General features: G+C 35.8%; 1 protein-coding gene and 1 non-coding gene across 2 annotated transcripts; one reads left to right on the forward strand and one right to left on the reverse strand.

The window, feature by feature from the left end:
• Positions 1-19,421: 19,421 nt before the first annotated feature.
• On the forward strand, positions 19,422-119,175 carry KTN1 (kinectin 1). The gene is made up of 44 exons (XM_032482085.1): positions 19,422-19,556; positions 52,183-52,735; positions 55,865-56,011; positions 57,505-57,678; positions 58,696-58,826; positions 63,837-63,953; positions 65,976-66,116; positions 68,749-68,855; positions 69,678-69,810; positions 71,182-71,269; positions 73,846-74,012; positions 74,436-74,504; positions 75,937-75,974; positions 76,689-76,779; positions 77,139-77,207; positions 77,737-77,774; positions 77,914-77,995; positions 78,769-78,837; positions 83,843-83,877; positions 84,282-84,372; positions 85,067-85,135; positions 85,760-85,797; positions 86,483-86,573; positions 86,726-86,794; positions 87,909-87,946; positions 88,491-88,581; positions 88,658-88,726; positions 89,199-89,236; positions 90,648-90,738; positions 92,295-92,363; positions 93,436-93,473; positions 94,781-94,871; positions 96,912-96,998; positions 100,308-100,397; positions 102,589-102,669; positions 103,455-103,544; positions 103,664-103,756; positions 104,899-104,970; positions 105,205-105,288; positions 105,452-105,535; positions 107,927-108,010; positions 109,987-110,079; positions 110,923-111,043; positions 118,692-119,175. The coding sequence occupies exons 2-44, from the start codon at positions 52,213-52,215 to the stop codon at positions 118,694-118,696; spliced, it is 4,086 nt and encodes a 1,361-aa protein (XP_032337976.1). The 5' UTR covers positions 19,422-19,556; positions 52,183-52,212; the 3' UTR covers positions 118,697-119,175.
• Positions 101,257-101,454, reverse strand: LOC116664603. The gene has a single exon (XR_004321124.1). It is a non-coding gene; the product is annotated as a U2 spliceosomal RNA (small nuclear RNA).
• Positions 119,176-144,179: the final 25,004 nt, after the last annotated feature.

Consider the following 144,179-nt stretch of genomic DNA (forward strand, 5'->3'; position numbering starts at 1 on the left):
CTCCTAATGGGACAGGCATTGTTCTAAGTGTTCTATATAAATTAACTCATTCAGTTCTTACATGACCCTCAGAGCTATCTAACTGAGCAGAGCTAAAGTAACTTCTCAAGTTTGTGGCAGACCTCTGTAGTCTGACTCAAAATCTGTGTGCTGAATCACTGGTCCATACTGCAGCCCAAGTGTGGAATCAAGGACGCTTTCTAACTGTGCAGAGAAAGAGCTAGGCCTTTGATGTCCTTGGGGATTACATTCAACTTTAGCCCAGATTTCACTAGTGGCATTTATCTATGATACTTAAGGTCACTAACAAAGCCCGGGCAACATCCTGGCTTGCAGCCAGCCCACTGGCCTTCCTGTCTGGTAAACTTCGCAGGACTGGTCATGTGAGAAAGACAGCTAACAGCAACAATTGCTGGGTGATGAATGGCTAGAAGTAGGGCAGCTCGAAGCATGACGGGGACAAGGAATGCAATCAGGAAATGCTGACCTGGAACTTGGAGTGGGGTAAGTTGGGCTGTGATGGATGGAAGGCAGCAGCTGCACGTACAGCCTGTTGGCACACACAGTCTGAGAAGCACAGCTTAATTTGAATTGAAATGGGCAGCTTGAGAGGCAGAGAGGCAAGCAGTGACCGAAGTCACAAACCAAAATACAAACCTTCCATTCATCTTTCCAATCACACTCACACTCTTGGGTAATGTTGTTGTTCAGCACCATTCTTCAATATGATAAAGAACCATGATGCAGGGCTGTGGGCCCAGGGCCATGCATTATGAGACTTGTGAGGGAGGAACAGGCAGAAGTAGCTTCAAGCTGAGATTTAATGGGCACATCTGAGCCAATCTCTGAACAAAGGTTCCTGTTTAATATTTGGAATGGCAGTTCTGGAATGCACTGAGGTGCTTGTGAACAAGAGCAAAGTATTATTGGTTACTTTTGATTTCACACCTCAAAGTCAAGGGCTTCTTCTGCTATTTTTCATGTTTCCCATCGTGCTTATAGCTCTTGCATCTCAGCCCAAGTCAGAGCTCTGGGCACCCTGGGTGCCAAGAGACTTGACTCGGCAGGAACACAATCCTGAGTGGTCAGTGGAATGTTGGGTCCACGCTCTGTGGGCTCCATATTGTTCTGGATACACTTGTACAATTTGCAAGAGGAAGACACTTCATGGGTCAGTGGCTTTTTTTTTAAATTGAAGTATAGTCAGTTTACAATGATGTGTTGATTTCTGGTGTACAGCACAATGTTTCAGTCATAGATACACATGCAGATATTTGTTTTCATATTCTTTTTCATTATAGGTTACTATAAGATGTTGAATATAGTTCCCTGTGCTATACAGAAGAAACTTGTTGTCATTTTACCTTTCCGAGACAGGGACGGGGACGGGGACGGGGACGGGGACGGGGACCGGGACGGGCGCGCGGGCCGCTACACTGGGAAGCGGGGAGCAGGGAGGACTTGGCGTCTCCCGCTGCATTTGAATCATGCACCAGTTCTGCCCATGCGGTTGAGGGTGGAGAGACGCAGTGGAGTTTGGAATAAAGGAAACTGTTGGAAAAAAAAAAAAGAAGAAGAAGAAACTTGTTGTTCAGCTATTTTACATATAGTAGTTAGTATTTGCAAATCTCGAATTCCTAATTTATCCCTTCCCACCCCATGATCTTTTTTTTTTAATTTTATGTATTTTAGGGGAGAGGTAGTTAGGTTTATTTATTTATTTAATGGAGGTTCCCAGGACCTCGTGGATGCTAAGCATGCACTCTACCACTGAGCTATACTCTCCCTCTGCTGTGACTTTTTATTGCAGGCCTCAAATGAGACTTAAAATGGATGTTTAAAAACGAACCCCTTATCAGATATATGGCTTGCAAGTATTTTTTTCCCATTTCATAAGTTGCCTTTTTAGTCTTTTGATTGTTTCCTTTGCTGTGCAGAAGCTTTTCATTTTGATGTAATCCCATTGTCTATTTTTAATTTTGTTGTCTGTGCTTTTGGTGTCATAACCAAGAAAGCATTACTAAGACCAATGTCAAGGAGCTTTCCCCCACCCCTCTTTTTTTTTTTTTCCCTGGGAATTTTATGGTTTCAGGTCTTGCATTTAAGTCTTTAATCCATTTTGAGTTGTTTTTTGTGTGTGCTATAATATAGGGGTCTAGTTTCATTTTTTTTGCATGTGGATATCCAGTTTTCCCAGCACCATTTATTGAAGAGATTATCTTTTCCCAGTGGTATATTCTTGGCACCCTCATCAAAAATCAATTGACCATATATGCATGTGTTTGTTTCTGGGCTTTTAATTCTTTTCCATTGGTCTACATATCTGCCTTTATGCCAGGATCATACTATTTTAATTACTGTAGTTTTATAATATGTTTTGGAATCAGGAAGTGTAATACCTTCATTTTTCTTTTTCTTTCTCAAGATTGCTTTGACTATTTTGGGTCTTTTGTGGTCCATATGAATTTCAGGATTTTTTTCTATTTCTAAAATAGAAATAGAAAATTCTAAAAAATGCCATTGAGATTGTGATGGGGATAGCATTGACTCTGTAGATCTCTTTGAGTAGTATAAACATTTTACTAATATTAAGTCTTCTAATCATACAACTCAACAGCAAAAAAACAAATAATCTGATTAAAAAATGCACAAAGGGCTTGAACAGACATTTCTCCAAAAAAGATATACAAATAGCCAAAAGGCATATGAAAAAATGCTCAATGTCATTAATTATTGGGAAATACAAATCAAAGCTACAATGAAATACCACAGATACCACTTCATACCCACTAGGATAACTATAATAAAAAGGAGAGATAATTGCAAGTGTTGGTGAGGATATGGAGAAACTGGAACCCTCATCTACAACTGGTAGGAAGATAAAATAGTGGAGCTGTTACAGAACACAGTTTGACAGTTTCTCTAAAGATTAAACAGAGTTACTGTATGACCTAGCAATGCCACTCTTAGTTATATACCCAAGAGAAATGAAAATACATGTCTATACAAAATTTGTACACAATGTTCATAGCAGCATTATTCACAATAACCAGAAACAACTCAAATGTTCATTAGTTGATAAATGGATAAATAAAAGTGGTATGTTCATAAGATGGACTATCATTCAGCCAAAAAAGGGAAGAAGTACTGATAGATGCTATAACATGGATGAACCTTGAAAACCTTATGCTAAGTGAAAGAATCCAGTCACAAAAGATCACATTTTGTATGATTGTTTTCATATGAAATGTACAGAGTAAGCAAATCAATAGAGACAGGACATAGGTTATAATTTTCAGGAGCAGGAGGGTTTGAGGGAAATGGGGATTGACTGCAAATGTGTACAGGATTTCCTTTTGGGATGATGAAAATATTCTAAAGTTGATTGTGGTGATGGTTACACAACTCAATATACTAAAAACAATTGGTTTCAATACTTTAAATGGGTAAATTGTATGGTTTAAGAATTATATCTCAATAAAATTTATACATATTAAGTATATATAATACATATGGAATCAATAAGAAAGGAACAAAAAATACATTAATCTTTTAAATATTTTATTTTAGCCTAAAACCATTTCAGTGTGCATCCACCCACCAGTAGTTTGATGTAGGGCCAAGATTTCTCTGAGTATAAGTTTGCTGATTGACATTCCATATTGTTTTTCTTGCATTAATCACACTCAAAATGGTTGTCTATGATTTCCGTTTATTAAAAGATAAATGAGAAATTGAAGACATTTGCATGTAATTGCAAAGGTCTTTTAGATTTTTTTCAGTGCTTTCAATCTTTTGTAGTCATCTCACCCTACTCCTAATTTTTTATAACAGCTTTATCAAGATATAATTCACACAACATAAACTTTACAACTATAAACTGTACAATTTAGTGGGTTTTAAGATAATTCAGAGAGTTATGCACATACTTAATTTGACATTAAAGTTTCTAGCTATTTGCCTTTACCAACTCTTTCTACAGTAATGAACATGGTTTTAATAAAAAGCTCTTTTTGCACTCAGCATTTGATTAAATCATGTAAATACAGTAACAGAAATCTGACATGAATAAGTTTGGGAGAAAATATTTGATCCTTGGTAAGCATATACAATCATGGGCATAGATGTGCTTGGGTGTACTAGTGTGTAGCCTACAGGCAAAGTGTTTCAAGGCAGTGCATAGTACAGAGAATGGAGAAAGCCAGTAAGTTTGGAGAACGAGTTAAGTGGAGGCTGGTAAAGAGAGTTTCCACTGATCAAGCAAAACACTTTGGAAGTTCAAAGGAAGAAAGAAAATCTTGTAGCTTCCTACATGAAGTGGCTTTGAAATGGGCCTATAAGAATGGATAAAATATTTCTCTTCACTGGAAAAAAAATTTGGAGAGAATATAATGAACCTCAGTGTACAGATCACACAGCTTTAACAATTATCAACAATGACCAGCCTTGTTTCGTCTATGTCCTTCAACTTCCCCCACTGGAAACATTGGTACAGTTTTGTTTTGTTTTTACTTTTTTCCCCCAAATTGAAGTATAACACAGGTATAGGAAAACACCTAACTTAGCAACACAGCTCAAAGAAATTTTATATATGTATATACCAGTGTAACTACCACTCGGATCAAGACAGGACATTCTGCCTCAAAAAGCTGGGGAAGAAAAAGATACAGAACATTCCTAACTTACTAGAAGGCTTCTTTATGTCCCTTTCTAGTCAATGCTGCCCCACTCCAAAAGATAACCACTGTTCTGACCAGTATCACTATAAATTAGTTTTGCCTGCTCTTGAATTTCATATAAATGGAATGATATAATATGTACTCTGTTGTGTCCAGCTTCTTTTAATCAATGTCATGTCTATGAGACTTATCCATATGGTTGCATGTAATAGTAGTTTGATTTTTTTTATTGCTTTATAATATTTCATTACGTGAATACTCTACATTATTTTTAATCCATTCTATTGTTGATGGACATATGGGTTGTTTCTAGTTTTTCCTTTGAATCTTTTTGTGCATGTCTTTTGGTGGATATATGCACTCATTTCTGTTGGGTATATTTACTGGAGTGGAGTTTCTGAGTTGTAGAATACAAATATGTTTATCTTTAAGTGCTGTAAATTTCCCAAAGTGTTTGTACCAATTAATACTCCCACCACCAAGGTAAAGCATTTCTTTCAGTTGCTCTACATCCTTGCCAACATTTAGTATTCTCTTAAGCCATTCTAGAGGGGGTATAGTGGTAATCATTAGTCCTTTCTTCATCTTCGTTTTTTTTTTAAATTAGATACTTATGTTTATTATGTAAGTTCATGAGGAGGTAGTTAAAATGGGGTCATTAGAATGGGCCCTAATCCAATATGATTGGTGTCCTTATAAGAAGAGATAAGAGCACAAGTGCACAGAGGAAAGACCATGTGAAGACCCCATAAGAAGGTGGCCATCTGCAAGCCAAGGAGAGAGTCCTCAGAAGTATCCAAACTTGCTGACATTTTGATCTTGAACTTCTAGCCTCTAGACTGTGAGAAAATTAATTTCTATTGTCTAAGACAATCAGCCCATGGAATTTTATTGTGAGAATCCTAGCAAACCAATACATATGGTAAGGGTATGTTTAATTTTATAAAAATCTGCCAAGCTGTTTTCTAAAATGGTGTACCATTTTTGCATTATCACAGGCAATGTATGAGTTTCAGTTGCTCAGTATCCTTGTCACTGCTTGGTATTGTCAGAATTTTTAATTTTAGCAATCATGTGTGTAGTGGGATCTAATTATGTTTTAAATTAGCAATTCCCTAACGACTTAATAACATTGAACATCTTTAATTCTTATTTGTTGCTCAGTGTAGCTTTAATTCGCAAATTTCTGATGATTAGTTATATTGGACATATTTCTATATGCTTATTGCCCATTTGGATAACATCATTTGTAAAGTGCCTATTTCAGTATTTTGTCCATTAAAAACAAACAGGATGTCTGCCTTTTCCTTTCAGAGTTATGGGAGCTTTTTTCATATTCTAGAGACAAAGACTTTGCTGGATACATGTATTACAAACATCTTCTCCCAGCTCTACCTTGAATTTCAATCTCTTAATGGTGTTTTTCGATGAAAAGAAGCTCTTCATTTTAATGAAGTGCAATTTTTAACTTTTTGTTTTATGCGTATACTTTTTCCTCTTATTTAATAAACTTTTGTCTACCTCAAGATTATGAAGATATTCTCCTGTGTTTTCTACTAAAAGTACTATCTTTTCATATTTAGGGCTACAATCCATTTTAAATTAATTTGTATGTGTATATAGTGTGAGACAGGCATCACATTTTCCTTGTCCAATTTATCCACCACTATTTACTGAAAGGATAGAATGTGTAAAATTTAAACTATGGATATTATGTGAGGAATGGAAGGCGGTGATATTCCAACATGAGGGAATTGAAAGCAGTGCCACAAGAATAATTTATTTAGGAATAAGTAAGTAGGTATGTTTAAGGTGGATATCAAACTTCAACATTCACAAGTATTATGTATTAAAAACGTTAAGTCCTGGATATCCCTCCTCCCCCAGAATTCAGACCAGTGGGTCTGATGTGGATCACAGATAATTTGTGGACTACACTTTGAGAGATGCTGGTAAAGGCCTGGCAGGTGCTATAGGTCTCTGTCTTTTTCAGATCATGCTGATATAATTACTTTTAAAACTTTGTGGACTTCCTGAGTGTTAATTTATAATCCATTCCATTATATAAAAGCCAGGCAGACAAATCTTCTTGAAATAAGCTTTTATCTACCTTGGACTCCTTGTGAAGTTGCTGTGGGACAATGGCCTTAGATTCTTAGACGCCCCACTGCTTAAACAGAGACAGTCTGTATGATACACTCTTAAAATCTTTAGAAGTCCTTCTGTCTGTCTGAGAGAATCTACGAGACACCACCTTAAACCTCTCTGACTGTCTTAATAAAGGATCTTGCAGTTCTATCCTAGATTCAATTTCTGCTTTGAAGCCATTTAAAAATTGTTTGCCACCTACGATAGACTCCTACAACTGATGGGACAAGATTAACTACAAGAATTATGAAAAGAAATGGGAAAAAATTTGGGAATCATTCAAACCTGATGCTTTGTGTGATGCTTCAGCTGTTGATTTATACTTCTTCCAATCAAAACATCTTTTTTTCTTTTTCAGAGATATGTGTTATTTCTCTTTTCTCATTCTAAACAACTTTTGACAAAAGTATTCATTGAACTTTTCACTGGAGTATCAGTGCTTGGATCTGAGCTTTTCACTAATCTTGACATTATATCCTCTATTGTCAGGCTGGAAGCTGAATGGAGTTTGTTGCTGTTGACCTTTATGCTTCTGTAATTTGGTTTCTTTTCAATCTCCTGAACTAACGGGAATTCAGATCTCCTGTAACAGTCCCAGTGCACTCAGTAGAAGAAAATAAGTTACAAAAAGTAAATTTTAAAGTCAAAGAAGGGAAAAAGCGGTAAAAACAATAACTTTCATTGGCTTCGAGCTGACAGTAGAAATCTCCTCTCCTGGCAATTTTATAGGAGGTAAACTGACAAACCCTGGTATGAGTTTCTAAGCATGATGAAAATTTCTTGGTTAGTATGTAAATTTGCAGTTCATTGTTTCTGCAAATTCTGCTTTTCTTTATTGCTGTCCTTGAAAGATTAGAGCTGATTCGTAAGAATATAACACAAGACTAGTGATCTATTTGTCCCATTATTTGATTGATAGTAGTACCAATGGAGGTTTTGTGGGAGCATATTGTTTTACCTCAGTTGCTTCTGACATGAAATGAAAAGAAAAAAACTTAATCTTGAGTTCTACTCTGTGATTGGTGCTATAAGCCAGCTCCATCTGCAAACAGATCTTCTGACAATCACTGATGTCATTATCCAGACAAAATAGAAAATGAGACTGATGTTCAATACTTAGAAGACCAGGGTCCCTCATCAACAAGCCCTCATTGAGTAGTGATTTCTGATGGGATATTAAAGAACACTGAGCTTTTTCTAGGTTTGGAAAGTTAGAGCTCACAATCATACAAGCAAAAAATAAACTACTTGTTGGATTCAACGTGTAAGTATAATTTTTGGTCAGCTAAAGAAATGAATGCTTGGTGAGCATGACAAATCATAAACTAAACTAAACTAAACTAAAACAAAAATAATAAAATTTAAATAACAAAGCATTGCAAATAAACATGAAATATTTGGGTTGGATTAGATGCTTTCTATGATCTCTTGCAGATCTAACATAAATTTTCCATAGTGCTAGAAAAATTAGGTTAGTGAGAATTCACAAAAAAGATACAAGTCAAAGTACTACATTCATGTCCTGGAAAATATGTGAAAATATGAGTAAAGGGCATAAATGAGCATGACATCCAGGGTTTTCTCTTTAACTTGCCAAGGAAGCATAACTGTCCTTAAAGACATGTGAAACATTGAAGATAATGTTTATGAGGAGAAGTGAGCAAACGAAGGAGCAAGCCAACGTTAGCATCAGACATTTCTCTCTGGGATGCAAAATAAGTTTGTGTGTCATCAAGGAAATATTTTGTGAGGGTAGGGATGGATTTAGCCTGACATAAACAAGATCTACTCTAAAGCAAATTTGCTGAATGCCTTCAATGTCTCAGGGAATATAGTTGAGTGACCAGCTGTCCTAGTTTGCCTGGGACTGGGGTGTTTCCTGGGATGGGAGACCTTGAGTGATAAAACTGGGAAAATCTCAGGCAAACTGGTACAAGTTGGTCACCTGAGTTATGACAAAACCTAGCAGAAGTCAGATCCCATTGGGAGTACAGCTCCATCACTCCAATCAGTAGAATGTATCCCTCTTCTCATTCAATAGCTTGAGAAAACACAAAATAGGCAGATGGAAGCCTCAACTTTCACTTCAAATACAATTACATTGTGTCTCCTGGTAGAAGCCTTCTTCCTTTGGGAGCTAAGACCTCTAAAGCTGCGGAGATCAGAAGCAAAATTTTTGTAAGCAGATAATTAGTTGAATAATGAGAAGAACCACTCTGACTTCTTCCCCTTGGTTTCTGTACTTATACACTTTGTCTGTGGGATTAAATAAAAAAAAGACTACCACACAATCTATGCCAGTGCCACCTCTCCTTCATTCACACCTATTGTCTCATAAGAAATTCCACCTAATCGAACAAGAAAAAAATTGAGCCTGGTTTGGGGATGCAACAACATGTGGGTACCAGCTGAAGGTAAACTGCTTTAGAATCACAACCCCATTCAGGGGTGGCCCTGGAGAACTATGAAGAGGAAAAATTTTCCCAGTGGGCAGAAAATCAAGCCATACATCTGGTATGCACTTTTCCTGGAAGGAGAGATGCTTATATATTTACATCTACATAAATTCATGGGCCGGAGGTCAGGGACTTGGAAGGTACAAGATTGGAGAATTGATAACAAGAAGGTTTGGGAAGGAGGCACGTGGATGTGCTCACTTAATAATGGACGTAGAATTTAAGGGTATTTCTTTCCCATGAAAATGCTCAGCTAGGGCATAAGATTGCAATTCACTATAATCAGGTAGGCAAGATGGGCTCCTAGGATATACCAGTGTCTTTCCTCAGCCAACCTGCAATTTGTTCAGTGAGCTCATAAGTCAAGTGGTAGTAGCAGAGATGGAGCTTACACAGGATTCAAGCACATGAACTTCTTCTCACCAAGATTAATCTGTCTACCACCACTGCTAAGTGCCCAGACTACAAACAGCAGAAACCTACACTGAACCCTGGTATGACATCATACGCTGGGGGGAATAGCAGCCATCAGACAGCAGGTTGATTTTATGAAACACCTTCCATCTTGAAGGGAGGACTGATTGGTCCTTACTGGAATAGCCACTCATTCTAGATATGGATTAATTTTCCCTGCATGCAAAGCTTCTGCCATCATCATCATCTGTCTACTTACTGAATGCCTATTCACTGTCACACAATCCCACACATTATTCTGACAAAGAGACTTATTTCACAGCAAAAAAAAAAAAAAAAGTGAGGCAAGGGATTTACTAGAAGTAGCTGACATTATAGAATAGTTGGAATGGAATGGCTAGCAAAGACCCAGTTTTGGTAACAAATAAGAGACAGAGACAATGTCTTGCAATATTAAGATGCTCTTCTACAAGATGGAATATGTACTCTGAATTGGTTACCAATGTGTATGGCTCTTTTTTTTAAACTCATTTGTGCCTTCAGAACCTTTTTAAGCTAGATCTTACATAAACCACATAAACCATATTTTTTTGATGATGAACAACCTTTCCAATGACAACATTTTTGGGTTGATGGGTCAGATTACACCCAATTCACAATAGGCAGCTCAGGTCACCTGGTCGGTTGGTGTTCCACGATCAGGTGCTCAGTTGATTAGAGGACAATGGCATTCAGCATATCCCCAAACCTAGAAGTCTGCACTCTGATTCTCCCATTGAGACTTGCCAATGGCTTTACATAGTATCCTCATCTTCTCTGATGGGTCTTCTGGGTCCAGGGCTCAACTGACAAGATGGCACACAGTCCTTAGACCTACTACAGAGTTCCTTCCAGATTTGGGCCCTACTCAAAATTAGCATAACTAGTTGCCCAGTAAATGAGTTAGAGTAGCAGACCCAAATGTGGTATATGTTGCCTCCAGAATCCAAAGATACCCTGATGGTTAATTTCATGTGTCAACTTGACTAGGACATGATACTCAGATATTTGGTCAAACATTATTCTAGGTGTTTCTGTGAAAGTATTTTTTAGGTGAAATTAATATTTTCATCTGTTGACTCTGGGTAAGGCAGATTATCCTCCATAAGGTGTGTGAGCCTCATTCAATCAGTTGAAGGCCTTAAATGAGAAAATCTGACCTCCCCAAAAGAAGAGTGAATTTTACCAGCAGACTGCCTTGGGACTTGAATTGCAATGTTCACTCTTCCCTAGGTCTCCAGCCTGCCTGCCCACCTGCAAGATTTTGGACTTGCCAGCCTCCACAATCATGTGAATGAATAGTTTACCAATTCCTTAACATCAATCAATTGCTCTTCTCTCTCTCTCTTTCTCCCTCTCTCTCTCTCTCCCCACATGGTTTTATTTCTCTGGAGAATTCTGACTAATATAGATGCCTTTTCCTTAGTGGTAGGCATTGCAAAATGCAGCAATTTGGCCTTTGCTTCAAAATACAGATTATAATATAAGACCAGGGAGGTACTGCAAAGGGACAAGGCTGGAACCCTGAGGAACATCAACACAGAAGTGATAGAGAAGACAAACTCAAAAACAGACTGAGAAGAAGCTTAAGACTAGAGAGGAGGAAAAGAGAGGGCAGAAGAGCCATGTGGGTGAGGTCACCAAGGTCAAGGAAAGAGAAGTCTTTTGAGAAGTAATCAGCAGTGTCACATGACAGAGAGGAGTTAGCAGCAGGGAGGTCATTGGTGACTTTGAGGAGAAGCGTTTCAGAGTCAAGTTGTGGGTGCAGAAGCAGGTTACCGGAGTATAAGGAGTGAGTGAATGGGTAGTCACAATACAGTCAAGTAAGTTGCACCGTATCCAATCAATCAGAAACCTGGCTTTGTAGGGGATGGGGTTGATGGGCAGTCTGGAGTTTGAAGGAATTGTTTTCCTCCTCCTTTAAGTGGAGAGATCCTTGAATGCACTAATGGCTGATAGAGACGGAAAGGCTGAAGATACAGACAGAAAGGGCATTGCTGATGGACTGAGGCCTCTGCGGAGGCCCAGAGGGCTGGCATCCAGAGCTGTGTGTCATGAGAGTCAGCCTCCAGAGGAATTATTCTACAGCCTTCACAGAATAATGATTTGCAATGAAGCTTGCAGTCTGTTTACCTTTCTCATAAAATTTCCAAAACAATATATGGAAGTACCAAAAGGTGGCTTTTAAAAATTGTTCACCCAGATCAAAGGAAATTGGTAAACTGAAGACATGGTCAGAAATAAATGGAACAAAGCCTGGGAAAGGATAGTTACAGGGTTGTCAGATGATGGAGAAGAAAAACACTGGGCAAGGACTGGCTGGGATGTAAGAGTTATCATGAAGAGCTGAATATGAGCAAGCAAATAGCAGTCTGATTTAAAAAGTAGGCACCATTCTGGAAGACACAAATTTTCAAATGCACGTTTTATATTCAAAACCTAACATGATGCTGTGTATGTTGCAAATATTGCTGACTTGGTTTGATTTCTTGCTACTGATTTGCCCTCACCAGGTCACACTCTTAAGAATTATTTGGGCAGCAGTGGTGATGGTTTATGCTGAAATACTCATGTTCTCTCGCCTGATTCCTCAGGCCAAGGTTCATCCCTGCAACTTGGCTGGTTAGAGTGAAGTTTGTACAGGCAGCAGTGTGAAAGAGAGTAATTTTTTTTCTTTATGTGATACTAAGCAGTCTGCATGTTGACCACATTTTTTATTTAGGCCTCACTGAATAGTTAATACTAATCAACTGATCTAACTTAGTAAACACGTAAATCTTGTCACTTAATATTCTTTTACCCTGCACGTTACTTAGGTCTCTTATTAGTAAAAGTGTAGCATCCACTATTAAAGAGGGCTGTGAAAAATGTTAAGAGAGGATTGCAGACGTGAGGAGAGAACTGAAAGATAAGACCTGGGAATAACTGGATTAGAGAAAGGAGAAAACCACAAGGATGATTTTAACGAACTCTTCAAGTATTTATGGAGAAATGGGATCCTCACAAAACATACAAAATGGCTTAAAACCACACAGATTTTATCCTCACATTTTTCTGTTTCCTGAAAATTTTCTACAACAACCATATGTCTCTTTTGGATTTTTTCCTCAGCGTTTTATTGTGAAAAATTTCAAACATATAGAAAAGTTGAAAAACAGTGCAATATACACCAGTACACCTACCTCTTAGACACAACAGTTGCTGACATTTTTACATATTGCCTTTCTCTATGCATATTTTGGCTGGATCATTTGAAAGTATGTTATAGACATCATGAGTTTTACTCCAAAATAATTCAACAGGTGTTTCTGAAAAATATGGGTATTCTATATAATTATATACTGCAACCACATATATTAGTATACCCTCAAAAATTAACAATAGTCCTTTAATATTATCCAATACCCAGTCCATACTTAAGTAACTCCAATTTGTACTCAGAATATCTTTTGTAACATTTTTTTTGCAAGAGGATCCAATCAAGAATAACTTACCACAGTTCTTTGGTTCGTCTTTTAAAATATGTGATAGTCTCGCCAACTTCATGAGTTAATCTTAAAGTCAGAAAACATAGATGTTAAAAAACAGAACATTATCTAAAATTTTTGCATGTGTTACTTCATTTGGTATTTACAATCATGGTTACAATAAAAATATGCATAGCTTTTAAGAATGGAAGAAATTTTAAAATATTATCTGGATCATCTCTGCATGTGAGTCTCAGGGCAGGTATTTTTTTAAAAACTGCCTTCTATTTATTTATTTGTATTTACCAAATGTTTTTTTTTTTTTAACAATGAATGTGCAATTAAAACTGTGTCCAAGATTGAATTCAGAACATAGAAGAATTACACAACAGTGAGGGTCAGTAAATATTAAACACTGAAATAGTTGTTTGAAGAAGAATGTTGAATTATATTTAAAGTTTTTAGATAAGAACAATTTCTACCTATCTGGTGGGGATAAAAGTGATTTGGCTCGAGGTGAGAGGAAAGTCCTCAAATCTTCTTTTTTTATGCTGTAAAAACAAGTTATAACCTAGCCTGTTGGCATGTGGGGGGTAGTCTGGTAGACTGGAAGAAGCTTGGATTTTGGAGTTTCAGACTCAGCTTTGCCCCTTACTAGCCATTTGGTCTAGGCAAGTTACCTGATTTTTTGAGCCCGCTTTCTCCACTGTAAAATGAGTGCAATTACATTTTACTTGATTGTTGTTAGCATTACCAATTACATACATTATATGAAAAGTAGCTAATATAGTATTTATCTTTCAGTATAATTAAGGTTGAATGTCTTTTTTTTATGTTGAGTAAGAACATGTAATAAGGTGTTTGTTTATTATAAAAGTTATATACCATTTTATAGTTTAAAAATATTTAAAAATACATAATCTCATTTAATTCTCACACTAATCCTTTGAGCCAAGTGTCTTCCTAAAATTGTAGTATATTTTATTGTACTATAAATAGCAATGGGAATGAATGATCTACAACAACATGGATGGATCTCACAAATAGTGTTGGCTACAAAGCCAGACTCAAAGTAGTATATATTGTATGGCTTTATTCATATAAAATTGAAAAAGGCAATATTTAATTATATATTCACAAGTCAAGATAGTGGAGAGGAGGGTGGAAGTAGTAACTGAAATGGTATACCAGGGGAGACCTTCTGGAGTGTTGCCAATTTTCTGTTTCTAGACCTGGTTTAGTAATGCTTCACTGATTGATTGATTGATTTTTTAATTGAAGTACAGCAGGTTTAACAATGTTGTGTTAGTTTCTTGTGTACAGAATAGTGATTTAGTTATACATATAAATATTCCTTTTCATAGTCTTTTTATTATAGGTTATTACAAGACATTGAATTAGTTCCCTGTGCTATACATTAAGATCTTGTTGCTTATCTAGTTTACATATTGTAGTTAGTATCTGCAAATCCCAAACTCCCAATTTATTACACCCTACCCCTTTCCCCTTCAGTAACCATAAGTTTGTTTTCTACGTCTGTGAGTCTGTTTGTTTTATAAATAAGCTCATTTGTGTTTTTTTTTTAGATTCCACATATAATGACATCATATTGTATTTTTCTTTCTCTTTCTGACTTACTTTACTTAGTATAATAACATCTAGGTCCATCCACGTTACCACAAATGGCATTATTTCATTCTTTTATATGGCCGAGTAGTATTCCATTGTATGTATACTCCACAACTTCTTTATCCAATCATCTGTCAATGGACATTTAGGTTGTTTCCATGTCTTTGCTGTTGTATATAGGGTGGCTATGAATGTTGGGGTGCATGTATCTTTTTGAATTAGTTTCCTCCAGATCCATGTCCAGGAGTGGGATTGCTAGATCACATGGTAAGTCTATTTTTAGTTTTTAAAAGGAAACTCCATACTGTTTTCCACAGTGGCTGTACCAAACTACATTCCCATCAACAGTGTAGGAGGGTTCCCTTTTCTCCACAGCCTCTCCAGCACTTATTGTTTGTGGACTTTTTAATGATGGCCATTCTGAACTGTGTAAAGTGATACCTCAGTGTAGTTTTGATTTGTATTCTCTGATAATTGTGAAGCCAAGTACTCTTATCTTTAATTAATGAAAGAAGAAATGAAAGGTCTGAGAAGTGAAGTGACTTGTCCAAAGTCACAGAGCAAAAAGGAGCAGAGCTGGGGAACAAAACTAGGTTCTGTGATTGCAAATTCAGTATTTAACAGAAATCCTTAGAAGGAAGCATATAAAATCATGAAATCAAGAATCAAAGATCCTTTAAAGATTGTTTCTTTCACTTGCTAGATGTACTTGGACAAAATGTATGTATTTCAATATTATATTTTTTTGGTTAGAAGAGTTTACCTAATGCTGGCTGGCAGCCAATTTAATATTTCTGATTTAATTTAGTGTTATCTATATGCTCATTATTTATGCTAATGACAAAAAATATAATAAGTAAGGGAATCCTATATATAAATGAACACTCACATATTATTTTTATTTTATTTAAATTTTGTTGGGGGGGAGGTTATTAGGTTTATCTATTTTATTTTTTAATGGAGGTACTGGGGATTGAACCCATGACTCGTGCATGCTAAGCATGCACTCTTGCCACTGAGCTATACCCTCCCCCTGAAAACTCACATTTTAATTGTTTGTACATCTAAAAGTTTATACTTTGGGAGTCAACGTAGTGCAGTGGCACATGCACAGGAGTTGGAGTCAAACAGATCTGGGTTCAGGTGCTGGTTTTTGAACTCTGTGTCCTTGAGCTAGTTAGTTATTCAGTGCAAGCTAGTCCTACAGTATTAGTACTAGTACCATAGGGTTGTTTTGATGATTGTGTGTGCTAATGTATGTTAAACACGTGCATGTGCAGAATGAATACTGATTCCTCTTTCCTCATTTAATCTATCAGTTTCCAATCACTGGACAGCCTTTGAAGATAGGAGACATGAAGGTACCCTCAATAATGTTAAATTATGTTACAAAGAAGCTTTACCTTCCTGCTTATTTCTGCACAAATTTCCCTTGAAAGTTCCAGTGATGTCTCAGACCTGGAATCTTCCCTTTACTTTTAATTCTCGGGATTGTATGGGCAAAGTGGAAATTCCCTTCTGCTTAAATGAGACTCTAAGATTTCTTGCAGCTATTTAGAAATGGAAGAAAAATGTTCTGCTTATCTATTATTGTACAACAAGCCATCCAAAAATTATATAGGGTCAGAAATTCAAGGAGGGCTTGGCTGGGTGGTTATTTAGCTCCATGAAGTACAGACTAGGATCCATTGGTGGTATTTAGCTTGTGGCATGGATTGTCTAGGGTTCTAGAAGTCTCCATTCATGTCTGGCACCTTGGTGGGGACAGATGGAAGGCTGGGCCCAGCTAGTTCCTTCTTTCTCCCCGTGTAGTCTCAAGGCCTCTCTACATGGTCTCTCCAGCAAGGTAGTTGGACTTTCCCACATGGAAGCTTAGGGCTCTAAGATCAACAGTTCAAGAGACAGGAAGTGGAATTGCCCATCTCTTATAATCTGTGCCCAGAACTTGGCACAGTGTTACTTCTGGCATATCCTACTCGTCACATCAGTCACAGAGCCCTCCAAGATTCAAAAGGAGGGGACACAGATCCCACCTCTCCATGCAGAGTGGCAAGTAATGTATGGTCAACTTTAGTTCATTATGGAATCACTCAAATGCCATATGCTTGAAGAGACCACATGTCAAAGGGGAACAATGTAGACTTCTCATAAGCAGTTATGTGTCAGATGCTTTGTTAGAATAGCTGATTACTTCTAGATATGCAACTGTAGATGTTTTTTATGAACTCCCTGACTCCATTATTTGGGTGGAGAAGATGGACCTGGAATCTTCCCTTTACTTTTAGTCCTGTGAAATGCTTCCATTATACTTTCACCTCTGCCATCCCTGAAATGGTGGAATAGAAGATGTAATATGTAACTCATACATTATTCAAATCTCTACATAACTCACCAGTTCTGGGAAGTCTTCCCTAGACAAAACAGGAATAGCCGGCTTTCTCTCTACCTGCTGAAGAGATGTGTACTATGTGCCTTTAAAACTTCTCCAAAATTCAGAAAAAGATTATTACATGCTAAAAGTCAGAAGGCAATCTCCAGTAAATTGCACTTTGTTAAACTGAGAGAGAGAGAGACAGAGACAGAGACAGAGACAGAGACAGAGAGAGAGAGAAAGGAATATTATCTAGATAACAGTGCTACACTTTATCATTTTCAATAAAATTTAATTTCTTAGTTGTTAAAACTAGAGGTACTTCAGATGCTGGAAGTGCTAATCCTTTTTTTTTTTTAAGCAAGTTAGTTGCCGCTTCAGTAACATTAGAGGGTAGTAAGCAGTAACCAAGGTTAATTTTATCTTAGGTTAATTATATGTGTTAATTATAGTTAATGATAATACATTATATTATACTTCAAAACTTAGAGGGCAGATCTTAATTCCTAAAAGAGCTTATCATGTATAACAGTCCTAGTAAATCTTTCTGTATGGATGTGAATAAATAGAAAGCTTATAAAGAATGAAGCATGCAGTCACTTGCCTTTTAAAAAGTCAAAGTCCAATCACTCAGAGAAGTTGAAAGAACTGATACATTTATGCTTCTTTGCTTCAAACTATGGAAAATACCACAAAAATAAATAAAATATTATCACAAAAATAAGTGATCCCTCACTACCAGAAATGGTATATTTAGAATAAACATGTCTCTAAACTCCATTTATTTACTTAAGTCAGAAAAGAAATTTTTTATTCTAACCTAAAACCTGCTTTAGTATCAACCAGAGGAAATTAGATGATTGTTTGTAGGCTAATCAAGAATCCTTAAACTCCTTTTTGGAAATGATATATTTTCCTCTTTGTATTAAGAGACTAATGGCTTCAGTGAAGCTGGATCTTTTGGCACAGGCTCAGGAGAAGCCAGCAGTTTAGAGATAGATTGCTTTGAGGGCATTGAAACCACTGAGGTGCTGAGTAACTCTACTGAGAAAGAAAAGAGAGGGCAGCCCTTATGGAGTTAAAATAAGACAGAGAATGCTTCATTGGAGAACACAGTGGCTGAAGACTGGCAGAATTCTCAACATCTCAGGCTACCACATACTGTTCAGTTTTCATTTGTACTTTGGAGGTGTTCTAGAAAGCTTAGACAAAAAAAAAGTAAGATACAAATATATAGTACGTTTTTAGCCAGCCCATATAAAGGAAACTGTCGCTGTAGGAACTGTTCTGATATTCGTTACTTAAAGACTTCTCTTGTTCCGCTTTGTCAGGATTTAGCGGGAGGTGTTAGGGATGGGTCCTAATTTTATCTCTATACACACCCTTAAAGCGTTTGAATCATTCTGAGCTCTCAGAACATTTGCGGAGAGCTTGGAGTGTTTTGTATATGTTCTGGGCAATGACTGGCATTCTGCGAGAGACTGATAAGCAGTAAGTGATAATAATCGACACGTCTTATTTGCCAGTGGACCAGGAAGATCGCCGTCATTCTTTCAGCAAAGAGCAAACTAACAAGAAGGAATTCTGGCCAACCTCTCCTTTCCTCTGCATTTTCTAGTTATTCGCACAGGCTTAATCTTAATGAATGACCACCAGTTGGCAGACACAACAGCTTCATAAAATTTGCACACAACTTATTTGGGTTGGTTTTTAATTTCTCTGTTTTTGAAGCCAGGGTTGCCCCAAGTAGAATTCAGAGAGAAACTCTGGAGACAGAGAAGTGAAGATTTCCTTTTCTAGTGATTTCTGGGGAGAAATCTGGGACGGGCAGGGTGAAATCGCGCACTATTTGCCTAAGGTTAAAACAAAAAAAATTCCAGTCTGGGGGGCCAGGTGGTGCTTCGGTGGGAGGGCTACGCAAGACGAAATCAGGTTTGGGGGAAGGAGAGAGAGCAGGGGGAACGCGTGAAGGGAATTCCGCCGCGCCTCCGGCCCTGGGGCTCCCACCCTTCACCTAGCTTCGGGACGTTATCTCGGGAGGAAAGCCTTGGAATCCCGAGCCGGCGGGACGCTGGGACTTACCCCGAGCGGGCGGGCGAGCAGGCGGGCGGGCGCGAGGGCGCGAGGGCGAAGGCGGCGACGCCTGTCCCTTTAAGGGGCCGGTCTCCGGGCACCGCCGGCCCAGACGCCGGGACGTACCGAGCCCGCCCCGCCCCGAAGCCGCCCGTTTCCTGCCCGGCGGCGCGACGGCACCTGAGCGAGTGCGGCGGCGGCGGCTCCACGGAGCAGGCGGCCCGGGTTGTAGCACCGGTGCCGCCGCGTCTTCCCGGTCTCCTTTCCCGGCCGCGCAGGGGTAAGGGCGAGCAGGCCGCCCAGGGCCCCGGCTGGGGCCGCGGGGACCGCGGGGGGCGGGGAGGGCGGCACTGGCCACGGGGTCCCAGGGCGGACGGGAGGGCCGTGCCGGGCTTGGGGCGCAACCGCGGGGCCGGGACACCGCCCGCTACCGCCCGCCTAGTAGGCCTCGGGGCCTGGGGTGCCGCCGCAGGTTCCTGCTTGGGCCAGGCCGCCGCGGCGAGAGGGCTCCGAGGGGCCTTTTGGCCTCGCCGGGCCGCCCCGGGCCCGACCCCGGTTCCGGCGCAGCGTCTCCTCTGGGGACGTCTCCCGAGGGCGAGGTCGGCAGGAGAGGGCCCTGGGGTGACCGAGGCGCCTATTTTTAGCTGGGCGTGAGGGCCCCCGGGATGGAAGGCGGATTACCGCCTCCTCGGCCGGTGGACGGAGGGAGCGCGTCCCCGGCGGCGTCCCTGCGCCGGAGCTGGGCCACGCTTACGCCATGCTGGAATTTCAGCCCTCGCCGCTCTCCGCATACTTCGGGAACCGGCGCTCGCCCCTTCCCAGGGCCCCCTCCCGCCGCCCCGTGCGAGTCCTTGCGTCCTGGTGAGGGGCGGTTGGGGATGGGAAAGCAGCGTGAGGGGAGAGTTTGGAAAAATCTCTGGACCGCCCTCGAGACGGGGGAAGTTATCCTTTCTTTCCCTGAGGGGTGTGTCTTCCTTACTGATTCCCCCTCCCCCCCTTCAGTTTCCAACAATGAGATTTTTGGCGTTGGGGACCTCGGCAGAAAATCTAGCTGGCAGCCTAGAAAAGTCGTACGGCAATCAGGGAACTGGTGTGGGATGTGCAGCCCCGCACGTTGGTCGTGAAGGAGCGGAGCATGTGTGTACCAGAGACATGCAGCCTCGGACGCGGGGAGCGGCTTCCTAACCTGGGCCAGCTGCACCCTGATTAGGTTCAAGACCGGGCTGTTTAATCTTAGACATTCCTCCTAGGAGGAAGAAGGAGTTCAAACTTCATAGTTGGGGCTATACCAGAAAAGGATTCCTTAGCAGGTATCTGAATAAGCACTGCTTAAAAAGCTACAGTTGAAGATAACTGTTCAAAGTTGTTTGTTTTTTGAGATGCTTTGTGGAAAGCCTTGGGAAATTTAGTCACCCATATCGTGCTATACAGAAACATCTTCGGGGTGAACTAAACACTCTGAATTGTGTGGGAATTGACTTAATGTTTGAATTCTTGATAAGTTAATGTGCACTTCTCCGTACCTCACCTATCAGGCAAATGGCAACGCTGTCTCAAGTTTGGCTAAAGCAGTTGCTCATGAGATTGGTGTGATTGTCTCAAGAATTATACCGGAGTACTCTTGAGTTGATCTGTGTTTTGGGTAGGCATGCCTTGCTGTAGACGTTCATGTTTAATGTGTTCTCTGATAAACAAGCCCCCACCACCTGACACCCCCACCTCCTTTTGTTCAAATATCTAACAATAAGTAACTGGGTTTGTTGGTTCTAAGAAAAATTCATTAATTCTCTCCTCAACATTGAGTTAGAAATGTCTTTAATTTCACAGCATCATCTGTCATTACAGTACCTCTATCAGGTACTCTTTGAGAATGAGGTGTTCTATTTACCTGAGATTCATACTGAAACTTAAAATATAACAAAGCCTAATGAAATTTTTTTCCTTAAAAATATTAAGCACTTTAAAGTTATAAAGGTTATTGAGTATTATTTAACTCTTTCTTGATGACTCAGGGTCAGCATTATAAAGACCCATTATTACTTTAAAATTTTGTTTCCAGTTTAGTTTTTTTCTGTATCCTCCCTTAATATCAGTGTCTCTCTTGCTTGATGCATGTGTTTTCTTGGGTCTCTCACCCCAAGCCTCCTGCATAGTTCATAGGCTTTAACAGTAGAGAGAACATTTTAATAATTAGATGTTAAGTGACAGTCAATATGACTTTTATAAAGGGCCTGAGAAGTGAAGGCTTTTTTGAATCTTAACTTCTAAAGAACCCATGTTAAGATTGTTACTGTTGACAAGTTCTTGAATTTTAGTTGAAATGTATAGAAGATGTATTTTTAATTGCATGCTTATTATAATTTTTTAATAGCAAAGAAAGTTTAAATCTAAGGGATCTCATGAAACTTTGTAAAAAATTTAAGTTGTTAATAAATGTAGTGGTCTGGATTTCTTAGGCATCTGACCTAATAGGTAATAAGGAAATACAGTGAGACCATGCATTACAAGAACATTCAAATGTTTGAATGTAACACCTTATAAGCTGCTTGTTCTGTTTATGTTTTTAGTTATTTTGAAGATAAATTCAGAGTATACATACAGGCTAGAAGCAAGTAACTTTTTTTTTTTTTAACAAATGATTACTCTTATGTATAAATAAAGTTGAGTTTCATTGCTTCCTCTTTCAGTTTTTGTGAATATGACTTTGGGTGTCCCGATCTTAAAAATGTATTTTATGTGGATATCACAGGGAAAACACTGTTTTAGATAAGAATATAAACTATTTTTTTTCTGTAAACAAAATTAAACAGAAAGAGGAAAAACCTTAAGTGCCATGATTTAACTTAACCTTCTGTATCTGAGCTCTAGAAAAACAAAAGTAATGACAGTTTATAACTATTTGCATACCAGGCTGTTGAGTTGGTGTTTAAATGTTATTTTTGGTCTTTGAGAGAGTTGGCAGTTTAAACTTAGGCTTTTAAAATTAATTATTTAAAGAAAAGGTGTGGGTTTTTAACTGACTTTATGTTAAAAAGATAAATGAGGCAAAATAGTATACTTTTAGTACTAAGAATAGTTTTAGTAATGACTCGAGTAGGAAATCTAGTATTCCTAGGAAGTGTGTAAAAAATACTTCTTTTTAAAAAATTATGATTTAATATTTTACCTGTTCCCTTGACTAGTACAGGCTGATTAAGAACTTCTAACTTCAAATCTAGTTTTAGTGAAGTGATTGGTACACTAAGTGGAACTTAAATGAACTGTTTACACTCTCCTCCTTCCAGGATATTGCTTTTTGGGTTTCTCTTCTCACTAAATTGCTCTGCTCATTCTGTCTTTATAATTCTTCCTCATTCTTAAAGTGTTCAATCTTTGGTTCACTTTTCTTTTCATATTCCCCTAGTGATCTCATCCAGCGTCATGGCTTTAAATACCTGTATGCTAATGGCTCCCATTTTTATATTTCCATTCTAGACTTGCCGCCTGTATTCCACACAGCCTGTTCTGAATTTCCAATTGATCTGAAGGAGTCAACTCAACCTAAAATTCCATGTTTCTCTTTAAACCTGCCTCGGGTGCAGTCAGATCCATCTTTCTTGATGGCAGCTCTGTCCGGCATTTAGGTTAAAAAAAAAAAAGTTGGAATCATCCCTGACTTTTTTCATTCACACTTGGAATTCTTGGCTCTATTTTATCTTGAAAATATATCCAAAATTAAATAATTTCTTACCACCTCCATTGCTTACTAGGCTGGTCAAAGCCATTCTTCTCTCTTGCCTAGATTTCTACAGTTAATCTGCTAATGGGTTTCTCTGCTTCTATCCTAGCTCCCTATAGTCGTTTTCAACACAACAACCAGATCATATCACTTCTCTCCTCAAAACTCTGTAGTAACTGCCCATATGCAGAAGATAATCTAAAGTCCTTATGGCCTACAAGGCCTGATAGAATCTGGGAACCCCTACTCTCCCCATCCCCTCTTACCTCTCCTAAGTGGGCCAGCACTCTGTCCCCTGCTTATTTTACTCTAGCTCCACTGGCTGTTTTTTAGGGCCTTTACACTGGCTGTTGCTCCTCCTTGGATTACTTTTTCTGTAAGGTGTCTGCATGGCTGATTCCCTTGTCTCCTTCAAATCTTTGTTTCTGAAATGTTTTTCAAAAAGATCTGCTTTACTGTTTAAAGCTGCACTTGCCTCCTTATGATCCATGGACCATGCTCTATTTTCCATAGCACTTGTCACCTTCCGACAAACTATGTACTTTCCTTGTTGATTGTGTTTATTGTCTCTTCTCTCTCCCCACAGACACACAGTTATAGTAGGGCAGAGTTTTTTGTCTGTTATGTTTATTCATGGATCCTAAGGGTTTAGGGCAGTGCTAGGCACATAGCACGTGCTCAGTAAGATTTATTAAAGATTTATTCATTACAAATGAATTAAAATCCTTACCCTGCAGTTTTTTTGTTTTTTACTTTGATGGATACATTCTGTGTGTTCTTGGACACATGTAGTTTTCAATTTGCTCCTTTCCTGGGAACAGTCAGAGAACAAAAGAAAAGTGGCAGGAAGCCTTTGGGAACCCCTTGGTGGAAGGAGTGATGTTCAAGTGTGGTGAATGCCTTCTTACCTGCTTCATGTGATTAGGATCATTGATTAGGTAATTAAAAAATTTGGCTAAAACAAGAACTTGAGATATCTGTACACTTTAAGTGTTTTAACTTTAAACATTTATTTTCATTTGCCTGTCTTTTTATTTGGATCAGTCTCTTGTCTTTTGAGTAAGGGTCTCCTAATCTTTTTTCTGTAAATCATACCCTAAAGGTATTCATTGTCTATGATTTCTAGGTTTTTGGTTTTTTTTTTTTTTTTAGTTTTTTTTTTTTAGTGGAATGAAAATGTAGGCACTGGGAAACTTTCCAACTTTAAACTCATTCTAGATTTTTCCAGTCTTTCATCAAGGCCTTCCCAAGGATTTAACTTAGTTTTCGTAGATACTACAGCTTGTCCTTATTCTCTCATTTAATGTATTTGTAGAAATTAGCAAATATACAGGAGTGTAGTTTGCTAGCCTGAAGCATTTAGCTTTCTGTAGCCGTCAGCCCATGTATTTTCACCATAGGGAGAAATGTTATTTTAATCCAGTGAGAGATCCTTGAAGATAGCTTCCATATTGAGTTTTCATAGGGGCCATAGGATTCTAGCTGTGTGCTATTACTAGAGGAGAATGTCATTTATCCATGTTTCTTTATTTTGACTCTAAGTAACATCCACAGTTAGTTATCAGAACTTACATGATTTTTAGTAATTATCCATCAAGAGACCTGATGTTATGCTACATTCTCACTGGAAAATGTGGGATGATTATTATTTATTCCTACACGTGAGTCATTTAATTTGCCAAGGAAACAGTCTGGTCTGTAAGTCAGTACTTAGGAGACCTACAGGTTTTAGACCTTATTAATTCTAAAGTTTTATGCAAGTTTCTCATCACTTAGTTCTTTAATTATATAATGTGTGATGTAAGTGGACTGAGTATGGGTGCTTGGGAGTCTGAAGAACTTAGGTTTGAATTTGGCTTTGCTAGTTAATACCACTTATTGTAAAGAGGGGAGGGTATAGCTCAGTGGTAGAGTGCATGCTTAGCATACACGAGGTCCTGGGTTCAATCCCCAGCACCTCCTCTAAAAATAAAATAAGTAAACCTAATTACCTCCTCTGCCACACACAAAAATACCACTTTATTGTATGTGTGAGTTGAACTGTCATAGTTTACCTTCCTGGGGCTCATTTGCCTTGCTGATATTAATAGTTGGTACATAAATGATAGCTAACATTAGAGTGTTTGCTGTGAGGCTCTGTAAACATTTTACATACAGTATCATTTAATCGTCTCCACAGCCTTACAAGATAGGTAGTATTCAGTGGAAACTAGGGAGACAGGTTAAATAATTTGTCCAAAGACACAGAGCAAATAAAGGGAGGAACCTGAAGCTTTTTTCATTTGAAGTTTAATTTCTCATATGTCAAATTAACTTTTTTTGTATATATATGTATATATTCTTATTGAAATATGGTCAGTTTATAATGTGTCAATTTCTACTGTACAGCATAATGCTTCAGTCATACATGAACCTACATATATTTGTTTTCATATTCTTTTTCACCATGTTACTACAAGATATTGAATATAATTCCCTGTGCCATACAGAAGAAACTTGTTGTTATCTATTTTGTATATAGTAGTTAGTATCTGCAGATCTTGAACTCCCAGTTTATCCCTTCCTACTCTCTTCCCCCCAGTAACCATAGTTTGCTTTCTATGCCTGTGAGTCTGTTTCTGTTTTGTAGATAAATTCGTTTGTCTCTCTCTCTTTTTTTTTTTTTAGGTTCCACATGTAAGTGATACATGGTATTTTTCTTTCTCTTTCTGGCTTACTTCACTTAGAATGACAATCTCCAGATCCATTCATGTTGCTGCAGATGGCATTATTTTGTTGTATTTTATGACTGAGTAGTATTCCATTGATTAAATATACCACAACTTTTTTTTTTTCTATCGTATAGCTCTTTATTTAGTCATCTGTCGGTGGACATTAGATTGTTTCCATGTCTTGGCTATTGTAAATAGTGCTGCTATGAACACTGGGTGCATGTATCTTTTTGAATTAAGGTTCCCTCTGGATACATGCACAGGAGTGGGATTGCTGGATCATATGGTAAGTGTATTTTTAATCTTCTGAGGAATCTCCATACTGTTTTCCATAATGGATGCACCAAAGTATGTTCTCACCAACAGTGTAGGACGGTTCAGGAGGAACCTGAATTTTAACCAAGTATTCTGACTCTAGAGCCCATTCTCACACATAGAGCTGTTTTGTAAGAATGCTTTATATATATAAAAAAATAAAGCACTGTCCATGTGCAATTATTATCTCATGTTAGATGTTAGAAAGCTACATTAAGTTTGTAAAGATTTCTTTCCCCTGAGTTAGAGGATTAACTCTTAAAGTTAGTAACTTAAATTTGAGAACTTAAAGTTTCCAAGTAGAGAAAATAGTAAAAGCTACTTAAAACCAAATGTAAAATGTTTCATATAGAAAGCAATAGGTAGACTATGATACTTTTAATTTACTAGAAATTTTTTCAGTCTCAGTTTCTGTGTATATGCATTGTGAGTTACTGCCATGTGGTCTTGTAGGGATTGCTCGGTGGTTATTTCAAAAAACCTTGATCACCCTACCTAAAATGCATGTCCTCTATTATTGGCTCAGCCTTATTTTTCTTCATTGTATTATCAGTTATTACCTAACATTATAACATATGCTTATTTAGTTATGTGCTTGATATCTGTCTCACCTATAAGAATATTTACACTATGAGGTGGGAACTTTGTCTTGTTCAATGTGAACTATGTTTCTGGCACTTAGGTAGTGCTCAGTTTGATGAATGAATAAGTTGCCTGATATTTGAAAATGATTAGGACTCATTGAGCCTTCTGCTTTACTTGTCATTTGTGACATCCTCCTTCTCCATTGGTATGGCTAGTTGATTTAAATGGAATGCCATGTAAAATGAGACTTCAGGAATAAGGATTTCAGTTTACTTTTTGGAGTGGAATGGAAAATGAAATTTAATAGATGAATTTCAGCAAAAATACTTCTATGCTTAATACAACTTAATCTTGTTAATCAGTAATGTAAGTGTCCTGAGTGAAATATGAACATAAATTATTTAGTGGTTGCATGTGTTTAGATCTGGTTATCTTTGAAATAAATTCAAACAAGCTAAGCTACATTGAAAGCTCCCTAGTGTTCTGAATGCTGCATTGTTGAACATTTAAGATGTTTCCTTAAGTTTTTAATATCCATGCACAGGTTGAATTCATTTACTTGCTTCTGACCTGTACTTGATTAGTTTATTAGGAAGTAATATTCATTTGAAATGTGCTTCATAATTTGCGTGGTTTTCATGACCTGAATGTCTGAGGTTGGCTGAACATAATTTCTGTGAAGTGAATTTCTCCAGCATGTCATATAATTTGGTACTGTCATTTCTGGGCATAGTTTCAGTTACTGTGGTGTATAATCCTTTTATTTATTTGTTTGTTTCTGTTTTGTTTTTGAACTCTATAAATGGGGTCCTTTTATATGAGTTTATTTGCAACTTCCTCCCCCTTCCCTCAACTTTATGATCCTGATACTCTCCCACCATCTTGTATAACTCTAATTCATTCACTTTCACTGCTGCATGGAATTTTATTGTATGAATATTTTCCAACTTATTTATTATCTGTTATTAAGCAGTTGTGTTGTTTCCAGTTTTCTTTTGCTATTATAAACAATGCTGCTATGAACACTTTATATAGGTCTGTTGGTGCACTTGCATACATATTGTCTCTAAGATAGTGTTTTTAAAAACTTTTGTTACTACTTACAATAAGAAATTTTACATTATGAGACTCCATATATTAACAGATGTACATATACATAACAAAAAGTTTCTTGAAAGAAATAAAACCTATGTAATGCTAGTCCATTTCATTAAAAATAAGAATGCTAGCCAAGACCTACTAAGCTGATTTTTGCTAGTCACTAATATGTTGAGATTTGCAGTTTGAACAAATTGTTTGACCTTAAATCTAGGAGTGGAATTGCTGAATTGTAGGAGAGGTGCATTTTTAGCTTTACCCGAGGTAGTGCCAAATTGTTTTCCAATATAACTGTACCAGTTTATTCCCCTTAGTAGTGTGTGGAACATATGATGGTTTCGCATTCTTGCCTATACAGTTGACACTTGAACAACTCAGGGGGTTATGGATGCTGACCCTCCATGCAGTCAAAAATCTACCTATAATTCATAATCAGCCCCCCATATCCTGTTTGAATCTGGTTTGGCATCTGCAGGTTAAACCAATCGCATGTCATGTAGTTCTGTAATATTTACTATTAAAAAAAATGTGTATAAGTGGACCCTTACATTTCAAGCCTGTGTTGCTCAAGGTCTACTGTACTTGATATTGACAAATACTAGACAGCCTGGTGGGTATGAATTGTTATCCTGTAGATTTTACATTTTTGCTTACTGGGAGATGTCTTTTCAAATGTTTGCTGGCCTTTTTGTTTTCTTTTTTCAGAAATAGCTGTTCATTTTTCTGTTGGGTGGTTTTTCTTTTTGATTATGGGCGTTCTTTATATGTTCTGAATAATAATTCTTTGCTTACCACATATCATAAGTGTCTTTCCCCACTATATGGCTTGTCTTTTTCACTTTCTCATGGTTTGTTAATAAAAGTTAAACAATTTAGTTGAATTTCTCAGGATTTTCCTTTTATGATTTATACTTTGTATCTTGTTTAAGAAATCTTTCCCTGCCTCAAGGTTATAAAGATACTGTTGCATGTTGTCTTATAAAGTTTAATGTTGCCTTTCACCGTTCTTTCCCAGGAATTGATTTGTTTCTTCCTTTTTATGCTGCTGTTTTCTTTTCTCCAAAATTCCATTGCTTAGCATTTCAGTTTTCTTTTTTCTTTTTCTTTTTTTTTAAACATTTTTTATTGATTTATAATCATTTTACAATTTTGTGTCAATCAGTTTGCTTTTTTAAGGGCTAAAATGTGTGAATTTAGTAGGTGCTTTGAAATAAATCTTCAAGTTACTAGTTTTATGTACTGTCCCCACTTTGCTTTTAGAATCATAGGAAAATAATTATTTAAGGATGTCAAGGTATGGGTTGTTATCCAGTAAACTTTGAAATCTTCACTCTCCCCCATATGACATTATAAGAGATTTGTAAACATTTCAGTGATACCAGTGTTTGCATGTGGTTTTCTTAAGTTGTTATGGACATTTCTTGTGTAGCAGTCTGGTTAGTTGTTTCCTTAAAGTTGCAGCTCTTTGTGCTTTGTATTTTGCAGTTTCATCATAGTGCACTGTAAGCGTGGACCTACCTCTCTATATCCAGCTAGAGTATACATATAGTATACTCTATATCCACTTAGAGTATACATATAGTCTGAGGACTTGGATCTTTCTTCATTTTTGGAAAAGTCTCAGCTCTTGAAATGCCGCTTCTGTTGTTTTCACTTTTCTTCTCTTTTGGTAGACCTGTGTTGGGATCTCTTAGTTCATCCTATGTATTTTAATTGCTCTTTCAGTTTTTTCTCTTTATTTTTCTATGCCTTATACTAGGTGAATTTACCAGTTTTTCTCCTGCTTCTGTCTAGTCTAGAGTTTTTTTCTCTCTATTGAGTCTACATGCCAGTGTTTAGAATTTTCATTTCTTAGATTTGGAATTGCTTATTCATATATACCTGCCAGTTCTCCCTGTTTTTGCTTTATGGCCTTTTTGCTGCTTTATGAAAAGACTCCTGTAGGTCTCTGACATCTTCAGTGTGTTCAAATTTAAAAATCTGTCAGACTGTTTCATAAAACTAGTATCATCTGGTGTGAATTAATCATTTTATCCATTATTTTCCCTCATTAAATTTCTTCCTATGTTTTGGATTATTGATTTATTAACTTCATTTTGAGTAGAGTTGGTTTTTTTCTTTTTTAACCTTTTTTTCCCTCAGTGATCATTCTCACCCCCACCTCCAAATTATTTTTCAACTGTTTCTACTTGGGCCACTGTTCCTCTTGTCACAAACTAGGTTTGTTCTGGAATAGTAGAAAAAAGCAGAGTGGAGAGAAGTGTTTATAATATGAAATCATATTGAAAAAGAGAGATAATGTGTGTATATATATAGCTCATATTTACAAGCATATGGAATGAAATCTAAAAAATGATAGTTACTTTTGGGGAGAGAAGCTTAGTGTAGAAAAGCATAAGGGTACAATTTATGCTCTGAATTTTTCTTTTTCTTTGGACTTGACTTTTAAGCCATGTAAATATTTTACATAATCATTAAATTTTTTTTTAGATCCCTAAAAATCAAAAGTAAAATGAAACAAATGAATTTTATCTATATTCACTTGGTGGCCACCAGAGTGAAGCTGTGCCAGGTGACTTTAAAACACAGTAATCTGACTGTAGTATATCCCCATTGGAATATACCCTGGAAAGAGAATGGAGGAAGGATGGCAAAAAGGAAAACAAATCTTGAACTATTACAATTATAATTTTTGTGGTAATGTGTATGTTGTTATTTCAGTACTGCGTAATGTGTGTATTGTGGGCTAAATGAAATAAGTGAATATGTTGGCATTGTTCAGAACTAAGATTTTTAGTATTCTTTAAAGCAGATACAGTTTTAAGGGCAGTGAAATTAAGTAGAAACCCCATAGTACTAAATTAGAGTAGAAGCATCTGTGTTCACTCATGTAGTAATTCAGCTTATTAAAGTGTTCACATTTTCTAGTCCTGTTGACTACTTAAAAGGCCTAGAGATAGTGACCAACTTGGGAGCACTCCTGATGCTCACATTGTGGTCTTAAATACCTTTTCATAATAAAAGTAACTGAGTGCTCAGAATGGGCATTTTCCAAATCTAAGGCAGGAAATATATGAGGTGAGCTTGCATATTAATTATCTATTTCTGTATAACAATATTACCACAAGCTTAGGGGCTTAAAACAACACTTCTGCAGGACCTGCTTAGTTGGGTCCTCTGCTACAGGGTTTCACAAAACTGCTCTTACGGTGTTGACCAGGGCAGGGGTCTTATCTGAGACTCATCTGGGGAAAGATGTGCTTCCAAGTTCAGGTGGTCCTTGGCAGCATTCAGTTCTTGAAGGCTGCTCAACTGAAAGGCTAAGTTTCTTGTGGCTGTTGTTAGCACCTTGTCACATGACCTTCTCCATAGGCAGCTTATAACATGGCAGCTGGTTTCTTCAAAGCCAGTGAGAGAGGGAAAGAGTGTCCTAGTAACAGGAGTTACAGTCTTATGTAACATAATCATGTGCATGTAATCACTTAACATCCTGTTACCTTTGACATATGGTATCGATTAAGAAGCAAGTCACAGGTCCCACTTGTTCTTAACGGGAGGAGATTGTATAACAGTAAGAATGTCAGGAGGCAGGGATCATGGGGGTGACTCTAGAGTTTTTTTTTTTGCCACTGCCTATAGAATGTCTTGTCTTATCAGAAAGCAACAGAGCAACCAAAAACTATGAGAGCAGTATCAAAACAACCCAGGAGCCATCCTGAATAAGATCCCATTGGCCAAAAGGGACAATTTGAACATCAATAAAGAAAGCAACAAATGAATTGAAACAATTCAAATATGTTTAATTTGTGAGTTCATAATGATACTAAAACATTAAAAAAAAAACCCTTAATTAGTTGGTTGGGCAAACTGATTATTTTGGCAATGATAACAAATAAAGAAAAATAAACATTTATCCTACTTTTCTTACATGATTTGTATCTCAGGGTAACCAAATAGGTCATGAGAGAAGTTTCTTTCTGTAGATGTATTCTACCTAATAAAGAATGATATATATCCTGAGGAAACTCTAATTTAAAAAGATACATGCACCCCAGTGTTCATAGCAGCACTGTTAATAATAGCCAAGACATGGAAACAACCTAATTGACAGATGACCGGATAAAGAAGTTGTGGTGCATATATACAATGATATACTACTCAGCCATAAAAAAGAATAAAGTAATACCATTTGGAGCAACATGGGTGCACCTGGAGATGGTATTCTAAGTGTAGTAAGTCAGAAAGAGAAAGAAAAATACCATATGTGGAAATCAAAAAAAAAAAAAATCACACATGAACTTATTTACAGAACAGAAACAGACTCACAGACATAGAAAACAAACTTATGGTTACCGGGGGAAAGGGAGTAAGAAGGGATAAATTGGGAATTCAAGATTTGCAAATACTAACTGCTACATATAAAATAGACAAACAACAAGTTTCTACTGTAGAGGACAGGGAACTATATTCAATATCTTGTAGTAATTTATAATGAAAAAGAACATGAAAAGGAATGCATGTATAACTGAAGCATTACGCTATACACCAGAAATTGATAGAACATTGTAAATGACTATACTTCAATTAAAAAAAAGAAGACTTAGAATATCACCATTTTGCATCTCCTAATGAATAATGTCTAGGCAAAGATCACCAATGGTTGCTAATACCTCAAAGAGACATCCAGACGTTAGGTACATCCTTTTGGAAGTATGCCATGCTGTCTGTGTCTTAGTCTTGCACTCAAGTCATGATCCTGAATCTGATCTAAGTTAATAGAATGGTTTCTAGTTGGAATACATCATATGTATTGATGTACTGCACACATCTGGATGAACTAAAAACATTTGTTTTGTGTACATATGCCAAGGAAGAAAGATGCAAAGCTATCATCCTCTACAACTCTTCAGTACTTTTGGCCTGTGTTCTATTTCCACATTGCTTAAAGGACTTGTGTTTGGCCTTTATTCTGTAAAGGTGCTTATCTGTACCACAGTTTGACTTTTTAAGTGCAGACTGAATGCAAGATAACCTTTAGCTCCAAAAAGGTTGAAATTGAAGAAAATGGTGTAAAAAGAACAGACTTTCCAAAGAATTACACCCCACCAACCACCACCACTACCAAGTTTTCTCTTCCTCCTTTGGCAAGTACAATAAACCTTCATTTTATGACATTAAATTTTAGGTTCAAAGTGTATTTATTCACTGTCAAAGTGTTGCTTACACTTATATAAACTCATCGTCTTTACTACATTAATGTTTTCCTATGTGAAAACTGATTGGTTGAAATGCAGCAGCATAATTTCCCATTAAAAATTCATGAAAATGTTTTCTTAGGATGGCTTTTCATTTAGCAGTAGAGTTTTCAAGAATGAAGTCATTAAACAAAGGATACATATATTTGATTCCCAGTTTGAGACAATAAGCAACAAGAATTGAGATATCAAGATAACCAGTGCTACCTCAAAAAAGAAAAAAAATGATTCAGCCTTAGTTGAACTAGCAAGGGATACCTATACTTCAAAACAGACTAGAGAAACATAGGATGAGTGAGATGAACTAGCAGAAACAAGAATCATATTTCAAGGGTTATGAATTTTAATTGATTACAGTCAGAACAAACTAGTGTGGTACTAAAATCAGATCTGAATAACATCCAACAAGATTAAAAGAGGGCAGATTTGAGCAAAGGGATGAAATAGATCACTGAACAACACTGAGGATACACTAATTTGAGCTTCAAAAAAACAAGGTAATAGAAATAATAATGAAGATGCCCAATAAGGATGCTTCTATTCAAAACACTTTAAAATAATGGTTGAAAAACAAAAGATTATCAGAAAGATATGGCTGAACCCAGAACTAACATACACATGTCCCTGAGTCAGAAACTAAAAATTCAAAAGAATAAACCATACCTAAAATGCAGGTAGGGAATAAAGAATGGGGAAGATGGCTGTACACCGGCTCTATAGAAGGCAAAAGTTCAGAGGTATGTTTTCATCTGTGCATTGAAATAACATGGTATCCATCCTTATCTGAGCTAGTTATGGAAATTCCTACTGTCTAGCCAGGAAACACGGAAAGAGTTTGGTAGCAAAGGATAAATAAAAATCTTATTTTGTGAATAATTTTCGGTTGATTTGTCCTTTGTTCTCTTTTGAAATACCCTTGTGTTTAACACATTGAGGAACAGAGCCTTTTGATACATGATTAAGACTCTTTCTAAATTATTAATTGGCAACTCTGGGATATGATCATTTAACTTTTTAAATATTCCTGGATTTCTTCTACTAATCGGCCATCTTTTAATACTTTTCTATCTTGTCTCCAAGCATAGCATGTCTACCTTGTCAAGTATTTTGCCAAAATCATACATTCTATGATGTGTATTGGGTTCTCCTGATTTAGTAAGTTTTTTATAGAGGAAAAAAAGAGAGGCATTGAGATGACTTGTTTATAGTGAATGACTTTTAATGCTCCTAAGTTTTTTAGTTAGTAACATTAAATTTACCCATAATGAATTCACCAATTTAAATTAGACTGCTTTCTGCTACTGTTAGTAGATGATCACTAAATTTTTTTTAATATTTTCAGACATCTTTTTTAAAATTTTTTTTATTTTTTAAAACTTTTTAATTGAAGTATAGTTGATTTACATTGTGTTCTTTTCTTACTTACTAAAAAAGAAAACTGATTAGTCCTATAGTTAAAACAATTGGGCAGCCAAGCCTAGTGACTATTTTTTACTGATTGCTTGTTTTCTTGCAAGCATCAAAGAAAATGGGGAGGCTAGGGGTTTAGGGAAAAAAAAATACTATTATTTATGCCCCATGATACAGTTGGAGCTCACCATGGGATACTTTTTGCTATGCTTTGAATGTCCATTGGCATCAAAGTACTTTTCATTTTTAAGGAGCCTTTCCTAAGGGAAGATATTTTAAGAGGAGACTCAGAAAGACTGAACACTGTTGAGTATGGGAGGAGGTGGGTTACGACCACTGAGTCTTCCTCTACTTTGATTCCTCTGCTCTGTGCTGCCTCTATCAAGCAGTATGTCAGACATCTTCTGTTAGTGGGGAAAGCGGAAGTCTTTTGTGGATCTTGAAATGTGGGATTGTGGCACCAGTGTACTGTTGAAGGCAGCACTTTGTCTTTTCACTGCTCTTAAGATTGCTGTGTAAATGTGGTTTCTAAGCACAGTGTTCAGAGCAGAATGGCCATAGGAATAGGGCCTAAATTTGTGCCTACATTTTCATTTTTTTCTGGCTTGAGATATAATTGACATATAACATTGTGTGAGTTTACTCTGTTAGCATCTTTTAAGTTTATAGTACATTATTGTTGACCATAATCACTATGCTGTGCATTAGATCTCCTGGAGTATTTAATGTACTAGTTGCAAGTTTATGCCCTTAAAAAACATCTCCCCAAAGCCCCTGATAACCACCATTCTACTCTGTTTCTATGAGTTCAGTTTTATTTTAAATTCCACATGTGATATCATACAGTATTTGTCTTTGTCTTATTCCAGTTAGCATAATGCCCTCAAGGTCCATCCATGATGTTGCAAATAGCAGGTCTTTGTTCTCATGGCCAAATAATATTCCATTGTATATATGTACCGCATTTTCTTTATCCATTCATCTGTTGATGGACACTTAGGTTGTTGCTATGTCTTGGCTATTGTAATGCTGCAGTGAACTTGGGGGTGTAGATATCTTTTTAAGATAGTGATTTCATTTCTATTGGGTATTTTACCTGAGGGAATTGGGTTTGCTGGATTATATGGTACTTTTATTTTTAATTTCTTGAGGAACCTTCGTATAGTTTTCTACAGTAGCTGTACCAGTTTACATTTCTACCAACAGTGCACAAAGGTTTTCTTTTCTCCGTATCCTTGCCAGCACTTGTTGTCTCTTGTCTTTTTATGATAGTCATTCTAACAGGTGTAAGGTGATACCTAATTGTAGTTTTGAATTGCATTTTCCCTGTAATCAATGATATTGAGCACCTTTTCGTGTACCTGTTGGCCATTTGTGTATCTTTGAAAAAATGTCCATTCAGGTCCTTTGCCCATTTAAAACAATTTTTTTTTGACTATTGAGTTGTATGAATTCGTTATATATTTTAGCTGTTAATTCTTTATCTGGCATACGGTTTGCAAATATTTTTCTCCCATTCTTTGAGCTTGCCTTTTCTTTTTGTTGATCTTTTCTTTGCTGTGCAGAAGCTTTTTAGTTTGGTGTAGTCTCACTTGTCTATTTTTCCTTTTGTTGCATGTGCTTTTGGTATCATACCCAAAAAAAGCACTGCTAAGACCGATGTCAGGGAGCTTTTCCCCACTGTTTTCTTCTAGGAAGTTTATGGTTTCAGATCTTACATTTAAGTTTTTAATCTGTTTTGAGTTAATTTTTGTGAGTGTTGTACGATAGGGATCCAGTTTCATTCTTTTGTGTGTGAATATCCCATTTTCCCGACAACATTTATTGAAGAGACCATCTTACCCCATTGAGTATTCTTGGCTCCTTTGTCAAATATTATGTGCATATATGTGGGTTAATTTCTGGGTTCTTTTAAAATTTTATTTATTATTGTATTACTTTATTATTTTTTGGTGGGGTGGAGGAGGTAATTAGATTTATTTATTTTTAACAGAGGTACTAGGGATTGAACCCAGGACCTCGTGCATGCTAATAAGCATGTGCTCTACCACTTGAGCTATACCCTCCCCCCTATTTCCGGGTTCTTGATTCTGTTCTGTTGGTATGTATCTTGGTCTTTATGCCACTACCATACTGTTTTTTGATTACTATAGCATTGTAGTATAGTTTGAAATCAGAAAGCCATATTCTTTTTCAAAATTGCTTTTTCTGTTGGTGGTCTTTTGTGGTTCCACATGAATTTTAGGATTGTTTTTTCTGTTTCTGTAAAAAATGTCATTTGCATTTTGATAGGTATTGCATTGAATCTATATCTTTTCCATGTGTTTGTATCATTTTCAATTTCTTTCATAGTATCTTTATAGTTTTCAGTGTACAGATCTTTCACCTCTTTGTATTTATTCCTAGGTATTGGTTTTGGTGCTATTACAAAATTTTTTTTGTGGCTATATTTAAGATTTCTGATACCTGATCACATTTGAACTTCTTAAATCATATTTCTGTCGTTTGAAAGGGAGACTTTGTAGTCACAAATTTTCAAGGTATGCTATATGCAGTATTTCAATTATGTTAACTAGATAATTTATAAACCAACTTCAAGAATGTGGGAATCCATTTAGTGAAATTCAAGAGATGTGAATTTTTCTTGGAGGTTGTTCTTAGATTAACCTCTCTTACTGTTTTTTTTGCTTTGGTTGCTTACTGGGAGCACTATCAAAAGAATGGAATCAACAGCAAAAAAAAGTTTTCTTTGCTGGATGGTTGTTGTAGGTTTAAATGTTTGTTAAAATATGAAATTTGTACTTATTTCCAATTCATGGCAGTTTTATCTGGACTTTTAAAAACTTTTCTGTTAGAGCCTCCTTTTGCAACTTCCAGAACATAAAAGTCCATATCGTGATAAAAATCCTTGATTTTGTGTTTCAGAGTACGGGTGAACACAAGTGGTATTGATGTATACTATATTTGTGAAGGTTTATTTTGAAATAGAATCCACAGTCATAAGGACTACCTATATAAAGTTATTTATGTTTTGAAGCTATTTATGTTATAAAATGAATTTTCTTTTCCTTCCCAGATTTACGCTTGTTGCCTTTTTAGCTAATTAAAATCTAACAGCTCTGTATGTTGAGCACTGTGTTGGCCTCACAGATAGTAGGAGCGAACTTTCAGATCAGTGGGAGAGTCACTCACTCATTCAGCATGTTAAATTTCAGTAGTATAAAGTAAACCTTGTATAATAAGTAACTGAAATTTTTTAGTGAATTTTTTTTAAACCATAATTCTCAAGGTACAATTTCAGTGAAAGATGACCACATAAGATTGTGAATATAGAAACAAATGCTGCTTGATTTCAGTGAATGGGAATGGGGAAATTTCTTAATATTTAAAGATTCTTTAACTTCACCATGGGCTAATAATTTATTAAAATAATGTTTCGGAAAAAAATAGGAAAATGAAAATATATAAGCAGTTCCCTTACTGTATTTTAGTGTTTTCATTTGTATGTATTTGTAGGTTGAATATGTGTAAGATTTTGCTGTTTAGTCATAATTTTATTGTGTGTGTAGACTTTATATCTCTTTGCTTTCTCAATTAACAAAGGTAGGAATTGGTGGAATGATGTTAAAATAAAAATTGAAATGTGGATCATAGAAGTGTAGAACTTGAAATATAGACTGCAGAATAGATTATACAGTCTTAGAAAAAAATAATCAGGGTTTTACTGTTACTTAGTTGGTGCACTTGATTGTAAAATGCTGTCTAGTTTGGCCCTAATTTTATATGGCTTTGTATTTGGAAACTCTGAACATTAATTGAGGGACCAGAGAGAGAAAATTTTTTGCTAGCTTCCTGAAGAATTTATTAAGAAGAACATTAGTTGTAATCCCTAATGAAAGAGTTTTGTAACATTCTCAGTTATACTCTGGTAAGAAGAAGTATTGCTCGTTTACAAAAACTGCATTCTAGATTGTTAAATTTTAGATAAAGTATTTTTAATTTTTTGCCCAATTAAATTTGTTAAACATAGCTGACAGACTTTATTTATTGCTTCTGAAAACTGAATATTCCAGTGTTTAGCTGGATCTGGAATTCTGTGTTAATGGTCATTGTTTCTATGGAGATTTTATTCCATTATCCTTTGGCTTCTATTGTTGACTAATATGTAAGTCTAATTTTATTCCATTATGGGTAATTTTTTCTATATTGCTTTTAAGACCTACTTTGTATCTTTTGAGTTATACAGTTTTACTATTACATTTAGATTTGTTTCTTCTTATTTATTCTGTCTAGATTTTGTTGCCCTTCCGGAATTAGGAGATTTATATCTTTCAACAGTTTTTGAAAATTCTTAGTCATTATCAAATATTGCCTTTCTTCGTTCTTTTCTCTCTTTAGTCCCATTTGATTTGTTGATCTTTGTTGACTTATTCTTTCATGTCTAAATAGTTTTTCTTTCATATTTTCCCTAACGTATTATTTTGTGTAGCATTGTCAGTTTTTTATTAGCTCTATCTTTCTGTCTGATAATTCTTGAAACTGTGTATGAATTAGCAGTCCATTTAGTTTTTAATGTCTGTGTCTGTGCACATATGTGTGTGGATGCTTACACACAAATGACTGTTTCTTCAATTCTTACCTCTCTGGCCTTTAATATGAGTATTTTATTCTTTTTCTATGTGTGTGATTTCATTTATGCTTCTAATAGCTGAAAAAAATGTTTTTTATAGTCTTTCATATTACTCTATTTGGATTTCTTGGTGATATGATCTCTGTATCTTTGATTTTTTTCATTTTTTATTGTAGACTCACCTTCAGCAGGAGTGTTATCTGTAGATACTGTGCTGTACAGTCCTGACTGGATAGAAGGAATTTTTTTCCAGAGGCTTTCATGGCCTTGGAGCCATTTTTGTGTAATATTTTTGGTAGAAAGGGTGGGAGTGTTCTGGACTGGCAGAGACTGTAGATGTAAATTTAAGAATCCATGGTTATAAAATCTTAATGAAAACTTTTTGTCTAGCTGTTGGCTGGTAGGAGAAGCAGGCAAGCTTTCTCTTTTCCTTGTGTCAGTATGGGGATTTCTTTTCCCTTAGTTTACCCTTTGCTGACTTGAACCTTTTAAAAAAAAATTCCGGTTTTATGTACCTGTCTCATTTCCACTTCCCCAACTTGCAATGTAGTTTTTCCTGTCTTAGTCTTAAATGAGCGTTAATGCTTTCAGTTCCTATTTGATCGTCACTGTTTTTCAGGATTTCCCTTTGTTTCCAGAAAACTCAATCTATTTTAAAGCAGAACAATTTTTGTTAGGTTTAATTGGAGAGTTTTTGCTCATTGCTGGAAATGGTTTCCTCAAATTAGTTTTGATAAGTCATGATTTAATTTATAATTTAAAAATACAGTAAACTTAATTTAAGTTTAAATTATATTATAAGAGTGTTATGTATGAATGGTGGGAAAATGTAAACATTCAGAAGAATATAAGGTGAAAAGTTACCATGGAAAGTACCTAGAAGTCACCATAGGGTTCATGGTTTCTGATGTGTTTTTTCAGGAGATTTTTAAGCATATGTGAGCATGACTCTTGCATAAAAGGAAATTTTCCTTCTATACCATTCTGCAGCTTGCTTTTTATGTATGTTTGGTGTATTTATAATATGTTTTTCTTTTTTTTCCATTAAAAAAAATTGAAGTATAGTCAGTTTACAGTGCTCTGTCAGTTTCTGGTGTACAGCATGTTTCAGTCATACATATACATACATAGATTCATTTTCATATTCTTTTTCATTATAGATTACTATAAGATACTGAATATAATTCCCTGTACTATACAGTAGAAACTTGTTTATTATATATGTAGTAGTTAGTATCTGCAAATTTTGAATTCCCAATTTATCCCTCTCCACCTCTTTTCCACCCTGGTAACTATAAGCTTGTTTTCTATGTCTTTGAGTCTTTTTCTGTTTTGTAGGTAAGTTCATTTGTGCCTTTTTTTTAGATTCCACATATATGTGATAGTATATGGTATTTTTCTTTTTCTCTCTGGCTTACTTCACTTAGAATGACGATCTCCAAGTCCATCCATGTTGCTGCAAATGGCATTATTTTATTCTTTTTTTATTGCTGAGTAGTATTCCAAAGTGTGTGTGTATGTATGTACTTCTTTATCTAGTCATCTGTCAGTGGACATTTAGGCTGTTTCCATGTCCTGGCTATTGTATATAGTGCTACTGTAAACATTGGGGTGCATGTATCTTTTCAAATTAGAGTTCCCTCCAGATAGCTGCCCAGGAGTAGGATTGCTGGGATCATAGGGAAAGTCTATTTTTAGTCTTTTGACGAATCTCCATACTGTTTTCCATCCTCCATAATGGCTGCACCAAACTGCATTTCCACTAGCAGTGTAGAAGGGTTCCCTTTTTTCCACACCCTCTCCAGCATTTATCGGTTGTGGACTTTTTAGTGATGGTCATTCTGACTAGTGTGAGGTGATACCTCATTGTAGTTTTGATGTGCATTTCTCTGCTAATTAATGATATTGAACCTTTTTTCATGTGCCTTTTGGCCATTAGTTTATTTACAGTATTATTTGAATGGCTTCCCATATTACATGTGAAGCTGTACTGCAAGCTTATTTAGTCATTTCCTTAATGCTGGACATACGGTTCTTTCTAGTTTTACAGTTACATTACTAGCAGTGATTATATCTATAGGATAAACTACTGGAAAAAGGAATTTTTTTCTGTTGAACAGTATGCACTATTTTTGTACTCTAAGATTTTTCCAAATTCTAAAGAAAGTACTAGTTATAATCAAGTTAACACTATATGAGAGTACACTCATTTTCGTATTTCCTGGCCCATGCCTACCTTTTTAAAAGATAGTTTTATTGAGGTATAATTGATGTACAATGAAATGCACATGTTTAAAGTGCACAATATGATAAATTTTGACATGTGTACACTGGTGAAACCATCACCACAATCAAGATATTGAACATATGCATCACCTCCAAAATTTTCTCTTGTCCCTTACTCCTTCATTCCTACATCTTCCTACCCTGCCAACCTAAGTGGAAAGAGGTGACATATTGTTTTAATTTATATTTTTTAATATGACTCAGGTTGCATTTAAAAAATATATTTATTGGATATCTTTTTTCCTCTGGGAACCTTCTAAACATGTCTCATTTTTTCTCTCAGGTTCATCCTTTTTTTTTTCCCCACATTTTAAGTGATATTTGTAATTTAAGGCTACCAGACATTTGTCATTTTTGGTTTAGTCACTTATTTTTTACCCCATAAAATATTTATAACAATTTCTACTGAGATTTTCCAGTCTTTTCCTTTGTGGCTCTGGATTTTACATGAGACATAGAAAAAAAGGCACTTTATTTTATTTTATTTTATTTTAATTTAATTTAGTGGAGATACTGGGGATTGAACCCAGGACCTCATGCATGCTAAGTGCTCTACCACTGAGCTATATACCCCCCAAAGGCCTTTTATAAAATAAGATTATTTTAAAGTGCAAAGAAATACATTTGTCTTCCAGTTTTTTCTTGGTTTAATTTTTTTAACCTCTAAAACTTTGATCCATGGCCATCATTCAAAAGTCCACAAACAATAAATGCTAGAGAAGGTGTGAAGAAAAGGGAACCCTCCTACACTGTTGGTGGGAATGTAGTTTGGTGCAGCCATTATGGAGGATGAAAAACAATATGGAGATTCCTCGAAAGACTACCCTGTGATCCAGCAATCCCACTCCTGGGCACCTGTCTGGAGGGAACTCTAATTCAAAAAGATACATGCATCCTAATGTTTATAGTAGCACTGTTTACAATAGCCAAGACATGGAAACAACCTAAATGTCCGTTGACAGATGACTGGATAAAGAAGCTGTGGTATATTTAAACAATGGAATACTACTCAGCCATAAAAAATAAGTTAATGCCAACATGGATGGACCTGGAGAATGTCATTCTAAGTGAAGCCAGAAAGAAAAAGAAAAGTACCATATAATATCACTTATATGTGGAATAAAAAAAAAAAAAAAGACGAACTTATCTACAAAACAGAAACAGACTCACAGACATAGAAAACAGACTTATGGTTACTGGAGGAGGGCAGGGGAAGGGAATGGGAAGGGATAAATTGGGAGTTCGAGATTTGCAGATACAAGCTAATATATATAAAATAGATAACAAGTTTCTACTGTATAGCACAGGGAACTATATTCAGTATCTTGTAACCTATAATAAAAAAATATGAAAACAAATATATGTATGCTCATATATGACTGAAGCATTATGCTGTATACCAGAAATTAACACAACATATTGTAAACTGACTATACTTTAATAAAAATATATATACAGAGAAAAGCCCTCAAAACCAAAGAAACTTTGATCCATATGTAATTATGATAGATATTTCCCCCCAAAATGACTGTCATTTGTGCCAGTACTATTTATTAAATAATCCATATATTTTACTTACTGATTTGCAGTGACCCTTTGATTATATATTAAAATTTTCATATGTATTTGGGCCTTTTTCTTTTGTATCTATTTGGCAATTCTTAGGGAAGTTTTAAAAATTCTTGTTTCATAAGTTAAACTTTTCCAGTATTTCCCTTAGACTTTTTTCAGATAGTATTTGACATTTTTGTCTCATCATATACGTTTTATCTTTAGTTTGTGAAATGGTGTTAAGTATTATGTCTCTTTTGGGACTAGGCAAGAATAAATGTAGCATTTTATCATTTTAGTGCTTATGTTGTTGAGTGACCTAAGGTGATGCATTTATGAGTTATTTTATCGGCTTGTTATGTTTAACACCCTAGCCAAACTTTTCCTAAGGGATGACAGATTTTGAAGTAATTTTTCTGTTTGTTGATAAATTTAACTGGTACCAGACATCAGTTGTTAGGACTGCCTTGTGTTAGTGGGATTGGACATAGTTGGTGAGGTTAGGGTAGTTATAGGGCCACAAGAAGTTACAGGATAAGATTTTTGTATCAAAACTAGGAGAATATTCTAATGTCTTTTATAAAAGGGGCTTATGGGAGACTCTTAAACCTCTTGAACATAGGCTCACTGACCATTCAGCTGGGTCTGGTTTTTGGGTGGCTAGTTGAATTAGATGGCCATTTCCAACCCAGAGATCTTATGAAAAAAGTAAAGGTAGGCCAAGACTATAGATTTTAGGGGGAGAGAGTCTCCTGTATATGGTACAGCTGTTTTAAAAGTACATTATTAGTGTTAATTTCATGTTCTAATGTTAATTTTTGAACAATTTTGATGATTTATGCTAGTCTTTGGAAAGATTTTGTATATTGATTTGATATGCTAAATATTTAAATGTGCACTAAGCTTTTGATATTAAAGCTTTAAATTTGTCTAGTTAAGTTATCATAAGTTGGCTTTCTTTACAGAATAAACTTTTAACTAGGTTATCTCATGTGGAGATATTTTAAAATAAGCAATATCTTTTCCTGAGAAAGTGGACTAGTTGGGGCTTGATGGGTAGGCAAAAGCCTGAAAGATACTGATTAACTTTCAGCAGCTACCAGCTATGCAGATCCTTTTCAGTTTCTTGGAGGAGCTGTTCAAATGGATGTATCTATTCTTGTATTAAAGGGAGGAAAGTAACTTTGGTTAAAAGAATAAAACAGAAGTTTCACGTGTTGTGACACGATACCTAATGGAGAAATTTAATTTCATTACTCATCTCTGGCCTTAGTTGGATTTGTTTCAGATTGGGGTGGCCATACTCCAGAAAGGGTATTGCTGAAATAACTTAAGGGGTGTGTTAATAAGGTGTGAGTCATAGAAATAACTATGTGTTGCAGTTTAAAAGGAGAAATTGCACTACAGCTTTGATTTCAGTGTAGTCTGTAAAGTTAATTTTAGAAAAGCTGTTGTAAATGAAGTTCTCAAGTCAGGCAACTCATTGTTTGATTTTCTAGATTATCTTGTCTTTGGTTCCTTTGAATCTTTTTTCCTTCTTATTTTAAAATACAATTTTATAAATATTGTGAGCTCTGGAGTCATTATGCTTTTAGTTTAACGACTAGCTACAGAATGGAGATTTAGATGAGTTTTTATATTTTGGCCATTTCAGGAAATGATTAATACTTTATTTTTCTCATTGATGTCTTTTTCTTACTGATTTGTAGAATTTAGTTTTTAAAAATTCTTGCAGATTTAATACATTTGTAAACTTTTAAACATACACAGCTGTATATAATAAAGTGAACCTACTTATTTTCTTGTGTTTTTTCAAATATTTTATACTTTTTCCTATGTTTAAAACTTTAACCTGTCTGGATGTCTTTATATGATCTGAATGATCTAGCCTTTGGTCTGCTGATTTGAAATGATTTACAATAAACTAAACTTAAAAAAGTCAATTGGATCTATTTTAGATTTTGAGTTCCAGTATTCTGTGTTCTTTTATCTATCAAACTGCGGTATATTGTTGCCTTCTTATACTTGTTAGACTGTCACCTTCCTCACAGAATTCTATGAATGTGTATGTAGAGAATAAATGCTCTAGGGTTTTAGGAGAAGGAGAACTAGCTTATAGGCATGGTACTTGAGTTGGAGGAATAAACCACATTGAGGCTCAGGTTATGTTTTTATGCTCTGTTTTATAAATACTGTATACTTAGTTCCTCATCTAGATCATAAATTCAAGTCAGCAAATCTATTTGTGCAACATTGCTAAACATCCTGTATTCTCCATTCATAGTTTTAAATTTAAGTGGATAATCAAAATAAACAGTTTATATAAAGAATAAAAATTAACAGTATAATAATTGTAATATGTTTTATAGGACTGCTAGGATCATCTTTTCTGAACTAATTAGTTTCCCATTTCATTAAGCGAAGAGTGGTATTAGGAAGAGGATGTTCACAGACTTCTACACTTTGTCTACCTCCTTGCCTGTGCTTATATACTCATTCTTCCCTGTGTTTCTGTAGATGTCTGTTCCTCCATCTAAGGCCAGTCTCTCTACTTTTACACCAAATTCTATTTCCTCTTGTCATTTGAAAACACTACCCCTCACCCCTCAATCTCCTGCATTGTCAGTCTTTCCTTTTCTCCATTTCCCTTTCATCTTTGTCAGCATAGTAACATGCTATATTTCTGTCTTTAAAAACTGAAGTCCAACCTCATGTTCCCCTCCAGCTACCACTGTATTTCTCTCATTTCTTCACAGGAAATCGCCTCCAAAGACTTGTCCACACCTGCTGGAGTTTTAACTTTAGGATTCATTTCAGTCAGGTTTTGATCACCACCACCACTGTACTAGTTTTTGGTCAAAGTCACTAAAAATGTCTCTGTTGCTAAAATCCAATAGTCAGTTCCTAGTTTGCATTGTACTTTAATCAACACTATTTGACAGAGGTGATTAATCTCTCCTTAATATATTTTATTCATTTAGCAACCAGGGCAAATGCTCCTAATTTTCTTTCTACCTCTTCTTCTCAATCTCCTTTGCAAATTCTTGTTCATCTTCCTGGCACTGAATTGTCCTAGGGCTCAGTCTTGAAACCTGGGTTCTGTTTATACCCATTCCCTTGATGATTTTATCCAGGCTATGGCTTTAAGTATAATTCATGTGCTGAGTACTCCTAAATTTGTATCTCCAGCTTGTACAGATAAATGTCTTCACCTATCTAAGCACTATTTTTGTTTAGCTGCATACTGGACATCTCCACCTGTCTAAAATCTAACTCCTGGTCTTCAGCCCCAACCATGTCTTTCCTACATTTCTTGCATCTCAGTAAAGAGCAACTTTTTTGTATTTGGTTTACTCTAAAAGCTTTGGAATTATCTTTGCTTGTTCACTCACACCCACATTCCAGTCCTCAGCAAATTATCTTATCTCGACCCTCATAACATACTCACAGTTTGACTACTTCTTACTACTTTTGCTAATAGCTTGCCCATATCATTTCTTGCCTAGGTTATTTCAGTTGTCTCTTAAGTTTTCCCTGCTTTCACCTTTTCCCTTTATCTTTTCGACTCAAAACCCATCAGTGCTTTCTCATTTTACCCAGAGTATGGGCCGCAGTCCTTCCAATTGTCTGTAAGGAACTACATGGTTTGCTCACTGCCCCCTGCCCCCTTCAAGTGATCTTTTTAACCTCATCTTCTGCTACTTTTCATTCTTGTTTATTATACTTGAACCATATTGTTTTTATTGTTCTTTCTCACATGTCATTTGTGTTCCTGTCTCTTATACTGTGTATTAATTGATGGGCTGTCTTTTAGTAGAATGTCAGCCCTATAAGGTAAAGGATTGTGGCCTTTTTTTGCTGTTTATTCAGAACACCCTAGAAAACAGTGCTGACATATAATTAGTGTTAAATAACTATACAAATTGAATTAATAGACTGTTGTGGAAGATAGGTATGATTTGTGGTGGATTTTGAAGGATAAGTGATGATTTGATACAAAGGACAAGGCAAAGTTTTTTAGATTTGATGGTAGGGAGGATGTGAAATTGGACTTTTCAGAAAGTCATTCCTTTTGGTTTCCTGATTTGGAACCTGCAGTTGCTTCTTACAGCTGGTTTTGTCCACTCAGTTGACTGTTGATCTTCTCTAGCTGGTTGTACTTTATGATTCTTCAAAATCATGTATAAACTCCCGGACACGAGCCCATTCCTATATTCTTGAATTTGACATGTGGTTTCATCATTTATGGATTCTTCCAAGCTAGAAATATAGGACTTGTCTTAGACTCCTCCCTCACTTTCACCATGTGCTGTGGTTGCCTTGTCCTGTTAATTGTTTTACCAAAGTATCTGTATCTGCATTGACTTGATTCACTCTCATCAGATCTATTTGGCCTATTGAAATAGTCATTTAAATTGGTCTCCTTGCACCTATGTTAACCTACCCATTGGATTTTAAAATTCGATTATATTTTCCATTTGTAGAAGTCCTAATTGATTCCTGTCTACCCAGTTACTTTTGACGGTTCTGTTCTTTGCGTATTTTCCCAGTTTCCTCTTATTCTTTATGTGTATATAATGTAATCATTATCGATTAATTCCAGTATCTTAAATCTGTAGGGGTCTGATTCCTTAGTTTATTTCTGTTGTCTCTTGTTCATGGTGGCTAATCTCATTCCTATCATTTTGGGTTGTGGGCTCTTATATGGATGACAATCTTTGGCATTCCTTAGGCTCCTTGAGGGAGCATTCCACCAAAGAAGTGTGCATTCACTTCTGGCACATGCACTATGGGTATCACCAACTTGGGACCACTTAAATTTTTTTATTTGGCATTTTCAGGATCATGCAAGTAATTTGGACCTTAGAGCTATGTAAGAAGAGACCCCTGGAACCAAGGCAGAATTATGACCAAAAATCGAGGCTCTTAACTTTATTTTTGTGCTTCATTGTGTTGCTATTCATCAGTCTTCATATTTATTTTTGTTCAGGATATATCTGGAATATGACAGGAATACTTTATTTGAAGGTTAGTGACAACACAATGTCTAATCTTAAATTTTAGCAAGAAGAGTTCAGAAAATACTGTAGATAAGTTCTGTTTGTGAAATGGAAATCTGATTAAATGATGTATGTCTGCCAGTAGACTTTTTGTCACTGTAGAGTACTTCCATAAATAAATATTTTTCCTTAAAAAGATTAACTTGTACATTAAAAAGACAACATAAGATTTTATTATGGATTTAAAGGAAGAGAAACATGGTATGAGTAGTGGCATGTTTGGAATACAAACTATTTAGAATTAGTATGATCAGGTCACAGGTAGATTTTTTAACTTATGAACACTGTTTTTACAAAGAACTTATAATAAGAACTTTTGGCTTAAGCTTCATAGCTACTTGTTTTTAACTATGTTGTACGTTGAATAAAGCTCTTACTGTAGGCTCCTCTGGGTGCTTATATATCTTTTAGAGGTATATTCATTTAGTTGTTTCAGACATTATAGATGTATACAGGAACTTTTATGAAATTAAGTGTTCTTGGGTTGAAAACTACCTTTCCCTCAGTTGATTGCTCTTTACAAATGTGCCTGCTTGTATGTTATTTGATATAATCAGTGGAAAAAGATTGTTCAGATTTTAGTCTTGAAATTTTCTTAAAATTTTCCCTAGTAGTTCTTTTTAGTCACTCCAGTTGACATCCATTTATCAGTTGAAGAACAGAATTTATGAAATTAGTTTCATTAGTGTCATTTGTTTTAAATTCTCTTTTAGTTTAAAGAAAGTGATGGCAAAGGCAAGAGTAACTGAAATGCCATGGTAGTAAGAAAACAGATTTCAAAATTTTTATATTTACTTAAAATTCAGTAGTATACTGATCAAACTTGCTTCCTTTTTCCCTTCTGGGCATATGTAAATAACAATTCTTTTTTTAAAATTTGTGTTTAAACTTTTAAAAGTGTAATATTGTGCATTCAGGGTAGTTACGTAAATTTCTGTTTTAATGCAGAAGAAATTAACGTTGAACAAATGACCTGTACATAATCTCACTCTAAAAAAAATGTAATGATTCTCATTTTTATGTAGTCTCAGACTATGTATGTATGTAATTGTGCTCAACATAAATAATTTTCAACTTTTTTGTTATGTAATGTATTTTGCTGCAGTACACTGTCTTAATTATTTTAAACAGTTTGATGTTTAAATGTGTGATATTTCTGTAGGTATCCCTCACTTAATTTCACTGCTTTATCATTATAAACAGTAGACCCATCATTATATATATATTTTTTATCCTTTTTGATTAAGTAATTCTGTTGAACTTATAGTCATTGCTCCTTGATTTTTTTTATGTCATTTAAAATTTTAGGTTTTGTATTATTTGTTACATTAATATAAACAGATTATCAAGCCTTCTGAGAAGTTTACAAAATTTAACTCAGTGTGCAACTCAGTTTTTGTATGAACAAACTTAAGTTATGGGAAGGCAAGTAAATAGAATTTTAAAACTATTTGATTAACATTTATAATACATACTCAGACGGAACAGAATATGTATATCCATTCTGTTAACTTTTTCTCGGAGTGGTGGTGGGGGATTAGAGCAAGTCAGGGCTAAAAGCTCTCATCTCTTATTTTAACCTGTGATCCATACATACCCTTCAGAGTGTCCAGAAATATTTTGACATTATATGTATACCTTAGTGAGTATGTATACTTTTTTGTTTGTTTTAAGGAAGGACTGATACCTTTTATAAGTTTTTTTGACTGATTTATGTCCAAATAAAAGATAAAGCCAGTGATTTGGGTTTGATTTCTTAGGACCCCATGGATATCTCTCTCCTGGTTCACCTAACAGAAATCTGTACCACTGTTAGCTGGTGTTTTTTGTTTTTTGGGGTATATTTCCTTTTATTCATTATTCTATTCACAGATTTTATTTTGTACATTTTTGTGATTACACTGAATATATAGTTTTTTTAAAAAATTGAAGTATATTTGATTAACAATGTTGTGTTTCAGGTGTACACCCTTAGCTATTCTATTAAAATTGAAATCTATTAAGGTTTAAGAAATGATTAGGTTAAAAGGTCATTAATATTACAAAGGGAACGTGATAATATGGGAGAAATTAATGTTGGTGTATTTTGTTGTCATCTCAGATTTTATTAACTCAGCATATATACATTAAATTGCTTCTGTGGACTTAGAGAAAATTTTGATGACCTGATTCCTTTCACCTTCAGCTAAATTAACGGTTTCAACCTCTTCTTCCCCTTTCTTTTATTTTTCTGTTGTCTCCCCCTTCCCAACTTAAAAAGTGTCTTCTTGTCTTTGCTCTTCTCCCTGTATTCCCCTGGATTTCATTGCTCATTTCCTTTTGCCTCCTTTCCCCTCTCCTTACATTACTCTTTTGCCCACGGGAATAATGTGAAACTCTGATATATATTGATATCGTAGTATGTATTAATTTTGCCATTTTTAAAAATAAGCAAGAAATTGAGCATTTTAAGAATTTCTCTTAAACTAACAAAATTTAAAATAACGCAAGTGAGACTGCATCCATGATTCTGGCACAAGCCTTTCTTTCGTTTTCATATTCATCTTAAGCTATATGATACATGAAATATTTTGATCATACAAGTAAAATTATGATTTTGACCATTCAGGATTTAATTGAATTTAACAAAGTCTTAGCATTTACAGTTTTAATTAGCAATGTTTTATTGAATTGATATTTTAACCCATTCTGATGTTGTATATTTTATGTCTCTTTCAGGTTTTCATATTATATGTAATATTGCTATGAATATCTTTATATATGCTTTTCCTTGTAAATTTCTTAGGGTAAAGAATCGGGAATAGTGGATTAAAGGCCTGCAGACATTTTCTTGACTCTAAGTTTGTCTTGGTGCTCTGGTTGGGCTCCTCCTAGATGCAGAAAGAGAGCTCAAATGAAGAGGAATTGAATTAATTATGTGAAGGGAATCTCATGAAAATCCAAAGATGGGAATTGTGATTCTTCTAGGCTTATACGAGACCTGGAAAGGGGAACTAGAAAATCATCAGACCATTTGAGGAGTTTCAGAGTTCTTGTAGTCTCCTGGCCTGTCTTCTTCCTGAATGTTTGTTTCTTGCTCTGCTTAATCATAGATTTTGCTCTCCTAATACCTAGGCTGCACATGGCTGCAACTTACTCTTCATCAAAGCCTTTCTGACTTTGACTTGACCTTTTTTTCAGAATCTGTGGCTGCTGCTAAATGCCTTAGCCTCTTTTCTTACCCCAGAGCAAAAATCAATGGAGTTCTAACTCATTGTTTTGTCCTTTATCCTCCCCCAACCCTCTGCAAAGTTGAAGGACCTAGTAGCCTGTGGATGGTAATGTCAAAACAAACAAAAAGCCAAAAATAAAAGTCTTTTAAAAAGCATTTCTGCTTGACCAGTAACACTTAGGCACAGTAAAAATATGTCTAATTAATTAAAAATCTTGGATAATTCATGAATTGTCAGGGAAGAACAATTATGTGTGGAGATCCTTTTAGTATTTTGTTAGCACATGATGCCTTTTCCCCTTCATCTGGTTAAGACTGTCTCTTAGTAAGTCCAGGATTATGTTAATATCGTTAAAATTTTTGCTTACTGATTAAAAATTGCTAAGATAAGGTGATTGCCAGCTTTGTTTTTGCAATATAACTTGTTTTGTAGTATGGAATAAAAAAAATCGAGAAAAGCATCTAATTTGTACCTTATTTTAGTGCCAAATGACATGTCTTAACATTTTGATTTTTATTTTGTTGTGAGTCCATAATACCTTGTTTTATCCCACTGTATTATTAGGCTGTTAGTTACTGAAATAAAGGTGCTCACAGTTTATGAATGAGCTTGGATCTAAATGAAGGAATGAACTACCTCTATTTTCTTTGCTGTTAAGAGTGTGATACTTTTAATGAATATCCAGTTTGCTGGTAGTAGTTAATGCCTCTTTATGTCCTTATACAGTGATATTCATGAAGATTGTATGATAAGAGGGAAAAAAGCTAAATACTAATAGTGTCAAAAGTAAATGTTTGGGGGAAAAAGTAATGCGATGGCTAGGTTTTTTTCCTTCTGTTAGGATCACGTGATTTAAAAAGAGAGGAATGTGTTATCCTCCTTCTAGTTACCATGGTTTTTAAATTGCATATTTGAATTGTAGTTGGCACAGTAATCAAGTATGTGATTTAAAAAACTAACTTGCTTTGATTTGTAAATCAGGTTAAATCTGAAATACCAATAGAAAGAGCAGAGATTTTGTGTGTTTAATTTTTATAAGACTGATTGACTTTTTTTTTCCTTTTTTCACATTTAGGTTTTATAGAATCACATTAACAAAAGCACCATGGAGTTTTATGAGTCAACATATTTTATTGTCCTTATTCCTTCAGTAGTCATAACAGTAATTTTCCTCTTCTTCTGGCTTTTCATGAAAGAAACATTATATGATGAAGTTCTTGCAAAACAGAAAAGAGAACAAAAGCTTATTCCTACCAAAACAGATAAAAAGAAGGCAGAAAAGAAAAAGAATAAAAAGAAAGAAATCCAGAATGGGAACCTCCATGAATCAGATTCTGAGAGTGTACCCCAGGACTTCAAATTATCTGATGCCTTGTCTGTAGAAGATGAGCAAGTTGTACCTGTTCCACTGAATGTGGCTGAAACTTCAAGTAGTGTTAGAGAAAGAAAGAAGAAGGAAAAGAAGCACAAGCCTGTACTAGAAGAGCAGGTCACCAAAGAAAGTGATGTATCAAAGATTCCATGCAAAAAAGTAGAACCTGTCCCAGTTACTAAACAGCCCACCCCTCCCTCTGAAGCAGCTGCCTCAAAGAAGAAACCAGGGCAGAAAAAGTCTAAAAATGGAAGCGGTATTGTAATCTATTTAACTTTATTACATGATTATATTTTAATAACTTTAGAGTGTGAAGTTCAGGTATCTTTTTTAAGTGTACACGCAAATGTTAAGTACTGAATCTGAAATCGAGATCATTATCCTTTTCACTGTGCTTTCATTAATTGCTGTTAGAAATAATTAGTATTGATCATAAAACAGCATTTAAAACTAAATTTCATGTGACAAATATGGAAAAGACCTTTAATAGTAACATGTAACATCTAACTGTTATGCTAAAACCGCTAAGGACCTGTAAATATCAGTACTTAGAAACTTACATGTATTTCAACCAATACTTTCTAATCAGTGTGATAGGAATTAAAGATGAAAAAAAATCAGATATTTTCACCCTTGATTGATTCATTTTGCAAACATTATACATCTGTTTCATGCTAGATGTTATATTAAGTACTAGGACTGTATGAAGACTGCATTTCTAAGGTAGTCGCATGCTAACTGCAGACACAAACAGAATTAGGTTATTATACTGTAAAAGGTTTAGTATAATGATTTAGGTATGTCTAAACCAGTGTAAGAGTTCTAAGGTGGGACACTTAGAGCATGTAATGCCTAAAATTATCTTAAAGGTTGAATAAATACTAGCTAGCTTTCCTTGGTGGCTGGAGTATTCCAAGGAGAGGAGTTAACAGGTACAATGGAATGGACATGAGAAATGGTGTGATGATGGGTGAAACTGCAAACAATTTGCTGTGTATGAAAGGGCTTGTGTTTACTATTAAATTGTTTTTGTATCTTAATTTGTGGGTTATTAAATTAGTTATTTTGGATTTTAAATATTTGCTTGCCAGCTATGATCAAGACTTGATACTATGGAAATGAGAGTAAGCACCCCACATTTTAGTTGGGGAGGAGGACATATATGTTAAGAGATGTACAAAGTACAGAAGTAGTACAGAAGCCAAAACAGCTACTACTTATGGGGACCAGGGATGAAAAGCTTTACAGAGGAGGCAGTGCCTGAGTTGGGTCTTCCAGAATGAATCACTTCATTGAGCAAATAGTGGGTCTCATTCCCTATTGGCCGAAGATGATGCATGAAGACATAAAGGTACAAGAGTACAGCGTATCGTTGAACCATGAAATGGGAGGTAGGGAGTGGTAGCTGAAAAGCTGAGCACAAAACGGCTAGCTGAACAGAACACAAAATGGTAGCCGAAAACAAAGCTGAAATCAGGATTTTTGTATACAGTGCTAAGGAGCTGGAATGTTACAGTTTAGCCATTGTGGAAGATTATGTCAAGCAGGTTATTTTATATGGTCAGATTTATATTTTAGAGAAATATCTTTGGCAGAACTTGGGAGGACAAGTTTCATGTGTTTGATGTAGGCAGACTTGTTAAGAGATTATTGTTTTCCAAAATTAAGTTGAAGGACTGAGCTATGGTAGTGACAGAAGAAACAGTAGATTAGAGAGATCTACAAAGCAAAAATGACATGACTAAACTTACTGGATAGGGTATGGCAGAGAAAGGAGAAAGTAGGATCAAAGATGATTTCCAAGTTCTAAGTTAGATCAGGGTTGGCAAACCATAACCTGTGAGCCAGATCTGGTCTGCTTCTTATTTTTTATGGCCCATGAGCCAAGATTGGTTGTTAAATTTCAGAGAGTTTGGGAAAAAAATCGAAAGGAGAGTAATATTTTGTTAAATGTGGAAATCATATGAAATTCAAACCTCCATGTCTGTAAGTTAGTTATTTTGAATGCAACCACACTCATGTTTTTACTATGTCTGTGCCTGGCTTTCACGCTGCAACAGCAGGTGGATAGTTGTGACAGAGTCTAAATGGCCTGCAAAACCTGAAGTATTTACTGTTGAGTCCTTTACAGAAAGAGCTAGCCAACCTCTGATTGGTTGATGTTGGTAGCACTGAGATGGGGAATAATGGAAAGAGAATGGATGTGTACGGAAAGGAGAATGCTTTCAGTTTGTGTTTCTGGTGCCTATGGGGGCCACTTATATATGGGGCCGTTCAGGATGCAGTAGGAAATTTAAGTGCAGAGGCGTAAGGCTGGAATACAGATTTAGAAGCCTTAAACATGAAGGTAATGGTTGAAGTTGTGGGTGTGAATAAGATCATTTCAAGGAAAGTATTTAAAATGAAGACACAACCCTGAAGAATATCAGCATATGAGGTATTCAGTAAGAGCAGCTTACAAAGGAGACTTCAAAGGAATATTCTGAGAAATTATGGGAGCTGATAGGAGAGAATTTAAATATTATTTATTTTATTGTGGTAAAATAAATATAACATAAAAATAACCATTTTAACCATTTTTAAGTGTATAGTTCTGTGGCATTAAGTACAGTCACATTCTTGTGCAGTCATCATCACCAGCCATCTCAGGAACTTTATCAATCTTTCCCAACTGAAATTCTGTACCCATTAAGCACTAATTCCCCATTCTTCCCTCCCTCTCATTCCTGTCAACTACCTTTTAATTTCATATCATACTTTATATGATTTTATACAAGTGAAATCATACAATACTTGTTTTTTTGTGGCTGGCTTATTTCACTCAGCATAATGGAGAGGAGAGAATTTTTGAGGAGGAAGAGACCAGTAGTATGAAATGCTAAATAGAAATCAAATAATGATTAAAGGATATAATTGATAAGAGTATGGCATTTGGGACACTAGGGACCTGAGTAAAATCTTTCATGGATATAATAGAGGAGATAAAAATCAGGTTGCAATTAGTTGAGAAATGATTTGTAGGAAAGGAAGTACAGACTATTCTTTTTGTCAGTATTAGAAGGAAATGGGTGTGGGAGGAGAGGGATTACAGTGGTGGGAGAGATTTTATTTTTTGAGATAAGAGATTTGGCCATGCCTTTAAACTGAGTAGGGAGGGGTAGGAGTGACAGAGAAATGGGATATTAAAGATGGAGCAAGTACTAGAAGTCTTGATGAAGTTAAAAAGCGGGTGTGGTAGAGTAAGAAAGCTAGAATGATAAGTGAAAGAATTGTCTATCAGTTTAAAATTTTGGTGGTAAAGCATTCTGGGAAGTATTCATTAATAATCAAATCTTTCCTGGTGTGTTCATTGTTTGCTATGATGATTTTTTTGTTTTTAATAAAGATGATCAGGATAAAAAGGTGGAACCTCTTATGGCACCTTCAAAAAAGCAAGAATCATTACCCCTGCATCAAGAGACTAAACAAGAAGGTGGATCAGGAAAGAAGAAAGTTTCATCAAAGAAGCAAAAGACTGAAAATGGTGAAATGTGTAGATATATATTTTTATTTATTTATTTCTTTTGATACGTATTTTTATAAATACTAATTTTAGAGAAGTATATTAGGGCAAGGACCCTAGAGACCTCACATGCTCTCTGATTCCCAGCTTAATGTGTACTGTAACAACTTTAATACTGATGCAAGTCCAGAGTTCTGTTGGCCTTGTGGCTTTGTAGTACTTTGGCAGATGTGCAGGGTATAAGTTTGTGATGAAGAACTTTATCTGAAATTTTAAAAGGACGAAGCATATATAAATATTCTCACTCTTAACTGAGTTTTGAAAATAATGTAAATAGTATACAAGCTCTATAGAAGAAAAGCATTCCTGAAATATTTGTACTTTTTAGTATTTTTAGTATTTAGTATTGTACTTTTTAAAGATTATCTTGAGAACATTAGCTAGGTCTGTCACTACCCTATGTTCCTAATTATTTACCAAGCAATTTGTATGTATGTGTATATATGTATATATACATGGGAAGCATCCTATTAAATGTGATGGCACAATTTTTATTCATTCAGGATTGTCTAAGGAAGACTTAGCTATGAAATTTATGTAGATTAAACAGTGATTTTTATAATATTGGGCTATGGTATCAAGTAGTACTAGAAAATAGTAAAATTGGAAAGGGAAAAGATGAAATTCTTTGATTTGCATTAAAATTACGATATATCAAGCAACCAGGTACAGAAAAATATTACCCCAAAATATTTGATAATATTAAATATTTATTACAGATTTCATATAAAAGAACTACGCATGTCCTAAAGTTGCTGTTGTTGTTTCTTAAAGTAGGGATATAGTGAGACTTCCATATGGGTGTAGAAGTTTGTATCTTTTACCCAGAGATATCAGACTTAAATGTTCAAGTTCTTAGAGTTCTTATTAAAATTGGGAACAATATAAGGAGGCTTCCTTCTTCCACTTTTAATGTTCTGGATGGAAGTTTCAGCCACTCTAATAAGATGTGTCGAGGAAATTAGAGGCATAACTATTAGAAATGAGAAGATATCTGCAAGGAACAGTGTCTAATTTTTGTATCTAGCAAGTGAAAAAAACTCCATTAAGAATTATCAATTGGATAAGAACTCAATGAAGTACCAACATAAATAGAAAATAATATTTTTCCTTGAGCACTCATTATGAATGGATTCTTAGTTAAATCAGGAGAAACATGAGAACTAACTAAACTGTAAAGGTTGTATAAGAAGGATTTTACAGATACTTGTTAGGGAGACAAGATGTGTAACACTCTTTGGATAACATAAATGATTTACTATAAAATATTGAACGGGTACTGCTTAATTAGAAGAGTGTTTTGACTTGTTAAATGATAAAATAGGAATTTAAAGCTAAATTGAGCTGGTCTTAGAGATTTGAAAATAAGTACATTTATCACTAAACTTAACTGTGCTTACATGTTATTTAATTACTCTGTTAATGAAAAAACCCTGAATAATTTTGATTTTGTTGAACTTCAGTTGCAGTCTTGGTAGATGAACCCCTCATTCATGCAACAACTTACATTCCTTTGATGGATAATGCTGACGCAAATCCTGTGGTGGATAAGAGAGAGGTTGATCTGATTAAGCCTGACCAAGTAGAAGGAATTCAGAAAACAGGGAGTAAAAAACTGAAGATTGAAACTGACAAAGGTAATATACAGAATGTGACAGTCAGTTGTATTGAAAAAATACATTTTTCAGTTCTGATGGAGTTAGTGCATTTTCCTCATAGAACCAATGACTTGCAAAAGACTAATAGAATCTTTGTCGTAAAAGATTTATTGATAGTTTTCTAATCCAGCCTTCTTAGTTTTGTAGAGCTGGATTTTGGACTTCGACTTGCCTAATAAGATCTTATAGCTGTTTTGCTGTCTGGTGATATTTTCCCTGTTGTTATTGTCTCTGAGAGGTTTCTATGCTAATTCACAACTGCCTTTTACTATTATTATTTTTAATAGACTTTTTTAAAGAGCAGTTTAGGTTCACAGAAAAATTGAGTGGAAAGTACAAAGTTCCTATATACCCCTTGTTCCCATACATGTACACAACTGCCTTTTAAAACTTGTAATATAGCTGAAGTATTAAAAGCTCTGGACTCCTTTGGGTCTAATGGATGGCAGTTGCTTTTAAGAAGAGGAAGCTGTTGTCTAATATAAGAGCCCTGGAGGAACTGAGGTGGGTGATTCAGGGGATGTGTGATGCGTGAATTTTTTTAAATGTGAGGATTACTTTTATCTATTTGATCTTTGTAAAATCAAAATTCCTTTTTATAATTGTCTTTAAGCTTATTTCTCATCTCTAAAACTTGGTTTATATGTCATGAATATTATGATTAAATGAGAATATTTGTGAATATATTTAGTCCAGATACTAGCATGTACTAGACATTTGAATGTTTTTTAAGTTTTTAAAGTAAGGTTTTATTGGCACTTTAATATTCTGCAGTTTGAGCAAATTTTTAGTTAATGTAATTATTCCATATTGTATTAAAGATGATAAACACTCTTCCTCTCTTGATTAGAGCGTTTACTCTTGTTTGACCTGAAATGTTAATCTATTTTCTCTTGGTTATTGACTTTCTGGGTCAAGAATTCTGGCTGCTTACTTTTGTTGAAGCTATTACTTGTATCTTTTAAATGTTAATTCTTTTTTTTTTTTTTTTTTAAGAAAATGCTGAAGTGAAATTTAAAGATTTTCTTCTGTCCTTGAAGACTATGACATTTTCTGAAGATGAGGCCCTTTGTGTTATAGACCTGCTAAAGGAGAAGTCAGGTGTGATACAGGATGCTTTAAAGAAAGTAAGCATATTTTTAATTATGGACATATTTGGGGGCAGTGAGTAGAAGTTCATCAAGGAAGACTTCTGCTAGAGCAATAAATTATAAATTATTTTCACCCTTTATATCCCTAAGCACATAGTCACATTTAAAAGTTCTGGAATGCCTTCATAAGTTACTTCATGTATCCATACTAATCAGTACACTAATTTAGTTCAGTCAGGTGTCTGAGTCATCGAGGTTTTAACAAAAACAAATTCCTTATAATAAATAAGATGATTTATATGACTTTAAAGTCATTTGTCACTTGGCTAAGATGAATGGAAGTATTTAAGGCAAGGTCAGGTGATTTCTTGATAACATATGGAATGTTTTTGTGGCTGAAGACAGCACCATTCAAAGTGCCTGGGAATCTTTTTCTTGTGTGTGTGTATAATATTACCCTTCTAAAATAAATGATTTAGATGATAGAATCACTGCTGTGACTGACTAAAATTTGCAAAAAATGAAAAGAAATCTGTGGAAGTTAGTATTTAATTTCTCATAGGTCACACTCACTATATTATCTCACACACTATGTCATACTGGGAAAAGTGACAAGTTTTTAAGTGTTACTTACATAAGGTAAAGATGACATGGTACCTGGTGTTCAGTATTAGGTAGTGGACTTAATTGTTCTTATTCTAAACATACACAAACACACACACACTCTCTCTCACACACTCCTAACACTTTTCTGCTTTAAAACTTTTAGTGCATTCCATTTTTTCTTAAAGACTACCCTAGTCCAAGCCATCACCTCTCATCTGATTACCTTCCATAGTCTCCTAACTGATATTTCCATGTTCCCTTGTAGCCTTCAGTTTTTTCTATACAACTGCAAGGTGTATGAGGTTATATTACTCACTGCTTCAAAAACCCTTTGGTGCTCTCTCTTTGCACTTAGAACATAATCCAGAGTTTTTAGAAGGCCTATGCCTATCTCTGTCTACAGCCTATCTCATGGAATTTTTCCCCATTCCCTTATTAGAGCGTACCAAACATCTTCTTTGGTCTGGACTGTCCTAAAACCCCCAAGCCCTAATTTTTTCCCATGGCTAATTCCTCCTTTACATCTCCATTTAAGTATTATTTCCTCATCTAAGGCTAATCTGAATTCCTAGTCTAAATTATTCTTTCTGCTATTCTTTATCATAACTATCTGGACTTTTTTTTTTTTTGTCATAGCACTTGTTATAGCATTATAAGTCTGTTCATACTTCCAAGAATCTGTTGACAGTGTGTTTTATAAATCTGTGACATCTTACAATGTCATATGCTTGGACAGTCTCCTTGTGATACCAACAATAGCTCAGGGTAAACAAGGTGTTTGAGGGTCAGCAGAATAAGTGCAATAACTTTATGACTTTGAATACAAAGCAGATTATTCTGTTGCAAGGAACTTTCTCAGAGTTCTTGATTGAAGAATTTGTCTCTTAATTTACTTTAATTTAATTGGGTTGGTGTATGTCTTAAAAGGGTTCTTACTTATTTTGGGGGATTGAGAAAATCTAGCAGGGAAAAGCCTCCAGCTAAAGTGACTGTGTTACTACCTAACTTTGAAATTACTGCTTTTTAAAATTAATTGCTTCAGTTGTTTTTCTTCTGACTAAAGATGTTGGTGGTAGCTTATGGGTGCAAGAGTAGTCATTTTATTGCTTGAGACAGCTTTGGTCTCTAGAGACTGGGTGGTAAATCACACTCACCTTGATAGCTGTATGAGGCGGCCACGGGGCAAGTTGGAGACTGTTAAACGTAAGGTTTTGAAATAGAGTAATTATTTTGAAACTTCACATTTTTCCTTTTCCATGGAACCTTTTGCCTTTCAATTAAAATCTTGTTCTGGGTTTCTCATGGAGTGGTTCTATTCTTACCTGCAGGGACTTAGTGTTCTTGTAAGTCCCCTATATCTGGGAAAACTAGGTAAGTTTAATTTCTCCCTTTTTCTGTCATGGAAATTGAGTCTTGGTCAAACCTTTTAGTTGATTTCAAGATCCTGGATGTAAATGAATCCCCACACCTAATAAAGACCACCTCAGAGAGAGGGAAGGATAAATGCAGGAGCACAAGCAGAGGCATGGGATAGAGATAGAGGAGTTAGACGACTTGCTGACCAAGTAGAAGCGGTGGCTAAAGAAGAGTCCAGAATGAATGCTTGTTTTTGCTGTGGAGTAACTGAATAGATTGTGGTGACAGTAATATTTGTGAACACTTTGGAGAGAAAGAGAGAATAGAGGATTGTGAAAATTTTAGAAAGTTGTTTTAACAACGTGGAGCATTTAAGTGGCTACAATCATTTCACAGTTGAATGTAAATTTCTCTGGAGTTGAAAAGAGATTGCAATGGGAGTAATTTAGGAAAGTAATCCACTATCACCAGTACATATGTGATGTATATTAGACCATAGAGGATATGGGGAGTGGTAAGAAAGTTCAAGAATGAACCTTGAGAAGCACCAACATTTAAAGGCCAGGGAAAGCCACCACAAAGGGTTCAGAGAGGAGAAACACCAGGAAACAGTGGAATCAAAGTTGCCTAGGGAGGGTGGGGAGGTGAAGGGTCAGGAGAAAAGATAACAATGATATGGTTTAGAGCAATCAAGGAGAGTACAGATTGAAAAATTGGATTCGATATCCTTAGTGAAAGCAGTTTCATTGGCGTACTAGACTGTAAATAAGTGATGAATGAATAGGAAAGGTGACAGTGAGTGTCCACTTTTAATAAGCTTAGATGGGAGGGGAAAAACAGTAAAAGCTAGAGAGGTTGCAGAGTTGGAGAGGAGATGTTACATTGTGTGTGTTTAAGCTACAAGACAGTTCTGTTTTGCATTTAGAGTATAGGTTAAGATCCTGGACTCTAGAGTCAGATTTTCTGGGTTCAAATCTGGACTCTCCTACTTTGAGCTTTGTGATTTTAGATTAAACTACTGAACCTCAGTGCCTCAGTTTCTCCATCTCTAAAATGGGAATGATAATCAAGTTTTGAGGATTTAATGAGATAATACATAGAGATGCTTAGAGATCCTAGCATTACAGTAATTGCTCAAAAATGTTGACTGTTAGTATGATTACTAGTAAGAAAATATTTAAAATGTATTTGATAATTTTAGTTGATTATTAATTTCTTAGTGTTGACTTTTAAATATATTTGCCTCAATTATGTGATTTTAGGGGGGAGGGTATAGCTCAAGTGATAGAGTGCATGCTTGGCGTGCATGAGGTCCTGGGTTCAATCCCCAGTACCTCCTCTAAAAATAAATAACAAACCAAACTACTACCTCAAAAAATTACGTGATTTTTTTTTCCAACTCTAAGTTATTAACTATTTTGGCCCCATGCTATGTGTATAACAAGAGGAAGTCTGCCTGTTTAAAATTTTTCCTGCTTTCTCTCTTCTCTCTCTACTTTTGCTAATTAATTACAGCATTTGTTTATCAGATACTTGCAATACTTAATGTTTGTTTTGTGACTATAATTTTAATGTATCTTTTAGTCTTAATTCTACAGCTTAATGGTGAATTCAAAGCTTGAAACTAATTCTTTTGCCATAGCTTGTGTATTCATCTCTTGGTTGACTAAATTTTTTTTTCCTGGAATTTCTTTAAGAAAGTCTTATGGTAACTGTATTTCCCAAATTCTGGCAAGTTGAAATGCTTCTGTGTTGTCTTTATACTTGAATAATAATTTGGTGGGGTGTAATGTTTCTGGGTTTCACTTTCTTTCCTTGAGAATTTGTCATGCTTGCTTTACCATTGTCTACATTTATATCGCTGGATAGAAGTCTGAGACCAGACTGAATTTTGCATTTTTTTCATGTATTTTTGTCCAAGTATGCTGTCACAATAAAAGCATCCTTAGCATAATCAACCAAGTTTTTATTATTTTATTGAGCTTTTCCAGTGGCCACCCTACTGTACAAACCTAAGGAATTCAGCTTCTTTGAAGTTACAGTAATTTTACTATCATGTGGCCTTGCATTGATTCCTATAATATTTCCTGGGACAAAGCAACTCATGGTGATATTTTTGTCACAATTTTTGTCTGTTCTTGACAGTCTTATTCTGGTAATCTCTTACTTTTTCTCTTGGCATTTGGTTTTTCTTACTATTTTCCTTCCTTTTTTCTTACATTTTGCATAAACCGTGTTTTCTTTCTTTTTGACTAATACTCCTGTTCCAATGAGGGATGTTCCTCTTGGATCATATCTGTGGCTGGAGGTTGATAATGAACGGCCAAGGCCATCTGTTCTCCTTGGGCTATGCGTGAAAATGAGTTCTTTTAGCCTTTCCTTCTTCTCAGATAAAAGGCTTCACTACAGAGAGTCTCACTTTAGAGAATCTCTCTTAATTCTGCCTCACTGACCAAGCTTCTCTCTCTGAGTGAAGTTTATATGTATGATTTCTCCTTTATTCCTACTTCTACTTCTTGAGACCTTCTACCAAGAAAATTCCAGTCTTCTACATTTGCACTGGTTGCTCATATCACGAGGGATTGTTGGCTTTACCTTTGAGTGTATGTCTGTTAACTTCAGGTGTGTACCCATGGCACCTCTGTAGTCTTAGGTGTATTCTGATAGAGTTGTTGAGCATCTGTTTGATCTCCACCACTTTTGGCAGTCTTTCCTTATATTGTGCTTTGACATTACAGATGATCATTTCATTTTGGTTCAGTTTGCATTTTGGTTTCATACTCCTCTTTTGCTCTTTTAGGAAAAGGGAGAGATTAGTGTCTTGATTCTGGGTTTAAAAATGGAAATTCTATAATTTTTTATAAAAATCTGTTTCTTGATTGATAAATATTTTATGCATCAGAATATATAATGATACAATGGTTTTTCTGAATGATACTTAACTGACCAGTGTTTGGCAATCATTCTACTTTATATGTAATAGCAAATTCTGCATTGACCTAAGAACACTTATATCAGATAGTTCATTTTCATTAATTTCTTTAGCTGATGTTAACTAATTCTGTATTGATTTCTCAATTGTAGTCAAGCAAAGGAGAGGTAACTGCACTCCTACATCAGCTTCAGGAAAAAGACAAGTTACTTGCTGCTGTGAAGGAGGATGCTGCTGCTATGAAGGATCGGTGTAAGCAGTTAACCCAGGTAAAGGCATCCTTATATTTAAGGATTATACTTTCTGAATTGGTGCAATGAAGGATTTTAGAAATTGTCCATAATTCTTGATTTATTTGTGTAAAAAATTTATACTTGGTAAAAGTAATTTTCTTCTAGAATTTTGACAGTAGTGAAGAGTCTCACTCTTTCATATCATTATAGCCTACAGCTGAATTGTGTTTAAAATTACAGTACTTATAAGTATACTCATTTCAGAACAATGGAAACATTTAGACACTGGGAGTATGTTTCAATTGGGTCTGACCTAAAATTATTCTGTAGAAGCACAAAACTTGGTGTCATCTTGTTTAAATCCAATTTATAGGATAAATATGAAACTCTTACATAGGTAATTTATTTATAAGGGTTTTTGTGGTATTTGTAATTTTTTATCAATGAATTTTACTCTGAGAGACCTTTTAAAAACATGTAAACCCCATAAATTTTACTGAGAGACCTTTAAAAATCATGTAAAAATGCAAACTTCCAGTTATAAAATTGTTAAGTCCAGGGGATGTACTGTACAACATCGAGACTATAATTATTAATACCGTACTGTATATTTGAAAGTTGCTAAGGGTAGATCTTTATAAAAAGTTCTCATCACAAGAAAAAATATTTGTAATTATGTATGATGATGTTAACTAGACTTACTGTGGTGGTGATTTCACAGTATATACAAATATTGAGTCATTGGGTTATATACCTGAAACTAATATAATATTCTATATTAATTACATAAAAAATTGTATAGACTGAGAACATAATTGAAATTCCATAGTGGCCTCATTCCTCTTGAAGTGCTTGCTTATCCTTTTAGGAGTTAATAGTAAGTGAGGTTTATTTCTGTTAATATTCACATAGCTACTTGATGACATTATGAGAGTGGCCTCATTTGAATACAAAATCTTTTCTATGAATTACAGGTAAATAAAAAAAAGTCAACAGAAAACTTGGTCAGATTAAGATTAATCAGAGTTGTTGCTAAAATAGACATGTTTCTTTACGATTAGAAACTTTGGTTTTATGTGACTATAGTTTTCTGATTATTGTAAAAATTTAAAAGGGAAACTACTTTGTGTAATTCATCGCATTGTATACTTAATATATGTGTACTTTTTCCTAAGTGTATTATGTACATCAGTAGAACAATTTGCAAATATAAATGAACTAACACTTATGGGCAACCGTCAGTTAAATAAAAATCTTAAATTTTATCAAACAATTTCTTAGAGCAAGGGGAATGGACTGATCATACCTGCAGATAACTTTAAAGTTACTTGGCTTTCTTGTACTTTGATAATTAGTATTTGTTCTAAGAGTTCACTATACTTGGAACACAAAACAAAATCACCCTTTTAAGGTTTGATTTGGGAAGGTAATAAAACTTTCTGAGTTTTACTTTCCTTATTCCAAGCTTTCATTCTGCTGTAAATATTATCTCATCTCTTTCCCTTGGGAAAGAGACTTTCTGTGTCTCTCTCTTTTTGAAATTAGTTTTTAAATTTATTTTTTTAATGGAGGTACTAGGAATTAAACTCAGGACCTTGTGCATGCTAAGCATGTGCTTTACCTCTGAGCTATACCCATACCCCTCTCTTTCCTTTTGGCCTTTTCTGTACCCTAAAAGAGAGCTAGTACTTGCAGATGATGGAGAATTAACTGTTTTGTTTTAAAAATGTTCTTTCTTGGAGTCAAGTTAGAATGTAGGATTTATTCCAGGTTCAGCTCTTGAACTCTTAGACCAGAAAGTGCATTTGAAATACAAGTAAACAGGGCAGCAGAGTGTTTATGAAGAGAATTGGTGTAAAGAGCAGGTAAGATGCAGAAGACAGTTTTTAAAAAAACCTGGGACCTTGCCTTTTAAGCAAGTACCTGTTTCGGAGTTCATGATTGCTTTACTGGCATCATTTTTGCTAATGTTAAAAAAGTTTTCTTCTTAATGTAATCTTGTTCTTACTTTTTTAATAACAAATTTTTTTGTAATTTTTTTCTGGCTTACTCTTCTAGGAAATGATGGCAGAGAAAGAAAGGAGCAATGTGGTTATAGCAAGAATGAAAGATCGAATTGGAACATTAGAAAAGGAACATAATGTGTTTCAAAACAAAATGCATGTCAGTTATCAAGAGACTCAACAGATGCAGATGAAGGTACATTTTCATTCTTTGAAAAGAAAATTAAATGTTTGTATTCATTTAATTAGCAAACTTTTAAGTGCCTAATATATGGAAGGCCTTGTGCTGGGCATAGGATAAATGGCTAATTAAACTGGCTCCTTGTTCTTCAGTAAGCAACTTTTCTAGGTGGAGAGGCTGGAAGCTGACAAGTAAATCCTCCATTAAGTAGAGGTACACATTGAGTGCTTTGGAACAATGGAGATGAAAGTTGGGAAGAGGACTGATAAGGAAGACTTGTTAGAAATGATATGTAAGCTGTGTTGAATCTTTTGAAACAGTTAGGCATTGTCAGGAAAGAGGGTGAAGGAATGGGCACTGGATATAAGACATTACTTGGTCTAATAGTTCCTTCTCATCCCAAGAGATTATGGTTCAGTGGGTTTTTCTTGGGGCCCAGGATTGAGCTTTTTGATGAGTGTACTTCAAGTGCTTTTGATACAGATTGTCTAGTGATAACAGTTGGTGAGAATACAGTAAGAGTTGTGGTATTTGAGAATGAGGGCTGGAATGAAGACACCTAGAGAAATAAATTAGAGGTCTTAGAGAGCTTATATACCCAAAGACAGAGGAGCCAGTGAAAGAGTGTAAGCAACCTGGCAGTGTGATTATTTTAGTATTTTAAATTACTACTCTGGCATAGCGTGGAGCATGGCAGCAGTGTGGAGAGTGGAACAAGGGCTAGTTGGAAGGCTTTTTGCAGGAACTCAAGTTAGAAAACAGGAACCTTGAGTCAGATGTTGATAATGAGGGGAAGCATTTGACTTATAAAAAGAGGTAATAGATTGAGCTTAGTGATGCAGTGGTGGAGAGAAGAAGAGTGATAATGAGGGATAAATCCTAAGGTTTTGGCCTAAGTGACCTTGTTTTGTCTCTTGTTCTTTTTTTCACCTGTCTTCTTCCAACATTTTAGAAGGTTCAGTTCTTACTGTCTGTTTATACAATGTTAATCCTTTTTCATGATTTCAGTTAGTTCTGGACCAGTGATTATCATTGTAGTTTTTTCTTTCTTTCTTTCTTCCCTCCCCTCTTCATTCTCCCTTCCATAGAAATATCATCTTTATTACTGATAAAAGGACTATTGAGGAACATGGTTGGAGTCTGCTTGTCAAGTGGGCTTATAATACTCCTCCTAATTGAACTTTCTGGATGAGTGATTTTTTTGAAATTGTTTCTGTTGCTGGCTGATGCTTCAGTTTGGAAATGCTTGTCGTCACCTCAAATTTAACGTTTGTCTAAAATCAGACTCTTGCTTTTGATCAGGTTGTTTTTATTTTCTAATACTTCAAGCCGTATTATCCTTACACTTGAATCCTTTGACTTCTCTTTCCCTTGCCCAATCTACGATTTGTTTTAAAATCTTTAAGATACTTTATTTCTCGTTACTCTTGCATTCAGTTCTTAGATATAACCGTAGTTTATTATTTCTTATTAGCATAATTGTAGTACCTTCTTGATAGATGTTTCATTTCCATTCTATTATGTAATTAGTACCAGATTTTTATTTGTAAAATATTACTTTGATCACATTGTTGGTCTGCTGAGAAATTTTAAATTATTCTTCACTGCTATCAAAGTCCCAATATTTTCCATGAAAATAACACTGATAGCAAAAAAAGAAGTGAATGAATCTCTTGTCAGGTTCTTACTTCATTCACTGCTTCGATGCTTTCATTTGGCTTAATCCTCCATCTTCCCAACTCCCAGCCGTTTGAAATATTCTTTCTCATTAATCAGATTATTGAAGAACTAATTTTTCTGGCCTCATGTGATCCTTTTTTCTTTTTAATTCTGACTTACTATTCATTTGAAAATTAGTCAAGTACTTGTAGCAACATCTTTTATTGAAACTTAAGGGTGCTTAAGTGATTCTTTTTCTTTTTTTTTTTTTTAAATTTGATTTCTTATAGAGGCCAGGATATAGATTCCATATGGCAAGTTCTCTGAAAAGTAGAAACATATACTTTATTTTCTTTTAATTGAATAAGTTTACTAAAAATTATTAAGATTATTTTACATACTAAAATGAGACATATCCTTGTGGGTATATAAAATTCAGTGTTCTTTATATTTTGATTCTGTAATTCTGAAATAAAAAATTAGAGTCCAGATATTTTTAGCAAGTAGATTTTTGTGAATTTGCCATTTATTTGGCTTAGGCTCAATTTGTAACTTAATAGAAATTTTTTGAATATATTTTCAGTTCTTCAACTTTTGATTAAAATTTGAAATTAAAATCTTTTATTAAAAATATTGCTAACAAAATTGACATTCTAGGATCAATACAGGCTTAATTCTATATGAGTATTGGGTAGGAAAGATTTCTAAAACATGTTTTAGTTCTAAAATAGTATCTCTATGTATGTATTTTGCATATGGTAGCAGGTAACATCTACTTGCATTTTTGAATACTGTGGCAGCTTACATGTATTTTGTGTTCATTATCAAAATGTAATTTATTCTTTAAATTTATTTTTATTTATTTGAGAAAGATGGTCCAGAATTCATTCTATTGATGCTTTTTACATTCTCATCATAATAAATTTTCCTTGAAGTTGGCTTTGACAGTTATTTTTTTCTGAATCTTACGTATGTGAAATAATTTTAGTTCCAGCAAGTTCGTGAGCAGATGGAGGCAGAGATAGCTCACTTGAAGCAGGAAAATGGCATACTGAGAGATGCTGTCAGCAACACTACAAATCAACTAGAAAGCAAGTATGTTACTAAATGTTACTAAATGCTTTATTTTTAATTGAACGGCAGAGTACTTTCATTGAATAGCAGAGTATTTTCTCCAGTCACCAAAATGGTGTTTGAAAGTAATTGGTTAGATTTTTGTTTCTTACACTTGTTTCTAAAATAAATTAATTTTCAAAAACTATCCTCTTGCTGTGTAAAGAACCTCTTCAGCAAAAGTATATGATAAATACTAGTGCCACCAGTGAAACAATCTACAAATCTATGATTTACAAGTTTTAAGCCATCTATTCCCTTTAACAGTAGTTTTCACACTTCATTATTCTGAAGAACATCTGGCATGTTAGCTTAAAAGGCATATTTTTGAGTCCTACTCCTAAAAGATTATGATTTAGTTGTTCTGAGGTAGAGTCCTAGGATCTGCATGTTAAGGTGCATTCCTCGTGATAGTGATTTAGTTGGTTCTGGGCCATACTTTGGGAAACCAGTATCCTGGAGAAGACTAGTAGCATGCTTATACAGAATAAACACTTCGAGTGGTTGATTTTAATAGATTTTTCAGAACAGCAGTTTGAGGGTGACACTGTTGATTCATGCTCATGAGTGTGTGGTCATCCATTTTTCTTGATTATTTTACAGTAATTTTAGTGTTTGTGTTATTGTCATCAGAATGATTCAGAGTTTATACTCCACCAGATTTCATTATTGATAGTCACTTATAGCGTTCTTTTTCAGTTGGCTATAAGTGGAATTACTCAATTAGCAAACTAATATAAAGTTGTTTACTCTTTATATGTGTTTGTAATAATGGAAGGTTCCTAATCCAATTACTGTCTTCAGGCAGTCTGCTGAACTAAATAAACTTCGCCAGGATTATGCTAGGTTGGTGAATGAACTGACTGAGAAAACAGGAAAGCTACAGCAAGAGGAAGCCCAAAAGAAGAATGCTGAGCAAGGAGTTGCTCAGTTGAAGGTGATATATTCTTACCTTTATTTATTATTTTATAAATAATGAAGATATTCAATTTGATGACCTAAATGTATACATAAGTTTGAGAAATGTAGTTTGAGGTTTAATGGGACTTGTAGACTAAGTGCTCTGCCTGTATATGAAGCATGTACACTAACAGAAGAATTGGATATAGGTTTGAGTTTGAAGTTGAACACAGTTTGAAGATATGAAAATTGAAATTAGCTGATTGACAGATATAAAAGTAGAATTTCATGTTTTATATATGGAAGTTAGGGCCTACATGTGAAGGCAAAAATCAAGTTTTTGATATAAGTTAAAATTACCTTCAATGTCACTTACCATCCATAGCTTGGATTTCTCAGTAAATTTAGTAGAGCCTAATCTTATTCCAGCATTGGAATAGATGATTTTCCTTTGAGCACAAGGCCAAATAATGCTCCAGTTGCTTTTACTTAGCCACGGTAGAACCAAAAATCACACTGTTTCTTTAGATACCAGAATGTGACTTGGTGCAATGAGATGCTCATACTGAGCAGACATGCATGGAGTTACTTAGGCTATCTGAAATGAACGTGGACTCATTTCTCTTGCACTTTTTAACGTATGCACGTTGAGTAGAATGATGACTAGAATTGTCTGTTCTTTATTTTACTGGGGAGAGGATTTATTGAACATATAGTTCAATTTCTATGAGTTAAATGTATCAGATAGAGTCTTACCCAATCGATATACCTTAATACCAGTTCCAGAGTAGTAGGGATTATAAGGGTTTTGAGAATAATTGAAGGTGGAAAGTAGTGTAATTTTTGTTTTCTTGAAGTTTTCATTGGTCCCTGTGAGAGAGTGATAGATACAGTGTCTTTTGAAATATTTGTCTTGCTGGTGTGTTTACTGGTGGCATTTATAAATATGGAAGTTTGTTCTCTATGCATATGAAGAAGTAGATAAATGACATTAAAGATTATAGTCATAATTGAAGTGTTGTGCTATATCTCAAATTGTGAATTTTAAGTGCCTACTGTAATTTAGCAATAAAGATACCATCTTGTCTTTTGAAAGCTTGGCAGTTGAAGGAAGATTAATGGAAAACATATTATAGCTAAGTGGGTTGATATATGTATATTAATAGCTGTATTGATCCACCAGCACAAATACTGAGTTTATGAAATAATCTGTAATCTGTAAATCTTGTATATTGGAGAGTAAAATGGCTGTGGCTGATAATATCTGCATATTATCAGGCTGGACACATACACTTATCTTGTTAAAATGTAGGAGACTAGTGACTACATTTTATGACCCAACAGTAAAGATGGAGGATGCTTTTTTTACAATTGAAATTTTTTTTGTGCTGACTTATCCTTTCTCCAGGTTCAACTACAGGAAGCTGAGAGAAGGTGGGAAGAAGTCCAGAGCTATATCAGGAAGAGAACAGCGGAGCATGAGGCAACACAGAAAGGTAAGGGGAAGGAGGTATTCGTGTAAATTTAGTATGTAATTCTGGGATAATTTCCTCCTCTCTCCATATGTGAAGAAAGTGTAAATTGGCATTTTGGTTGTAGCTCAATAAAAATAGCTTTTATATTTTCAGAGTACTTTTATTTCTTTTAACATTTCTTAGAGTCTTAAAAATAAGCTCTCTACTAGTTTTGTCTGAGGCATTAAGTTGCAGATAAAATTATAGTCCACAAATAGGGAAAACGAGAAACCTACGTGTATTTCCTTCCTGTAGTTATTCCCTCTGGTTCCTTGATCAGTTATTTTTTTATTTTTTTTGTTTCTGAGAAAGACCCACTTCCTATACTGTGAAAAGAAAAAGATTGAGAGCATTACCACTCCAAGTAGTTGACTTAAAACTACCAACTTAAAATGCTGACTTTCATTACTTATTCTTAATTTGATGAATTTATCTAGGAGATAATGGAGATTGTATTGGTGAGTGTTATTTCTGTCTCCACTATTCCCTGTCCTCCCATGAAAGTGGCAGTGAGCTAGTAAAATATAGCTCCAAGCAATAGGATAGATGATACAGAGTTTTGGCTCTTTAGGCCTTCAGTTCCCTCTGATTTTTTTCACCCTCTAGGTATTTCCCTTTGGGTCAATATTTAAATATATCTAAGATATTTGAAGGCCTTTTTCTTTATATAGAAAAATTTTTTTTAATGTTTAGATACATTAGCTTATTTTTAATTAATATTTTGTATTTCTTCAACAAAGCACACATGAATTTTGCCAAAATTGTAACTATAAACTATATGTAACTATCTATAAACTATATAACTATAAATAGTAAAACCTCACTTTGACCTAAAGCAGTTACTTTTGTTTTTAACATTTTCTGTCATGTTTCTAAATAACATTACTTCTATTTATACTACCTCTTGATAGGCATCTGTTGATGTTCTGTTACAGAAAATGAGGGTTTACACTCTCACACCATTCCTCCCACCTTCTCCTCATTCTCCTGATATGGTTTGCTTACTTTTTGATTATACCAATATTCAGTGTTTACATGATTATGACTGTGAAACTCAATGCTGAGCCAAGATGAATAAAACTGTAATTCTTTTCTTGAGCAACGTTTTTTAATTTCCTGAAGCTAATTATTGCTTTATGTTTTTAACTAGCTTGATCTTTGTTTTATTGTTTAAATTTTTAGCTAAGGCTAAAGTCCTTAACTCTCTCCTCTCCCAGCCTCACAACATACTAGATACTGGAGAGGCTATCAGATTTCCTGGGGATATCCCTCAGGAGTCCTTAGTCTTCCTGCTCTGCTACTCGTTGCTTTCTAGGTTGGTTGCATAGCTGACTTCCTGAAACTTTTTTTGGTCTCTCTACCTGATTTTCTGGATCCTGTGTCAACTGCCATCTTTCATGCTTTTCTCCCTTATTTAATAGCATATCTTTCAGTAGCTTCATAAGAATATGCCTTGAAGTGCATTTGTTGAGGCTTTGAGGATCTGAAAATGTTTTTATTCTTTCTGCCTTCATGTTTGATTGGTAGTTTGACTTCTTGGTTGGAAATAATTTTCCCCACAGAATTTTGAAAGTAGTAATTCAGTGTTTTAACTTTAACTATTACTGGTAAGAAATATGCTCTTCTAAGTTCTAATCTTGGATATTACCACTATTTGTTGAATTTTCAATTGTTCTTTTTTGAGTTGTGTTCCATTCTGTTATTAATGTCTTGTTATGAAAGTAACATCTTACTTTTCTTAAAACATATATAATATACACACATACATAAACACATTTTCTCTTTTTCTCTATATTTCCCTCTCTAGCCTTCATGATAGTGTTGTGTTTATTTGTTCGTTTGTTTTTCCCTCCCCTGTTTTTGACTGAAATTATGGGGCAGGGAGTTGTCTCTTATGATACCTGGTATCTCCATTTCCTAAGGTTATGCTTTTTCCTTCCTTGTCTCTGCCAAGTTAATGATCATAACTCTATTCATTTTATCTTAATTTCTTGTGATTTGGAGTTACATTTATTTTCTTATTGCATCAAAGACAGTTTGTGTTTCTCATTTTCTTTATTGTTTTCGGGTTATTGCTAAGAAAAGAAGCAGACAGAAAAGTTTTACTTCATCTTACACCAGGACATTTGTCAGCCTTCAGCTGTTCTCTATTCTCTAGGTAGGCGAGTACAGAGAATTTATAGGAAATTCACTAAATAACTTACTAAAGTATCTGAGGAAATTAAGAATGCTTTCAAGAAATGATATAACAGTTTTAAACATCCATGTACCATTCAGTAAACACATTTAATGATTGAGTACTTTGTGCCAAGCCTTGGGCACAGCTCTAGGTGTAGAGAAAAGGTAATCTCTGATCTCAGAAAGCTCACACTCTGGGAGACGAGATGAATTAGGACAGCATGGCAGGTGCTGTGAAAAAGGTAACATAGGCTTCTTAGGGAGCCACATGCAGGAGGGATTCAAGGAGGGTGTTCTAGAGGAGATAATGCCTACACTAAAGGTGAGTAGCAGTACTCAGGCAAAGGAAGAGACCTCTGTAAAATGCAGTGTTTTGTTAGATTTACAGAGTAAATTTGTGGCCAAAGAAAATGAAGTACAGAGTCTGCATAGTAAGCTTACAGATACCTTGGTATCAAAACAACAGTTGGAGCAAAGACTAATGCAGTTAATGGAATCGGAGCAAAAAAGAGTGAACAAAGAAGAGTCTTTACAAATGCAAGTTCAGGTATCTAATTTTTCCTCTTTAAAAAAAAACAAAGATGGACAGCGGTTGGATGTGTCTTGTGTAGAAGAAAGAAGGTAATCTACCTTATCTTAATTCTGGAGTGGGGATGAGTAACTATAATTTAATTTTTGCGTAGTTGTCACATATTGTTTGTTTGTTTGAATGTGTGCTCAAAGACGTCCTTGCCCATAGTCTTATGCTTTTTGTATTAGATTAGGAATTGTACAACATATTCTTAATTTCTGCTTTGTAAATAAACTTTCAGAATAGAGTGCCTAATCACTATTGTTTAAAATGTTGCCTTTTGGGATCTAATAGGGCCTTTTAAAAGATAAATATGTGTACTTGTAACTCATTTTGTCCATATACGTTGGTTTAACAGCACACTTTTTCCTTCTCCTTTTTGGTGGCTGTTTACAAAAGGATATTTTGGAGCAGAACGAGGCTTTGAAAGCTCAAATTCAACAATTCCATTCCCAGATAGCAGCACAGGTAATGGTGCTTATTATTGCTTATCATTATTAATAGCTTCCTAGCTATGTAAATACTCTGAGTGCCTGTTCAGTGCCAAGCACTGGATTAGTTGTTGGGTGGCTAGTCAGTGAATCAGCAGGATGATCCTGAGTGCTGAGCACTCTGATAATTATGTATAGTGCTGTGAGAAATCCAAGTCTGACTAACGGGAAGGTGGATTAGAGCGTTTTTACCTTAGGAGGAAAAAATGTCCACTATCTTGTCACAGTATAGGGGTAATTGGCCAAAATAGTATCAAAAATAGTGGTTCATGTATTAAAAGTATTCACTAAATATTGACTAGCCATAAGGGAAAACTTTATATACCCTCAGGTGGTAGCAGTATGTTAACCATAGTTCTCAGGTTATGTATAGCAAAGTATCATTTTAAAATTTATACTTCAGTTTGGTGAGTGGGAAACCTTCCAGAGGTTTGTAGGTGGTAGTGTAAAACCTGTTATTCTTTGACAACATTGTTATATGACATGATAGATAGCTAGATAGAAAGAAAGAAATATGTAGCCTTCAGAATATAAATAAGTATGTTAAGAAGGAAGAGAAGAAACTTCCAAGTACTTGTTTCCATAATATACATACTATGTATTTCAATTTCAGTTCTTCAATTTAAAAGTACTGGACATTATTAAAAAAAAGTGTTAGCTTAGAAGTCAATTTTCTGTACAAAAAGTAGTTTTAACATTAAAAACTTGTTTTTCAAATTCAGGCAAGTTGAAACTCCCAAAACTTTGAGATTGCAAACATTGTTTGGTTTTTTTGTTTGTTTGTTTGTTTTGTTTTTGTTTTTTTGTAATTGCTTTCTTTGTAGAAACTATAGTCTAAAATTAATTGGGAAACAATTATTTAAGGGTGTTTGTATATGGATGTATGTGCATATGTAAATTATCAGTTCAAATTGGATTGAGATCTTAAGTTATAACAGAGGTGGTTCTAGAAAATTTATCATGAATTAAATATTTAGAGAATGATATAAGTACCTTTTAAAAAGTAAAGATGAGCATGGGCATTACCAAAAAACTACTTATCTTAATCATGAACTGTGTCATTTCATTATAGGAAATTCTTACTAAGGAAAAGAAGCACAGGAGTGAAAAATGGCCTTTGCTGCTGTTTTTCCTGTTTCTGTGTTGCTTGTCAGTTAGTTTCCAGGCCTGTCAACTTACTTCATTAGAAATGTCTTATGATGTGTCATTCCCTAATATTGGCTCTTGGTGATCAAATTTGCTTTCAGAGTAATAGCTATTATTTAGTGAACACTTACCATGAGCCACATACTGCCTTAACTTTATATACATTTATTTCTTTTAATTTTTAAAGTTCTTTTGTGATGATTATTGTACAACGTTTCAATTTTCTCTTAAGGCTTTTACGTTGACACTGTTTTCTTTCTTAGACCTCTGCTTCAGCTCTAGCAGAAGAATTACATAAAGTGTAAGCCTGCCTTTCTTTACTTCTCTTACAATTACTTAGTCACCACTGATACTGTCATATTCTACACTTATGGTTAACTTTATGTTCTAATTTGTTCAAAAAAATACTGTCAACTAGATTTGGAACAACTTTCATCCATCCCACTTCCCACCTCCCCACTCCCCTCTGTGAGTTTGGTTCCTACCCATTATGTATTCTTTTTTTTTTTTTTTTTGAATCTTTGTCATAAAAAGAGTTGGAAACTTTTTTCCATTTGGGCTTTAGCAGTTATGTGGAAGAGATTATTGTGATTTGAGATTAGTGGAAGTAAATTAGTTTTTATGTCTAATAAGTAGTTGTAGTCTATCTGGATCTAACTATATGATGGTATGCCCAAAACAGAGTTCAGTTTTCTTGTGTATTGTATAATTTGCATAGACATGGATCTCTTAAGTTCAGAAGACCTGAAATCTGTTTTTGACATTGTTGGGCTTGTGAGCTTAAATTATTTAACTTCTTTCACCTCAAGTTTTAAAATAGGTGTATGTATTTTAAGGAGTTGTAGTAATAGAAGTGACAGTTATTACTAAACTGAAAGGGGCTATAGAAATGGAAGGTATAGTTATGTGAAAAACTACTTAAGTAAGAATGACTATTTTTGAGGCTTTTAATCCTTTGATTTGTGATTTGACCTCTAAATGTTTATTGAATGTGCAAATCTGTTTCCCATTAAAGGATTGCAGAAAAGGATAAGCAAATAAAACAGACTGAAGATTCTTTAGCAAATGAACATGATCACTTAGCAAGTAAAGAGGAGGAACTTAAGGTATAGTAATTCTTACAAATGGCTATAGTATTTTATAGACATTGAGTTTCCCATCCCTGATACTGTAATCAGTACGATTGTCTATGAAGAATGAAAAATACAATTTATTTGAAAAGTTTCTCTCTTTTCTAAACTACAAAATCCTCTTTAGCCCTCTAAAAGGAGAAGTTCAAAGGCCTTTTCTCATGTGATATTCACCATAATTTGGAAAATATATTAAGTAATAGGAATTGATGGTTTGCTTTCTGACTTAAAAATAGTAATTTGAGACTTTTGCTTAGGTAGAAGAGATGCTTTACAAACTTGAAATTTAATATTACATTAAATACTTCTAATACTATTTTTCCTTTTTGTTCTAGGATATACAGAATATGAATTTCTTATTAAAAGCTGAAGTGCAGAAATTACAGGCCCTGGCAAATGAACAGGTAGATCTTTATTGCTTTTAAGCATTTACCTTAGACTTTCAGTTTGCCTGTGCTTATTTTCATTGGTATTGCAGGCCCTAATTTTACTCATGTAGATAATAAATATATTGGTTACTTGTGGTTGGCTGCGTGGTATATTGTTTAAAAACCTCTTCTATTTGGCCATGACTCTCACAATTCTAACCTAACCTAAATGTTACTATTTTCACACTGGAATTAATGTTTGATTCAAAGAATTGATCACTTTTGAGATATCGGAAGACTCAAGTTAAAACATTCATAATGTACTGATTTGTTTTAGCCTCTGCCATTTAATCATAAAAGGATATACTTTTTATTAGGATGAAAGTTGATCAGTGAGAAGTACAAAATATTGGACAGCAAGAAGTATTACAGACGTGTATGCTATTGTTTTAACTGTTTTCTCCAAATATATGAAAATATAACTTTAATGTGTGAAAATAAGTAAAAGAATAGTTTTGAGTGCTTTCTGAGAAATGATACAGTTCTCATCTCATTCCAAACACAGGCTGCTACTGCACATGAACTGGAGAAGATGCAGAAAAGGTGATTAAAGTATTGCTGTACATGGAGCCATTTATACATTAATGTTCAAGTATAACTGCAGAAAATATTGGTTGTGCACATAATTTAAGTAAAGCTTTCTGAGTATATGAATATTTTAATTGCCTTTTTTTCTCCATAGTATTCATGTTAAGGATGATAAAATAAGATTACTTGAAGAGCGGCTACAATGTGAAATTTCAAACAAAATGGAAGAATTTAAGGTGTGTAATTAAGCTTGTTCACCCAGCTTTCTATGAACAAGCTTGTATAATTTTCAGTTGAAGTGCACGAAGAAATACTACTGTTCATATGTAATCACGCTATAGTTTATTTGGGGACTTACTCAAACAGTTATATCATAAACTTCTTGCTTAGGTTATTTTGACTTACCTGTTTTTATAATAGGCTTTTGATATTTGTTTTCCCCTAACCTCTTCTCTGTAGTTTAAGATGCTTTCACCTGCCTCCATTGTTGGTGTAGTGCTAGTTTCTGCTTATGGCCAAGCAGCTTGAGTATTGTAAAGCATTTTGATTGCCAGGGCATGTATCTCTGCAGTGCAGTAAGATTTGCTTTTTCTCAGCTTTTACTTAATAGGAATCACTTACGAAAGCAGAGTTTCGCAGAATTCATTGGCACAAATTGTTTAACTTTTTGAAATACACATGGAAGAGTTCCAAGCACAGTTTTTACATTGTTTGGGATAAAACCATATGAATGAATTAGAGGGGCTCAGTAGAAACTACTTTTTAGAGATCATTGTATGTGTGCTTTATACTATTGCCATATTCCTGTACTCTGGAAATATATTCATTGAAACTGTGAAAAATGGAACCACATGAGATTTGCATTCTTAGATCAGTGTTAATTCACCTGTCACTTTATAAAGTACTTACAGCAATAATATGGCTTTGATTTTTTAAAAAACCCCATTAAATGATCGCTTTGTTGTTACCTTTTCTTATTAAAACAGTAAATTGAGATTCTTTCTTCTAGATTCTAAATGACCAAAACAAAATATTACAATTAGAAGTTCAGAAGCTACAGACTCTTATTTCTGAACAGGTAAGGCTTTTCATGAGTTGTAAGTTAGAAATATCGAATATATAACAAGATCTTACTTTTCTTAAATAGTAATCACCTCATTCACTTTTTGAACTCTTATTTAAGGGTAGATTTGTCTTTTAATTGAATTTCTGTTGATCTTCTGCTAATCAAGTATCTAAATTAAGGAAAATATTTTTCTCCCTGAGAGGAAACTAATGCTAATGTGTTTATAAGCGTTTTAAAAAAAAGTATAATAGGATATAATAGAATGTATAAAAATAATTTCTTTAAGTCATTTTGATACATTTGGCTCTCAGGATAAAATCTTTAGACTTTTGAAGTCTCACTTTTTTTCTCTAAGGCAGTGTGGATTCTTTAAAAGAGAATGAATTTGAAACCTACTTCCAGCACTAAAAGCAGAGGGATGTTGATCAAGTTGCTTAACCTTTCTGAGACCTCTCATTCCAAGTCTTTTACATTGAGATTTTATTTACATTATAAACTTATTAGATTTAAATGGGGGAGTTTATGTACAGTGCATAGCCTAGGGCTTTGCATATAGCAGACATCTTAAGCCTTAATTCCCTTCCTTTAGAATATTTATTTTTTCGATCTCATCTCCACCCACTACCACCATCATACTTCTTTCTGTATTTATAGCAAGCCATCAAACTATAGTAGCCTAAATAAGCGTAGCTCCATAAACTCGAGGCCCAGGAGATGTCTGTTCTGTGGCTTTTCTTCCCATACTTCTTCAAATTCGAGTTTTTAAAAATGTTCTAGAAACTCTGCATATTAGATGACACATTAAAATAGAAGCCTTGCATGTTTCTCTAAATACTATTAACTTTTGACGTATTTTTTTAGAAGCTGAAATGTAAGTTATTGCAAATGATAGCACTTCCTTTAGCAGATGCATGCTTTCTTTTTTATTTTAAAAATCATATTATGCAGGTATTGCACTGGTCTAAGTAGCTGTGCCAAATGCTGTGGAAGTATTTTATCAGGATCTGTTTACTTGTCAAGAAATAATCTATTATTTCTTATTACCCTCCCCACTAAATATGATAATAAATGTTTTGTATAATCTTCATTACTTTGTATATGCCTTACCCTTTCAACTAAAGATAATAGAGGAAAAAACGCTCAATGGATGATATTTAGTGCAGGGACATGACTTCGTGCCAGTAGAATGCTAAAATGGTATTTAAGTCTTGTTTGTAAATCTTATTCCTATTTCCCTCATACAGCTTTTAACAGATAAGATTTAGTTCATCAATTGTAAGATTTTTTTCTCTTTCTCAATTTATCATATCTGAAGTCTTGGATGTATCTTAGTCTCTGGTTAGCAGTTTAATTGGAGGCATTTAAAAATTTTAGTGTTATGTAAAATACCAGTTGTGAGATGCAACATTGGTGACTTGGATTAGATAAAATATGATAGTTTTTTTGGCTATGTTAAATCTTACCCAGAAAAGCAGAATGTAGTTTTTTCGAGTTGGTTATCAGAGATTCTAGAACACCTATTTCAAAATATAAAGTTTTAAGCTTTCTTAAATTAATTTCATGGGAGGTAAATCAAATGCTTAGAAACGTCTGATTCTGCCCTAGAATTCCAATATTAAAGGTGCTGGTAACACTACTTAGGTTTAAACAGAGTACCTAAATCTTTCCTTTTCACTTTTGTGAATATCACTGAAAATGCTATTCTTCATTGTTACACAAGAGTAAAACCACTAGCCTTAATTCTTTTCCCTCTAAAGATAACATGATACCCTAAGAATTACCATTCTGATGTCTTGCGTAAAATTCCCTCATCACATTGTGTAGGAGTATATATTTAAAAAACCCTCTAATTTCTTCCTTACTGAGTCAGCCTTTTATCTTCTATAAAGCTTCTGTTGTACTTTTAGATCTCTGTTAACATAACTTTTAGCATGAGTTGAATTTTTTTAATGAAGAGTAATTTAATGAAGAATAGTCCACAGAACAAAATTTCGCAGCCACATTTTAAAATTTATTTAAAAGAATTATTTGATAAGAGGGGAAACTCATCTTGTACTAATGTAAGGTTTGCCCTTTGGGTAATTCTTAGAATTTTTCTTCTTATTCTGAAAACTCCCCCCCGCCCCATCTTTTTTAATAGTCTAGAAAGCATATGACTGAGATGTTATGTTTTTGGTTATCATTGTAATTTTTCTCTCTCATCTTGGCAGGCGAAAGAATTATCTCTTTGGCTTTTTCTCTGGTCATTTTTTGTGCCATTGCTAGTGAAAGGGGAGATAAAGTTTAGTTATAATTGTAATTTTGTTCATTTCCACCTTTCTTTAACCCCTTCTGCCTATCAGTCAGAATTCCAAATGGCAGTTGAGAGATGAACAGTTTAGTTATGTAAAAAAAGTCAGTCCTTTTACCCCATGGATTTTAATCCTGGAGAAAAAGATTGAGCTTATTGAAGCAGAAACCGATAATGGTGCCAAGTTGTTGTTTCTTCAAGTGTGGGAAGCAGAAAGACAAGTTCCAGGTAACATGTTTATGTGTATACTCAGAAGGGAAGACTCCTTTTGAGTGTGGGCCTATAGATAGATCATACAAATGAATCAATTACTAAGATCTCATTTATTCAGAATAAAATAAAGCTATTTTGGGGAAAGGGTCCTGTTTTTTTGAACATCTTGACTTTTTAGCCAAAGGAATAGCATGACTTTCTAGTCTTAGTCTAGTAGATTTTTAAGATTCAGTGATCAAGATTATTAAGTAAAAAATGATAGGAATGGGAAGTTTTTTCTCTTTTTCCCTGCAGCCTGGTTATATTTTATTGCAGAGGAATTCATTATTGTATAAGGTGTAGTTTTGAAAATTATCCAGGGAGGGAAAAATTGGATTGGATTAGATTGATAATGTATAAAGTCAAAATGATTGATAGATGCTAAGCTGGGTCAGTTTCAGGTAATTGAATATTCGATGAGCAGTTGACCTAGAGTACTTGTTAAACTGTAACCTTGTTAAAGTATATTAAGTTCCTTAAATTTTTACTGATTGGGAGTATGCTAGGTGCTGTGATACATGCTAAGGCTACAGAGATGAATGAGACTTGGTTCCTGCCCTCAGGAATATGGCTTAATATGGAGATACATGTATAACACAGAAAAGTGTGATGAGTAAAATTCTTGAACTGTGTGTACAGGTTTAGAGGAGGAGAGAATGAATTCTTCCAGAAGGAGAGTAAGGGTGAAGAGGTGCCACAGAGAGAGGACAGCCAAACCTGATTTTGAAAAATAGCCAAGAATTTGCTAAACAGCTAAGGTACAGTCCAGGCTGAGGGGAAACAGTGTTGAAAATCGTGGCAGTGTGTGGCAAAATTGGCATATGAGCATATTGGCTGGCATATTGTGAAATTGCAAAGTATGAGTTGTAGGGAGTAAAGAAAGATTTGCTAGGACCTAATCATGAAGAACTGTATGTGCTGTGTAAGGACCTTGAACTTGACCTGGCATGTGGGTAAGCTGCCGAAGGATGTTGAGAGAATGAGTAAGCATCTTGTCTATAATTTTAGATCATTCTCGTAATCGTGAGGTGTTTGAATTTATGTGACGGTGAAATATGTAGTACTAAGATAATACAACTAAGTGATTAAGTTGCAAATAACTTGGACTTAATAGTGTCGTCTTTTTTTTAAATTGAGATATAATTGACATTTTAGGTGTACCACATAATGATTTAACATCTGTATATTTTGTGACATGATCACCACAGTAAGTCTCATTAACATCCATCACCATATATAGTTACAAATTTTGTGTTGTCTTTATGTGAGATGACAGTCATCAAAAATAAAGATGGACAAAATCATCCTGATGAAAGATTTTTAAACTTACTGTGTGATTTACTTTTCACAGTTTATAAACATGATTTAATGTATTTTTGACAGCTTCTATCTGATGGTAGGAAAAATTTTTCCTCTTGGGAAGTTCTTCTGTACCCCTCAGAATATAATCCTTATGAACTAGAGACAAGGGGAAAAATTAGGGTATTGTAATATTTGAGATGAGAAAAGCCAAGGGCCTAACCTAAGACATTGAAGAGAAGGGGGTTAATTTTTAGAAATATGTAATAAGTGGAATCTTAGGACTTGGTTTTGGCAATGGAAAAATTAATAGTATGAAAACCATTTTGTGAAAAGTGGTTGTAGTAAAATTAGAAAAAAATTAAGAAACTAGCATAATTAGAAGAAAGCAGGTTGGGAACGGGATGGGTGGAAGAGAATGTTGAAGGAAAAAGACCCCAGACCTGTTAGTCAGGTTGCTTAGCTGCCTGAAGGCCTAGGAATGCTGAAGGGGAGGCCCTACTTCTGGACACACAGTAAATTATAACACTGAGGACTTTGTGTATACGGGGGAATGCTAGAAGTGTGGGTCAAAGGCAGGGGTCAGCTCACATGTCATGTTTTACTGTAACAAGGAGATTATGTTCATGGGTTGCTTCTGCACTTTACAGTCAATTTTAAAACATTCCATGTATTGGCTTAGGTGTGGTTATATGAAATCTACATGTTAAAAGTTCATTGACTTATACACAGGATCTATGTACTTGCCTTATACCTTAGTCTTAAAAAAAGTTTATTAAAAGAAAGATTAAAGCCTCCTTCTTGGCCTGCAAGACCTTGGAGTCTTGGATTTTTAGATTTGGAGAATTGAATTAATGTACAGGAAGGGCAGATTGTCTTATCCTTAAGATTTTCTTTTATAGTATTTAAAAATTTATTCACAAGGTACTAGTGCATTTTGCTAGCCCATTTTATACTTCATCTTTTTTTGTCTTTTGTGTAGCTGCTGCTTTTCTGTCTTGTGTTTTCTGAAGTAAATAATTCTTTAACTATTAGCAGTCTTCAAATATGGATCATTTTCCTAAATTATGGATCTAATTAATATTGAACAATTTTCATAGAATTCTATTTCTAAACTAGTTTCACTTCATGCAAACTTGGTAAAATTAAACTTTTTTTTTGGTGATTTTATTTTAGCCTAATAAAGATGTTGTGGAACAAATGGAAAAATGGTAAGAGATTAAAATTTTATTTTTACATTTAATGACTCATTTCTACCAAGTTTGAGATAATAGAATTTTTAACTATGTTAATCTAAATTCTTAAAATTCTCTTTATCTTTCTTAATGGAAGAGAGTAGTATACTGTTGATTGATTTGGTGTTACATTAGGTTTGTGGGTGTTGTGTGGCTTGTTTAGGTTAGCGTGTAATCTTGCATTACTTGAACATATTTTACTTACTGGTAAAAAGGAAGTATCCTTAGACTATGAACAAAGATCCTCAGAAACCTTTAGAATTGAAAGTTTGTAAGGAATGACGGACACAAGAGTTGATCCATGTAAAGTATTTATTTACAAATTATATAATTTTCCTTGAAAAATAGTTCATATACATGTTTTAAATTTATAACTTCAGCATTCAAGAAAAAGATGAGAAGTTGAAGACTGTAGAAGAATTACTTGAAACTGGACTCATTCAGGTGGCCACTAAAGAGGAAGAACTGAATGTAAAGCATTTTGTATATTTGTTTTTCTTGTGGTTATTCAGTGAACATAAAGGGGTTTCACTATGATTTATGTATTATTTTTCCCATAGCTTTTAAACTTATTAGTTCCCCACATTTTATGAGTTTATATGATGGCTTATTTTTTTAATTAAATTTAAGATTTTATTGTAAATACAAAAATACGTAGTTGGTTGTAGCTTCACTGCTTTAATGGAGTAGACACCATTATTATGGTTGTAAAATATGCTTTCCCACCTCCTCCCATGTCCAAATTATAACCAGACAATAACTAGTGGACTTCATAAGTTCATAAATGGTATTGGAGGCCAGAGAAAGGAGACAATGCAGTTCTATTTTATGATGAAAATCATTAGCCTTAACTAACTCATTTTGGATAGGGTTGCTGGATGAAATAAGGTAAAAGGTGTATTTGATTTGAAGGAGAGAAATGACAAGTGGTATATTATGTGGTTTTGAGGTTGTAGAAGCATAAGTAGAAATACTTGTGAGGATAATTGATTAAACCCATTTGGCTAGCTGTGGAAGTTACTGAATTGCAGACAGGTGGAGCAAGTGAGATTTCTGGGTCTTCAGAGAGGAAAGGAAGCAGCTAGAAAAAAATGAGAAACTAGTGTATTTGAAAGCTGTTTTTTTCAGAAAATAAAAGTGTTATGCTTGTGTGTCTTTGAAAAAGGCAATAAGAACAGAAAATTCATCTCTGACGAAAGAAATTCAAGACTTAAAGGCCAAGCAAAATGATCAGGTAATGAATGTATTCAGTCGATCCTGCAATCATTCTCTTTTAAACAGTGGACGAACCTTTTAAACTCAAATATAGCAGCAAATCTTTTGTTTGTTTCTCCCTTCTCCAACTTGGAATTTGTCAATTATAGTTTTAATCTGTGAATGATTGGTGACTTGATTATCAGTAATAGAGGCTGCGATTTATTGAATGCTGACTGTATGCCAGGCACTGGGTAGAGTACTCTGGTTAGAATGTCATTGCTTCTTTCTATGGAGATAAAAGGTTTTGAATATACATATACAAAGTAAAACTCTACTTCATAGTAAAAGAGGCTACCTGAAGTTAGGCAATTTCCTATTTTCTCCTTATCTAGTTGGAATTATTTAATAATTTTAATATTTATCTGTTGATTTTTCTATGACCTACATTTAACATAAGTAGCTTCAAAGCTGCTTGCTTTCAAAGTGCTTTTCATTTTCATATAATTAAGACATTTAAAAAATCTAGAAAGAAGTAATTCCTAGGTTTACTTTTCCCATTTGGATTTTGGTCTAGTGAAAAATTTAAGAAAAACATACTTTTCTATTTATGACCATTTATATTTTGGCCAAATTAGTAAGTAAGATACCTTTCTATTTCCAGGTTTCTTTTGCATCTCTAGTTGAAGAACTTAAGAAGGTGTAAGTGATGACATTATTAAACTGGGCTTTCTTTTTTGGTTCATTTTCTCAGTGGACATTCATAAGTCTTGTTTTAATTGTGCAATTGAGACAGCTGATGTGTACTAGTTTAACTTTCACTCCAGAGTTTTTCATTGGTGGAGTAAGGAAACTTTCCCAGTGCAATGTGAGTGTTAAAAAACCAATTTCCTCAGTTGATTCCATTATTTTCTTAACTTATGGCATCAAATTGGTAATTTTCTGTTTCTGCAGTAGAAACTATTAATTAACAGGTTATATTAGATCATTTCCTTCTTGAAGTGTTTGGAAAGTTTAATGCTATAATTTTGTGTAAGTTCTGCCACAGATTTCAGAGCCCTAGAAGCCAGCTTATTGAGAGGAGCTCACTTCTCCCTAATAATCTTCAGGGTAAAAATCTTACATTCCCTGTGCACTTTTGAAGCATGTCACCAGTTTCTCCTTGTGTGCATAGGCTTCAGCCATCTGGTAGTTACTGCTTAATTCTCATTTAGGAAGAGCTTTAAATATTTTTTCCCCTTCTGTCTGAAAGATACGTTGCTGTTTTACTTAAAACGAGAAGAGTTGATTTGGTGAGCCTATTCATGATTTGGTACTATTTTTATGTCTTAGTTGGTAGATCTTGATGATTTCTCTCCAAGTTTAATACTGTACTTCTTTATCTAAGGATCCATGAAAAAGATGGAAAGATCAAGTCTGTGGAAGAGCTTCTGGAAGCTGAACTTCTCAAAGTTGCTAATAAGGAAAAAACTATTCAGGTATTGAGAGAGAAAAAACAGTGTTTTGTTTTTTTTTTTGTATATCAACTTCAGTGAATACCATTAAATTTCATGTGTTTGTCTGTACATTGCATTTTATGTCAATTTCTGTGTTTCCATTGTCCAATCTTGTCTGTTTTGTCATTGTTAAGGATTTGAAACAGGAAATAGAGGCTCTAAAAGAAGAAATAGGAAATATCCAGCTTGAAAAGGCTCAACAGGTAAAAATCCCAGAGCCACAGCATGACAGATTTGTTAGTGACTGTGTATTTATGAAGTATTTGGTTTTTTCTTGTTACTCAGAAGAAACATTTAGTAGTATGCTGTAAGTATATTGGATTATGTACTTTTTATTATTTTTGCCTGATTTGAGAAAATGTTCTTAATATTTTAATATATCTTTTAACTGTTAAGGATTTTTTTTTTTCTGTAAAGTTTTCTGTATTAATATTTCATTTTAGTTTGCCAACTTAAACAAAACACTTTGGTAGACATTTTTTTTTTTAACTGCATGGACCAAAATGTTTTGTTATAGAATATGTATTGCTCAATCTTTGCCTACGGAATAAATTATAGATTTCATTGGAGGATTTTCAGAGGTAGATGTGGTTACTGGAAATGGATGGGTGGTTTTGGTGAATTTAATCTGATATGATTTCATTGAAAAAATGGTGAAATTGCATGGAAGAGATCATTCATTCATTCATCCAACAGATTTATTCAACAACATTTATTCAATTCTTCCTACTTATCAAAGTACTGTGTTAGTAATTAGAGATAAATTGTTGAATGGAAGAGGGTATGATGAAAAAATTAAACTCCTAATGTGGATAGATTTGGAGTTCAGGGAAGTCTTCTCCTGAGACACTGACATCTAAGCCACAATCTGAAGGGACTATGAGAAGACAGGAATAAAAGATACTATTGAACTGTGTATGATAAGAAAAGGAGATTAGAGAGCAATATAGAGAACTGTTGAGTAGTTGGCCTTGAAGACTGGGAAGGAGAAGAACTCTGACATGGTAGGGAGGTATGTGTACAGTTAATATTCTAATTTTCACAGTTTTAGAACTATCACATTATTTAGACTTATTATTCATAACTATATCCCGTGCCTCCCTGTGAGGGTTGGGGAGCATTTTTAATTTGTTATTCTTACTGTCATTGGAGTCAAGAGAAGGTGAAATAAAAACACATCTCATTTTGGCATGGATAATTCAGCTAGGATCTTTGTAATTTGAAGTGTACATATTTTAAAGTTTATCATAAAGCTTAATAAGGTAAATTGAAAGGATTATGAATTGCTTTTTTTCTGCTTCTTTCTTTGTATTTCAGTTATCTATCACTTCTCAAGTTCAGGAACTTCAGAATTTGTAAGTACCATTTCTCTCATTTCCCTTTAATATCTTTTCCTCAAGTTAAATATAATGAGAATCATAACTTCTTTTCATTTGATTTCAAGTAATATTTTAGAGAACATTATATCTCAAGAAGGCCTTAAGGTCTTAAATTTTTCATTAGGATTTAACCTGTAGGTTTTTTGATGGGAGTGGGGCTAGAGTAGAAGTCTTATTTTCATCATTTATAATCTAAATATGACCGTAAACTTACGTATTGCTCTTTGCCCATTTTAATAATCCCTGTGAAACTGGTTGTGTATTTCATATCCAAACTGCTTATAATAAGTGGTCTAAATTTGTGGGTACCGACTTAAACAGGGTGATAAGGGGTGAGAGTAGAGCTACTTCTCAATTTGATAATCTCCAAAATCTTACATGCCTTTATGCATAATATCTTTAGTTTTTAGTTTGTTTACAATCAGTTTGTGTTGTGAATACACTTTTCCAGTCTCCAGTATTGCTGCTTTGTCTAGTCAGGTAACATTTTCATTGTTAGTTCTTATTAACTTATTGTCAGATTGAAAGGAAAGGAGGAGCAGATGAATACCATGAAGACTGTTTTAGATGAGAAGGAGAAAGACCTAGCCAATAGAGGGAAACAGTTACAGGTGAGAATTTAAAAACAAAAGCAAATAACTTTTTTATACTTGAGTATCACTTTTATTCACACCAATTTTTTTTCAGGATCTTCAAGAAGAAAATGAATCTTTAAAAGCTCATATTCAGGAGGTAGCACAACATAACTTGAAAGAGGTATAGTATAAACAGATTACCAACATATTCCATAAAAAATGAGGAATCTTTATTTTACTGTACTAGAAAATAAAGAATATGTTCTTTGAGTTTCTTTGCCATAAAAATTACTATTGTGTCATAGTTATGTTGTTGATAAAATAAATTAACTCTTATCCCTGTCAAGTCTATTATTGCCTGATTTGTCAACCTAAGTCTAAAAGCATTTCGTCTCTTTACTTTTTCAGATGGATTCTTAAGCTCATTTTTACATATCTGTGTTGAAATGGCATGTTAACCTGTAATCCTTTTAAGAAATGGATATTAAAATTAAGTTAAAGAAAATTTACTCTGTCTTTGTTTTATGAATGGCTCAGTCGTAAATGTACCACACGTAATTATGTTTTTCTTTTGTTGGTGATTGATTCTGTAGATATGCTGTAGTATCTGATCTTTCTGATGTTAGAATTAAAAATGTGAATCTGTTTCTTAGGCATGTTCTGCATCACGATTTGAAGAACTTGAGACTGTGTAAGTATACTTTTAGCCAACATTTAAAAGAGGAAACAATGAGGACATTGTTTTCTAGAATGTTCTTGAATATTACGATGAGTTTCTTCTAAGTCATAAACTTTCTTGTTGAGTTAAGGAATTATAGTCCAGGGGCAAATAAGTTAGTTTCTGTTTGATGTAATAAAACAGGGACCTTTTTAAGTGCTTTCAGATACCTAGAGACTTTATCCTTTCCAAACCCTTCAAATGCATTTTCTGAAATATTCTTTCTGCTCATATGGGCTGATTTTATTTAGTCTCTCTCTCTCCCTTTTAAAAAAATGAAGTATGTCATTATCGTAAAGAGAGGTTAAATTTATTTCAAGATGAGACCACTTTTAGTATTTGAAAGAATAACATCTCAAATTAACCAGAAGATGATCCTAGCCATAATCTTAATAATGAATATTGAATCTTTCTATAAAGGTAACTTGCTTTTTGGGGAAAATAGTATAGGTTGTCGTATCAGTCATGCTGTGCCAAATAGTAAAAGTATTGAATCTGATGTGCCTAGGAGGTACCGGTGTTTACAGGTGTTCATCCTAGGAAATTTTTACCCTATGAAGTCTGTTTTCTTAAACTAAGTCAGTCTGCAGTGGTAAGAAGGTATCTAGACTTCATCTTTTTGACCTTCTATCAGTTACTTTTAAGTGATTTTGCTTTGATATGATCTCATCAGTTTTTATTGATGCTTAAGAAGTAGCCCTTTGAAACTGTGCCTTTATCTTTGTTTTTGTCTTTGTTTTTTTTGTATTTTTTTGCTTATTTTTTTCTGGAAACTGTATCTTTTAAAAAAGTCAGATATTGAAGATACTTATTAGGTCATTGTCTTTATGGAGACAAAGGAGATGTCTGTTCTTGGCACTAAGATTGCTCATTGGTACAGTCAATTGTTTATCTTGTGGACATTGTGTAACTATCTTTTTTTGTCATTTGCTAATAAAAAGCTTAGAGACACATTTGTGGCTTGTTTGTAGTAGGTATTAGATCATTAAAGTATGATTTTAGACTTATTTCTATGTCACATTGTTCTTTTTAAATTAATAGAATATTCGGTGGGGGGCCATTTTTAGGTTTACAGGAAAAATTGAGAGAAAAGTACAGAGAATTTCTATATACCCTCCTCCTCCATTGCTCTTCTTATTTACATCTTGTATTAGTGTGGTACGTTTGTTAAAATTGAACCAGATCAATATATTGTTACTGACAAGTCCATAGTATCCATTAAGGTTCACTCTTTGTGTTGTACATTTTATGGGTTTTGACGAATGTATGATGACATGTATCCATTATTACAGTATCATTTAAAAAAAAAGTTTTACTGTCCTAAGATTGACCTGTGCTCCACCTATTTGCCTAACTAAATATAAGGTCTTTGTAAAAATTCTAGGTTGAAAGAAAAGGAAAATGAAATGAAGAGATTAGAAACTGTGCTAAAAGAGAAGGAGGGTAATCTTTCTAGCAAAATTAAGCTGTTACAGGTAAATATGTTTACTTAAAAAAAATCATCTTGTGAGTCACTGTCTTTGTGTTCTTGAAAACAATTTTAACTACTACGAAAGAAAACAGAATACAAAATGGCACTCCTGCCCACCCACATACTGCGTCTCACTCCTCAGAGATAACTACTGTCAGTTGTTTATATATCTTTTGAGAAAGTACCCATGCACAAAATATGTATGTATGTACTTAGTAGTTTTTTAAACATATTGTATTTAAACCGTATACTTTTGTATTTTGCCACTCACCAAATTAATAATGTTTTTGAGGATCTTTCCACATAAGCACATTTTTGTCTTTAACTTTTAATGGCTTCATTGTATTCTTTTGTATGATTGTATCATTTATATATTCAATCCTAATTTATGGATACCTAGATTATTTAGAGTTGTGTTTCCTGTTACAACAGTTTTACAGAGAATATTTTTGCACACAGATTTTCAATACTTATGCTAATATATGTATTTATAATTCTTAGAAGTGAGATTTTGTGTTAAAGTTTTATGCAGAGATTTTTTTTTCCTTTGCTTTTTGAAAGTGATAGGTAAACTAGAAAGTTAGTATCTCTTCACCTTCATGTAGTTAGTATTGAAAGTCCTTATCCTTACAGAACATTCTTTTGAAGTAATAGGAAATTTTAGATGTATGCACTTTCTGAGGTACTCATGCTCACATTTCATGCTCCAAGGGTTGATTCTGTCACATTTCCTCTCCTTTCTAAGTAGATTCATTTTTAATTTTGTTAGATAAATTGCCCGTCAAAGTGTTTTTACTAATTTACACTCTCTAACCAACTATTTTAAATTTTTACTTCATTTGTTTTTACTACATCTTTTGGAAGTTTAAAGCTTTTATGTACTCAAATACAAGTAATTTTCTGAGTTTCAAGACTTGAAAGGTATCTCTCAGCCTGTGATCATAAAAATATTTTCACAATTTTTTCTAATATATTTATAATTTATTTTTTTGTTTAGAAGTTTTATTCCCATGTAATTTGAATAAGTTATGAGAATAGCATTTCAATTTTTAAAAAGGGCTAGCCACATTATTAAATAATCCATCATTACTGCAGTGGTTCTTTCTCTTCCACCCCCTGGAATACTTAGCAATATTTGGAGCGTTTTTGGTTGTCACACCAGGTGGAGGCATGCTACTGCATCTAGTGGATGGAGGCCATGAATACTGCTAAACATCCTACAATATGTAGGACAGCACCCCCTCCACAAAGAAATATCCAGCCAAAAATATCACTAGACCTTCTCCTACTGATTTGAGATGTCACCCTGTACTAAATTCTTAAAGGTCTTTGGATTTGTTTCTGGGTTCTGCTTTCTTCCATTGAGACATACCCACTCCCAGGCTAGTATTGAATAATTTAATTATTCTGATTTTATAATGTGTTTTATTTAATACAGGGCTTATTACACTCTTTAAAAATTGTTAGTTTTAGAATTTTCCTGGCTTGTATGATATGTTTTAAAGTTTATAGGGAAAGTAAAAATTTCTATGTATTAATATTTAATTTTTATTTGAACAGGAGGTACAAGATGAAAACAAATTCTTTAAATGCCAAATTGAGCAACTTAAGCAGCAGAACTATCAACAGGTATGTACTTTAGATGCCTTGTCTTTTACTTTGTGTGGTAAAAAATTATATGACCCATGACTGTAAGTATTATCATTCTACCTATTCATTGAGAATAAAGTATATGTTCTTTTATTTATAAGTGTTCATCAAATTTCCTTAAAAAAAAAAAGCAGTTTGCTATGCCATAGCTAAAATTAGATAATTACAATTTATAAGATTATACCAAAATAATATTACTATCTGTATTCCAGCCCTGTTATGTATGTGTGTGTTTTCAAATTCTTCAGAATGCTTTTCTTAGCAATTCAGTTAAAATCCTATAGAGGTCAGTTTAGGCATACATGTATACTCTACTTCCCCCTCCCCCAAACAAAGCATCATTTATAATTGGAGAGAAACTAAGAAATGTATAATATTGTAAGTAATAGTTTACCACTGTTTAAAATAGTATTTCAAGGAATAATTCTGATTGGTGAAAAAAAATTAAAATGTGTGTTTTTTTTAAAATGTTACCAAAATATCCTTGAAATTAATTAATTTATCTTATTGAACATATATGGATAAACTAGAAAGTATTTTGAGGGAGAAAAAAATTAGAGTCATTGTTAACAAGAACTTTATAGTAGTTTAGTTCAGGAGATGTATTTATCAAGGAAGAAATACCATATGTGGATGGTTACATATTTTTATGTATTATGCAAAATTTAATTTTTGTTACATGCAAGTTAAGTAACTTTTCCTACTTTTCCTTTTTACTTCATTAATGATTTTTTTATTTTTTGAAGGCTTTGCATAGCCTTCAAATATGAATTGTGCAGTATGAACATGTTAAGGTATTAACTCAGTGCTTTGTACATAATGGGAAATAAATATTAAATGAAGAGTTTAAGAATATAGTGACAATGAAGGTTTGATTTAGCACTCAATACATTTTATAACCGTGTATATGTTTTTATTAAAATTACTTGGTGATGGCATATAGAATACATGGTATTATTTTTGGTGTTTATTTGTATCTGAGAAGAGTTTTAATTTTTTTGAAGTCTTCTAGAAAGCTTTGTTTTGAAATAACAGTTAACTCTTTTAATAGGCATCTTCTTTTCCCCCTCATGAAGAACTGTTAAAAGTGTAAGTAATAATTTTTATTCACAATTTGGAAAGTGGTAACTTTTTATGTGCTAAATCATTCTCAGGTAAGCAATTTAATATAACTGCAAGATGTTCCCCTAATTCTTACTGTTCTATGTGGATTTCTTGAACTGCAGGTCAGTAGAGCTTAGCTATGCCTTTGGTTGAGCCAACATACCTTTTTATGGTATTTGGATTTCTTTGAATATTTTGTTGAGAGAGATACTGGTTTTTCAGGCATTCAGAAAATATTCTAATCACATTAAACTGTACTTTGAAGACTTTACTAATTTACCTTAAATTATCTCAGTTATTTCTGTGATATTGTGGAATTGAATGATGGAAATTTTAGTTTAGCTTCTGCATTAAAAAAAATCTTGTAATCTTTATAATTGCTCTCCTTTAAGGAGGGGCTTTTTTTTCTTTTTTTAACTGAAACATTTTTCTTTTATTTACAGCTAAATTGAGTCTTGACTATATAGTGGAAGGATCAGCAAACTTTTTCTATAAATGGCCTGATAGTGAATATTTTATGCTTTGTAGGCCACATAGTTTCATATTCTTTTTTCCCACAGTCCCTTAAACATAAAATCAGCTCTTAGCTCGAGGGCCATGCAGAAAAAGACTGTGGTTCACGTCCAGAGCCTCAGATTGCCAACCCCTTATATTGAGCCTTATTCTTAGGGAAGAGCTATTTGTAATTTGACTTTCTACCCAAGCTGCTTCTCAACTGTAACAGGATTGGATTGTGAATCTTTGCCATTGCTTTCTGCATTTCTGGGAAATAACTGACTCATTTGACAAAATCAGAAAAACATGAATCCCAAGAAAATGAAAAGAGAATACCAACCTCACGTTAATATCATACTTTCGTTGTGGGTTAGCCACTTAAAGAAAGTCATAATTGATTTCATTACCTTCTGGGAAAAAAAATACATATTTAAGAGAGTGTATCTACATCAGTTTTTGTGCTTCTGAAAATAGCGACTTCACTGCCCTAGGTCAAAACAGAAGTAACTACAGCTACAGCAGTTCGTGTATTCATGAACTGTGTCTTAGGCAGTGATTTCTCTTTCGCACCAATGTCAGCATGTCATATTGTAAAAATTTATTTAAAAAATCATTTCTGAAAATAGGAATTCATGGATAGGCTTTCTGTGGTACCTATGAAGCTTAAGTAGTTTGCCTGTGAAATTAATACACTCTTCAAAAAGCATCATCTACTTGCTGTTTTTATTTTGTAGTAACAAATATTATGTTCACTGTTTACCTAAAATATTGCTGTATATATTCATGTTCTGGTTCAGAATTTCAGAAAGAGAGAAAGAAATAGCTGGTCTCCAGAATGAGTTAGATTCTTTGAAGGATGCTGTTGAACACCAGAGGAAGAAAAACAATGTAAGCAAATCTTTATCAGAATAAAGCTTTTAAAAAATTACTGTTATTATTTATCTGAAATGTCATGGTTCAGAAGTTTTCACAATCTACTTTTACTTTAGATTTCCTCTTGATCTTTATAGGAAAGTACTGTTTTGTGTGTAGCTTTTTGGGGAGTATTATTGGAGTAATCACTTTATTAGAGTAGATTTTTTTTTAATGAATAAATGAAAAGACTATTTTGTACATTTCTGAATATCATTTTAAATATTGAAGCTACAATTATTTCAGCTTCAGTTTTTTTTAAAGCTACACTGCAGTTGACTTTCTGAACTTTTAGTTGGAAAAATTATTCTTTCAGCTCAGTATTTTAAACTAAAAATTTTTTCTTTCTATTTTGATTAGGCTAGCCTTTTTGTAAACTAAAAGTAATTCCAGTATTCAAATCCAGTGTATTCAGTAATTGTCTTTCAAAGCCCTCTGGAACCTCCCTTTTCTAACTGAAGGTGGTTCAAATTTTGGTAATTAAGCATGTTGGAGGCCTCAGAACCTGAATACATTTAGGCTAGAATGGAAGGAATAGTGCCCTAAGAAATACTGACAAATAGTAAATTTAGGTGAATTTCTTAAATATCTTTGACCAGAAGGTAACACCTGTGAGTAGAATCCAAACATTCTTGCTAGAGAAATAATCTTTGCCCACAAAAGTATCATTAAGACTTGAGCAAGGTCAAAAATGTTATTGAAGTCTAAGAGGGTATTGCTAGTGAATTGATACGTATACTTTCTCATGAAAGTTAAATTTTTCAAAGTTTGCGTTAATTTGTTAATTTAACAAGTTGACATGTTCCTGCATCCCTGAGTTTGTCAAAATTAGGTACGTGAATTGCCCTTTGTGTGTTTGTGTAACATTTCTAATAGCATCGCTTGGCCACAAAACCTGAGATGGATTTGCCAATATACTGCTAACATCTTAACTTTGTTTTATTATTGGGATTTTGAGAAAAAGAGGGCAAAATAATGGAGGCATTGAAGTGTGTTTTTGAAAAGAGCCAGGATGCCGGAGGCCAGCAGATTGCGACGTCAGTCCATTCTAGTTCTGCCACCTCATTTGCTGTGTACACTTGGCCAAATTTCTTAACCAACCTGAGCTGTGATTTTGCCATCTATACTATGTGAATGACTACCTCTTAGGGTTGCTGTAAAGATTAATGAAAATATATGTGAAGTGCCAAGTACAGTGTTGGGCACATAAGTAAGCATTCAATACATGGTGATTATTGGCTTTGTATTTTTTGTTTTTAATCTGTTTAGATTTCTAAATCTGAAGAAAGATGGAAATATAGCAGATTGTCCTTACTAGTATTTGCTAATGAAATGCCGTTAAAATACATCTTTCAGAACTCAGTTTCCAAAGACCCTTGTTTCTCTTTCAGAAAAATGTGTTTTACTACTTTCTAGCTTCCCTGTTTGCCTTGTTCAAGTAGCTCAGACAGTTCATGTTGGGTTGCTGTTTGGTATGCACATTTGACCACGCCAAGAAAGATAGAGAAGTACAGTGAATTCTATGTCATTCCTGGTTAGACTTGAAATGTGTTAAATCAATAAAACATATTTAGAGAAAAAAATGTTATCCTGCAGTGGAAAATCCCACAAGTGATATTGGGGCTTGTTTAAAAATCACATGTAGAAGCTTTTTGTAATACTTGTGTATTTGCTTTGTCCTTAATCTGCTAATGATTTGGTATATCTGAAATCATATTTGTAATCTTGGCTTTTGTGTTTACTTTGGAATGCTTTCTTCTTTGTCATATGTGCATAGTAATTACTTTAAAGCTGGCATATTTGGTGTGTATACTAAATCTTAGGAAGTGGGCATCTTTATTTTCTCATTCAGACTTCTAAACATGGCTTTTTATTTTTTGCTAATATACATATTTTCCCATTGAAATAATTTTGCAGTAACCAGCATTTAAATGCAGTGCAAAATACTGATGAAGTAAAAAGCAAAAATCTTTCAATAATGGATAAACTGAAATCATTCTTTCTAAAAATGATTAGGACCTTCGGGAGAAAAACTGGGAAGCAATGGAAGCATTGGCATCAACTGAAAAAATGCTGCAGGACAAAGTGAACAAGACTTCCAAGGTTGTAATGCTAACTCCTAGAAACAATCCACTGAACAGAGAAAATCTGCAGCTTGTCTTAAAATCAGACTAAAGCATTTAATTTTACTGCAATTTAAATATAAAATCTTCTTATCACCCACATTTATCATCTCTATCATCTCTACTTTTTTCATCTACTCCTTGAAGCTTTAATTTTGGGTATGCTGTTTTGTTGTGATTACCTGATTGAGCTTTGGTAATTACTGCTTTAGGTTGAAGAGTCTCAGGAGACCTGTGCTCCCCATGTAAACTCTTGTCAGACAAAGTGTGCCTCTTGGATTGTTTATGAGAACTTGGTGAAAACCCGGAGCCAAAAAAACTAACTGAATTAACAAACACATTTGACGGCATAGGATGTACCTGTGATGCACAGTGACCTCTCCTGGGTTGTATGAGGCACGCCACTATGACAGTTACATGGAAGGGATCAATTCTGGGTGTGCTTTTGGGGATGGTTCCTTAGAAAGGCTGGAATTAAAATTAAACGAGGTTTTGAAGTGGCTGGACAGTAATAATGTATGTGTTGTGGTTAGTATGGGATATTAATATAAGAGATAATTCTCTTGACAAGAGTATGTAAATTGCTCCTGAAACACATACCCCGACCTGTTTTTAAAACCATCGTAGATATTCTCCTTGAGTTCAAGTTGCTCCGTGGGTTTGAAGATTTCTAATGAATTGTAATTGAGAAGTTGTTTTCAAAGATTGGAAGAAATGGATGTGTCAGTTCTGTCAAGAATTTTGAAAATTCCTGCCAAGAATAAATGTGGAACAGAATTATTAAATTTTATATATGGGTTAAAGTTCATTATGTTATTCAGTTCAGCATTCTATAAGTATTTTGTGTACTAAGGTATTATGTTGAATTTTAAATGCAAGTCTTAATGACACTTGAAGGACTTTTTTGTTTTTAAAGCAAAATAGAGTTTTAATAAATTTTTTAAAATCAAGTATATGTTTGTAGTTATATTTCCTTTAGTGGATTTGTATTTACTTATATGCTTATTTATCAAGCCCTAATTTTCACTAAAACTTTACTTTGAGACAGCTGGCAGATACTGGGACTAGACAAATCTAGGCCAGAGAATAGAAAAATCTAAGCCAGATGGGACATTTTAATTTCATTGTGAATCCTTGCAGTCAGCTCTGTCAGCAGTGAGGGTTCTGGTATAGTTTTTGGTTTTTTTCTGTAACTTTGTTTTTTTCACTGTTAAGAACTAGCTTTAGCTTTTAATTTGTTAATGAGCCTGGTTATCTGGAACATGCTAGAACTCTTAATATCGTGCCATTCCTACAGGAAGTTAGATTCACCTGTCATAAGCATTCTTGTGTATTCCAAAAGCTAGAATTTATGTTTCATCTTGTGTTTGGTGATGAGTATAAGAATTTATATTTCAGAACTCATCACCCAGTGCATGACTTCTTACATAGCTGATGATCTACAGAGAGCAAGATCTGTGGTCTTTCTCTATTTTAATGGAATTTAGACAGTCCTCAGATAGCATAGGTGTAATGTGAGGTTGATTAACCCAGGACTACAAGTTGTGCTGTAAGTAGTATGTTTTTGAGGAGCTACTATAAATGACAGATTCACATAAAAGATACATCACACTCATTATATTAAACTTAAATTAAAATAGTAAAGAAATTATAATAATGCAATTTTCAATATTATATCTTTTCCAGGTGTTAAGTGAAAATTGCTATGCACAACAAAACTGTTATGTCAAATGAAATTTTTTTTTCCTGAAAATTTTAAGTACATCTTTGTGCCTCTTAGTTACAAATTAGGCACTTACTTCTTTTAGTTAGATTCTTTTTTCCTTGGGGGATTGTTGAAAAAGTTTCTGTTCCACAGTGTCTGTTTTCCTTACTGATTTTCTTTAGAGATTGCTCACCTTGCTTCTACACTTGCTCTTAGCCAAAAGATTGAGAAGCAATTACTTGCCCACTTCTCTGGTCTTACGATAAAAATGACCTCTTAATTGTCTCTGAATTAGCAGTTAATTATTTCCCATAAATGAGTATACCTTATTTTATGCAGTTAAATGATTGTAGTCCTGAAAAATAGTGGGCTTTATTGAATTATTGAAGACACTCCATTAAAACATCTATTTTTAAAATCCTGCCACGAATCCTGAATAACAGCATCTTGTGTGTACAGAATATGATTAATCTCTAGCTTCTCATTGTATAACTTTAGATTTTCATGTTATTAGACTTTCTTAAACTGAAGTATGTATGTCTTAAATCTGTAATAGATTTCAAAGATCACATTTGATGGGGGAAGATAGGGTTGAGATCTTGCTAGCTTGCTTGCTTTCTTGTCACCTGTTGAACTTCACCAGTGTTTTGAGATGATTTCTTGGCTTCGTTTAGATGTGCATTTTTGTAGGTGTTTTTTTTTTCTTCTTCTAATTTTGTAGAGATGGTTTGAATATTAGATTTTTACTTTTTGTGTGATCAAGTCATTACCCTAATTTTGACAAACCATGGTTTTGAGTTAGCAATTGATATCCATTAGACATAGATTTAAAATGACCAAATTTAAATATGCACTTATAATACTTATTTTTAAATTTACAGCTGACAGAATCCATATACACGTGTCAGAATTAGTTTTCTTTATGCATGACATTGGTGAAGTAATATGCCATCAACTTTTCCTCTTTCTCTTTATTCTTCTTTCCCATATGTACCACCTGTCAAATTTTGGCGGTATTTTTTTCTTTGTTTAGCATAAGTAGCTCCATCTGACTTTGAAACTAAAAATATGAAAATTGTCATTTTAATCCCATGGTAGTATAGTCATACATCAGTGATACAGGTTTTGGAGAGATTTGCCAGCCAATGAGCCTCAGTTATGTTGCCCAGATGCATATTTTTTACATGAGTTTGTCTTAGTTGTAGCAAGTGTTTTTTGTTTTTTTGTACATGTAGTTTAAAGTTTTTAATAAGAAATGTATTTTGGAGGTTTTTGTTTTATTTTTGTTTGTTTTTGTATTGTTTCCTGAGGGACATCACTTGATTTCTAATGGCAAGGAAAATGTCCATATTGTCAGATATTGCCTTGATTTGATTAATGTAAGACATTATTTCTTATTTAGGGTGCTTTAGAGATTTTGCAGATTTTTCCTTATGGAAGCATTTTGACATTTCAAACTGGAAAACTTGAACATTTGTCAGTAAATACTATGACTTTTTCTTCCCATAGAGCTTAAAAGACTAGCTTTTTAAAATTTTAATTCTATAATCTTGGAAGTTTGATTTGGGTCATCTTCTGCTTTAGGAAAGACAACAACATGTGGAAGCTGTTGAGTTAGAAGCTAAAGAAGTTCTCAAAAAATTATTTCCAGAGGTGTCTGTGCCTTCTAATTTGGTAAGATGGATTTATTATTTTTTTTGAATGTAACATCTTTTTCATTATTCAAGGAAGTTGTGAATAAGCAGCATTGGCACTCTCCACTTGGTTTTGGTGGTGCACAAATTCCTCAGTATTTCCTTTTTTTAACCTAGGGTGCTTTTGAGTAGTTAAGATCAGTACCTTGGTTCAAAATCATTTCTGTTTCTTCATCTGATATTTTGGTTGTATTCTATAAAGTTTTTATATGTGAGCAGTATTATTTAGAGGATCATAAACTTCATATTTGGGAAAGAAGTATTTCTCAATAAATCAATAAATCAATAAACCAATCATGTCCTTAATGGCTATATTCAGAATAGAAGTTAATTTTAAGTGATTGCTTGTTAGTTTTAGTAATACTATTTTTAAATGTATTTAATACCATGAACCAGGTCTTTTCATTTCAAAATGTAAGATTTTGGTCATCTGTTAACTTCTTCAAGCAAAAGTCTTGAAGATAACAAGGAACAGCTTGCTTTACTTGAGGTTGTATGTGTTTTAAATGGGAGAGAAAAGTTGCTTTGGTTCAGCGATTTAATATAGTGAATATTTGAGGGCAGAGAATGCCAATGAGTGTACATGTAGTTTCTAAATGGTGGTACAGGTATTTTTTTCTTTTAATGAAAATTGTGTACACAACCAGAAGTAGAGAAAAGAGCATAATGAGCCTGATGTACCCAGTACCCCACTTTAGCAGTCATCAACATGTGGCATGCACTGCCACACAATCTTGTTTTACCTTTAGCCCTGTACTTCCTACACTTTCTGACGGATGACAAACATCAGAGCATTTCATCTGTAAATATTTCAATACATAGTTCTTTTTCCCCCTCTGGAGGGGTGCGCTCTTCCTGGAGATACTGCAATACCAGGTCTGTGCGTGGAGTGGATGGAGCAAACTCCTGTTCCAACTCCCTGCTCCAGAAACCCATTTAATGAATTGTCCTTGGATAGAGGACGTATCAGATATTAAACTGATAAGATCAGATACTACACTTGATCTTAGCCAAAAGGTTTTTACTAAGAAAGTTAGCAGAGGTGAGATCTAAACTGTATAAGCTCGACTGGAGAAGAGTTTACATACTTTAAGCAACTAAATCAACTTTTCAGCTCAATTTAATTTATATTGAATTCCAATATATGAAGCTAAGTAGGATTTTAATAGTATCATTTAGTCTTCATTCACATTTATAATATGGGAATTTTTTTAAAATAGAGGCTTTGTACTAATTTGTACTATGGAGCATTGTACTATAGTGTGATAAACAAACTATTTATTTTTTTAAAATTTTTATCTGGTGAAGTATAGAAAATCCTGATTCAGCCACATAAATAAAACTTTTAATTAGAGCAGTTAATAGTAATTTCATATGTATTTTTTTTTTCTTGGATTAAACTAAACCAAAGACTTAAGAAGAGTAAGAGGAAATTTGCTTTAAAGTATCTAACAAATACTCTTTATCAGAGTTTAAAATTCAGACAAGAAGCATCAAAAATCTTGAATAATTTATCCTGAAATATAGAATAATGACTAAAACTGTAATAGTGCCTTGTGTTTACATCAGCTAACTTTCAATACAGATGGTTTTTGTTGGCTTTAAACACAAATATTTGTGTATTTTTATTTCTCATTATGATTTTAAAAATACTTCATAAGACATATTTATTTTGAAATATTTTCAGAATCCCTGGGACAACTTCCTAGAATCTGAAATCCTCTGACTAGAGTATCTTCAATTCAACTTTTAGTATATGAACTGAATTTTTGAGAACTGATTCACCTGAAAAAATTTTTGAAAAATTATTCATTCTAGGCTTTGTGTGTCTTAAGATTGGATCTATTAGCCCGAGCACTAGTAAGTGGTAAAGGCTGTGTTGAGCCCAGATCTTCTGCCGATATGTCCAAAATTCAGGTGCAAATATCCTTGGACAGGGTAGATAAGATTTGATTTTTATGGTAGTATATAGGTGTGTTTCAGTGTCTATTTTCAAGGCTGGTTTATGTTTAACTTACGCAAAAATTATATTCTTCTTTGGAATTTCCAAGGAATGGTGTTTGTCTTTGTAGATTTCTTTTATAATCATCCAATTTGGTTATTTAAATTTTTTTACTTATTTCATTTAGGTATTTTTGGAAATTGGTTATTTTGACTTTTCTTCTCCACAGAGTTACAGTGAATGGTTACGTGGATTTGAAAAGAAAGCAAAAGAATGTGTGGCTGGAACTTCAGGTTCAGAGGAGGTTAAGGTTAGTTCAAGAGAAGTATTTATATTTTAAACAAACAAAGGAAAAAGAAATAAGTGAGGATTTGTCTTTATGAACTTGGGAAAGGTAAAGGCTATATTATGAGTAGAATAATCTTTTGAGAAAGTGTAAGAAGGTGATTTCATTTTGTGTACATTTTGGTGGAAATGCTCTTGTCTTCCTTGGGTTTGATGTGTGTACAAAGCTAATGTTTGCCATTTCTTTAACTCTGTATTTTAGTCATTTCTAAAACTGAGTATTTAACTATCTCTTACTCTCTTTTTAGCCTGGGTTTAGAAAGTAAAGATCAGTTGAGGTGGGTAGGTGGAAACTGATGGGTTTGCTAATGTATCCCCAGATATATCATTAGGAATGTTCAGAGCCTAGATGCATTTTTAACCTGGACTACTGAAATTTGGGAGATTAACTTTTTTTTTTGTATCTCAAGTGGCATGAATAAAACCCCATTTCCCATGGTATTTTGACCTCACTTTACATGTGGGTCTGCTTTGATTTCACTATTCTATTAAAGAGTGACAAACCTATTTATTATACAATTGTATAATATATTTTGTAGTAAACAGACTCTTGGGAGTTTTCTTAGGAAAACCAAATGACCAAAAAGGTCATCAAACTTCATTGCCACTTAAGAAGACTGAAATGTAGAATTCCATGATAAAACAGTTAGGAACCATTTGTCATAATATACCATTAAGTACTGAAACAAATTTGAAGCACAGAACTTTTTGGTAAAACTAGAGAATTTTTCTTAATTTCATTCTTTGCAGGTTCTAGAGCACAAGTTGAAAGAAGCTGATGAAATGCACACATTGTTACAGCTAGAGTGTGAAAAATACAAATCCGTCCTTGCGGAAACAGTAGGAAATGATATTTAATCTACATTAAAAAAATCACTAATTTAATGTTTAATGGCTTAAATAGTTTATCTTGGCATTAGAAAATAAATTTTTCGGAACTACTATGCTTTTGTTCATAGGAAGGAATTTTACAGAAGCTACAGAGAAGTGTGGAGCAAGAAGAAAATAAATGGAAAGTTAAGGTTGATGAATCACAAAAGATTATTAAACAGGTATTTAAAAAGGAAGAACTTGGGGAAAAATAAAAGGGATGTGTGAATTGTAAAAAACAAAAACAAAAACCTTAGAGCAGTGGTTCTCAAAATGTGAGCCTTGGACCAACTGTGTCAGCATCATCTGGGAACTTGTTAGAAATGTACGTTCTTGACCCGCCCCATCACCCCTCCCCACCCCACACCACCACCACCTCCGACCCCTGCCCCTAAGTGATTCTGATGCCCACCCAAGTTTAAGAATCACTGGTTTTAGTGTTATGACTAAAGAATAATGATGTAAAATATAAAGTGCTTTGAAAGTTACAGAACCACTATGTAGTAACGTAAGGGAAAGAATTTGGTGTTCAAAATAAGTTCTAAAAGTTCTAAAACATTGATATGTGACTCGTGTTCAAGAAAAAGTTAGTAAGTCCTTTTTCTTTTCATGGGACCAGAATGGTATTGTGCTGTCTTAATTTTTCTTCCATTTACAGTTGTCTCCCCATATCCATTGGGAGATTGGTTCCTGGTCTCCACAGATGCCAAAATTTGGTATCTTGGATGCTCATATAAAATGGTGTAGGAGTACTTGAGTGTGGTAAAGAGTGCCATCTGTTGCTCACTTGTTTTCTTGGGCTGTGCAGAATTTAGGGTTGCTGATGGTATTCTACATTAATGCATTTGGGATGAAATACAACTGATTACCAGTTGATTATTTTTAAACATTAGCACTTTAGCTAGGCCTAATATTAATAGCATGGAAATAGGGTGGTTTTTTTTTAACGTTTTTTTTTTTTGAGTTATAGTCATTTTATGATGTTGTGTCAAATTCCAGTGTAGAGCACAATTTTTCAGCCATACATGAACATATACATATTCATTGTAACATTATTTTTCGCTATGACTTACCATAGATCTTGTATATATTTCCCTGTGCTATACAGTATAATCTTGTTTATCTATTCAGTAGGGTAGGTTTTGACCACAGTTTAAATCAAGTTAAATGTGACACTCACTTTTCAGGTCTTTCAAAATTCAGTACGGCTTTAAATGAGATACGTTTTAAAACCTCTGAAGCATCTGATTAAAATTCTGTGAGTTAGAAAAGCCTCTGTATCCTTGGTGGTTTGACTTGGACATATAATTGTTTCACATTTCAGATGCAGTTGTCATTCACATCTTCAGAACAAGAGCTAGAGCGATTAAGAAGAGAAAATAAAGATATTGAAAATGTATGTTACCTCATCATTTGACTATGTAACCTATGGACTTTTTTTTAGCATCAAGTGTTGTCTTAAGAAATGTGTTTTAAGATTTCATCTAATGATGTGATTGTTATGCTTTTAAGAATATCTTGGGTGGTGTTTGAGATAATATATAGTTTTATATTCATAAGTGTGGTAACTTTTCATTGCAGGGGAGCATCTTATATATGTTTGCTAACTTTTCCTTTGTTGCATTGCTAGCTGAGAAGAGAACGAGAGCATTTGGAAATGGAGCTAGAGAAGGCAGAAATTGAACGATCCACCTATGTTACAGAAGTCAGAGAGGTATTTAACATAGAATTTTTTCCACCTTGCTTCTCAATTTAAATTCAGTTTATAACAGTGATAAAATATTTCAGTGTAAGTTGTTTGTGGCAGAGCTTCCAAGTAGCATACAAACATGGGATATCATAAGGAGATCAATCTTAAACTCTAAACTTCATTGCAGCTGAAAGATCTGTTGACTGAATTGCAGAAAAAACTTGATGATTCATATTCTGAAGCAGTAAGACAGAATGAAGAGCTAAATTTGGTAAGAAGCTTGTCCTCCACTGGGTATCAAGTAGGCCCTGAAAACACTTGTGTTGACATGTGGAGAAACCATCCAAACCTTTTCTCCTTGCTAACATCTTTAACTTGGCATTTTTATAAGTTTAAGATTATCTTCATATTCTGATGACTCCTAAGATGATCTGTCTGTTCTTGGTTCCTAAGATGACCCTTCTTTTCTTAGCTCCTAACAATGGCATGTTTGGCTTGCAACTCTTTTTCAGAAAGGTTTTCCATGTTTTACAAAACCTGTTTTCTCTAACAGCATTATTTTCAGTGAATAAGAAATGAAACAAACAGATAAGGATTGGCTGAGTTGTGAAGATTCTCTTTTCAGAGTCACCATAATTAACTGGACCTCTAATTTTTTAACCTGGAAGGAGATTATTGAAGATGGAAGAGATATATTCTTCATTCAAGGGCAATAGTCCAATCTAGCTTCTTATTTTAACTGGCCTTTCTACAGCTTATAGATAACAAAAAGCTTGTGGAATTCTTTATCATCAACATCATTCAGCATAATAATCCTGAAACTACAGACTTAAGTTAGCTAAATGTGGTATTCCCATTCTTAAATTTTCTGGAAATTTACACTGATAATGACAGGCTTATTTGTTAGATAAACATGACTATTCGTATTGTTATGTTTCAAACAATAATCATTATGTCTGTTCGTGACTTTTAAAAATTAAGAATGTGATTAGATAAGTACCTGAATAAACTCTAGTATGATTGCAGTAAGTTAGTTTTCTCCTTACTACAAGTTAACCCTGCCAGATTTGGAATTTTCTTTTTAGTACTGCTGTATGTACCAAAGAAAACTTTTATCTCATTTATTTATGTTATAAGTGATTTATAGGAATCGATTTTCAGAGCTGGGCTCTCTATGAAATGTACACCTAAAACCCCCACCCCGACACACACACATACCCCTCTCTATTTTTGAATAAAATTTGCCTTCATTTTACCTTTATTGAAGCATTCCCACTGCAATGTAAGACTAGTTTTATGCGTATGTTTGCTGTACGTTGCACAAATTGGGACTGTGATAAGCCACAGATATAAGCCTTACCCTATAATGTGTTTTTTGTTTTTTGTTTTTTGTTTTTTTTTTAAATTTCTAATTGCAGTTGTTGGAGATTTTACTTTTAACTTTGGTGCTTTGTGGGTAACTTCAACAGTAGCATCAAGCCCACAGGGTTATGGCTGAGTTTCCATTCAGCCTGGTCCTCTCTTTGTATATTTTGCCCTTCTACTTAGGTCAGGAGGTTCTTTTGAGTGGTATTTTTAATTTTTTTGCCTTGAATTTGTAATTTTCATCTTAGTCTTTGTTTCCTTTTTGCTCAAGATAATCATTGCCATATTTTAAAATAAGATAAAATAATTTTGTTTGTCTATACATTGTGTCTTCTTGGGCCGAAGGAATAACGTCTCTGACATGAAATCTCTGATGTAGAGGAGCAAAAAACTGAAGCATTTGGGTATTAAAATAGAGTTCCCAAAATAAAAATTACCAAATGGAATGTCCTCCACTAATTTTCCCTATATGTTTAAAATGTCACTGTCTTGTATTTCCCCCTTTTGAGTTTCCAAAACTATTTGGAATGTTGTGCCTGTGGGTGGGAAGCAGAATTAAGTAACTTGATGAGTTTAATAAGAAAAGTCGCTTTTTTGTCAGTGAGCCCATTTCCCTTGTTCATACTTAGAGTAGTTTTTAAGAGAAGAGGCATTACATATTGGCACTAGAGTTTTACAGAACTTTATACCTCTTTTGGCAAGTTGGTTGAGAAGTATATTTTAAGACATTTCTTGTTGGTATAGTTAGGCCAGTGTGGTCTTGCCCTGACCTCTTTAGTGACATCTTAAAGGATGAGCAACATTTAAATTTCCAAAGATTTTATTTTACTGGATTTGTAGTCTTCTGTCCAGTATCTTTTAAAATATTACACAATTGACTCAACTGAACTACGTATCTTAAGAAAGCCTTTAAAAATTTAAAAATTAATTAGTAAAATTTCTTACTCCTTGCCTTTTAATTTGGTATAAACATGAATAAGCTGCTTTATGAATAGTGAATATTAGTACTTTTAAAAGATACTTAATTGGAATTTAATGGTTTTATTTTTATATGTGCGATTTTCTAATCTAAACCTTAGTTCGTTTCTGTAGGTTTTCCTTTATTTAGCTTTACAGATGGGAACCTCCACTGCTTAGCTTTTCTATACTCTTGGTGCAGCATATTGGCTAATCCATTGTGCATAATAATAACTTAGTGGTCCCATTCTTTTTCATTCATTCTTTAGTCTTAGAGGTCTCAGCATAATCAAAGAAGGATGTAAATTAAGATAATTGTGGTATTCCTTTATTTTTACAGTTAAAGACACAGTTAAATGAAACACTCACAAAACTTAGAACTGCACAAAGTGAAAGACAGAAGGTAGCTGGTGACTTGCATAAGGTAAGACACGGCTTGCCCTAAATAAAGATGCCTTATCGTCATACTATGTTATGTCTTGAATTGTAAGCAAACATACTGCCAACTCTGGATTTGTTCTTTCCCATCATTATATTAGTTTGGTTATAAATTTAAGCTGTTTGTTATACAGCTGCATTTTTGGCACTAAACTTTTTGCCTTGTTTTTCCGTTAATTTGCTTCATCATTTCATCACATTTTTATAATTAATTGCTTTGTAACATATAGATTAAATTTTTAATTGACATTCTTAAAAAAATTTGGTTACATCCATGTATTTTTTATTGGGATTTGCTTATGCAGTCATTTGCAAAGTATGTTTCTTTTGATCTTTATGGATCTAAAAGATATATTCCTGATGTTTGAGAAATTTGTTCAATTATTTCTTGTTGAAATACATTTTTCTTAATCTCATATATAGCTGGGTGGTTTTTAAGGTTACATTTCTTATTCTTTGCATTAGGTTGACAAGTTATTCATAATTTTGTTCTGAGATTTTTACTAGTGTGATTTACATATGCTTATGTCAGAGCTGCTTTAGAGCTATGATTGTGTTTGTGGGAGATACAGTCATTAGCAAAACAATTAAATACATCACTTTTGTAAAGGTTGAAAGAAATTACTGTTGGTTCTTTATGATTATAGCTTATAATTGTTATGCAAAAGTCTAGGAATCTAAAATTGCTTCAAATTATTTTAATGTCACCAGTAAGTAAAATGTGAACTTAAAGAATTTTGGAGCTCTGACTTAGATATATGATACATTGTCAAGGTTGAGCAATCTAATTTACTTTGATACATGATTTTTTTTTAACATTTTTTGTTGATTTATAATCATTTTACAGTGTTGTGTCAAATTCCAGTGTAGAGCACAATTTTTCAATTATACATGAACATATATATATTCATTGTTACATTTTTTTCTCTGTGAGCTACCATAAGATCTTGTATATATTTCCCTGTGCTATACAGTGTAATCTTGTTTATCTATTCTACAATTTTGAAATCCCAGTCTATCTCTTCCCACCCCCTGCCCCCTTGGCAACCACAAGTTTGTATTCTATTTCTAAGAGTCTGTTTCTTTTTTGTATTTATGCTTTTTTTTTTTTTTTTTTTTTAGATTTCACATATGAGTCATCTCATATGGTGATATATGATTTTAAGTTTTGATCTCTAAACAAAATATAAAACATTCAGTCTTAGCCTAGAAATTTATTTTCTCAGAGGGTACTTTAAAGAGTTAATTAAACAGGTACTCAGAGGTATGGGTATGCTGTGTTATTTGCCATAAAATGGTTAACAGTAGTTGACAGTGTACTGTCCCATATCTATGTAATAGAATACTGTGCAACACTTGATTGGTAATGCACGTATTTATTGACATGTGAAGAGATAAAATACTTGGTAAAACAGCAAGTGTAAAACAGTGTGTATGTTAAAAGCCCATTTATATAAAATTTTCTGCCAACTTTTCACTAGGACATATGTTTACTAAAGAGGAATTTAGACGAGGAGTCATCAAATCCACAAACTTTTAGGATTTGTGGGCCATCTACAGTTTCTTTCACATACTCTTTGTTTGTTTAGTATGACCCTTTAAAAATGTAAAAACTATTCTTAGCATGAGTTGTAAAAAAATGGGCTGTGGCCAGATTTGGCTGACCTCTGATCTAGACTAATGTTAACCTAAATATCAACTGTGGTTATTTCTGTTTTTAATTTCTTTATGCATTTTCTGCGTTGTTTGAACTTTTTAAAACAATGAGCATGCGTTTCTATAACCCAGTTGGGGAGGAAGCTATTTCATTTTGGAGAAAAAACTGAATAGGTTGGCTTTACACTGTGTTTTGCAAAGAGCTTTAATCTTATATAAAATATGTAAGAAAATCACTCATTTTTCTCGTATATATTTATTTAACAGTTGTAGTATTCAGAGGCTACCATATTGCTTTCCTTACAGGCTCAACAGTCACTGGATCTTATCAAGTCAAAAATAGTAAAAGCTGCTGGAGACACTACTGTTATTGAGAATAGTGACATTTCCTCAGAAACAGTAAGCATTTTCTTTAGCCCCAAATCTCTGGGCTAATCGTAAATTATGTGAAGAAAAAAAATGTGCAAGATCCACCTTTATAATGTGGTTTTATCAATTATGTTGCATCCTTAACTGAAGGTCATCTTTTCTTTGAGATCTTCTATCTGAAATGCAATATTTTAATTAATGTTTGCTTTCACTTTAGCTTGGTGAGATATTTTGTTAATTTTTAGGTTTGTTTTGGGAGGTATTGTGATATACTGCTTAAGAGCATGGACTCTGTTAAACTGCCTGTGTTTCAATCCTGGTTCTGCTACTTAGTAGCTATGTGACTGACTTAGGAGAAACTCAGCCTCTCTGTGCTTTAGTTGCCCCATCTGTATAAGGCAATGAGAATAGTATCTATCTTGCACGATTGTTGAAAGGAATGTATGAGTTATTATATAAAACACTTAGAATAGTGGGTAGCACTTAGACCAGTGACATTTAGTCAGACATTTAGTAAGAGCGCAATATATGTTGTCTTACTTTTCTGTTGTTGTGAATGTACTCTCCTTTGGTTCTTTGCAATTTTTTCTGAAAGGAGAAATGGATTTATATCTGCTATTCATAGATTCCAGACTTTTCCCTTTGTAGCCCAGTAACAACATTTATAACATAGCTTTCTTGGGTGCAAACTGATTTACACCACTAGGTAGCAAACATTATTGCTCCATGTGGTTTTTGTTGCCAATTTTCATGTGATTTTTCAGAGTTTTTGTTTGTATTTAAAACAACAATAGAATATTTTGTGGTTTTGGTTGCAAATGTCTTTTCTTTGTGCTCAGATTTTTTTTTTAATCACTTCCGTCTTCTTTTTAGGAGTCTTCTGAGAAGGAGACAATGTCTGTAAGTCTAAATCAGACTGTAACACAGTTAGAGCAGTTGCTTCAGGCGGTAAACCAACAGCTCACAAAGGAGAAGGAACACTATCAGGTATTAGGTAAGAATACCTGAAGTACTACTGTCTGTCTGTGGGTAATTGACATAGTGTGTTGTGTGGACGTATGTGTAGCATGTGTCTACCATAAATACAGGACTCATTGCCCTAGTTGAAACAGTCCCTCTTTATCTCAGAATGTCTGCATGACAGCTTCAGCGTTCTTGGAGCTTTATTTCCATCTTGTGCATATTTTGGTCTTATAACTTGGAGGAGAAAAAAAATACTTTGTCTTTTAAAAAAAAGTATATATATATATATATAAGTTTCATGAATATAGCAATATACATGTATACACTACAAAGTGATCACTACCACAAGAATAGTATGCCATCTATCACCATACAGTTGACCCCCTTCACTCAGTCCACTCTCCAACCCCCTTCCCCTCTGATAATACTAAGGTGCTCTCTGTATTTATGAGTTTGTTTTTGTTTTATTTTGTTTGTTTTTTTAAATTCCACATATGAGTGAAAAATCATGTTATTTTGTCTTTCTCCATTTGACTTATTTCACTTAGCATTAATACCTTTAAGGTCCATTTATATTATTGCAAATGGCAGGATTTCCTTCTTTTTTATGGCTGAGTAGTTTCCATTGTGTGTGTGTGTGTGTGTATGTATATGTATTTATCTCTTTCTGTCTGTCTGTCTGTCTATCTGTCTAATCACAGTTTCTTTACATTGGATGCTGGGTTTTACTTAAGTTTGCTTATTGATAATCAAAGAATCCATTTTTTAACTCCTGAAGTGAGAGTCTTATTAGTTGATGGTAAATAAACCATCATCAACCAAACCATGTTAGGAAATTTTTATTGCCATATTACCTGGGAATGCAGATTGATTAATTCATTAATTGATTCCTGAGTTTTACCTGTTTTAAAATGATTTAAGTCACAATGCCTTGGGTCATTAGGATGCTCTAATGTGCTGAACACTTCAGATATTTTTCTTTTGAAGCTGTTTGTTCAGTAATAATCATATTTTGGAGATCAGTGGAGTGGCCTGTGCAATGCCAGGGGGTGGCTCATCACTGAATCGTCCCTTTCAGAACCCATTTTTAGGACTCTTAGGTCATACAAAGGCCTTGGGATAGATTAGATGTCCTGGAGAAGTTGGGAGGGGCCTCCATATTGAGTATAGGGGCATTCTGTCTCACTTTTGTAGAATGATCATCCTCTGGCCTGCCATAGCACACACCCTCCTTTAGAATGCTAGTTCGGGTCAGTTACCTCTAAGAAGACTTCCAGATAGGCCCAGCTCATTTTTCTAACCTGTCAGCAAAACGAATTATACCTTAATCTTTTATCTTTGGTAGGCTGACCCCTCAGTTACCTGGAGTTAAAATTCTGCCACTTTACCCTCCTCCCCCAAATTAGAAAATAACCTTACTTCCTGTTTCATGGGGCAGCTTTCCTTCCCATGTCTTCAGTCCTGCTCTCTTTCTCTCCATGTGCTGCTTCTGTTCAGTCTTGGAAACATGCTCAGATGTCTTATTTTAACCTTATACTTCTTTCAGGTTACCTTCCCATTCTTTTTACTTCACTGTTTAACAAAGAATCTTTTTTTTTTTTAAATGAAGGCTTTTAATTTTTTTAAATTTTGGGGTGTTTAGGAGGTGTGGGAGCAGGTAGTTAAGTTTAGGGACTCAAGATTGAATCCAAGACCTTTTCTATGTTAAACACACACTCTATCACTGAACTATACCCTCTGCCTACCAAAGATTCTTAAAAAGAAGAAACTATTCTCACAGTATCTACATCCTTGCTTTGCTGCTAACTGCTCCATCTACTCTAGAATGGCTTCTCTTCCTGCCATTACAGTGAAACCACTTTGCTGAGGTCACTCATTAGTGATTTCCTAATTGCTGGATCCAATATGGGCTCTTCTTTTGCATACAAGATACCAAAAATAGTTATGAAATATACAGTGAATAAACAGTGAATATACAGTAAAGTCAGTCCATAGGCCTCTGTGTTCTAAGGGAAGGGTTTCATTTTTTAGAGCCTAAAAAATTGCAAGGTAGCCTATTTAACCCTTTGCCGTTAGACCTTATCAGTAGTATCTCTCTAGTCTCTCAAAAGCATCTTAATATTTTCTTTTTCTTCCCAAACCCATGGTCTGCTCATATTAAGTCTTATGAGCCATTTTGGCTTGCCTTTTTCCATATTTGCCTTAAACATATTAAATTTTAGACTTACACTGATCATTGGTAATAACACCTTTATTTTTCAGATTTTTTTTCTTCCTCGTTTATAAAATTGTAGTATGTAATTTGTTAAAAGAAACACATGTACCCTGGCAACACAGCCAAAACCGAACTGTTGTTTAGCAGGCAGCTCATCTAAGTGCTATCTTTTGTTAGCTGATGAATGTATGTCCAAATTGGCAAGTGAAAGGGTGATTGAGTGGTCAGCAGTATAGATGGATTGTGTGAAGCTAGAGGTCCACGAGCACTTGAACTCTTCTTTACGTAGGCTCTACCCAGCATTGACAATGACAGCCCCTCCTTAGGGATCCCTTGGTTCCCATGGCTCTTCTTTATGCCCTTTAAATGTTTGTATTACCCTCAGGTTTTTAACTTAAGCCATCATTTTTGCTCAGTGTATTCTCCCTCTTGTCACCTCTTTTAAAACTACTGAATGATTAAATTGGAAATATAAATTTCTTAATCATCGAAATTAATAGGTTAATTAATGTCAGAATGTTGCTTCCTTTTATTATATACAAGTGCATATGAATTGTTGAAGATAGTGCTGTACATATTCAGTAAGGGAAAAGCTATTTTTAAAAGATAAAAATGAGAGAGGTGTGATATGCAGTAGTTTAATTTTCTAAATCCTAATGCACAGTACTTAGCATTTCTGTGAGTTGTAAGGGTAGGTGTATTATTCTTATATCCTTAATTTGTAAAACCTTAACCTTTCTTTTCTTTTGGAAGTCTTTCTACCTATCTTCTGTACTTCTCCCCCTTCTTCCCACCCTCTAAAAAGAAGACTATTATTCCCTCTCCCCTTTTTAATTAAGGTAATTTTTTGTAGCTTTGGACTGGTTGGTAACTAGTATTTTGTAGTATACTTTTTTGTTTCCAGATACCTACTTTTTCTTATGTTTCATATTTTCCTGGCTTCTAAGTGTTCTAAGTATGTATCCAGCCATATCAGAAAACTTCATTACTCCAGTGTCTTAGTGTGTTTGGGCTGCTATAAGAAAAATCCCACACACTGGGTGGCTTAAACAATAGACCTTTATTTTTCATGGTTCTGGAAGCTAATGAGTCAAGATCAAGGCACCAGTAGATTCTGTCAGGTGAGACCCACTTCCTTGTTTAAAGATGGCCATCTTCCTGCTGTGTCCTCACATGACAGAAAGGCAAGGGAGCTCTGGGATCCCTTTTATAAGGGCACTAATCCCATTCATGATGGTGGAGTCTCCTAAAGGCTCCACTTGCAAACACCATTACATTGGGAGTTAGAATCTCAATATATGAATTTAGTGGGGACACAAACACTTAAACCATAACACCCAGGTTTTCTTACCTTAGAACCCGCTTGTGGAATCCTGTGGAAGGAGGAGGATGATTTTAACCAGTGACACACTTCATTAGTGTGCCTCTAAACATGAGCATGCTAACATGTCATTCATTTACATTTTCATAGCAACCCAGTGTGGTAGGTAGGTAGGTAGGGGTTATCATTATTGTTTATAATAATATTTTTTTTATTACCATTTACAACAGACTAAAGAGGTTCTGTAACTTCCCCAAAGTCAGACAGGCAGTAACTGGGTGAGCTGGGATGTAAATTAAGGTGATCTACATCCAGAGCCTATGCTCTTAATCAGCACTTTTCTTCTTCCTAATTCAGGCACTCTGTGCTGCAGTCCTTTTTGTCACTGCTTGCTTTCCTCTTCACTCTGTCTAACCCTTTGTTGGCAACCTCTTACAATTTCTGCATTCAGTTTTGACTTTTTCCTAAAGTTGGTATTTAGTTTGTCAGTAGTGAATTGGAGAGGCTCTCAGTGTTATCCAGGAAAAATTGAGGTGAAGTTTTACATGTCTGTTCTGTATATATGTGCTCTGCCTACTCCCTTTGACAAATAGAATTTTTTTAATCTTTTTTTTTTTAAGTATAGTCAGTCAGTTTACAATGTTGTGTCAGTTTCTGGTGTGCAGCATAATGTTTCAGTCGTATATACATATATATACTTGTTTTCATACTGTTTTTCATTATAGGTTATAAGAAACTGAACATAGTTCTCTGAGCTATACAGTAGAAACTTGTTGTTTGACTCTTCTATATATAAGTTAGTTTCTGCAAATCTTGAACTCCCAGTTTATCCCTTCCCACCCTCTTTCCCTCCTGGTAACCATTAGTTTGTTTCCTGTGTCTCTGATTCTGTTTCTCTATTGTAAATAAGTTCATTTGTGTCCTATTTTTTTTTTTTTTTTTTTTTTTTTTGAGATTCCACATATGAGTGATATCATATGGTATTTTTCTTTCTCTTTCTGGCTTACTTCACTTAGAGTGACCATCTCCAAGTCTATCCACGTTGCTGCAAGTGGCATTATTTTATTCTTTTTTTATGGCTGAGTAGTATACCATTGTATATATAAATCCACATCTTTTTTATCCAGTCATCTGTTGTTGGACATTTAGGTTGTTTCCATGTCTTGGCTATTGTAAATAGTGCTGCTATGAACATTGGGGTGCATGTATCTTTTTGAATTAGAGTTCCCTCTGGATATACCACCAGGATTGGGATTGCTGGATCATATGGTAAGTCTGTTTTTAGTTTCTTGAGGAATCTCCATACTGTTTTCCATAATGGCTGCACCAAACTACACTCCCACCAACAGTGTAGGAGCGTTCCCTTTTCTCCACACCCTCTCCAGCATTTATCGTTTGTGAACTTTTGAATGATGGCAGTTCTGACTGGTAATACCTCACTGTAATTTTGATTTGCATCTTTGAATTAAATCTTTTTTTTTTGTTAATAAGTTGTATGAGCTGTTTGTATATTTTGTAAATTAATCCCTTGTCAGTCACATCATTTGCAAATATTTTCTCCCATTCCATAGGTTGTCTTGTTTTGCTTATGGTTTCCTGTGCTGTACAAAAGCTTATAAGTTTAGTTAGGTCCCATTTGTTTATTTTTGCTTTTATTTCGATTGCCTGGGTAGAAGGCCCTAGGAGAACATTGCTAAGATTTATGTCAGAAAATGTTTTGCCTGTGTTTTCTTCTAAGAGGTTTATAGTGTCTTATGTTCAAGTCTTTAAGCTATTTTGAGTTTATTTTTGTATGTGGTGTGAGGGAATGTTCTAACTTCATTGATTTACATGCAGCTGTCCAGTTTTCCCAAAACCCCTTGCTGAAGAAACTTTTCTCCATTCTATATTCTTGCCTCCTTTGTCAAAGATTAATTGACCATGAATGTGTGGGTTTATTTCTGGGCTCTCTATTCTGTTCCATTGTCCATATGTCTGTTTTTGTGTCAATACCATGCTGTTTTGATTACTATAGTTCTGTAGTCTTGTCTGAAGTCTGGGAGGGTTATTCCTCCATCTTTGTTCTTTTTCTTCGGTATTACTTTGGCAATTCTGGGATTTTAGGATTATTTGTCCTGGTTCTGTGAAAATGTCCTGGATAATTTGCTAGGGATTGCATTAAATCTGTAGATTGCTTTGGGTAGTATGACCATTTTAATAACATTAATTCTTCCAATCCCAGAGCACAGGGTATCTTTCCATTTTGTTAAGTCATCCTTAATTTCCTTAATCAGTGTTTTGTAGTTCTCCATGTGTATAAGTCTTTAACCTTGTTGGTAAGATTTATTCCTAGGTATTTAATTTTTTGGATGTGATTTTAAAAGGGTTTATTTCTTTACTTTCTTTTTCTAATATTTCATTGTTAGTGTAAAGAAATGCAACTGATTTCTGTATTTTAATGTTGTATCCTGTTACCTTGCCGAATTCATTTATCAGCTCTAGTAGTTTTTGTGTAGAGCCTTTAGGGTTTTCTATATATAGTATCATGTCATCTGCATATAGTGGTAATTTTCCTCTTCACTTCCAGTTTGGATCCCTTTTATTTCTTTTTCTTGGCTGATTGCTACGGCTAGGACTTCCAAGACTACATTGAATAGAAGTGGTGAAAGTGGGCATCCTCGTCTTGTTCCAGATTTTAGCAGGAAGGCTCTCAGCTTTTCATCATTGAGTATTACATGGGCTGTGGTTTTGTCATAACTAGGTTTTATTATGTTGAGATATGTTCTCTCTATACCTACTTTGGCAAGAGTTTTTGTCATAAATGTGTGTTGAATTTTATCAGATGCTTTTTCTGCATCTATTGAGATGATCCTATGATTTGTGTCTTTTCTTTTCTTGATGTGGTGTATGTATCATGTTAATTTGTATATGTTGAACTATCCTTATGTCTCTGGAACGAATCCGGCTTGATCATAGTCTGTGATCTTTTTTATGTGTTGTTAGTAGATTCTTTTGTGATACAGTTGTCTCTTGATTCTGAAGGAAAAAGTTTGTTTGTAGAGCTTTTGAAGTATGAGTTAATGTTTCAGATAAAAACTAGCTTTTATTTCTACATTTTACACTTGACTGTCATGTGGATCAAGTTTTCATTTCCTGTAATGTTTTTTCAGAGTGCTTCATAGTTTAATGTACCAGTGGGCTGTGTAGATTTTCTGATCAGCTGTTAATCTTGTTTTAATTAGAGGAGATGATAGCCAGTGATAACTCTGCTTTTTAACTTACTAATTGCTTCTTTTCCCTTTAGCTATTTATTTTGAAAAATCTCACACAGAAAGAAAAATTGAAAGAATATATAAGACTCACTCTTGACCTGCTTCATTTCTATATGTATAACATATTTTGTTGATGTCAAACCATTTGAAAGTAATTTTTGGATATGATGAGATTTTATTTCTAAGCACTTAAGTATACATCTCCTAAGAAAAAAGATATTCTCTTGCAAATCCATAGTATCATTATCACATCCAAAAAAACAAAAGAGTAGTTCTATAATATCGTTAAGTTTTAAGCCCATATTCAGGTTTCCCCAGTTATACCCAAAATATCTTTTCAGCTATTTTTTTCTAAACCAGGATCCAGTCAAACTTCACATGTTGCATTTGGTTAAGTCCTTTTGGTCTAATGGCTTTTGAAGTTTAATATCTTTAGTCATTTTATCTGACTTGGAAAGCTTCGTAAGACCTCAGAAAATCTCTGTCTAAAACTTAAATTATTCATGGGTGGAGAGTTGTAAATTTCAGTCTGTCTTTTCAGTGCTACTCACTCATCTTACTAGCTTTAGTGTTTTGAGTAGAACTAATACAAATGGATTTCCAGTGTTGTTCTCTTCAATGTTTTCTAAGTAGGATTTTTAAATTCCTACATTATTCTAAGTTTGGTCTGAGGTTTTGGCTCACATAGTTTAAAATCAACCGAAAAGTTTCTTCTGAATCCTGGGATTTTTTTCTTATTTTGGATCACCATTAATATTAATTGTTCTGATCCTAGTTGAAAGGGCTATGCTGGGTCAAATGGAATATGTACGTTTGGTGTTTGACAAATGTCTTCTGATTGCCTTTTGTTTCTTTGTTTTAAAATGAATTCTTTCTTTCTGATCTTTTACAGAGTGAAGTAATTGGGAAACTGTTCATTCAAGGATAACAGAAGGCATTGTATTATATTTTGCCAAATTAAAGCCTTATTTATGTTTTCACCCTTTCTACTTTGTCAGAAACACTGAACAGAGTTTTGTCTTTTCTAATCCTTGTTAGACTACTGATTTAAAGAGAGAAAAAAAAAGCCAACTCTGTAGACACCTTCAGAGTTTAGTTTTATAATAAAAACTGTTTGAATAATTAGACCTTTACATTCCTGAAGATAAGATGAACATGTAATCTTTTATCTTATTTTGCTCAATAAAATTGTTCAGAAGATCAAAAGTGGTAAAGACAATATAAAATTTAACATTTTAATACTGATGTTGTACACTGTTTTACTTAACATTTTGGGGAGTAACTGCCTCTGACTTCAACTCAAGAAAACACTTTTGTTGCTAATGTAATCAGTTTTTGTAATGGCGCCAGCAAATAAAGGGATGCTTATTATTCAATTTTGTTCTGATTTTCATTGAGCTTTAACAGATTTCATTAGCACTTCAGATCAACATTTAGAATACAATCGTCAACTGTAACCTTCAAACAAGATAAGACAGGTATGTTGCTTGTACACCTTCTCAGACTGGAACTCTGGGTCTTCTCTGTGGTTCTGTGCAGTGTAAACTGTCCTGACATGCGGGGAGTTACAGAAAGGGCAGGGCAAGTATTCCGGGTTTCAGACCTACCACCCCAACTTCGTGTAGAAGAGCTCTACTTTAATTTTCAGTATTACTGTTAATTCTTTTGAGTAATAGTTAACTTTTTAGTTTCTTCCTTGTCAGACACTGTGTTACACAGTTTACATGTGTTATCTTTGTTGTTTGAACATGTTGATAACATGTATTATCTTTTTCTTTTTCTTTTTTCTTTTTATTAATTGGATGAAAACATGGAGCTCTTCAGATGCTGGTACATATCTTACGCCACTGAGTATAGACGTACCTGCTAGGCCATACGGTGGCCTCATTGCCGTTTCAGTCATGCTTTTACCATGAGGTCTTTCCACTTTCTGCTAAACCTATCTTCTCTTGGTTTTCAGTTTTGTTCCTTCTATTCTAATTTGGAACAGCTGTAATTGTTAATGATTATTAAATTATTATGAAAAGTTGTGTTCCTGTCACTTGTATCAATTTGTCCTACTTCCTTACTCCAGAATCACATAGGACAAGCTTATCACACTCCTATTCAGTTATTCTTCCAATGTGCCAGGATAGTTCCCTGTTCTCTGAAGTTAATTCCCTTGTAGGTTGAATACTCCCAGTTGCTTAGTTAGTGTGAATGACGCAAGGCTAAACTAGCCTAGTCATCTCATCCATCCCCAGCTGTCCATCTTTCCCCATCTAAGCACATCGCTGGGAGAGGAAGGGAGCATCAAAAGAGAGAGGGAATCCCTGTCCTTAAGCCTCTAGTAGCTCCCCTTGCCACTGTTGGCAGGAAGCAGTGAGAACATTTCTCAGGTTGGGGTGTGACTACCAGGAGGGGAGAATGACCACTGTGGTTGAGAGCAGATATCTTGATCCCTAAAAAGAATGAATGGAGAGACGTGGAAGGGAGGAGTGAGGGAATACCTGTGAAGCCAGCTATACCCCTCAGTTTGGTGTGGCAAAACTAGTGTTTCTGAGAGGTCAGTGACATCATGTAAAGCACAGGCTCAGATGCCTTGTAAGTGTTTACCTCACCAGCTAAAGGTTACAGGAAGTGAAGCTGTGGGCAGTAGCTGTATTGCCCATAGAGTTCAAGCCAGGTTGGGTTTTTACATGTTTTGCATTCCAGGACCGACCACCTGTGGCATCTACCACTCATGGGATCTGCCCTAAGTGACATTTTTGGGAGGACCAGGTGACCACCAGAAGAGGGCTGCAGCTGCACCTTCAGTTGAGTAAAGAGATGTTTGTCCTTGACCCCATTCGTCATGTGGGTCCCAGAGAAGGGAAGACAGAGGAGGAGTTAAGGAACTGACTCCTTCTGTCTGCCTCTGAGGCCAGTGGCCAAGCCTGAGCTGGAGGAGAGTTGGTGGGAGACAGGCTTTTAAACTGGGCTGGCCTGAAGTTGTGTTAACTGCAATTGCAGGACAGCTGTGGTATCTGCATAGGATGTGCTTAAGAGAAGAGAGGGGTGCTGGATAAAGACCATGCTTGGGAAAACAAGGCCAAGTCCAGGCTCTTCTATCAACTGATTGACAGATTTTTCTATTTTTTCTTAACTCAGTTTTTAATCATAAAAGTTTTCCTTGAAAATTGGGCAATTTCATATTAATTGGTAGAATTCTATTATGACAGCTAACATATATCACACACCTTGTCACATGCCACACTTTTTTAAAGCACTTTGCTTGCAGTTGCTCATTTAATCACCAGAATTTACTGAAGGGGGAGTACTTTCATTGACATCTCCATTTGATAGATAAAGAAATTGAGGCCGAGGGAGGACAACTAAAGGTCTCACAGCTACAGACTGGAGGAGCTAGGATTCCATTCTCCAGCTTAAGCTTTCTGGCCCGATTCTCTTATTGGCTCATTCATACATCTGTTCACATACGTATGTGTGTGTAATTATATATAATTTCACACACATGTATGTGAATATATGAATATGTATATATTTATAAATTTATAATTAAAAATACCATATATATATATATTTTTTTTAGCCCTCATTTGTTCCTGATGTTAATATACCTTCTCATTTTCTTCTGTTTGTACTTTCCAAGGGATTGTCAACCTCTGTGGTTCTCAAAAGTGTGGTCTGCAGAATCTTGGGCATCTCCAGGAGTTTGAAAGGTCAAAACTACTTCAATAATACTAAGCTGTTATTTACCTTTTTCCCTGATGGTGCTAAAGCAGTGTAGGTAAACTATTGGTGCTTCGGCAAAGATCAAAAGCAGTGGCTCCTAACAGTTAGTAGTTACTGTATTTTCACCACTATTCCACTCCCAGTAAAAACAGTCTGAAGTTCACTTAATATCTTTTCTAATGAGATCAATAGAGATATTAATGAACATGGTTTTTTGGTAAATATAATGAAATGTATGAACATTTGGAAGATCTGCATAACTCAGTGAACCAGTATTCCCAAATGACCAACGAACTGTTAGAAAATCAAGCATAGACAGAACAGCCAAAGATCGAGATAAACCAATGAATTTTAATGTAACAGTGCAAAAAGTTCATTGATAAGATTTCAGACTCCACATTACAATTAATCTTTAAGAAATTATCACATGTTGAGTTTTGCTGTTGTGTAAAAGAATATCAACAATTATCTGAAATGACTACACCTCTGTTTTCCAATGACATACCAGTGTGAGGCCGTATTTTCTTCATATACTTCACCAAAGCAACATATCACAGCAGACTGAATGCAGAAACAGTTGTCTTCTGTTAAGCCATATACTGAAGAAATTTGCAAACATGTACAAGAACAGTGCCAGTTTTCTCACTGTATTTTTTTGGTCGGTTTGTTTTGGAAAATTAAGTTATATTTCATGAGAGCATGTTCATTATGCTGTTACTTTAAAGTAAATTTTAAAATGAACATTTGTAATTTTTCTTGGCTTTAACTTCTAGTACATTGAGTATGCATAGAGGTAATTAAAACAAAAGCTTTTTAAAATGTGAAGGAGTTCTGAGATCAAAAATTTGAAGGCTACCTGTCTAGTATCTTGTTTTTTCCAACAGTTTTTAATTATTTTGAGCAGTTGTAGCAGCACTCTCTTGTTGTATTTTGTTTTACATTTAATTCATTTGTGTTCTTAACATTTTCAGTCTTTTTACTTTCTTCGCATTTATTTTGTTGCACTTTGTCAACTTCTTGTCTTTAAATTTTAATTCATTTATTCTTAATTCTTCTTGTTTTCTAATTCCTTTTAGAGGCCGTAACTTTTCCTCTGAACTTTTTCGCATCACACAGATTTTGAGATGCAGGGATTTTGTTGTCTTTCAGTTCTTAAGTTTAAAAAATCATGAATATTTCAAATATACAGAAAAATATGGAAAATAATAGGAAAAAAACCCTGTGTACCCCACTTAATATCAAATATTAACATTTTGTCATATTTGCTTTGAGTTTTTTCTTTTTAAATAAAAGGAACAAAACAGTAGGTAAAGTTGAAGCATCTTGTATACCTCTCCCTGACCCCATTTCCCTCCCTCTCCAGATGTAGCCACTGCACTGAAGGAAATGTTTATCATTTAATTTTTTTTTGAAGTATAGTTGATTTACAATATTGTGTTAGTTTCAGGTATACAGCATAGTGATTAAGTATTTTTGCAGATTATACCCCATTGTAGGTTATTATAATATAATGACTTTACTTCCCTGTGCTGTGTAGTATATCCTTGTTGCTTATCTATTTTATGTATAGCAGTTTCTTAATCAAGCTAAGAGGTTTTTTTTTGTAGTGTATGTATTTTCCACATCATGGATTTTTAAGGTATTGTTTTTGAATGTTATTACATTTGAGTGGCCTGTGTGACACCAATTTCCTAAATATGTGGAGAATTCAGATGAAAGAAAAATTATAACCACCCCCTCAAAATGATTTAGTTTGGTTCAAAATAAAAGAGGTTATCAGCAAGAACGCTAAGCTTTGGCAGGAAATGATCTTATTTGTGGAGTTGTTTGAATTTTCAAATTACTTTACCAGGCTGCTTGTTACCCTCTTCAGTTAGAAAGTAAGAGCGGTGGGGAATATTTATTTTCCCATGATCTCAGGAGTACAGGAAACAGAGTCAAACGGGTGGAGAAAGGTCTTAATTATTTACATATATATTTATGCACTGTCTCTTGCTTTTGTTGTAAACAATCAAGAAATTATGAGTTTTTCAGTTAAGAGCAGGCTTTTCTTGAGCTATTCAGTAGAGTTCTTGAGATTTCATTTAACGCCAAGTATAAAGTTTCTGTTTATCTGTTGAATGCAGTATTCCTTTTAAAAACATTTGAATATGCTATTATTGATGGTAATCTATAGCCTGAGTTTTATGAAATGGAACTTTGTTCACTTACGTTGATGAATTAATAAGTTCCATCACCACCTGAATTGTGCAGGCTTTTCATCCTGTGCGTCTAGTTTTTCTCCTTGCTAGCTGAACAAGTAAAATAAAACTGTGGGCCTAGTGTATTCTAACCCAAATGCAATCATGAGTTTTCTTCCACAGTTCCCCTGTTGCCAAGTTCATGGTCAGTATTTGTAAATATTGTTCCAAGCAATTGAAAAGAATATTTCCTACTTGTTAAATTCAAATTTATTAATTCCCACCATTCCCAAACTGTTCCTAGTTCATTAGGTCTAGGGTGGGGTTCAAGAATCTGCATTTTAAGCAAGTTCCAGAGATGCTGATGTTGCTCCTTTGGGAACCACACTTTGAAACCACACACTATGGTTTTCAGTTTGTTTTTTTTTCTTTTGCAGTTTCTTCACATTTTCTTGTCAAAGGAGAGTTCTTGTTTTCAAATACTGCTAAATGTTTACTAATTATTTTTATATTTTTCTAATTTCTACGAATTTGGGGAGGGAGAGAAAGATTGCAGCATGTCACAACCTACCACCTTGAAAACCGAATTCTCCCAAAGTAAGCCTAAAAAGGGTAAAGCGCTAATTAGTGGTTTTCTTGATGTTTCTTATTTTCAGATTATGCCACACAAGGAGTATTTTTTTAAAAGTAAGTTTATCTTAAGCTTTTTCCCTCTTTGCTGAATATCTTTATATGCATGAATGCTATTTTCCCATTGACCAATGTTATGATTTTTATCCCCTTAAAGGAAGACTCAGTTGGAATAGAATGAGAAAAACAAGTTTTTCTGACTTTTGATACCAAGGATAGGATAATTTATGCACTCAGCAGTGTGAGGACAGTATAAAAACCCAGGTATAAAGATTCTTACAGAATCTTTGCCTTAATGTTCCCTTAGGGGACAGTTTTTATGGACTCGATCTTCTGTTAGAACAGATGAACATGCACAGTCAGATGGAAGAGGGTTTTTTATGACAGTGATGGTAACTTCTGACCGTAGCTTGACACCTATTTTGAATAAACTAATTGTATTTCCAACCCACACTTGTGTAGAAAATACAAAGCTTTCTCTTGGGTGTTGAGGGCCTGGTTTGGATGAGTGGCCTCAAGAGAACTGGCCCTGCTCTCTAATCATCTCAGAATAACTTAGGAGTGAAGTACACACTACTTACTTACCCCCTTAAAATGTGTCACCCAACACCTTAGACCATACTGGATTTTAACTGGATTATGGCTGATGCCTCTATAAAACAGCTAATTTACTTGGGGCATTTTATCAGTGATGATAATAATACAAAAATAATGGCAATTGTAATAATTACATTTATTGAATGCTATTTTTCAGGTACTATGCTAAGTGTTTTTAAGTGCATGTTACATTTTGCTGATGATTTACTTTTGAAGATCATCTGAAAAGATGTATTGTTGTGGGAGTATATCTTTTGGAGTGACGAGAGAGCTTTCCAATGCCTAAGTTGAGTTTTTGGTAACCCAAGGCCTAGACATTCTAGAAGCTGAAAAAGGGAAGGAAAAGGATTCTCTTCTGGAGCCTCCAGAAGGAACTTGGGCCTGTCAACATCTTGATTTATACCAATGGTACCCATGTGGGACCTCTGACCTCCAGGACTGTAAGAAAATTAATTTGTGTTGTTATAAGCCACTAGGTTTATGGTATTTGTTACTGCAGCAGTAGGAAACTGATACGTTTGCTCTTGGCAGAGATTTCCTATCATCTGCACCCTGGAGGGGTGTTCCTGCTTGTTCAGCTGCTGCAGACCAGCTCTGGCCCAGGGCAACCCAGTGATCTGCCACCTCTGGGCTGCAGCCACACTCTCCAGGGAGGTTTGAACCCCTGCCTCCCCTTTTATTCTGTGCTTTTCTAGGGGATCTCCCTCAGCCCCAAGGTTTACTTTATAGAGTTATTTTTACCCTGTTACAGGACAACCTGTATAATTAATAGTTCTTTATATTAAACTTTACCTGTTCAAATTTTGTGAGTTTTTGTCTCTTGATCAGCCGTTAACTGATAGACCCTCCAATCAACTATCCTCTTCCAGATTTTCATTCTCACAGTGCCGTGTGCTTTCTCCCCATTGACCCAGTTTTTCACCTTGCTTTCTTCCCGCCTGAACCTTTCCACTTCACCCTCTGGAAATCCTTTCCCTTGGAAAACTGACACTTTTTATCCATTCTTTAATTTAAAAAATTTTACTTCCTTGATTATTATGCTATCCAGAAATGTTTTGTCTCCTCTTTCCTCTCAACCGTACAGCTCCTAGTCATGCCTCCCCATTTGTTAAAAACTGACATCTACCTCATAGCTTTTTCTCCAATGTAAGTTCCACAACCATCACAGGTGATTTGAATGTCCATACTGAATTGTCCCACTCAGTATTCTAGGCTCCCAATTTTTAGACCTTGACTACTGTAGAGTTTCTTACGGCTGCTATAACAACTTGCCAAAAATTTAGTGGGTTAAAAACAATACAAATTTATTCTTTTATAGTTGTGGAGGCTAGAAGTCCAAAATCAAGTCAAGGGGTCAGTAGGAGTGGGTCCCTCTGGAGGATCTAGAGGAGAATCCGTTCCCTTGTCTTTCCTAGTTTCTGGAGGCCTCCTGCATCCCTTGGCTCATGAGCCCTTCTTTATCTCACTCCAACCTTTTCTGTTGTTGCATCTCCTAGTTCCTCTTTTGACCTTCTTGCCTTCCTTTTAAGGGACCCTTGTGATTACACTTGAGGCCCAACTTGATAATCCAGGATAATTTTCCCACGTCAAGATTTCTAACTTAATCACATCTGCAAGCCCCCCCCTTGCCGAGTAACATAACATCGTCCCAGGTTCTGGGAGTTAGGACGTGATTCTCTTTTGGGAGGCCATGATACAGACTACTGCAACTCCAAAGACCTTTATCTTTATCCCTATCTATGAGCACACCTTGAACCTTGTCATAATTCTCCAGTATTACAGTCTTTGGTACTATCTTCCATCATTCCAGATCTCTTGACCTCTAAATCCTACAGCTCATGGAGGCTTTAGCCCCTCGGCGGCCTTAAAAAAAAGTTATAATGCCTATTGATTTCATTCCTTTATGGTACCACATAGCTATGTTTTTTTGAGTGAATATATGAAATTCTGTTACCCCTTATCACTCACAGCAAAGAGCTTCAAATCTGTATAAGAGACTATTCAAGTGGAAGCTAATTGCAGAGTAGAGTGGGACTCTGCCGTATTACAGGATTCTGAAAATGGAGGAATGGAGAAGTGGTCCTGCTGCTCTTACTTCCTACCTCCACAGTGATGGCAGAATAGGGATTGGAGTTAGAAATTAGTTAAGAAGGGAATTTTTCAGAGATTGATGTTACTGTGCTGTGAGTCCCACCCTCACCAAGAGGGAGGAATGGGGGGATCTTTCATCACCAATCAAGAGGAAGGGCCTTCAACTAGGACCGTCTCAGGAGCTTGTAATGCATCCTCTGTGTTTGGAAAACAGTGGACTGGTGACTCACTCCCTCCTGGAAAATCCAAAGGCTGAGAGATGGTCACTTTCATGGCAAATTAGAGGAGAGGTGGCTCTGCTGGACATTACCCACATTTTTCAGAATGAAGGCTATGTGGATGCCTTCCATGGACCAGACATGAGCCATGTGAGAGAGAAAGCCAGTGGGATTGCCTTGGATTGTGTCCAGAAAAGACCCTGCAGTCAAAAGTGAAGATACCACCAGATGCCTATGAGTTGAGGAAGAAGTAACTAGCAAGTTCCTGCCCTCAAGGCGAGTGCGAGTTCTCCAAGGCTGGGAATGGAGGACTCGGGGTTGGCAGAGTCTCACCAAGGGGCGCAGATCCTAGAGTCTGTGCTCGAAGAAGAGCCATGCAGAAGAGCGCCCAGACCACAGCACACTGTGTGGGCGAGCAGGAGCTGATACTGAGTGTGGCCACTGGGGCTTATCAGTTACCACAGCACGTTCCCACATACAGCAAAGCCGTTTACCCAGAGGGTTGTGTTGAGAAAAGTGAAGAGCCCCGAGTAATGTTCGCCCCCTCCCTCCACAGTGAGTAGAGCAGCCCTCATCACACAGCACGTGTGCCGATGTGCATCTGTGCCAGGGGAACTGGACCCCTGTTGCCAGGGAGCCTGTTTAGGTTCCTTGAGCATTGTCTCTCAGCCTAATTTATTGGTTTTTCTTATTTTAAGTTTTATTCAGGTGTGCAGATTATCTGAGGATCTCAGCAAGAGGCAGCATCTTGATATATTGGGCCAAATCGAGGTTAAGCCCATTCCTTCTTGGCTTCGTTTCTAGGTGATTTTTGTTTGCTTACTTGCTTGCTTTTTGGCTGGGAATAGGGTACTTCCTGAAAAATATGGGTAGGCTACAGTATATTTATGGAGGATGTGTGACTTTCATTCATTCAGCAAGTTTTATTTGTTTATCTTCTAGGAACCAGGCAGAAAGTCTGGGGCTGGGACACAGCAGAGAGCAGGAGGCATGATGGTGTCTCCACAGAACTCAGGGGGCCCACAGAGGGTTACAGAGCATGAAAAACCCAGGGGCAGGGCCACTGAGACTGGTCAGGGATGGCTCCCAGGAGGACGCAACATCCAAGGCCTGAAGTGGAAGGTACAGGCAGACAAGGAAAATTGGGGTGGGGAGTGGCAGAGGGGGAGGAGGGGGTGGAGCAGAAGGGACAGGAGAGGGTGATGGATGATGTAGGTGTGTTTCTACCTTCGTCTACATGGTTCTCCCCTCCTGTTGTCAAGCAAGCACACTATAATGGTGACTTGACAATTCTGTACATAGAGCTTCACTCATAAAGCATTTCTGAATGAGAACCAGCACAGCAATCAGGGCAGTCATTTATGGATTATGAATTAGGGCTCAAAACTTGGCTTAAGCATGTCTTAGTCCACTCAGGCTGTATAACAAAATACCATAGACTGGCTTGCAAACAACAGAAATACATTTCTCACAGTTCTAGGGGCTGGAAGTCTGAGGTCAGGGGGCCGCCATGGTGGGATGAGGGCCCACTTTCAGGTCAGACTTCTCATTGTATCTTCACGTGCGGGAAGGGGCAAAGGAACTCTCAAGGGCCTCTTTTGTAAGGGCACTAATTTCATTCGCAAGGGCTCCTTATCATGATCTAATCACCTCCCAGAGGCGCAGCTTATAATGCCATCACCTTGGGGGTTAGGTTTCAACATAAGGGTTTTGGGAGGACAACATTCAGACCAGAGCAAGCATCATACCTGCTTTGAAACATTCCTAACCCTGTGTGGCCTGTCCACCCAAAAGCTGCACCCGAACTTCATCTCTTTTGCTGCCTCCCACTATAGGGCCTAAAAAGCCAAATGCTTTTCCAGCTTCCCTTGCAGCTAAGGGTGGCCATGTAAGCCAGATCTGGGCTGTGAACCCTGACTGGAAGTCTATAGGAGGGTCTTCTGGGAAAGCAAAGGGATGTGAGCTGGTCTAGCCCTTTGGCCTTTCCTCTTTCTCCTGTCTTGAATATAGACACAATGGCTGGAGATGCAGCAGTTACCTTGTGACCTGAAGGACAAGCCAAAGAAATTTTAGAATAGGCCTCCAAATCTTTGAAACTCTTACCTACCCCTGTAACTTCTCACCTCCAGACTTCTGAGTATGCAAACAGAAACAGAAATGAAAACAATTTGTTCAAACCACTTTAGTGTTTTGCAACCCAAATAAGTCTTGTTACACAATGGTAGGCAGAATTTGGTAGTCCTGCCTTTGTTTCTGTCTCACTTGTTGCAGTCTTCTACTCATCATCACTGACTATTCCTCCTTTTTGGTTTGTCTGTGTGGCTTTCCTAGTACTGTGAGCCCTTCGGGTCAGGGACTATCTTACCATTTTGGTAACCCCAAAGCTACTACAGGGCCTGGCACATAATAGCTGCTTAGTTTCACTTAGTGTAATGAGTGAAGGACTGAAAGAATAATGTGGCCATGTGGAGGATGGTGTGGAAGGAGACAGTGGCAGTGAGACCAGTGAAGAGGCTGTAGCAGTGGGAATCCAGGCAATGGGCTCTGAGAGCCTGAGCTAAAGCAGCACCATACAGGTGAGAGAGAGGATGGATTCAGGGCTTATTTAGGAGGCAGAAGGGCAGGACCTGTGAGGGTGTGGGGAAGAAAGGAAGAGAGAAGAAGTCTCAAGGATGGCTGAGAACTCCTTATTGCATGGTGGGTTTGGGCGTCCACTAGTTCTGTAATCTTGGGTCAGTTCCTCAGACATGTCAGCACCTTTGTCATCCCACCTGAAAAATAGGGATAACAGTAACACACACACTTCTTAGGTTTGTTGTGAGAGGTGAACGGCTTAGCACCCATAATTCCTGATAACAGGCCTGGCACATTGTAAGTGTTCCTCAGTTGTTACTCATCGTCACCATCATCATCAGTGCTGGGCAGGAGAGCAAGAAACTAAGGAGGTTGTTGAGAGAGGGGTGAGAACGAGCTGGAGGGGAGTCAGGAGGAGTGGGGAGGAAAAGCTGGACTAGCAGAGTGACTTGAGGATGCTAAACACCTTCTCAGGCTCATCCCCTGAAAAGAAAGTCTTTATTAAAACTGGGACTGAAAGTCATTTAATGATCTCAAGAGGAATGGGATGAGATACAGGCTGCTCTTATTCACGACTTGTGTCAACTGGTTATGCTGCTTTGATTATTGTTTTAAACATGTCCCAAAGGGGCTTAGGGTAAGAAATGAAGAGTTGAAAAATGCTCATTTTTAATGTGAAGAATTGTAAGCTATTCTGGGACACAGCAGGAGTCTCGGGAGGGTTGTGCCTAACAGATTTCTGAAACAATGAAACCTAACAGCAAGAATAACATAAGAGGCACCATGTGAGGACCATTAGCCTCGAGGCGGTGGAGGATGCTGCATGATTAGGAAGGGTGACATAGCGGGGCAGAAACCACACCGGAGCTGCTGCAGCTGGAGCCATTTGTAAGGTTCCATTTGAACAACGTCAGAAGCTCCACTTGCTACATGCCTATGGGGGTCAGGTATCTCACGTGGAACTCTATTGCTGCGTCCAGCGCAGCTCGAGACCGAGGATGGGTGATGCAAGGCTTAAGAAACAGAGACAAAGAGCAAAGATGGGACCTGGGGACTCAAGATCTCATGGATCCAGAGTCCTGAAACCCTGGTCAACATCATATTTATTAGGAGTATACAGCTCAGAAAAAAGCTCAGAGGTGAGGCTTTAGATATTCCATGCGATAAGCACTAAGTTCTGCTTGCTGATTAACTGATTAATTCCAGGCCTATCCCTTCCAGGAACAATCACCCTCCTCAGGGGTATGCAAAATTTCTAAATCTATCCTGTTATTGCCTCCAGGCCATCTCAAATATTTCCCCTGGGCTTAACCGCATGCTTTCATGCCAGAACAAAGTTCTGTTAATGGATGACCTGGCTTTCCAGGACCTTCCATTGTTTCACCCTAAGGAAATATCTGCCCTCCTTCGTGCCCTTATGGTCAATCGCAGGATTGCCCACCACAAATTTTACTTAGCATAATGTGTGCTATAGGTCATCTACTTCATAAAACATTAAAACAAAACAAGCATGTGCATTTTAAGCAACCAAATGTGAATATATTTTAAGCTCATGGAAATTTAGGTGCGGCTTGTTTTCCAGCTGTTCATTTTCCAGCGGCTTGTTTTCCAGCTGTTCGTTTCCCAGTACTCTACCCAGTACTTCCTCTTGATTTCCCTGCAAGAGTGGGATATTGTTATGTCCATTTTAAGGGTGAGAAACTGATGATTGAGGAGATTAAGTGACATTTCAAAAATCCACTAGCCAGGAAGAGGTAGAATCAGGATTCAAACTGTGTCTGGTCACCACGGTCTAGCTGTTTCCTCTTCATTGTGTTGCAGATCATGATGCTGCTGCTCAGGAAATTTTATTGGATGAGGTTTGGCCTCATATTACAGGAGGTGCTTTTCAGCTCATACTCAATGTGGAAGTTCACTTGCCACCAGAAAGGGCAGAGTATAAATCCTTAATCATCCTTAAATCATGGGCAGAAGGTGGAGGGACTAGGGAGAGACACAGCTAGCAGCTCAGAGAAAAAAACCTCACACACTGCATGTGATGGTTAATTTTATGTGTTGACTGAGCCACAGGTGCACAGATCTTTGATCAAACGTTATCCTGAGTGTTTCTGTGAGAGTGGAAACTCTCACAGAATGTGATTAACATTTGAATTGGTAGACTGAGTAAAACAGACTCCCCTCCCTGATGTGGGTGGGCCTCATTCAATCAGTTGAAGGCCTGATCCTGTCCCGAGTAAGAGAGAATTCCTCCTGACTGTCTTTCAGCAAGGACATTGGTTTTTCCTGCCTTCACACAGAAACATCAGCTCTTCCTGGACTTCAAGCCTGCTGGCCTTCAGACTGGAACCACGCCATCGGCATTCCTGGGCCTGCTGACTCACCCTGCAGATCTTGGGACTTGTCAGCCTCCATAATCACATGAGCCAATATTATGATCAATCAGTTTCTTTCCACATCGCCCCCTCTCTTCGCTTTCTCTCTTTCTCTCTTGATGTGTACCCCCACCCCCCACCCGCAGGTTCTCTTTCTCTGGAGAACCTTGATGAATACACTGCAAAACCATGCACATATATGCCCACTAGTGGTAAAGCAAGACAGTACCTTTCCCTTCAAAATGCAGTAGATGGAGACTACATTTACAATTACGTGTAGACTTGGAGCAGATGTTAGTTATTCTTTGCATTTAGTATTAAGGACTCTGATTCCAGGAAAGGGACAAGTCATGGTAGCAAGACACCGATGAGCACTGGGTGAGAGAGTTGGCAGCTCTCTTACTTGGACCCCGGTGGTGTCTCCTACTTCCTTTTCAGGGACCGGATCATGAGTTCTCTAACCTCACTACAGAGAAGCATGCATGAGCTTGGTTGTGTGCCCGAAATCTCACATCCCAGAATGTGAATTTTGGAAAGCATCTTCCCACTGCACAGTAAAAGGAATTCCAGTTCTCTGCACCTTGGAGTGCAGGCAGGGGTGGTGTTTTCTTCAGCAGTAGGAAGGAGGACCCCAGATAAAAAAGTTTCTGTAGTCCCTGATTTTCCTGTTACCTTTCTCCCCTATTTATTTCATAAGACCCCAAGGGACCTGGCAGAGTCTTGACTCTTGACTCCTCCATGAAGTGTAGACAGAGGCTAACACTTGTTACGAGGGCTGCCTGGGTGACTACTGTTGTGTCAGAGGTGTTTGTTCAGGAACAAGCTGTTTGCTCTTCATCCTGACATCTGCTCAGTCCAGGTGCTGGAGCTATTTTTGGTCGCCGACTACAGAAATTACTTCCCACCATCCCCAAACAGATCTCATGAGCCTATAATTGCTCTGAACCTCTGTGTGTGTGTGTGTGTGTGTGTGTGAGATAATAAGTCTAATTTAGAGTCTTAAAGGGCTCCCTGTGGATTTTTCTGCCCTTCCTCATGACCACTGGTTCCTCTTTATCCACTAGTGGATAAAGGCTTTAAGGAAGAGAATCTGTTCTGAACACAGCCTGGTCTGAATGCACTCTTCTGGTGATGCTGGGCTCCCCGGGTGCCTGGAGGTGGGCAGATACACTCTTATAGGAGCCAAGGGAGCTTCAGGAAAGGGAGTCCTCTGGGCTTGAGACCAAAGCTGAGGGATGGCAGGAGGGAATTCTTGCAATGTCAAGACTCTTCTCTTTTAATATGAAAAGGAGTATATGTGTGTGTATGTATATGTGTGTGTGTGTGTGTGTGTGTGTGTGTGTGTGTGTTTATGACTGAAACATGCTGTGCACCAGAAATGGACACAACATTGTAAACTGACTATACTTCAAAAAAAAAAAAAGGCTCTCTCTTTTAGACATGAGCTGTATGACAGGTCTTAAGCCAGGTCAAAAAGGGAGACATAAGCAGAAGATATGGGTAATTGAACAAAAGAAAGTAGATTTAAGTAGTTATAGAAACATGTTTTTCAGTAAGATGCAGTATGCAAGTAATAGCAACATGGTTTTCAGTAGGATGCCTCCCATAAGGTTCAGAAACCATAAATGTGTTTCTAAGGCAGTGGAGCCCCCTCCTCAAAGGTGCTGTTAACAGCAGCAGCAGCAGCAGAAGCGTAACATTTTTACAGTCCTTACCTGTACACCTGGCCCAGGCTCAAGCCCACATAAATATGGTTCACTGAGTCCTTATTGCATCTCTATGATCCCTTTCACAAATATGGAAATAGAGGCACAGTGTTTAAGCCCCTGGCTGGACACCACAGTGGGATGCCTGGCAGCACCAGGCTCCAAGTGCAGGTCTCACTCCAAACCCCTAGTTTGTTCTTTCTCTGGTTTTAACAGGCTCCAAAGCAGTGTTGGCTTGAGGCAATTTAGTGATGGAATACCCCTGCCTGTTTCATGGGGCTGCTGTCAGAGGACAAAATGCAAGCATTTTGAGGAACTGCAATATCATGCAGGTTTAAAGAGGCCATCTTGGGTCACTAATTTTTCAGCTCTACCAATGGATTCCTAGCGCACATCTCATATGCAATCACTAGGGGGAGGCAATAGACAATGCATGGAAGTGAATTTAGTCTGGGACCGGAAGTGTATTTTCCTGTAAATGATGCTCAGGGATTTAAAATTGAAAAGCAAAGCTTTGTATAAGGGACTGGCTGTCATTTTCATCCAGGTTTGATCTTGTGTTTTTGTTGAAGTGTTTCCATGAAGGCATCTTAGTCTCTCGTGAATACTTCTGAATGGTGGGTACTGCCCAACCAATGAATAAAAGATAGTAAAGGCTGAGCATTGGCTCTTTCTCGTTGTTCTCTGGCTTCTTGCCTTATTTCCTCTGTGGTCACTTCTGTTTCCCTTGAGCTTCGGTTTCCCCTTCTCTCTCTCCACTTCGTCTCTCTGCAGACATGTTGGTTGGTCATGTGAGGCTGAGCCAGTAAGGCGTGTTCCTGACCCTTCCTGTTCTTTTAATTGTGCTCTCCTGGGCTGGTCTGTTTGGCTATTGCATGTGGATCCTTCTAGGGCTATTTCTCGGTCATTGTCATCCTCATGTTTGTTTCTGTGGTGATTTGTTCTCTTTCCATTCTTCTAGAGTTCTTCATTTCTCTTTTGGGAAGGAAAGAATGTTGGACTAGCCGTTCAAGCTCTATGAATACCGCTTGATAGCCAGCTGACCTTGAGAGATAGCAGAATGCCACTGAGCCTTTGTTTCAGGGGTTTAGAACCTCCAAGTCCACCGTTCAGATGTAGCATTATTTACCTTGTAACCCATGATAATCTTGCTCTTGTCTTGCTTTTAATGCCGAATTATCAAATAGTCCATCTTCTCTCCCACTTCAAGTACTTCTAGGGGTCAGTCCCCAGGTACTCAGGATGAAGTCACCACCTGCAGTGTCTGCTTTTTTCTACCAGGTGAAGAGTCTTCCTTAGAACCAAAGCTACGTAGGGCTCTGGTGCCAAAAGGAAGAGAGGTTCTCTTACCTTGTGTTACCACCTGCTAAACGGGCCCAGAATAGTGCTGCTTGAACTTCCATGTGAAGCAGAGTTTGCCCTCATGTCAGTTGCTTCTCTCACCTTCAGGACTGGCTGGAGGTGGATTCACAGAATAGCCCCCATACACTCATCTTGTGAACTTTACTCTCCTTTAACAACCATGGGCCAATCAGTGGCACTCAGCTCACCTCCGTGAAGACAAGTCCTACATCCTTCTGAATACAGGCTATTTGCCAGGCATAACCCAATGTTTTTGAACCAATCAGGGGACATCCTGAATTATTCCCAAGAGACTTCCCACACACATCGACAGTTGCAAGGGCCTGTCCCCATGGCTTCTGACCCCCAGCGGTGGACAAGTGGTGGATATCTCTGGCTGAAGATGAGATCTCTATTTTGACTGAAAAGAACTGTCACTGTGACCACAACTATCCTCTCTGGTCCTCTTCTTCCATATTTCCCTCCATCTGTCTTTCATTCTAAATACCCCTGTAATGTGTTCAAATCTGAAAGGGCCATGCCAAAAGGACACAGGATTTGCTTCAAGGGGCTCCCCTAACCAGGTTTGGAACCACTTGAACATCAAAATTAATAACGATAGTAATAATGACATTAATGGATAATAATACTTTGCATTAAAAAAAAATCAGCCAGTCTACATTTATACTGAATAAAAGAGGGAAGGGAGAAGAAAAAAGCCCTTCTTTGTAGAGGAACAATTAATAAACAACAAGAAATGATCGAATTACAAAACCATCATTTTTCAACGACCATAGTAATAATTCAGGTAGGAATTATTAACGGATGCTCAAACAACTGGGGGAAAGGTTGAGGGGGAAGAAGATATTCACACAGTCACTGAGAATCATCCCCTAGATTACTTACTAATTACAAAGGGGAAAAGGTATTTTATAAAGGAGAAATCTGGCAGACACCATCTTAACTAAGTGATCAAACTTAACATCATCAGTAATGGACAGACAGATTGGCACCAAGGCTTCTGGTGTGACACGTGAAGGCATAACCCCTCCTGTGTGAGGCTAAAACGCTGAGCCTAAATCTAATCAAGAGGAAATAATCAAACGTATCCAAACTTGGGGACATTCTGCAAAATAACTGACCTGGAGTCTTCAAAAATTCAATGTCCTAAAAGACCAAATGTCTGGGAACTATCTCAGATTAAAGGAGATTAACAAGACATTTCAACTAAATACAATGTGTGGTCTTTGATTGCATCCTGGATATTGGGAGATATTAAACTCAAAAGGACAGCACTGATAAATGAGGAAATTTGAACATGGATAGGTGTAGTATCTTATCAGTGTTAGAAATCATATGTTGTGTAAAAAGGAAAAACTGAGACTAGAAATAAAATGAAATAAAATGTCATTCATTATTTATGCATGCTGGTCTCTGTTTTTCTAAAAGTCTGCAAATTTTATGGGCTGGTGAATATTCCTGTGATCCTTATTTGCTCCTTTTCTGATTTCTCTCAATTTTCTTTCTGTTATTTCTCCGTAAGAGGGATTTCATGAAGAAGAGGGAAAATAATCAAGAAATGGCAGCTTGAAGGGCAACGTTGTTAGCTTGTAGTTGCCTTCCGGACAATCGTGGGAGGGCCACAGCTTTGGACAACAGGGGCCTTTTCTGTTTTTGTTGGACAAGGGCTTGAGTTGGGGTAAGACATTTTTACTTCCTTTGGGTTCTAAAAGTTTGCTTATTTGAAAAACACAGTGTTTCCATCCCTTGCACTTTCTAGCTCAATACCCAAGGCAGAAGCCCAGGACAAAGAGGGCTCCATAAATGGGTCATCTGGTCAAGGAGCTCCTTGGGCTATGCCATGGGCAGTGAAGCCTGCAGTTCCTACCAAGAGGAGAAAAGTTGCTGCTGTTTGAAAATTACTGTCATTACTATTTTGTTACTATTACTGTTACTGTTATTTGAATTTCAAAATTAAAAAAAAAAAAAAACCTGAAGGAGCATAAGGTTAACTTCATAAACAACAGAATTGGAAAGAATGACTATGTAAGGACGGTCTTTCCTGCCGAATACAAAACTTTTCTTGGCTTTGGAGACGCTTCTTTGGTTTTGTTTTTTGAGTTATAAGAGGAGATAAATTGAATTTGATGTCAGGAGTACTTCAAAGAAAGGATCACACCCCCAGAGCCAACCCCCAGCTTGGAGGGATGTTGATGAAAACCCCAGTTAAGTCTGGGTGACCCCAGAGCATGGGTGACCGTGTTTTCCTGCCCATGGTGTAGCCCAAGGACCCACAGATGTGGAGAAGTCACAGGTGGCTGGGGGACAGCCAGGGGGCTCTGAGGGAAGCCTCGTGGAGTCCTGGCCCCTGTCTTAGTGCAAAGAGAATGCCCAGACATCCTGTGCCCCTAGAAAGGCAAGGAGGGGCTGAGAGAGGCCCAGAATGGGACTGCAGAACACGTGCATGGACATGAATTTAAATTTGACAAGATTAAGTTTGCTACCATCAGCAGAACAGTGGCTCAGATACAGAAATTAAATTGGTTTATATAAAATTAATGTTATACCTTGACAGTCTGAGTCAGAGGCTCTGAAATTTGAAAGGTTATACCTATTTTTCTGGGTTTAGCTGGGGCTGGAACAAACTGCATTTTTTGCTGGGTCTAGCTGGGACTGGAACAAACTGCCGTTACGAGAGCAGACGGTACCTGAACTTCCCTTGCTTGTTTGGTTTTGGATGAAAAGTTTCCCATGAATGTGAGGCCAGGCCCTTTATTTTTGCCTCATTCTCCCTCCTGGTCCACCTGGGGTTCCTGACGCAGAAGGGCTCTGGGTGGCTTGGGATGCTCCCCCACATTTCTGGGGCTCGCTCCCCATGTCAGTCTCCCCTCACCCTCCCACTGAATGGCCTGAGGTGATGGAGGGGACTGTGGGCCCGGGGACCCAGGAGTGCCCACAGGAGAAGCCCACCCGCAGTTCCCCAGAAGCAGGAGCTTCTCCTCCACCCCGGGGGGCAGGAGCACTTGCTGCAGCTTTTCTTTCAGCCAATCAAGTAACTTTCACGTGGGGCGGTCAGACTTGAAATTGAAAAAAGTTAAAGTTGAATGGGCCACATCTTGGCCTACAAGACTGGAGATTGGTAGATAAATCCCCTCTCCATTCTTTCTTTGATGGATAGTCCTGAGGTACGTATTTTTTCTCTTTATAGCCCGACCAGAGATGTCCTGTTGTGGTCAAGCAGGTACACCCATTGAGCAATGGCTGCATCTCTGTAAGACTTGTTGGAAAGCAGTGAATGGCATAGTTAAATGCACCAACATGCATTTACTTTCCTTCCTTCCCTTCCTCACCCTCCTTCCCCTTCATTTTCACTGCTCTGGCATTGTACTTTCCAACTAAAGCATTAGCCCTTAATCTCTGCCTAAGAAATCTAGGCTAAGAATTACCTTAACATGGGCTTTGGGGTTTAAAGTGAAGTCCCTTCGGAACTTTTCCTCTAGGTCACTGCCCTATACAATTCAGTTTTAAGGAAAGATGACTGTCCATGGACCAGACTGTCCAAGAAGCAGAGCTGTTGGCTCTGGGGTGGGAGATGTGGTCTCTGCTCAGAGAGCCTGATTCCCAGTAGCTCCATGGCAAGTTTGATTGGGATGGAGAATTCATAACTAGATGACTGTGACATTTGCCACAATCTTTCATCTCCTTGCTGCTCACCTGGTCCTGCCTTGATGGCCCCGTCTTCTCTCTCTTGTCTGTCACTGATGGCTATGCCTTCAGCCTTCAAATCTTATTGTACTGAGATCATTCACACTCCTCTGACTGAGCCTTATGTGTTTCATTCCTAATAAGCTAAATGATGACTCAGCCCCCAACAACTGCAAATCTCTGTTGTGAATTAGTGATATTAGAAAGTTATTGCTGTGACTTTCCATTCTAATCACTCTGAACGAGCTCCCTTGCTCTGATGTGACTGCCAAATTCTTGTGGGACTGTTCACAGATGAATTCTAGACAGCTGAGCATTTTGTTGGCAGATTGAGAAATAAGAACTGGAACTTTTCCCCCCACTGGACTAAGAAAATGCTGAGTGAGAAGTCCTGGCTTCCTATGACAATGCCACCTCCTTCAGCTAGTCGCTTGGGCATCTGTTGGCCCCTGGCTGTAGAGAAGTCTCACTGTGAGAAACTGTATGGTCACAAAAGACACATGTTTCAGATCCCTTTGTATTGGCTCTGACACAACAATGACATAACCTAAGATTTCATGAGCATTTAATGACTCTCTAAACATTTACTTGAAGTCTTTAGGGTTTATAAAATGTCCCCAAATTCCTCTGTCACTATCTAATGAAAATACCAGAGCAAAGCCACCCCACAGCAACGTTGCTGAACTTCCATTTCAAGCTAATGATGAGGGAATGCCTTGGTCATATCACTGTGAAAGAAGCTGCCTTATCTGGAGAGAGAAAGGGTTAGTTTATGACTTCAGAGTCCCTTAGGCTGGGTCAGATTGGAGAGAAGATGGAGGAAGGTCTTTGGGGGTCAGAGAAAGCAACCCAGCAGTGCACATTACTGTTCTTTTCCACCTCAGAATCTCCAAGTAGACAGCTCTGAGGCAGAGAGGTGCACTGTGGGAATGATGCCCCTCAAATGGAGCTTCTGCAGGCTCTTCCTGGAGGAAAAGTCATTTAAAGTGACCCTCCCGAGGCTCAAAGAAACTCCATTTGGGCATATGATGAGGCTGTGGCCTCAGAAGCAGTAGTCACCTGGGCCTGCTCTGAAAGGAGCTCTCCAGTGGAAAAGCATTAGGAGTGATGAAAGGCAGGGAACCTGGGTAAAGGGAAGGCAGGAAGATGTCCCAGGATGTCCAAAGAAGCAGCACTGGCGTTTCTGCATGAATAGCTGCTCTGGTCCAGGAGCCAGAAGTAGCCTGGGTGTTCTGAGACCCCATAGCCCAAGCCTTGGGTCTCTTTCTCCATTGACCATCCACTCTGTCCCATCCTCCCTTGCCAGTGAGACCCCTTACCCTTGTCTGGTCCCCAGAAGACAGAATAGGTTAGGGGGGCCCACAGAAGTGTCCCACAAAGAGGCTTCTGTGATCAACATGACCCCTTTAGACCCAGGGGTCTGGGTTCTTCCAGGAAGAGCTTCCTGCTCCCTTACCTTGGATACCATTTCTTGCTAAATAGACAGACAGCAGAGCGGCAAGTCTCATTTCACTTGAGGCTGTGTGTGTTGCAGGCACAACTAGGATGAAAAAAGTCTCCAGCATTTGGAGTCAAAGACTTTTTTGCTATCGGGCTTTTTGGGGAATCACAGACTTTTAAACAGAGATCTTTCCCCAGAGTTTTCTTGGTTGTATCTTTGGTGCCAGGGTGTCTCCTGTTGTTTTGTCTGGGGATGCATCCAGAATTGATGGCAGATGATTCAGCCCGGGGTCTAGTTTCTCTCTCTCTCCGTAGACTCAGCGGGACTGTGAGCTGATAGGTCACTGCAGGCCTTTTGAGTGTAGATATGACCTCTACACAGCTTCTTTTGTCTTTCAACTTCCTGCAGCCTGTGTGAACCTTTCAGTAGCTGGATTGGACCATTGTGAAGAAGGCTGGGTAAATTCCCGTGAAGCAAGGTAACAATAGAAAATTTCCGTGGTGGCGTAGTGCCGCTGTGTTTATTTTTACTTGTTTTGATTAATCAAGTAGGGGCCCCATTAGGCTGTTGAGGCACTTGGGTGGCTGGTTCTTCCTGGAGGGCTGAGGGCTAACTAGTGTTCACTGCTGAGAAAAGAGAATATTTGACTCTGGAAACCCAGGACACTACCATACACATAACTGCTCCTCTTGGATGAGGTGCGCTACATACTGATTTTATTTTTCCAGCATCTTCTAGAGCAGTGGTTTTCAAACTTTTTAAGGAACTGGATCCCTCCTCAAGTGAAAAACCATAGCTCTGATGTGTTAAACAGATAAAGCAGAAGCCTTGGTTGTGGAGGTGAGAGAGACGCTCCACCCTCTTGACCTTGTCTCTCCCCTTCCTATCCTGGCAGAGTCCATGAGCCGCTCCATGAAACCCTGGCACTCTGGAAAACTGCTGTGCTAGCAAGAGGTGTGAGCTGATCTATTTTGGTACTTATTGGCGAGACCATGGTCCCATCATCAGTTTGAAAAGAGCATTTTGGGGTTTATCGATGGTACAGTCTCAATGGCTCCTATGCAAGGGTATTTGATAGTTAATTCCTGCCTGGAGAGAAATAACAACTTATGTCCTATAACAAGCACATAGATGTGTGCATGGTGGTGGTGCCAAGTGCTTAGAAGAACACAGAGGTATGAGGAAGAGCACTTGTAGTCTTGTGAGCTACGTCTGCTCAGCAGGCTTACAAAGAAGAGTTTCTTCCATCATTTCTGAATCAAGGCTCCTTGACAGTCAGAAAACCAAAGGGCTTCCTTTGGGGTTACCTTTACCCTCTGTCGGTACAGTGAAGCTGGTCTGTTCTGTTTGATTTGAAAGTCCTTGATAACAAATTGATAACTTTGGTGAGTGTTACCCATAATCATTTTAGGATTTATGTGTTTGGATGGACCTCTACCTCCCCAACAGGTTTTCCATCCTCACAGGCTTCTGATCCCCGTTTCCAGAGCATGTCACCCACCAGCTTGCTGGGGCTGAGTCTTTCTCAACAAACACAGCCAAGGAGATGTGGGCAGCAGGTGGAAGTGTGTGATCAGAGGGTCATTGACAGACAGGGTCTTGTGTGCCGTCGTAGCCTACCTTGGCCAACTGCTTTTACCCCTACAGCTTCCCCTTAGCAATAGTGACCATACACTGTGATCCAGAAATTGTTCATTGTAGCCCACTTTGTCATGTGAAAGAAAAAAGGGACAAGGACTTGGAAATAGCTTGTGGGCTTAGTCTGATAAACCACATCCCATTAATTTCCAAGTATTTCTGTGAAATCACGAAGGGGAATCTTGTAAGTTCTATCAGTTCATGACTGAGTGATTGCTAATTGGTTATGAATTTAAAAACACAGAATTACATTTAATATTGTTGTCTCTGTTTGGAGAGAGATGTTTTGTTTGACAGAGCATTAGCTGTGACATCTTGGGGTTAGTGCAGACCACTTTGTTCTCCCTGAAAATTCATAGATGTGGAATTAAAACTTTTCTTTTAGGTGAGTATTTAAATAATAGGTACTAAATCCCTTCTCCAATTTATTGGTCCCGTAACGCTGAAATAGTAACTATCAGGACTGAGGGAGCGGGCCTGCTCCACCCATGGGGTCCCCCTCTTCTCCCTGGAGATAGGCGTGAATTCCCTCTCCTGCTTCTGCCCTATGACACGTCCTTAAAACACTTTGTTCCAGGAACTATCTTCCTTGGTTTATAAAAAGGCAGGGGGAAAATGAGGTTCAATGCTCAGAATCTGGCATGCATATCTTGTGTTAAGGGGCTGACAAAGTTAAAATAATGAACTTCATTTATGGCTTATCTTTTTGACTTATCTGCTCCTTCTCTAAAAGCTTGCTGCCAAAGATGTTCTTTGGAGTACAGAGGCAGACACAATAGGTAGGGTGTAGCAATGGGATGAAGGATTGCGGTGGTCGTCAGGAGACACAAAGTTGGTTGTTACCCCTTCCTGACTGTGGAGCAACTTTGGCTCAATTCTTTAATCACCTCCAGTTCACCTTTCCCTGTGTACAAAATTGAACTGTTGGAAACCACAGTAGGTGGCAGTGAGAGCCTTGAGATATGTATGTATCATGGTTTAATACATATATTTTAAGGATTCTTGTATATAATGTGGTGCCAGTGAGCAAAAGCACACACTCATGTGAACCCAGTGGGCTCTTTGGAAGTCTTTTCATGTGGTAAGTACCAAGAGCCTATCATTTATTGAGCACCAGGCATGTGCTTGGGTCTACTTAGTTACTGACTCATTTATTCTTCATAGCAACTCTGTGAGTAAATTGTATTATTTCCATTTTTCAGGTAAGGAATCTAAGCCTCCAAAAGTTTAAATGATATGTTCAAGTTAGTGAGAAGCAGAGAAAGGATTCGAAGCCAGACCTGTCTTGAGGACGGCCCCTGTGGTAGTCATCAGTGCTGTTTACTTCCAGGCCACATCATTTAATTGCCAGTTCAAGGTTCTCATTCTGCAGGGGCAAATGGCTGCTTCGTTGGCTGTGTCCTTTGGTGACTGTGATGAGCAGATGCCCTGCAGCCTGAGTGGACTTGTGGTGTGAGCATTAAATAACCTCTGTGGTTTTCAGTCATTAAGGTTTTGGGGTTCTTTTTACTGTAGCATAACCTGGCATATCTTGACTAATGCATGCTCCAATAAGGTGATTAACACTGATAGCTAAATTATCTGTGATTTTCATTTTTGTCAAGTAGAGGCAGCAGGCTGAATCATCTTGTGGTGGGGGAAATAATGATGAAATGTTTCTAGGTGCTAATGAGGTAGGTTATGGGTTGGAAAGGATCTTTTATCATAATTTTTTCAATATTTTCTTTCTGATCAAACTTTTCTCCCTCACTTGCCATTTTCCCCCCTCTACCTTCCACTTCTTTCATTTTTTCCTCCCTTGTCCTGCTTCCTTTTATTTTCTATACAGATCCAATACCTAGTGCCTAGTAGCACTCAAGTGTCTTTTTAAAATAGGAGGGAAAATTCAGAATCCAGGATAGCAGTCTTGAATTTCAAATTCTCTTCTTTTTGTTTACAATCTACTTTAAAAAATGATGCTTAAGGAGTTTACCTTTAACTAAACAAAGCAATCATAAGACTCAGTTTCTTAGTTTTCACATATCTTCAATGTTCTTTTCACCTCCCATTTCTCTTGGTATTGTATCTCTGTGGTGTAAGGAGGAATCTTGGCTAGGATGCTTGGGCAAGCAGAATGAACTTCTTTCTTTTTTTTCTTTATATATATTTTTTGATTTACAATGTTGTATTAGTT

Source organism: Camelus ferus, chromosome 6, assembly GCF_009834535.1.
Source record: "Camelus ferus isolate YT-003-E chromosome 6, BCGSAC_Cfer_1.0, whole genome shotgun sequence".
Classification (NCBI taxonomy): Eukaryota; Metazoa; Chordata; class Mammalia; order Artiodactyla; family Camelidae; genus Camelus; species Camelus ferus.

Bases quoted from the DNA above. Each gene is read 5' to 3' on its own strand.
- KTN1 (XM_032482085.1), top strand. From the start codon at position 52,213: ATGGAGTTTTATGAGTCAACATATTTTATTGTCCTTATTCCTTCAGTA. The intron at 57,679-58,695 runs GTAATATACAGA...TTTTTTTTTAAG, and splicing joins GAAGATTGAAACTGACAAAG to AAAATGCTGAAGTGAAATTT. The intron at 78,838-83,842 runs GTAAGGCTTTTC...ATTTTATTTTAG, and splicing joins AGACTCTTATTTCTGAACAG to CCTAATAAAGATGTTGTGGA.